This window comes from Cavia porcellus, unplaced genomic scaffold (assembly GCF_034190915.1).
Source record: "Cavia porcellus strain 051 isolate PalLab524CR breed Dunkin Hartley unplaced genomic scaffold, mCavPor4.1 scaffold_5, whole genome shotgun sequence".
NCBI classification, from domain to species: domain Eukaryota; kingdom Metazoa; phylum Chordata; class Mammalia; order Rodentia; family Caviidae; genus Cavia; species Cavia porcellus.
Window position 1 is genome coordinate 47,818,474 of NW_026947488.1, and position 142,999 is coordinate 47,961,472.

The window sequence follows — 142,999 nt, forward strand, 5'->3', positions numbered from 1 at the left end:
ACTTTGTGCTCTGCAGCTCAGGAACTCTGAACACTGGCATCCATTTGGGCACCATGTTTCCATGAAGGATGCTGATAAACTGGTACCAGAAGCGGCTTCCCAGGATGGTAAAATAACTGAAAATCATGCTCTAGGAAGAAGGAGCAAAGTAGCAAAGCACTTCAGTGAAGGGGAGCCAAGGGAGGCGTGAAAACTGCGGCTGCCCTCAGTCGTAAGTGGTAGGGCACGGTCTACATGGGACTAGGAGCAGGCACAGAAGGTGCACTGAATACAGATTTGAGCTACATGTATTAAATCACTTCCTAATACCCAGAATCCTCCAGTTATTTGCACGGTCTGCCAGGGAATCTGTGAAGCAAGATCTGGTTGACCATCTGCCGGGGATTGGCACGGAGAGTTTCTCTACTGCAATAACCCTCAAGCGCAATTTGCAGAACAGGTTAAACTACAGGCAGCCAGGCCCCCAGACCTGAAAGACCTCTGTGGGGGTCTCTGGGAGACTCCCCGAGACACGGTCCCCACCACATCTCTCCTCTCTGCCATGCTGTGCCCTCAGGCCAGGTGCCCCTCGCTCTCTTCCTCCAAGGAAGCTTTGTGTGGGCTCCCACGTCAGGTGGACAAGTCCCACCACAGGCTAACAGGGCATGCTTGCCCACTCACCTCCCAGAACGCCCTCTCCACTGCCGGACTACTGGCCCTTAAGATCTCACTTCCAGCACGTTCTTCTTAACATGCTCCCCCAGGGCTGGGTAAGATGATCCTCTTTTGGCAGCAATGCAGAGAAATCTGCTTGAGTTTGATGCTAAGTAACGCTAAGTAATATTGTGTAGTGTGAATCAACCGTGATGTATTTCATTGGTCTCATTTTAGCCCACACGCCTTTTAGATACTTACTGAGGACTGAGTGCTGGGGACATAAAATTTAATAAACACAGTATCTACAAACAATGGTCTCATTGTGATGGGGAAGACAATTGTCAGACAAAATGTAATCACACACACACAGAGAGAGAGAGAGAGAGAGAGAGAGAGAGAGAGAGAGAGAGAGAGAGAACTGCCAATAAGGAAGTTTTGATGGGTTGAATCCCCTTGTCAGGAGGTCCTCAAGAAAAACACCATCCTAGAAGCCTCCTGTAAATGACTCGAGTCTAAAACTCTTGCTTCTCGGAGCGCAGCCTGCTTGGGACTCGGCTGTTCCGCACAGACCTGCAGGGTGGAATCTTTATTTTCACAAGCTCCCCCTTGGTTCCTGTGAGCCCTGCACTACGAGCAGATCAAAAAGTTTCAGACCAAAACCTGGATCCATCCTAAACCCCTTTTCTTGTTATGATGACCTAAATAACACCAAAAAATGACTGTTTACATCTCCTTCATGTTGTGTTAGGTGTTACAAGTCATTTGAAGACAGATTCGAACATCTGAGGGGATCTCATAGGACCCCTGTGCCCACCAGGCCATTCCACAGAAGGGACTGGAGTGTGGGCTATGCTTGGTATCTATGTTGGTCCTGGAATCGACCCCCACATACCACTGAACAATGACTACACCCACAGATGGGCATGTACATAGGGACACACAGGGCTCCTTGCCAATAACTTTAAAAAGCAGGACCATGATATATCCACTTCTCTATTTTTTACTTCTGGCTTTTCTCTATAATAGTCTGGAGAAATATCTCCAAGTCATTCACATTACTCTGATTTTTTATGGCCACGCAATATTCCATGGTGTGGTTAAAGCACATACAAGCATCCCTCCACTGTCTTTATTCCCAGCTTTTCTGAGTGCAATAACCAGCACTGGAGTAAACACCTCTGCATCCGTGTCCACATTGGTTTAGTTCATGGGGCAGGTGCCTGAAAGGTACTCCTAGGCAAGGGTAGCTGTACTTCTAAATGTTTGCTTACTTTGACTCAGTAATTTACAAAGAGTGAAGTGACAATTCCTATGTGCATAGCTCAGTGAATTTTTTAAAGGTATATTCTTGAGACTGGAGATAGAGCTAGGTGGCATAGCGCCTGCTTGGCAAGCATGAGGTGCTGAGATCAAGTCCCGGTACCAAAAGTGTGATATAGTCTTATTTATAATACCAGCCTTGACTACATAGTGAAACCATGTAAAAAATAATAAATAAGTAAACATGTTGTCATGGTTTATGTCTGTGGCCCCCAGGTCTCATGCATTTGCATTGTGCATTTGTGATTGGCTTATTGTCTAGAGCTTAGATTGATGGTGTCAGTGTTATACCCACCTAGGGTTGGAGCCAGCATATAATATAATGGCAAGAAAAAGGCGTGTCTTGCTCTCTCTTCCAGTATCTGCTTGTAATTTGCAGCTGCCATAAGCTGTGGCTCCGCCATGCCACCCTGCCTTGGAGCCAACTAAGTATAAACTAAAACCTCCAAAAACTATAAAAAATAAACCTTTCCTTTCCCAACTTTGGGCATCAGGTATTTTGTCTCAGCGACAAATAAAAAGTAACCAAGACACATGTCTTCTGTGACTCCATTGCTTCCAATCCCCCCCACACACACACTTTTCTGTTGAGTGGTTAGTTGGTCTTTTTCTCCTAAATTTGCAAGATCTTTTGGTATACTAGAGATTTTAACTGTCATCTGCATTACCGATGTTTGTTTTCAAATCTATCTTTGATCTGTCTGCTGTCTGTCTGTCACTTATTTTTGCCACAGAAGGCTGTTAACATTCCTTAAGGGTGGGAGTGTATGGATAAACACGCAAACAGGAGAGACAAGTCGAACAGAGAGAAAAGACCATGTTTGTAATAAGCAGATCAAAGTAGATCTGCACTTTTATGTAAAATTATGTAAAAGTTTTAAAGAAATCGAACACAACGATAAAAGAACTTTAAAACAGATAATGGAGCGTGACCAGTTGTATATTTAAAGTGTGACAATAGTTTTTTTTAAAAAACAGATGACTTTTCTTTTTACGTTAATTTTTTATATTGAGATCAATGTAGATTCCCACACAACTGAAAGAGCTACAAATTGTGCAGTGGAGCTACAAAAAGCTTGTGTCCCTTTAAAAACTCACACGCTGAAACCCTGCTAACCCCAATGTGGTGGTGACAGGAGAGGGGACCTCTGGGTGATGACTAGGTCATGCAGCTGGAGCTGTCCTGGGAACATGCCCTTACAAAGAGACCCCCACAGAACTCTCTGCCTTGTTTCCAGTCTGATGGGGAACCATTCAGCTCTAGGGAGACGCATCCATTCTGATGCTTTTCCTGAAGCTCAGGAATTCTCTCTACCTCTCTCTAGACAGAGTCTCACTATGTGGAACAGGCTGGCCTTGAACTTACTGTGCAGTCCTAGCCGCCATCGAATTTAAGGTGATCCTCCTGTTCAACCTCCCAGTGCTGGGATTACAGGCATGGGACCAAACTGGACGTTGTTCTTTATTCTCTTTATTTTCCTGAGTTTCTTATCGTAAATGTTTTGAATTTCATCAAATATTTCTGCATTAATTGATAAGATCTTGTGATTCTTTTCCTTTAACTTAATTGATTTAATGGTACCTCGTGATTTAGACTATATTCCCAGAATAAACGGTAGTCTATAATTCATTTGATATATTGCTGGATTCTACTTATAAATCTTTTTAAAGGATTTTTCCATTTATGTGTATCAGTCAACTGTTAGCTTATTTCCTTCTCTCTGTTTGCTTTGGGTTTAGTTTGCTCTTTTTAGGTTCTTGAGGTGAAATCTTAGGTTATAAGATTTTGGGGAGATGGGTACTGGGGATCGAACCCAAGGCCCTTATATACCAGGCAAGAGCTCCACTACTCAGCTACCTCAGCAGCCATCTCTGTGTTTTCTAGGGTAAGGATTTAGCACTACAGATTTCCTTCCAGCACTGCTATGGATCCGCTCCGTATATTTGGGTATATTATGCTTTCATTTTTGTTCAGTGCAACATATCCTTTAACTCTCCTTGAGACTTCTCTTTGACCCCTAAATTATTTAGAAATGTGTTTTTGTCAAATGTTTGAATGTTACCTTTGCTACTCATTTTATAATTTGATTTCATTGTGCTAGGGGAACATAGTATGAAGTAAGTTCTTTTAAATTTGCTGATGTTTATTCTACAGTGCTATATTGTCCTGTATCCTGGATTTCTGTCCAGATCTTATCAATTGGGAGAGAAGTAGGAGGAAGGAAAGGAGAGAGATGGACAGACAGGAAGGGAGGAAGAGACACAGAGTGAGGGAGGCAGAGACAGATTGAAGTCCACACATGGAACTTTATGGGTTTGTCTATTTATCCTTTAACTTTAACATCTATCAGTTCTTGGTTTACATATTTGTGTCTCTGTTGTTTACTGCATACCTGTTAAGAATTACTATGTCTTCTAAGCGAGATTCATCTTTTTAACATTATTTATATAACGTTATATATGTCCTCTGTGTCTCTAGCATTTTTTTGTTCTGTAATATCTCTTTTCTTTTGATTAATGTTTGCACAGTATGTCTTTTTCTATCCTTTTACTTTGTCTGTGTCACTTTATTCAGAATTTTTGTAGGTTGTGTATAGATATGTCATGCTTCTGACTTAAATCCATTCTGACAATTTGTCTTTTAGTTGGTATATTTAGAGGATATGTATTTAATGTAACTATGATGTAGCAGATCTTAAATCTCTCATGTTTTGTCTTTTAAGACAGGGTTTCTATGTCATTCAGATTGGCCTTGAACTCAAAGTGATTCTCCTGCCTCACCTTCTTAAGCTCTGGCATTGGAGGTGTGCACCACCATGCCCTGAATTATATTTCATTTGTTTTTGTTATCTTTGTTCTCTCTGTTTTGATTTCTCTGTCTTCTCTTTCCTGCTTCCCTGTGGAATACTTGAACATATTTTAGGATTATATTTGATTTGTCTACAGTGGTTTGCTTTAGGACAGTGCGTCAATTTTATCATGGTTCTGAGTGTCCTTTTAACTAGATTCATCAGTATCCTTTAGGTATTATATTATACTCACATAGTTTCTTAGAGCACAGTGATCCCCTCATTTTACAGTTTCAGTGAAGTATAGCAAACATATCTCCATGACTGTGCTGCCTCTCCCACTAATGTGATTGTCTTCAGGATTTAAGTCACATGTGTTTAGAACCACATCAAATAATTTTATAATTTTTACTTCATTTTGATCAAATGTGTTTTCTTATATAGCATATTGTTGGTTCTTGCTTCTTGATCCATTTTGTCAGGCTGTTTCCTTTGATTGGTGAATTGAGACCATTAACATTGATGCTGATAACTGATATGTATTGACTTGTCCTTGTTATGTTATCTTCCTTTGTTGCTCCCCCTGACCCCGCCCTTTAATTGCTTGCCTTGCCTGGTGGATTCCTTCTATTGGGCTTCATGGAGTTTTAGTCCTTGTTATTTCTTTCTAGAATATCCTTAGAATATTTTGGAGTGCTGGTTTGTTGTTCATGAATGTCCTCAGGTGTTCTTCGTCATGAAAGTATTTTATTTCTCCATCAATTTGAAAGATAGTTTTGTACATCCATTTGAGTTGGAAGTTGTTTTGTTACAGTGCTTGAAATACAGCCTCTCCTAGACTTGAGGGTGTGTGGTGAGAAGTCTGCTGTGATTCTGACAGCTCTGCCTTCATAGATGATTTTTTTCTTTGGTCTAACAGCCTTCACTATTCTGTTGTTGTATTGAATTTCTGGAATCTTGACCATTATATGCCTTGATGTAGTTCTTTGATTCTTTTATCGCTCTTTTTTTTTAAATCATGGTTAACTGGAGTTCAAAATTTTAAAAGGGTTGGGGAGAAAATAGAGAAATAGAAGAAGAGAAAGAGATCAGAAGCAAGACTGGAGGACAACAGAGAATCACCCAAACTTTGGGAAACTGGTGCAGAGACAGGAGGGAAAGACAGAAGGAAGACATAAAGACAAGAACAGAACAGAACAACAACAGCAAAACTAGAAACCATGTTCATGCTCATATAAAACAACAACAAACAATAAAGAGAAAATGAGGCCAAAAAACAAGAAAAAAGTCCACTTCAAGGTGTGTTTCTACTGTCATTTGTAGACCACCTGGGCAAACAGAGTCCAGATCTGTGGTGACTGATCCCTGCAAGCCAGCAGTAGCTCTACAGTGGAGTAGAGGGTAATCTTGGAGAACCTGCACCTCTATCACCAGAAGCTCAGGCTGGCTTCTGGCCATGAGGCTGCAGCCAGACCCACTCAGCCTGCGGCAGTCCACATGCCTCCTGCTGGCTTGAACTTGGCTGGGAGCCACTAGATGGAGCCAGCAGTTGCTCCGAGCTTGCTGAGCTTAACTGGTTCCTCTCCAAGATGGGTCCCTGCCAATCACCCTCTCCTGCAGAATGTCTAAAACCAAATAACACACCCACCACTGCAGTTCGCTGATGCACTGCACCATTCCAGGGGTGCGTCCCTCCACGGAGGCCTCTAGAGTTGCCAGTAGTCACCATGAACCTGCAGATTTGAGCGACCCTTGCCCTGCAGCAAGTCAGAGCTCAGGGAGAAAGCACTGCCTGCCGCCTCCTTCTTCACTGAAGTTTCTCTCTTCACTCTCCCTGTGGGCTTCAATTCCCACTTCACATCCTTCCTGGGTCCCGGGGATCCACTTTCCTCCTTCTCTTCCTCATTTTGGAGCATTCCAGTGTGTGGACACCAAAGCTCAGAAAGGCTCTTTCTCTGCTGCTCACCACTCTGCCATCTTCTGGACTTTTTGCTTCAAAAGTCAAACATAGTTTAGAACACTGCAGAAGAGAATGAAAGTCTATCAAGTTTGTTCATATTTTTGCTCATCTTGCTCCTTTCTCCCTTGTTATTCCAGAGTTCCTTCTTTTAATTATTATTTTGTTACTTATGCCCTTTTACTTTATTCTTTTATTTCTGCTGAGAGAACCTCCATTAGCCATTCTTTTAGGATAGGTCTGCTAATGACACATTTCCTTAGTTTTTCATTACCTGAGAAGCCTTGATATCTCCTTAATTTTCACTGTTGTTCTGGGTAGGCAGCTTTCTTTCAATACAGAAAAGGCTGTAGATTTTGATTTTCTAATGCAAAGCCAGCTCTACCATGAAGCATTTTCCCAGGGGTAAAGTGTCATTTCTCTCTTTCTGCCTTCAATACTTTGTCTCGTGTTTAGTTTTCAGAAGTTTGACTGTGATGTGCCTTAATGTGAATCCCTTGAGTCTGTCCCACGTGGGTCCCTCTAAGCTGCTTGGAGCAGTAGGTCTGTATATTTTGCCCACCGTGGGAAGCTTCTAATCATTATTTCTCCATGTACTTTTTCAGCCCCACTCTCTTCTTTCTCTATCCTTCAGACTAACAATATGTCAGAAATTTTATTATAATCGCACCAGCCCATGAGATTTTATTCATTTTTTAAAGTACATTTTTTCTTTTGTTATTCAGATTGGGTAATATCTATTATGCTATTTTTCCAGCTCACTGCTGGTTTTTTCCTCTCCTCCCCTTTCTGATATTGAATCTGTCCAGTGAGTTTTTCATTTTGGTTATTGTGAGTTTTTTCTTTCAATTAAAAAATCTCCTTTTGGTTTTTATATCTTTTTTTGCTGAAACTCTGCTTTTTATTTGATTCAAGTATAACAGCCACTTTAAAATATTTGTCATATAATTCTAACATCTCATCTCAGTGTTGGCATCAGCTGATCATCACTTTAAATTCAGTTCAGGTCTTCCTGCTTTTTGATATGATGAGAGATTTTCCTTTTGAAATATGGGTGGTTCAGCTGTTATGCATTGAGACTCGGGGTCTTATTTAAATACCCGGCTTGTGCCGACTTCCTCCGACACCACACTGGCAGGCAGGTTAGCCGGAAGCTCCTTTTCTCCTGCGGTATTTGGCTAGAATAGAGCAACTGTTACCTAAGTGGTTTCTATCTCTAAGCTTCCACCTACTTTGCTGGTGTTTTGGTGGGAGAGACCAGGCTCTCCCTGCTCCTGTTTTGTTGCAGTTGTTTCATTTTATTGTTTCGGGGAGGCTTGGGTTTTTGTCTGTTTGATTGGTTGGTTGGTTGTAACTATCCTGGTTATCACGTTTCTTTAGCTTCAAAAAATCTGGGATACCTGAAGCAAAAGCAGTAATAATAATAGTAGTAACAATAATAATCCAGGGAACTTACCCTGACCACAGAAATCTACTTTTCTTTTTAACTACAACTAAATGCTGTACCAAAAATAGAGTCTCAAAAAACAACTCTAGAGAAGTAAGGTGTGGGGGCCAATACACCCAAGGGGCGAAACCCCCAGGAAAGCACAGCCTGAGTCACACCAAACTAGCTCAATGTTGGCTGATCATTACAGAGATCCCCAGCTCCTGGGCGACGTTCCTGATTTAGGCATACTGTCATCTGGAAACGGAATCCCAAGGTTCATCAGGCTCACACAGCCTTCTCAAGCCTTCTTGCCCTGCCCAGCACTCATGTAGCACCCAGTCCTGCAAAGGAAGCACTCTGTCTCAGCACCGTGCCAGGAATAGCATGGGCCTTGCTCTTCCCTCGGAGCCTGGGGGTCTGTGCAGCTTGGGCTGGGTGGGAAGCGCTCTCCTTCTTAACCCTTGTCTCTCCTGCATACTTGGAAGTGAGGCTGAACACGTTTGTTTCAATGCCAGTGAACCGGAGCTCCTTCAAGATTAAATGAAAATCTCAGCCTCTTGTTGTTCCCTGTTCTTCCCTTCTCAACACTTTACTGAACATCCAGGATCATCCCTGTGCTCATCCACGCCATGAACGCTTGTTGTGTCTTTTACATAAAATGAAGGCTTTAGTGTGGTGCACAGTAAAATGTAATGGCTAAGATGATGGAGGCCAGGTTGCTTAAGTTTAAAAACTGAATTTTGGGGAAGTGGCTCAGCTGTAGAGCAGTCACCTAGCATACAAGAGGCCTGGGTTCAATCTCAGGCACTACAGATAAATAAAATCTCAATAAATCTCATAAATAAAATCTCAGATAAGAGCCAGGGATTTAGCTTACACCTGCCTGGCAAGCATGAGGTCATGAATTCGACCCCTGGTACCCACAAAAAAAAAACCCTTAAATAAATAAATTTTCAATTTCTATCTTATAGCCTACAGCATGGACAAAGAACCTAACCCTTTACTCCTCAGTCCCCTGTCCCTTGTGGATTTGCTGCAAGAATTAAACTGAGATGATTCACATACACGCTTAGTGCAATGCCTGGCACAAACTATTATGATGACCCTTGCGGGTACTTACTCTACAAAAAGTATGGCTCTGGCAGATTTATTTCAATTACCCCTTGCCATACTCACAATGACCCCATAAAAGATTTTTCAAGACAGAAGTGAATTCTGAGAAGGCGCTGTGCTGTGTTGAATCTGTGTAAAGTATGGCAAACGAGACAAACTGCAGAGGACCAGCTTGGTGCAGTGCAGAGCAGGCAGTGATTAGCACTAATAAATCGGCACAAAAGTAAATCCAGGGTCTGTCCTAGGCCTGGTGGCTTCTGGTGGGACCCAAGGCTGGTTTAAGCCGACGGCCAGAACTAAGACTAGGAAATGGAATGTGAAGTTCGGGCGCCTAAAGCAAGCTAGTGCGGCAGCTGAGGACTTTGATTCCCAACTTCCTCCTAGCTCAGTCGTCGCAGTTATCGGGGACATCAGGTGTCCGGTTAACGTCACCTGCTCCTGTGTGCATTTCCAAAGACACATTGTTCCTCAGTGCGTGAATCTTGACTGCATCAGTAGTTCACCCCCACCACTGCCTGCAGCCCACCCCCAGTCAAGCTATAAAGGCCAAGACACTGTGCCTAGTGGTCTTATTCCTTCCTGGGCTGTGACTATCCCGGTGCCCCTTAAAACTAAAATATATAAACTCATCTATGTTTTATTCTGTCGTCCCACACCTGAGCAAGAGACCGGTGGTTCTAGGCTAGGGCCCCAATACCAAACAAGATATTGTCACTGCTGACATATTTTAGGGAAAAAACAGAGAGAGAACTGAGCCATAATCACTGAGAATGATGGGTGGGTGGGTGTGAAAACAGGAACCTGAGATCTGTTTGGGCTTGGAGCTCTTTATTGGGCAATCATTCTCTTCCTCCAGACTCCATGGGCCCCTTCAGTGATAGTGTTAAGTTTCTGGGATCTGTGTTATGCTCCACGAGCCTCATCGTCTGCCCACATGGTAGCACCCCACTGCCCTGTTGAGTCCAGCCTTCTGGACCTTGGTGTCCAGTAGAGCAGAGCCTCAGTGTCACTGTCCTACCAAAGGTGCCTTGCAATCCTTGGTGCTTTATTCTTCCGCATGGATTTTCCAATTTGCCTGTCAGGCTCTGGGATGACTTGACTGGAATATTCCCTGGATCGGCACTGAGCTTACAGTTTATGTTGGGAAATGAACACCTTATCATATTTCACCTTTATGACACTGCAGGGTGCTCCAGGGCTTGTGAGAAGAAACTCGGAAACTCCATAGTAATAACCCCAACCTCGTTGTGCTGTCTACCCCATCAGAAAAAAAAGAAACTGAAGTCATAATCGAATGAGTACTTTGCCGTGTGAATTACCCTGGAAATAAACACTCAATAGAGATTTTTATAAATTTTTTATATTCAACAGTTTATGATGATGCTTAGTAAGGTAGAATTAAATTGTGTTTATCAATAATGTTTTTTAATGAAATCTCTGGGTAGAGCTATCAATAATGTTTTAACTCAGTAATTCAATTACTTTTTTTTCTTTTGTGGTACTGTGTGTGGGGCCAAAGGTTGCTCCACCAGTGAGCTATATCCCTAGCCTTTTCTGTTTTTTATTTTGAGAGGAGTCCTGCTAAGCTGTCTGGCAGGACTTGAACTTGTGATCCCTCTGCCTCAGCTTCCCTAAGTGGTAGGGTTATAGGTGTGTAATTTAAAAACACTGACTTACATCTGGTAATAAAGTGATGTGAAGGTGTGTTCTTTCAATATTTGCTTTTTTATTTCTGTGAGAGCTGCATAAGTCACAAAGACATCACAGACTGTGCTCCTCTAAATCATGACACCATTTTCTCATCTCTCCCACTGCCAATTATGCAAAGTCTCTTGTTGATAGTTGGTAACTGAATCACCATGTTCCCTATGTTCTTCCAGACTAATCAGAGGGTGCAGTGTCTGTATATACTCAGTAAGATTCCTCAGTGCAAAACTGCTGAAAAACTTCATTTGGAAGCTTTTAAAACAACTCAACAATTTCTCTGCTAAGTTTATATCCCCTCATTTTTTTATTGTGATAGAAACACATGACATAAAATTAACAGCCTTAGCCCTTGAAAGTGTGGTCAAAAAAAAAAAAAAAAAGGGCTGGGGATTTAGCTCAGTGGCATAAGCACCTGCCTTGCAAGCAGGCGGTCGTGAGTTCAGGTCAGTAGTGCTAAGTATATTCACACTGTGAGACAGATCTCCAGACTCTGTTACACGGACCTGACACCCCACACCTACTAACAGCAAGTCCCCCTTTCCCTCCTCCCCGCAGCCTCTGGTACCCAGCATCCTCCTTTCTTTTGTTGTGAATGTGACGGTTCTACATACCAGCTATAACAGAATACCACAGTGTTTGTCTTTCTGTAACTGGTTTATGTCACATATCATAAGGTCCTTAAGGTTGTTACATGTTGTTACATGTGACATGATTCCTTCACTTTATAGAATGCGTGCTTTGCTATACAGAAGTTTTAAGATTGTGATAGTCTCATTTACCTATTTTTTTAAATAGGGTCTTGCTATGTTCAGGTTGGTCTTGAACTCATGACAGTCCTCCAGCCTCGGCCTCCTGAGTGCTGGAATTACAGCCTGCACCACCATGCCCAGCTTTTTTGCTTTCATTATCACTTCTTTTCATGTCCCGTCCAGAAAATGATTGGTATGTCTAATGTCATGAAGGTCTTGCTCTATGTCTTCTACTAGGAGTTATATAGTTTTAGGTTTTATGTTTAGATCTTTAATCCATTTGAGTTAGTTTTTGTACATGTTAGAAAATATTAATCTCAGTGATCAGGTTTCTATACAGGAATTTGAAAGCAAGGCACAAACATTCAGATCATAGCAACAAACACAACATTATATACAACGAAATGAACAAATCATTCTTTTACAACAATCCATGTTTAAATTTCCCCAGATATCACCAAAGTGTTTCTTCTTTTTTTAAATAAAAATTGTTCTGTTAAGAAAACTGCGGCTTCAGTATACAAATTTACCCAAAGTCACAATGCTTTTCTTCGTTTTCAGACTTCTTATATATAAATGCCTAAAAGTCTTAAAAGTAACAGTAAGTCTGTAAATTAGAGTCATGCTTTTTTTCAGTATGAATTCACAGATCTCCTGAGGCTTCCAACTGCAAGGTGACAGTGCTATTAATCAGCCTGACACTGAGCTTCTGACATACAAACAACCAAGACATTTTTTGTGCCCTTCTTTGGCAAGACCCACAGAAGAGCTACACACCACATCTCGCTAAGTCTCCCAGGGCCCTTTTAATCAAATACAGCAGGGACACTGGGCTGGCGAGCACTGGGGAACAAGTGTTCACACAGGGCTGTCACCTGTGGAGGCGGGGGGCCCACCGAAGGCTGTACTCAGCCTAAGGACACTGCCGATCACCAATGCTGAGGTTGGGGCTCCTAACCCTAGTGCAAAGGTCTGAAGCCAGAGTTAAACGTCCAGAATGCCTGACCGAGTCCATATGGATGCCATGTTCTCATCTGGCACTGTTGCTCCGGAGGATTTGGTGACAGCTTTGAACCCGTGTGGTCTGTTTAATATTCCTGAGCTCTTTGCAGTGAATTCTGGCTGTGCCAACTTCCTTTCCCATCCTAATAAAAGTGAACCTTGCTGATGTTCCCCTCAGCTTTTGTTTCTGGAGTTTCCACCATTTTGAGCCTTTACTGTCATTTGTCAGTACTATTGACAACCTTAGAATTTGTCTTCTAGGGCTGGCTCCCAAATTTGCAGCATTTGTTTTGTAATAAATAAATAAATAAGCTGTGTATACTCCTTTTAAGTTAGAAACTCTCTTATGAAACTGGCCACATGCTTGGAAGGCTGAGGAAGGACGATCAGGACCATCTTGGGCAACATAGTAAGACTGTGTCTCAAAAAAATAAAGGTTATATTTTAATGTATAATACTCCAAATGCTTCCTGCACATATACTGCCACGATGTGTAATAAACTTATGTATCTCTTAAAATAAAAATATGAGCCAGGAGGGAAGAAAAAAATTTACCATAAAATGATTCACAAACTATACAAAGGATTTTCAGGTGGTTCTTAATCAAATGCTCTTTCAAAGAAAGCTCCGTTCATGAAGCATTTCGGGATGGCTCTTCCCTGCTCTAGCACCTGGCCTGTGAAACAATTGTGAGTGTACCCCAAAACCCCTTCCCTACCCCTTTTCATATCAAAGCACGGACTCTTCATAGCCACAGGCTTTTTGCTTCTTATTATTCAGCAAAGACTTTTTGGAGCCAAAAAATATTCCTGTTGAGACTACATCTTCTCTACACCACCTTCACCTTCATGGCTCATTAGAAAATAGCTCCTTCATTTTAGTAGCGACAGAGTCGAACACTAACCAGGGCGTGTTAGGAACTCCTTTTACCAAGCCGCCTATATAACTTAATAGTTTCTAAATCTCTAGCAGTATTTTCTACATGCCTTCCCCATATTTTCCCACCAAGGGCTGCATTCTAATTGTGATGCTTTATTCTTCTTCCATGTTCTTTCAACTGTTCTTACTCCAGCAGCACAAAACCTTTTGCTCAAGTGCAGAACTTGCCGCTGTTTACTCTTGAACAACAAATCTCAAGTACTTATTTATGAAGTTCTGTGAAAGTCTGAAAAAGTCTAAATCATATAACTTCATTTGATTCCACCTATTACTATTATTACTTGATTTTTCAAGATATTCGCCTATGGTAAGGTTCCAAGCCAGCAAGAATGAATCTGTAATTCAGAAATATTTCTTAATAATCGAATTTTTTAAAGTTAATTTCTGGTCAGATTGTCAGTCTTGTAGCCATTTTCTTTCAGTCTGCTTGACTTACCTCATCAGAATTCTTAGTAGGTGACTGACTTATAGCAATCCATTTAAGCTACTTGGTTTCAGAAAGTACAACCCACAAATCCACTTAGCAGCTACACCAAAACCAGGGAGAGTGTGAGAGATGCCCCAGGGACCCCCCCAACTAGGGGAGCACCCTTTTCCCTTTAGGATACATCTCCCCCTCATGGGTCCCTCAGGGGCCCAGAGGACCCAACAAGAATGTCAGTTGTCTATTGAGCCAACGAATATTAACCAAATTTTAAGCGCAAATTAAGTAACACTGGGCATTCTACCCAATTCTTGCCACTTAGGGTCACATCCAGCATGGACACCTTCCTTAGGAGACTGCAGTTCTGGCAGGTTATGAGCCCAGGCCCATGCTTTTCAACAGGTTCCCCACCAGCAACCGGTCCAACCCCTCTTGTGCTGAGGGCCCAGCCTCCCCGGCCAGAGCCACACTGGTAAGAAGCCACACTCTCTGTCTGCTCCTCTGTCCCCAGTCCACATCCCGTAATCTTTTTTTTTTTTTTTTTTTTTTGGTCTTTTTCTTTTTTATCGGTACCGGGGATCGAACTCACGACTGCCTGCTTGCAAGGCAGGCATTTATGCCGCTGAGCTAAATCCCCAGCCCCCTCTTTTTTTATTATTATTATTATTTTTTTTTACGGGTACCAGGGATCGAACTCATGACCACGCACTTGCAAGGCAGGCGCTTATACCACTGAGCTAAATCCCCAGCCCCTGCATCCCATAATCTTTTTTTTTTAATTTTTTATTTAAGGAGAAAAGAGGAAAAAAAACAGTGAAAGGGTACAAGTTATACAGATTTACAGAAGAAAAAAATGAACAGTAGGAAATCATTAGTTAATGGATTACATATTGCCATCTTAGAAATAATTGTTCAAGTCACAAAATTAAAGCTTGTAGAGTGGACATTCCAACAATGATACTGCAAACAGTTCTGTTCAATGATCCAATAAAACTCTGTGATATCATTTTCTATCTTATACACTTAAATATACATGCAGCTATATAGTTTAGAGCACTTTCTTTTCCTCTCCCTTGTACAATGACTATTACACGTTTTGGGTTTCATTGCTCCCACGGTTCTTATTGCTTTTTTGGAAGAGAGTAAAACCAAATGAGATATAACAGAACAGAATCGGTCAAGTCAAAAGGGTGGACATAATAGATAATATAAAAACATAATACAAGGTGATCAACAATGGTTACCATAATGCCTACCGCCATCTCCAATAGAATTGCCCATATAATCAGTCATAATACAATTGAACAAAACAGCAAAGAACAAAACCGACAAAACCAAAACATTGGAGACATTGTAGGTCCTCAAAAGTAGATAAAAGTCAATGAGAATGGGTGTTATAATGAATCTTATTATCTTTACAGCTGATGCCTAAACTTTCGAACCTGATACTATCCAGAAAAACAGAATAGGGGAACATCAGTCAAAAACAAGATGGTGAGAGTAATACAGGGCTTCAAATCGAGATAATAGAAAGTCAAAGTGGGTTACTATATTATATCCTGCTATTTTTTCCCTTTAATTAAACGGATAAAAATAAAAAAGTAAATAATGGAGTGGAGATTGAGAAAAAAGAGGGCATAACAGCGAAACAGGGCAGATCAAAACATAACCATTTAAGCAGAATAGTGTTTCACCACCAGATAATTCCGACCCAAAAGTACTTACCATATTGACTCTTTCCTTGAAGTCCTTGAGTACAACTTCGTATACTGTAGCATTAAGTATATCAAAACAATGTAAAACCATTTAAGAGAATGACAGCATTACAGAGTATTTAGAATCGACTAACAGAAAATGAACAATGGTTTTTGTATAATCTCCTTGTCTTTAAAAGGTTTTTGCTTATACTATCGTACATAATAAAATCCAATAAGATACAACCTGTTTAGACCATTGGAGACAGAAGAACAAAAGCTAGATGAGACTTCAAAACAAGATGATACTAAATCAGTATTACCTTTTAAGATGTCATTTTCTCCAAAATAGCTGTTCCTATCATCCAATCTTCTCTGTCTCATTTCTGTTGAGCTCTTTTTCTGTCAGTAGCTGTCAGTTTGTCTTCTTCATTTTGTTCTCTGATCCATTCGTTGTGGCCTCCCCGCCACTATTTCTGGGTTTTTTGTATTTTTCTTTTTTTAGAATATCCTGCAATACTTTCTGTAGGGTTGAATTGGTGGTTGCAAATTCCCCCAGTTCCTCTTTATCCTGGAAGCACCTTGTTTTTCCATCAATTTCCAGGGACAGTTGTGCAGGATATCTCAATCTTGGCTGGAGATTATTGTCTTTCAAAGCTTGAATTGTTTCCCCCCATGCTCTTCATGATTTGATGGTTTGTGCAGAGAAATCTGCTGTAATTCTGATGGGTGTTCCCTTGTAAGTGGTCTGTTTCTTGTCTCTTACAGCTTTTAATATTCTGTTCTTGTATTGAATTTCTGGAATTTTTATTATTATATGCCTGGGTGTTTCTCTGTTAGGGTTATAGGTAGCTGGGGTCCTGTATGCCTCATACATCTGAGTATCTTTACTTTTTGCTAAATTAGGAAAATTCTCCTGGATTATTTCTGTGAGTAGCTTTTGTAGTTCACTTGTTTGTGTCCCTACTTCTTCTTTTATGTTCTTAATCCTTAAGTTATGGCTCCTCTTATCATCTTCTTGTCTTTGTATTATTGCTGTTTGTTTCTTTGTTATTTTTAAGAAGTTTTTCATTTCATTCTCCCATATTACAAGTCTGCCCTCCAGTTCAGATAGTCTGTCCTTAGTTTCTTTCAAGCTGTTATGCCAGTCTTGGATAGACTTCTTAATTTCTTGATAGTCCCTTTGAACCTGCTTCATGTACTCTATGCTTTCTCTGTTTTCTCCATCAAACAATTCTCCCCTCTTTTTCTGTTCTTCCATTTCACCATCTGTTTTTTCCTGGATGGTGCTTAGCATTTCTCTAACTATTCTGCATACTTCTAGCTTCAGGTCGTTGATAACTTCATTCCTGAATTGGTCTATGAGGCTCACTATATGGCGCTTAATGTCTATTGGTGCGGTGTCCACTATTGCCTGTTTCTCAGAGTTGGGGGCCGAGGAGCCTTTCTTGTTGCTTCCCTTCCCCATATTCTCTGTTCCTTATATATATATGCAAGCTTACATAGGAGGCCCAGCTTCCCTGCCTGTCAGCCACAACCTGATCAAATTGCGCTGGCTAGGTGTTCCCGCCCACCACTGCGCACCAGGGAGTTATGGACTAGGCAGCCTACGCGGGAGTCAGTTGTCCCTCCGGGCCACCGTCAGGCTCTGGGATCTGGGTTAGGCCAGCCTACCCAGTCCGCCTGCAGCATCTCGCAGGCCAGGCACTTTTCACCAATCCCATCCGAGAGGGGAATGTGTGGCTGGAGTCGCCACCGCGCCCTGCTCTTACAGGACTGCCCGAGCCCAGAAAGTCCTCCGCTGGAGTCAGACTGTGGTAGAGTGTCAGTTTCTCTCACTCACCTTGCCACCAGTCAGTGTACGCCTCCTTGTCCGTCCTGTTTTCGACTCCGTTTGCAGATTCCCGTTCCCAGAGTTTCTGCGCGTCTCTCCTTGCCGAGCTGCTGTGGAGGCAGCCAGCCGCCGAGCGGCGGGAAACCCAAATCGCGGTTTCCAATGGTGCGGGGTCCAGCCTCCACACCGAATCTTTTCTGTTCCTATTTTAGCACCAGGACTGCATTCCAAGTTGGTTTCTCTCAGCCCAGTTCGTGCCTGAGTCAGCAGAGCATATCCCTACCGGCTCATGTCTCCTTAGTCCGCATCATTCCTGACTTCTGAGCCGAGCCTTTCAGAGAGCCTCCGGTAGTTGCTGTTATCTCTCCGCCATGTTCTCCCGGAAGTCCATCCCATAATCTTAACCCTGCCTGCTCACTGGGAGTTGCAAATGCAACAATTAGATATTGCATTAGGAAAACTTGGCCTTGGATCTGGCACTGGATGAAACTGGTTTAGAAACTGGAAGACACCACAAAGACATGGGAGCAGTGCTATCCTCCAGGCGCAGCCCAGGGCCGAGAGATCCAGCTATCTGGGGTGGGCCTGGAAATACCTATTTTCCGTAGTTTCCCATTTGCTACACACATTTATATGCCTTTAAATTTCAGAATTTAAGTATTAGACATTATATTACTAACCTACTCATGTGTTAGGAAATTTCTGACATCAGTGTAGGATAAAAGAGACTACCTTCTTCACTAAGAGCAGACTCAGAGCCATGTGATTGCCACTGCAATTACTGAATGAATAATTCCTCTGGGTTTCTGGGAGGAAAATAACTCTTCATGATAAATCTTCACAAGTCTCTCCCTGAGGACGAGGTGATGAAAATTAATAATTAAATGTTGGAGTTGGGAGAACAGAGGGACAAGGATGTAAAGTCAGGGAAGATTTATGATTTGTTCTTGTTCTCAAAGAGCTGGAAGGAGTCTATAAAAACATCAGAATTATTAAGAAATCTTTCTGAACTATGGATTTATTACATCTATTTTCACTGGGTTCATACTTTGCCTGAGGTGAAGACATTTTGGGAAATGAAGGAATGATTGCATTGGACTGAATCCTACAAATCCACAGGGTGAGGCCCTTGCAGAGTGAGCCTCTGTCTCTGGAAACTGAGCCAGACATCTGTATGGTGGCTGAACCAGAAGGATGAATGGATAGGCTGTGTGGAGCTGGAATGGGGTGGGGCTGCTGGTGCAGGTGCAGGTGCAGGTGCAGAGAGCTAGAGCCATGGTGAGGGCAGAACTGGGTCTGCAACCTCTCTCCAGATCAGTTACTCCAAAGATATTGGATGTCTTAGTTATTTTTCTAACTGCTGAAATAAAATACCTGACACCCAAAGTTAAAGGAAGAAAGGTGAAAAAAAAAAAAAGAAGGAAAGGTGTATTTGGTTCACCGTTTGTAGAGGTTTCAGTCCATAGTCAACTGGCTCCAAGGCACGATAGTATAGCAGAGGGACACCACAGAGAAGAAACAGTCCATGGCAAGCAGGCAAGTGAGAGCTCATTAGCCCTTCTTCTGTTCCTTATAGTTTATGCAGGCTACCTGCCCTAGGAAGGGTTAGCATTCACCCTTAATCTTAGCCAGAACCATGTTAACTCAATCAGTGGGTGATTTAGTCATCACATACTCTTCATCCCAGCACCACACACTGTAGATCCAGCCACCTCTGAAAAGTACTATGCCTCCATGACGCTTTGAGGGACACCTAGACACGAACCATAATATTCTTCATGTGACCCCAGAAAGAGTCATGAACATCATTTTATATAAACAGCAGTTAGCTCCTCTCTCAGAGTTGTCAAAGTCCTAACAGTTTCAGCATTTCTGAAAAGTCCAAATCCCAAATCTCCTCTGAGATTTAAGGCAAACTCTTAGTTGCAAGCTCCCATACAAGTAAAAATAAAGTTAAACACTTCCAACATTTAATGGCATAAGATAGACATTTCCACTCCAAAAGGTGCAAATAGAAGGATAAATAGGAATGGGACCAAAGTAAGTCCAAAATCCAGCAATGAAACCATAAAGTCTTACAGTTCTATGTCTAGCATCTGAGGCAATCTGTGGCAAGAGCTGAACTCCAAAGGGCTTGATGGCTCTGCCAAATGGTTGTAGCTCCCAGGACTTCTGTCTTGGATCTGTTCTGCTCCCTCTTTGTAGTTTCCCTCAGACAATCCACATTCTTGGTCTCTCCTAATTTCTAGATCTCCACTGTACCTTCAACTTCACACTTACCGCTTTATACACTGCCCTCTCAGGGGCACATGGCCTGACATCCCAGGCCTTCTTCTGAAATCTGGGAAGAAGTCTTCTTGACCCCACAACTCTTCCATTCTGCATGCACCTAAAACCAGCACCACATGGATGATGCCAGGGTCTGTCACCCACTGGAACAAGACCCAGGCTTCCCTCTATTTGTTGTAGGGGTAGGGTGCCTAGATCACTGAGCTCTCTGAACCCAATCTTGAAGAACAAATTCTCTATGCAACTGCCATTGTGAAACATGGTGCTCTGAAACTTTCTCCACAAAGCAAGATCTTTCATCTTTGTAACTCTGAGGCTACAAAGGCTGGAGTCCTGCTGGTTATGTTGTCCTCAGGCTATATTCTCTGTTTCCATCTTCTAAAATATTTGGTTTTTTCTTGCTAGTCTGTCTGTCTGTCTTTCTCTATCTCTTTCTCTCTCTTTTTCTCTCTTTCTCTCTCTTCTTGGCTAATCTTTTCAATGATGATTTTCCCCTCTGCTCTTTGTATGAGCAACCCTACTGGGTCTTCCCTTCCAGACAAATTCACAATGTTTTGAATCATTGTTCTGGGCTCTTTACTCTTGATTCTCAATATAAATCTAGCTAAAAGCCCCCCATCATAGCCATGCCACTGCCCCATCATTAAACTGCCTTGATATTTCTTCTGTAAGATTAATTAGCCCACCACATTTAATCCCAATTTCAGAAAAGTCTCTGGACATGAGTGAAATGCACACAAACTTCCTGCCAAGTCAATAATATATATTATCTAGAGTCCAACAGCCAGTAAAGTCCTTCTTTCCATGAGAAACCTCATGAGCATGGATTTACCAGCAGCATTTCTATCAGCCTTCTGGTCTTCTAAGCTCTGGCCAGAATCTCCCATCAAGTACAGCCAAGGTGTTCAAGGGGTTTTTTCATCCAAACTCTCAGAACTATGCCATGATTTTCCTATAAGCCAGTCCCAAGTCTCCTGAACCACATAGTCAGGAACAGTCACAGCAACGACCTCATTTCTCTGGTACCAAATTCAGTCTTACTTACTTTCCTCTCCTTGGTAAGATAAAATACTCAACACTAATAAAATAGGGTAGGATAGGTTTATTTAGCTTAATTTAGCTTACAGTTTATAGAAATTTCAGTCCATACTCAGCTGGCTCCATGGCAGGGCAGTATAGCAGAGGGGGCATCAAAGAGAAACTGTCCATGGCAAACCAGGCCAGTAGTGAAGGAGCAGCCAGTCAGAGGCAATAAGCTTCTTTCTGGCTCTCATATCTTATCCAGGCTACCTACTCCTAGGGCAGGTAGCACTCCTACCCTTATTCCTAGTGCCATTAATCCTAGCATTGCACCATGAATCAATCCTAGTGCCACACGCTCTAGGTCCAGCCAGCTCCAAAAAGCCCCATCAATTACCACAAGAGGCTTTGGGGGGACATCTAGATACAAGCCATAACATTAGAAGAATGCAGCAATAAAAATAATTAGTGTGCAGAACTTTAACAACATACAGGAACTCTCCCTGGGTAGGAGCAGCTGCAGACAACAGAAACAGGATTGAATGATCTGTTACACAGCAAGCAATGATAGGTTGAGATTCTTCCAAGAGCCCTGATTTCCCCTTGACATTTATGAACTGGATTACACTTGAAGAGGGATCAACCACTGCCTGTTTTTTATCAGTGGTGCTGGATGGTTTGAAGTCCTCTCCTGGTAGTCCTTCTGAGTTGAGTGTGTGACACAGAAGCCCAGATGGTTATGATATAGGAGATAGAGTGTGACAAAGCTGGCTGGGAAAATAAGCAGGACCTGCCACTTGCAAGGTCCCAGGACAGCGCCAAATAATTCTCTCAGGACCCTGTACTTGGAACTTCTCATGGGCTTGCATAAGATGTGGACAGCTGAAAAGAGACGAGATGCCACATTGCTGTCATGACTCCTCACAGTACCCAGCCTTTTGTCTCCTAGGCTCAGGGTGCACTTTTATTTTGGCTTTTATCCTTTCCTCTCTTCATTCAGCCCAAGTTCACTCTGCAGAGCTAGTTCTCATATCCCTTCACCCCTCACTTTTCAGACAAGACAGGACATGTTTGGAATGGTAGGACCATAGGGCACCCCTCACTTTTCAAGTAAACTTTTGGCATCATTTTTGACTTGTCTCGTCCAATTCTTTGTTTGAGGCAAGACGGGCCTGGAATATTTTTGACTGGCAAGCCGTTTCTAAAGGAACGAATGACCTGGTAACAGACGGATATGTTGCACATGGAATTCAAGCCAAGCTGTGAGCGCCCTCCTCTGGATCAAAGTGGATAAGAATCAAGGCATGTTTTTGCCTGAAGGTTAGACTAGATAATCCACAAAGATGGGTGTGCAGTAAGGGCTCATATTGGTTTTCTAGGATTGCCATGACCAACTACCACAAACTGGGTGGTTATAACAACAGAAATTTACTCACAGCACTGGAGACCAGAAGTCTGAAATCAAGGCACTCCTAAGGTTTGCTATTCTGGAGGCTGCAGGGGAGAGGTCTTCCTTACCTCTCCAGCTTCCTGTGCTTGCATCCTTGGCATTCCAAGGTTTGCTGATAGGTGCTCTGTTTCCGCCTCTTCTTTCTGCACCTCTCCTCTTCTTAAAAAAAGACTCATCACACTGGATTGAAGTCCTCCCTACTCTAGCACGGCTACATCCTCATTACATCTGCAATGACCTTACTTTCAAATAAAGTCACATTTTGGAGGACCAGCACCACCTCCTGGAGGGGGCGCTCTATGGGCTCCCAAAGTCCCACAGGGGAGTAAGCCCCAGTTGCCACCCACCCGCAACCTGCTCATAACCCGCTTCTCTGTCTCCTCGATTCACTCCACTGTAGGTTTTCACCACTTGCACTCAAATCCTTGTCCTGAGGTCTGAAGCCCAACTCAAAACAGCTGCTCACTTGATTAGGTTCCTGGATTTCACCTCCAGGTCTTCAGTCTAATTCTTCAGACTCCAGCCAAACAGGAAGTCCTTTTCACAGAGAAATTTAAAATATGCAAATGATGTTCAAATCCCACCTGGTTGGTGGAGTAAGAACTACTGGTATTTCTGACTACCTAACTATGCTCACGCCCACCAAATGTCAGAAAAGACAGGCTGTCATAACAAAAGAAACAGAAATGAACACAGTGAAATGATCAGCCCTGGCCAGCATTGACTTCCAATGAGTAATTCTCAGCTGTGAAGTTCTGATCTCCAGAAGCAAGAGAGCAAAAGGGAGAAGGAGGGGCTGCTCCCCTCTGAAACAGCCTGATAACCTTTTCCCAACCTACCCAGTCTCTCCCAGCCTGCACAGAAGCCTCTGTCCTATGCTAAGTAGAAAGATTCTCAAAGAGGACCGTGGTACCCAGCCCACCTACGCGGCAAATCTAAAACCTAAGAATGGTTCTTAATTCCTCTTTGCCTGACCTTCCCTCATGCAATTCACCAGCAAGCTCCATGAGGTTCACTTCTGAACTACAGTCTATCCCAGCGACTCCATACCTCTCCCTTTCCAGGTGGACCAGCCTGGTCTGGCCACATCCATGCTGGGTAGCTGCAATAGCCTGGTGCCTGACTGGTTTTCTGCACTGGTGGTGGCTGAGGCCTCAGTGGTGAGCCCTAATTCTAGAGGAACAAAGGGCAGGGCAAGGCTGCAAATTGGCTGCATTGTGGCAGCAGCTGCCTGGTGTTCCTAGCAGAGAAGCTTGAAAGGTTCTTGTCCTAGTAAAAATTAGTGTACAGTTATCGTGGTAGTCTGTGGTGGAAGACCAAAGCGGGAACACCTACCAGTTCCTGCTTCCTCCTCAGCCTTAATTGCAATTCCCCTTCCTGTTTGCACTCAAAGAAAACTCCAATCAGCTCCTTGAGCATCATTAGTGCCCACCCTAAGCACCACCCCCACTCAAAGGTGACAAATGGCCCACACCCCCCATATTCCAGTGGAAGGAGACAGTATAGCCAGGATGGGTTATGTGTTCCTTCCCACGTCCTCATCTCAATAAACCTGTTCTTTTTGTACTTTTGCTTCTCTATCGCACCAGACACTCTAACAAAGCTAAGCCACATTCTGGAGCAAACGGCAGCATCTTGGTGGCCAGTTCTGCAGTGTCCCTCTGTAAATATCTCTAGGCTCACCTGAAGAGTTTGCTGTTCTAGTCCACCAGTGGTTTTGCAAGCACCTAATTCCCTATGTGAGTCTTTTCCTGCTGGCCCTAGCTAGAGGAGTTTGTGAACTACAACTGACTTCAGACTGGAATATCTGAAATGGATTTATAAAGGTTACTTGGTATATGTCTGAGAACATGTTTGATAAGCCCTGCAAGAGAAAGGATTAAAGTGCTGTGCTCTTTCCCCACAACCACTGGAAAAACATACCCAAGAACCTAATGTTCCTCTGGGGGTCTTCTCATGTGTTCCTGGTTTTAACTTGCTTTCCATCCTGTCTGTGGGAGAGTGGTCTCCAGCACCTAAACTCTGCAGGTGAATTTCCATCCAGTGATGGGAACCCTGACCATGCCCCAAGGGTATGGTCTCACTGGTAACCTGCCCCAGGGCCCCCACAGGGGATTACAGGAAGCCTGTGTCACCTTTGACAACTAAGTCCCAGGGAGAAGTCCAGTGTGGATGTGGCCAGCGCCTCCTGAGGTCTGCACACCAGGACTTGCACAGGTGCCTTCTCATTTTTAACCTTTCAGTCAGCTTACACATCTCCCATGCTCAACGTTAGCACTTTTCTTCTATTTCTGTACAAAATGTCACTGAGATCTTGTTTGGGAGGGCACTGAAAACGTGGACTGCTTTGGGTGGCATGGACACGTGAACAGCACTGTCCTCCAATCTGTGAATGCCGACTGTGTTTACACTTTCTGTACTGTTTCATGGGTGTCTCATAGTCTCTAGTATGCTATTCTTCCACCTTTTTGGATACGTTTTTTCCTGATTTCTGTTATGGATATTTTTTGTGCAATAATGGGAATAAAACCCAGAGTTTCACATATACTGAATAAGCACTCCCTCTCCCTAGCCCATTTTATTTTCTGTTTTGTAACAAGGGCTCATTGAGGCCTAGGTTGAACTCAAACTTTTGAATCTTCCTGCTTCTGCCTCCTGAATAGCTGGGATCATGGGTATGCACTACATCTGGACTAAGTTTTATTGGTGTTTTTAAAAATGTGTTGCAAGAGACATTGTTCCCTTAATTTCCAGAGAGTTCCTTGCTGGTGCACAAAAATACAGCTGGTTTTGTTTGTTTTCATTTTTTTAGTCCTAGAAATTGAACCAGGGCCTCATACGTGCTAAGTAAGCAATTTGTGTATGTTCTTCTGTCTTGAGACCTTGCTAAATTTATTAGTTGTGTTATTTTTTTTAAAGTGAATTATTTAGATCCCTCTAGTGCAGGTTCACGTAATCTGCAAAAAAGAGAGTTTTGATTTTTTTGTTTTATTTTGTTTTGTCTTTTTCTTTAGAGACAGGGTCTCACTACATAGCCCAGGCTGGGCTGAGCTAACTATGCAGCCCAGGTTGGCCTCACGCTCACACCAATCCTCCTGCCTCAGTCTCCCAAGCACTGAGATTACAAGCTGCACCATCACATCCAGAAGTTTTTCTTTTTTTTTTTCAGTTTTGCCTTTTAAGAGGGGAAACTTCTATTCTTTTTCCCCATGAAGAACTTCTAGTATGTACAATGCTGAAAGGAAATGGCGTGAGTAAATGTTATCTTGATCCTAATCTCAGAGGAAAAGCAGTAAATCACCATTAGCTATGACATAAATGTGGTGGCTTTGTCAAGTTGAGGAAGTTTTCCCTTTTTTACTAATTGGTTGTTTTTATCATGAAAGAGTATTTCACTAATATAGTGAAAATAGCCATACATCCAAAACTGTTATACAGATTCAATGCCATCTCAATCAAAATTCCAATAGCCTATGTCACAGAATTAGAGAAAACAACCCTAATATTCATCTGGAACCAGAAGGGACCTAGAATAGCAAAGACAACACTGGGCCACAAAGACAAGAGACGGGGCATTATAATTCCTGACTTGAAATTATATTATAAAGCTACTGTGACAAAAACAGGATGGTACTGGGGAAAAAAACAGACCCAAAGATCAGTGGAACAGATTAGAAGACAAAGAAACAACTCCAGATACACTCAGCCACCTTATCTTTGACAAAGTTGTCAAACACATTCACTGGAAAAAAGACAGCCTCTTTAATAAATGATGCTGGAAAAACTGGCTCTGCACATGCTGAAGATTAAAGTTGGACACACATGTATCACCATGTACTAAACTAAATTCAGAATGGATCAAAGATCTAAACATTAAAATGGTAACATTGAATCTGATGGAAGAGAGTAGGTAAAACTCCTGAAGACATTGATGTAAGCAAAGATTTTATGAACAAAACCCCAATTGCACCAGAATTATCACAAAGAATCAACAACTGGGTTCTCACCAACAGAGTGAACAGACAACCCACAATGTAAGAAAAAATGTTTGCCAGCTGTTCCTCAAAGGGTTACTATCAAGATCATATAAAGAACTAAAAAAAAAATCAGTCCTCCAGATTTAAAGACCCAACCCAAAAATGGGCATCTGACATAAAGACACACTTCTCAGATGAAGACATACAAACAGCAAATAAATATGTGAAAAAATGTTCAACATCACTGGTTATTCATGAGACACAAACAAAAACAACACTGAGATTCCATCTCAACATGGAAAGAATGGCTATTATCAAGAAATCACCCAACAACAAATGCTGGAGCAGCTATAGGGGAAAAAGAACTCTTCCCCCTGAATCAAGGCCAGCAGCTTCCTAACTCTTTTGGTTTCAAGCAGAAGCCTAAAGAGATATCTTTCTATGGTCTGTTGGCCATTTCAGAACTTGGGCAGTGAAATGGTCAATTCATTAGAAAGAAACAGCTTGAAGCACTCCCCCGCCCCACCTGGTGAGCAGCTCTGAGCGTGGCAGGCTCCAGTGGCCCAGAATGGAAGCCACCAGTGTTTACTGGGACCCGCGCCAAGCTGGGACCTGGAGCACAGGGAAATCAAGCAACCCCACCCCCCTGCTTGTATGTTTTGTTGAACTTCAATATACATGAAAGTATGGACAGCTGCTTTGAAGAGAATGAGAGACTCTATGACAGCCACTAGTGACTTCCTTATTGTCTGGTTTTGAAGATCTAAATCGCCCTCCTCATTCTGTTCAGGTCATACTATGTTTATACTATGTTGTTTGGTATGAATTCTCTGTATGTGAAGACATGGACAACTATTTGGAAAAAAACAAGAGGCAATATGATAGTGAAGATCTCAGGTCGTCTAGCTTTGAAATTTATATCTATTACATTGCTTTCTTATGTCCCATTTTGTTCTGTCTTGTTGTATTTAATTTTACCCCCTTTGTAGATATACTTTGCCAACCCAGGAACGAACTAAACTAAGAGAAACCAACTGGAAACGCAATCCCGGTGATATAACAGGAACATTTAAGGTCTCGGTGTGGAAGCTGGACCCCGGGCCACTGGAAGCTGCAATTTGAATTTCCTGAAGCCACTGCTGCATCCCAATCGGAGCAGCAAAGAGAGAGGCACGAAAGCTCTGAGAGTGGGAAGTGGTGAATGGAGTTGAGAGCGGGACTGGCCAGGAGCCCTGCATGGACCTGTGGTGAGTGAGTGGATTGGGGACACTTCCATAGAGTAGGAGGCTTCAGCAAAGGACATACTGGGACCGAGCAGACTAGCCAGAACAGATTGTTGCAGTGACTTCAGTCACATATCCCCCTCTCAAGCAGGATTGGTGGGGAGTGCCTGGCCTGCATGATGCCACTGGCTGAGACCCAGTAGGCTAGCCCAAACCAGGTCCCAGCGCCTGGAGGTGCACCCTAGCAGTGAAGCCTTCAGTAGGTTGACCTGGAGGGGTGGGCCAAGCACAGGCTGCCCAGGTCTGTGTCTCCCTAGTACACTGCAGTGGGCAGGAACACCTAGCTGGCAAATTCAAACAAACTGTAACTGACAAAGAAAGCAACTGGGCCTCTTATATTTGCCTGTATAAAAAGAACAAAAAATATGGGAAGAGGGAGCAACGAGAAAGGGTCCTTGACCCCCAATCATGAGAAACATGCAATATCAGACATGGCACCAATAGACATAACACACTATCTCCAGAGCCTCATAGACGAGTTCAGGAATGAAGTTATTAACGACCTGAAGCAAGATATAAGTAGAATACTTAAAGAAATGCTAAATACCGCCCAAGAAAAAACAGATGGTGGAATGGAAGAACAGAAAAAAAGGGGAGAATTGTTTGATGGAGAAAATAGAGAAAACATAGAATACGTGAAACAGGTTCAAAGAGATTACCAGGAAACTAAAAACTCTATGAAAACTGGCATAACAGCTTGAAAGAAACTAAGGATAGATTATCTGAACTGGAGGGCAGATTTGTAAATGGGAGCATGAAATGAAAAACTTCTTAAAAATAACAAAAAAACAAACAGCAACAATACAAAGGCTAGAAGATGACAAGAAGATCTATAACTTAAGAATTAACAACGTAAAAGAAGTAGGGACACAAACAAATGGACTAAAAAAGCTATTCACAGAAACAATCCAAGAGAGTTTCCTTAATTTAGCAAATAGTAAAGATACTCAGATGTATGAGGCATACAGGACCCCAGCCACCTACAACCCAAACAGAGCTACACCCAGGCATATAATAATCAAAATTCCAGAAATCCAATATAAGAACAGAATATTAAAAGCCATCAGAGACAAGAAACAGATCACTTACAAGGGAACACCCATCAGAATTAAAGCAGACTTCTTGGCACAAACCATCAAATCACAAAGAGCATGGGGGGAAATAATTCAAGCTTTGAAAGACAATAACCTCCAGCCAAGATTGATATATCCTGCACAACTGTCCCTAGAAGTTGATGGAAAAACAAGGTGCTTCCAGGATAAAGAGGAACTAGGGGAATTTGCAACCACCAATTCAACTCTACAGAGAATACTGCAGGATATTCTAACAAAGGAAAATACCAAGATTCCAGAAATAGTGGCAGAGAGGCCACAATGAATGGAGCAGAAAGCAAAATAAAGAAGACAAACTGACAACAAATGACAGAAAAAGAGCTCAACAGAAATGAGGCAGAGAAGATCGGATGGTATGAACAGCTATCTTGGAGAAAACAAGACATCATAATACCTAGTGCTGATTTAGTATCATCTTGTTTTGAAGTCCCATCAAACTTGTATGCTTCTGTCTCCATCAGTCTTAAAAGGTTGTATCTTATTAGATTTTATTATATAAGTAAAACTTTTATAGACAAGGAGATTATACAGAAACCATTGTTTATTTTCTGTTAATTGGTTCTAAATACCCTGTAATAATGTCATTCTCTTGAATGGTTTTATAGTGTCTTGATATGTTTGGTGCTACAGTATATGAAGTTATACTCAAAGATTTCAAGGAAAGAGACACTATGGTAACTATTTTTATGTCAGGATACCTTGTGGTGAAACACTATTTTGCTTAAATGGTTATGCTTTGACCTGTGCTGTTCTGTTGTTATGCCCTCTTTTATCTCAATCCCCCCTTTTTAAAAATTATTTACTTTTTTCTTTTTATCTTTTTAATTAAGGGAAAAATAAATAAAAAATAGCAGGATACATTATAGTAACCTACTTTGATTTCCTATTAACTTGATTTGAAATTCTGTGTTGCCCTCACCATCTTGTTTTGACTGATTTTCCCCTATTCTGCTTAGCTTGATAGTACCAAGTTAGAAAGTATAGGCAAAACTGTAAAGACAATAAGAATCATTATGACGCCCATTCCGGTTGACTATTACTTCTTTTGAAGTCCTGTAATGTCTCCAATGCTTTGGTTTTATTCTTTTCTGTTTTGTTCAATTTTATTATAACTGCCAATTCTTCTTAAAATAGCAAGAGGCAGTATGGTAACCATTGTTGATCAACTTGTATTTTGTTTTTACGTTATCTATTATGTCCATCCTTTTGATTTCACTGACTCTGTTCTGATATGTCGCATTGGGTTTTACTCTCTTCAAAAAAAGTAAAAAGAACTGCGGGAGTAATAAAACCCAAAATGTATAATTGTCATTGTACAAAAGAAAAGAAAAGAAAGTGCTCTAAAGGTTATAACTGCATATATGTTTAAGTGTATAAGATAGATAACCATATTACTGAATTTTTTTGGATCATTGAACAAAACTGTTTGCACTCTACTGTTTGAAAGTCCACTTTATATGCTTCAATTTTGTAACTTGAACAACTATTTCTAAGATGAGAATATGTAATCTATTAACTAGTGATTTCTTACTGTTTATTTTTTAAATTTTGTATTACTTGTACCCTTTTTCTGTTTTTTTTTCTTTTTCTTCTTAAATAAAAGAGAAAAAAATTTTACCCCCTTTAAAAAAAATTTTTTTAAAAAACAACAAAAAAGAACTTCCCCATTTTTGGTGGGAGGGTAGACTGGTGCAACCATTGTGGGAATCAGTGTGGAGATTCTTCAAAAAAAAGTAGGAGTAGAGGTCCTATTAAATCTAGATATTTCCCTTCTGAATATCTTCCCAAAAGAATTAAAAACGTCCTACCACAGGGATATATGTGCACCCATGTTCATAGTAGCACAATTTGTAATAGCTAGATCTTGGAAATGACCTAAATGTCCACCCATTGAGGAATGGATTAAAAGATGTAGTATTTTTATATGATGGAGTACTACTTGGCCATAAAGAAGGATAGACTGGAGATATATATAAAAATAGTTAAGATAGGGGCTGCGGATTTAGCTCAGTAGCATAAGCACCTGCCTTGCAAGCATGCAGTTGCGAGTTCGATCCCTGGTACCAATAAAAAAAATTTTTAAAAAGTTAAAGATAGTTGTACTACTGATTTCTCTGAGTTCACTGAAGAGAAGGATGTGTGCTACATTCTGCTGAATGCAGATGTCTTGTGCTCTGGGTGAATGATTTGGGGATGACAATATACAATGTATGTAGCATTGTTGCCCCAGTTGACATGTTTTTAAATTTTGCTGTTTTTTTCTCTTTGAAATAAAATGGATTTGAAAAAATAAGAATATTGGCTTCTGTCAATGTTTTTCCATATTCGTTGAGACCATCATGTAGTTTATTGCATGTGTTGATTTTTAGTTGTTAACCCATCTTATGTTCTTAGCTGGTTCCTCTTGGGCTACGATACACCATCACCCAACTCCTAAAAACATTTTTGGCCAGCAATGGCCTGCAAATATGACAATGGTCCTGAGAGATCATATTTCCCAGTGATGTTGTGTCCTATTAGGTTGTTTAAGAATGCTCTGAGATGTTCACATTACTAGAGGCAGCTAAATTAGATTAAAAATTAATACATATCCAGAAGGGGACTGGGGTCTCAAGGAAGTCAGTGAAAGGTGGAGACATCAGAACTATGGCTAGAGGGACACTGAAGGAGAAAGGTCCTAAGATCTTTAACTTCTTCTGTCCTTCAGATTTCATTATTTGATTTCAGTGACATAATTCTGCACCTCCAATATCTATCAGATTGGGAGCTACACTCCTCCTCTATCGACACAACGACACAGTCATCTAACAATGCACTTCTCAGAACTTACTCCTACACGTTAAGCACTGCCTGACTGTGCAATCATTTTATATGTTGTTGAATTTACTTTGCCAATATTTAGTTAGGGGTTTTTGTGTCTACATTCATAAGACTTATGAATTTGCAGTTATGGTCTCTAGTTTTCTTATGATGTATTTGTCCAATTTTAGCATCAATGTAATAGTGACCTCATTGAATGAGTTGCAAAATGTTTCCTTCTCTTATTTTTTGAAAGTGTATGAAGAATAGTTAAAAATTCTTTTTTAAAGGGTTAGCAGATTGCCAGGAAATTTACCCAGGACTGGGCCTTTTTAAGGGAGAGATTACTAAATCAATATCTTTATTTGTTATAGGTCTATTCAGATTTTCTATTTGTTCTTGAGTAAGTTTCAATAGTGTGCATCTCTCTGGGAATTTGTTTATAGTACGCCATTATATGCCTTGTTGTCACAGCAAAGGCCGCAGTGATGCTCTGCTCTTTCATTCCTGACTTCAGTAATTTAATTTAAATCTTCCTTCCTTTTTCTTGGCCTAGGTAAAAGTTTACAGATTTAGTTGATCTTTTTACAGCACCGAATTTTCTACTTGGTTAATTTTCTCTGTTATTCTACCCACTCACTAATGTACTCATTAATCTGGATATTTCCTTCCTACCGCTAATCTCAGGTTTAGTTTGCTCTTCTGTGGTGTCTTACTGTGGAACTTACTTGTAACACAGTCACTGCCAGCCACCAGCTTTCCTCTATGCGCTGCTGTGTGTGGCTGCATTCTGTATACTGGGGTCGTCATGCTGGCATCTGCATTCACTTCAAAGTATTTTATACTTTCCCTGTAACTTCCTGTTTGACCCACTGCTTCTGCTTTGTTTGTTGGTTGCAGTACCACGGATTGAATCCAGAGCCTTCCCACAGAGCTCCGTCCACAGCCTTTTCTTCTTTTTGACACAGGTCTCTCTAAATTGTGCAGCTGCCCACGCTGTGTTTGAACCTGCAGTTCTTCGTGAGGGCAGCATTCTGTGTCTTCTCTGACAACGTTGCTGTTTTATCTTTCATCTGTAGACCACATCCACCTGGAGCTCACTGTGGGGCGGGGGGTGCTATGAGGTAATCTTTTCCACATGGATACCCTGTTAATCCAGCACACTGGTCAGAAAGACTGCCTCTGCCCAGACTACCCTGCCTCCACCAAGTGCCAGCCCGCGCGACGGTCTAGTTCCCTGCTCTTCATTCCGCTGCTTCACTTAACAGTTTTTAAATTCCTACCGAGACGGCTGGCTGATGATCTTTATGAATAGTTATTTAGTACCCAGGGCACAGTTTATTTAGAGAAAGCAGGTGAGTGCTTGGCTTTTACCTTTTGTTTGCTTTGTTTAAAAATTAGATTCAGTGGTGGGGATGTAGCTCAGCAGCACAGCGCCTGCCTGGCGGGCGCAAGGCCCGAGTTCAATTCCCAGGACAAAAAAAAAAAAAAAAGATTCGGCTTAGCAGCATCCTCCAGAGACGGTCACCGGCACTTTAGTGTCATTATAAATTCCTGTGTTAACACAACTGCTATGTTTCAATCAAGTGCCCTTACTATTTATTCACATTCGGACCGTCCCAGCCTTGGGAGCCTCTTTGGGTTGACTGGGAGTCATCCTGACCTATAATCTCCCCTGCACCCCCTTGTGTCTGCAGCAGTAGACAGTAGACAAATGGGAACTCTCTTCTCAGATAAAAATAACCCCACCGGGCTGCGGCAGTCTCAGAGGGACAGCCACGTTCAGGGGCAGGAGGTCCTAAACCCACCCATCGCGGGACCATCTTGAGGGTTACACTAAGAAACCAACACAGGGGTCGGGAAGGAAAGGGACAGCAGAAGGAGGACACTAGAGTGGTCCGAGTGACTATGCGTGGAAACTTGCTCCGTGCCAGAAGCTAGTGCGGCTCACTAAGGCGTCTGCCTACTCAGTCCGCGCAGTGATCACGCCGCCTGGGAGCAACTTTTGACCCCTCTGTAGACGGGGATGAGGGTCTTCGCAGACGTCTTAGGGTCTCCTGCACCGGCACCGGCACCGGCGGGGAGATGCACGCTGCTGTGGCTCCGGCCGGCCGGCCTGGGGCGCCCCCGAGGGCGCGGTCCCCCGGGCCCCACCCACATCCCTTCACCCTGCCGCCGCCTCCCTACAGCGGGAGCTCCCACTGAGAGACCACCTAACAGGAGCTGGACAGGTGCCTCGCTATTCTCTCAGTCACCCCTGCCTCACCAACGAGGAGCAAGAGGAGGAGGCTGTTTTGCAGGGGTCACAAGGCCAGGCAGGGAGGGCGAGGCTGGACAACCTCACTCCTGACCCTCTACCGCCCTCTGCAGGGCCCAGGCCCGCATTGCCGCGCTCAGCTGGGCCCAAGGTTCACCAGGCTTGGCCAACTTCGGATGTGGAGGGGGCGGGGCCTGCACAGGAGGATGGGGTGGGCGCGGGGGTCCTTGATCTCACGCCGAAGGCCGGCGTGGTGACACGCCTGTAATTACAGCGCCCTGGGAGGCTGAAACCGGAGCATCACAAGCTTGAGCCAGGCCTGGGCAACTTAGTGAGATCCTGTGTAAAAAAAATTTTAAAGGGCAGATGTAGCTCAGTGGGAAAGCCCTGAGTTCAGTCTCCAGTAACACACATGCACATGCACATGCACACACACACAAACACACGCACACGCACATACCAGAGAGCCCCTTAAAATCGCAGCAGTCAAAATACACGTTACTTTTGCTTTGGAGGTCGCTTTGGGGAAAACTGGTGTTTACTTTAGTAGCATTGCAAAACAACAAAGTAGCATCCTGTTTACAACTTTTGGATAACCCAGAAAAAGTGTGTGGAGAGAGGACACGCAAGAGAGCACACACGTTTAAAATTATAGTAAACGTTTAACAGTTGAAATTTGAGACAGATAGGTGGAAACTTCTTTATACTATTCTTACAATTTTTCTCTAAGTCTGAAACTTCAAAATAATTGCACCTCTGTGGTGAAGAGGGAAAACATGAGAAATGGGGTGTGAGAAGGGTGGGGGGCACAGGAGGGCCATCACAGACATCTGCCACACAAAGACGAATCAGATCCAGTCTGTGGGGTGCAAGGAAAGAGGCTTGGAACTGGGCAGAGGTACCGAGAGGCACAGATCACTCTGCATCAGCCGTCACCAAGCACCCATCCTAGGCACCAGGGCCGAAGAACCGGGCCACACAGCCGCAGATGAGCAGTGGCCAGAGTGAGACTTCACCTGCAGCCACTTCCTGTCACTCACGTTCCCAGCAGTGCTTTAGGGTCTCCTGCCAGCGTGAAGCCACTAGGAAGCTCACGTGCTAGGCTTGCAGGTCACTGGCTCATTTATGAGAACCTAACCCGAACCAAAGCCATCCCACAGCTCATGGCAAAACTATCCTCTGCAAAACCACCCCTGGTGCCAAAAAAGTTTGGGGATCACTGCTCTAAAGCCTGGCACCAGAAGTGTCATCTCAAGGGCTGCTCCAGCAGTGTGTGAACCAGCTGAAAGGGAAGAGGACTGCCAGGCACTGGACTCACGGAGGGAGTTTTAACCACTGTTTCTCAGCCACTGCCACATAACCCTGGAGGCTGGCTGCCTGTCTGCCTAGAACACCCTTGTGTGGGTAACTGTGGGCTCCCTCTGCAGCCCAGAGGTGTGTGCATCTGCCCACAGCTACCCTGGCAGTGACCCTTCTCACCCTGTATAGAATGACAGCCTGAGCCAGGCGTGGTAGCACACACCTGTATTGCCAGCACTCTGGGAGGCTGAGGCAGGAAGATCACACATTCAAGCCCAACCTGGGCAACTGTGACTTAGTGACACACTGTCTCAAAATAAAAAGTAAAAAGGAAAGGGGGTCTAGAATGTAGCTCAATGTGAAGACCTGGGTTCCATCCCCAGTGCCAGAAAAAAACGAAGGGAGGAAGTCAGGAAGAAGGGAGAGCCTCACCCCATCAGCCCTCCCTGTTCGCCTCTCCTGGTCACATTTTTCTCCATCCCACACTACCTTTTTAACACGTTTGTGGTCCCCTCCTAAAATGAGCTCCATGAGGACAGGGACTCGACATGTAACAGCATCTATCAAGCCAAGGCTTTGTTGAATGTGTGGGATCCTAAGGCTGTGTTCAGAATCCCTGAGGTGGAAGGGTCGCCACTGCCATGGGTGGCCTCACAGTGATCACATAGCTATCCCAAGCCTGGACCAAAGAATCAACCTTCAGCAGGACTGCAGACTTCAGGACCCCCACTTCTCTAGCACCCCCATGAACCCGGTACAAAATCAAGTGACAGACCAGAAAAATGACTACTGTCCTGTTTCTCTTCAACCCTGGAAACTGGTGGCTTGAAGTCTGGTTTTGTTGGGTTTAGGAAAGTAAGCACAGTCTTGAGTGTGGACACGGAATTCGTTCCAGAAGACACCACACTGGGTCCTTCTATAGAGCCCCCTGCCCAAGGAGGCCTAAGACATTAGCCCTGGCCTGGCTGGCCACTTACCCCAGGAGTTCAGACTTGGGCACACTGTCCCCCAACCTATCGAGGCAGGAAGCATATCACCAGAGGCACCATGGGGCTCCTTGAGGAGGGGCTGGTGATGATGAGAACTGTCAGGTTAGCACGAGTTAGGTGGGCTTCGGGAGAAGGAGAACACCAAACAAAATGACACACACGAAGGCCAGGAGGCAGTTCACCTGAATAAGGCAGGACAAGCACAAGGCCAGGATGCACCAGGTGCTGACCAGCTTATGGGAACTCCCAAAAACCGCATGGACTTTGAGTGTATGTGCTGCGAAGCCTAAAGTAACTCAAGGCACCGAAGGGTCCTGAGCAGGAATGGACTGGCAGAGGCAGCCTCGCTGCAGGGAGACTGCCGGGGGCTACCACTGATTCTGCTAAGAGGAAAGCACCCAGCCTCCGTGGCCAGCAGTCAGGACCAATGCGAAGGCTGCTCAACAAGCAGAGTGGGCAGGCTGTGGGGCTGGTGAGCCTACTCCCAGCCAGCGCTTGTGCGGCAGAACAGACATGGGACAGGTGCAGAAAAAGCCTCTGATTTAGTTTTGCAAAGTGATCGGGAAGGGGTGTCATCATGGCCCGGGGCGGGGCAGAGGCAGCATAGGGTGGAAGGGGTGTGGCAATCGGGTCCTTGGAGCACACAAGAAGACCTGGGAGCCACTGCAGCCGGGACAGGGGCCGGGCTGAACGCTGCCATCTAGAGGATGGGCAGAGGAGCCAGACCCAAGCCAGGCACGAAACCAGGCAGCTGCGGGGCAGAGTGCCTAAGTGTCTCAGGAGGTACCGAGCAGTCATGGACTCCACAGTAGTGACCCACAGGTCAGCACTGCCTTCAAAATGCAGTCTCCCAACCATAAACCACACACGATCTAGAATTCAATATATGTTTATTTGTGTAGTAGGAACATTCGGATATATAAATAGGTAAATACTTTCCAATGTACAGTATATCATGTTCTTACAATGCATTGAAAAAGAGGCTATGTGTACTGTTCCACACGGATCAGAGGTGCACAGGAAAGGTCAGCTGTGGCAAAAACATGGATTTAAAAACACCAAGCTGGGTAAACAGCACAGCAGAGCACCCCAGCACACACCTATCTGGGGAAGCCCAGAGGACCCACAGGTCTGAGGACGAGAAAACCGTGTATCGGCACATAGACAATCCATGTGAGAAAGGGAACTCCACCTCTCCCTGCAAACAAGGGGGTGTGCTCCATCCCATCTCCCCAGCTCAGACTTTCCCTCCTGATTCGGAAGGTATTAAACATAAATAAAAATTAAATTTGGCATCAGCATCGACTCCAGAAGGTAATCCATGAGCTCCCAATCTCCTCTGATGCATTTCCTGAGCCATTTCCCCATGCCCACAAAAGACTTGGCTGGTCTCAGGTGGTCTGAACTCAGTGAGGGGCTCCTGGACCGTCCCCTGACCCGGCCCTCCAGCCAGTGCCCCCATGGCTTCTCAGAATCCCTCAGCAGACCACAGATCTCTGCCTCTCATCCCCTCACTGTTCTTACCTCCAAGTCCCTCGGTCTTCCTGGCCGTGGTGTCTGCTCAGCTCCTTCCCTATGTAACCAGCACCACACCCCCAGCCCTTGTGACAAGTCATAAACAGCTCACTGAAGATCAGTGCCACCTAGAGGACACTTCCAGAACCACGCGCACCTTCAGCCAGCTCAAAACACGAGGAACCCCTTTCTATCCTGATGTTCCTTTGAGAAGAGCCAGTAAAGCAGGACACAGACCAGGAGGCAGCTTCACTGGAGCAGGTGGCAGGTGCCAGCCCCTTTGTGTACCCTAGGCAAGGGAGATCCCAACACCAGGGGGAACACTGTCCCTGCAGAGCTTCCTAGAAACCTCTGCAGCCCTTCTCTGACTCCTGCCATTACTCAGTGATGACCTCTAGGTGAAAGGATATGACTTGGGTGCCTGAGGTGGGCCTCTGGGTTCCATGAACACCCAGGAAACAACAGGCAAGTCAGTCATTCTTTTACTGTCTCTCTGCACCTTAATCCTGTGGATCCTGTTGGCCAAAGCCATTCCTCTAACAGAGTCCTCACACACCCTTCCCAGTCAGAAAACTCAGAAAAACATTTGTCACTCTGGCTACAACCTGTCCTTTCCTCACTCACAAATCACTTTGACTCTTTGCTCTCCTAGCACCCAACAGAAACTCCCTATCTCACCTGTCCTCAAATCTTGTGCCTACTTTTAAGAAAGAGAAAAAGAAAGAACAGAAGACCCCAGGGAAGGTCAAAGGAAGAGGCAGAGACTCCAGGCTCCTGGTGAGTGATCTGCTTCAGAGCAGGTCCCATTCCCCCCTCTTCTGCAGAAGGCCCCTGAAATTGTCCACCTGCACAGCGCACTGCAGGCTTCTGAGCTGCGTGCACACAGCATGGCCCTTGGTCAGCGTGGGAGGAGCCCAGAGCAAGTCACAGGCCCTCGCTGTCCACAAAGTATAGTCGCCCCAGGAAGCAGAAACAGTGCGGGGGAGTCAGACCAGGCACACAGGAAGTGAGCACCTCGCTGGGGCAGGCCGCACTCTCAAAGTACAGACTCTGCACCCTCCCGTCCTTTTCCCCTACACTGTGTGAGGCACCAACGTGCCACACTGCTACAACTGCGCTGCTTCTTTTAAACACGATGATGTGGCTCGTGAACACCAGGCTGTACACAAGGTGTAGCACTATGGTGGCTGAGAACCCATCCTCTAACAGTATTCTAGTGTGAGTCAATGACCTGGAGAGCTTAATAAGAATGACAATCATGTGTTGTACGCTTACTATGTGCCAGGCACCGTGCTAGATGTTTTCATGCATTATCTCATTAAAGTCTTACTGCTATCCTTGGACTCGGGTAGGCAGGAGCAGGAGGCCAGGAGCCCAGGCCTGGGGCAGTGTGAGCCTGAAGTCCATCCGTGTTTTGCCACTGCTCTCAGCCTCCGGGGCAGGGCCTGTTTGCTCATCTGTAAAGTGAGCACAGTGCCATCTCATCAAAGGGTTTCTGGGTTGGAGGGAAAAATGGATGCAAACTCCTAGCGCTGCGGCTGGCACATATTAAGCACTGTATCACTGCAACCATTGATAGATTCACTCCTGGTGTTTCACTGGCTTGAGAATAAAGAGAAGGAGCCTGCAAATTGGCATCTGGTGAACAAGGACAGGACGGGACAGGGGCCAATGGATTTGAGCTGCTTGTCTTTGCGCATTCGGCCCCTCCATTCTCATAAACCACCCACACAGCCTAACCCAACACTGCACCCAAGTTACCTCGCAAACCGCCCTCAAAGCAGGAGGTCCTGGCCTTGGGAAGCATGGTCCCCGGGCAAACAGGTACAAGTCCAACCAGCTGAGAATAGCAGCACAGGTAAAGTCAACCAGAAAGGAGAGGCCTGAGGGACAGAAAGGTGGGCCACATTCAAGTGAAAACAGCAGCCAGGATGCCGCTGAGGGGCATGGGTAAGGGCAGGTGGGCCTAGCGGAGCCCCTAAGTAAGGGGCCTTCATCACCACTTGATCCAAACCCAGCACTGTAAGTGGCGAGGCCCTATGGAGGGAAACCGAGTCAGGAAGTGGGGGCTATCAACCTGCAAGCTGGGAATAGTGACAAGGGGAAAAGGAAGTTTGTTTGGAGTAAGATAAGGGAGAATGAGACTGTGCCCAAGGATCAGGCTTTTCCTCAGGAGTTGTGTCCCAATCACAGAGGCCCCAGCTCGCTGTATGAAGGTGCAGGTGCAACAGTCACCCATACACCCTCCCTCGGCCTTTCCTCTCCACCCTGACCTGATTCTAAGTGACTCACTCCACAGGTGTCCACACGAGTACGCATTCCTCTTTCTACTGCACAGAAGCAGTGTAAGAGAATGGTGGCCCGATGCCCACTACAACAGTGCCCAGGACAGTACTAAAGAGGGGTTTCAGCCACGGTCAGCCCTGAAGATCCACCCTGGGCTGGCTTCCTAAGGTGCATGGCTGCTGCCAGCCAGTCCCTGTGCGAGCCCCTAGCCAGGATATATGAAAGAACAGAAAAACAGGCAAGAAGTGATATACATGCAGAGTGCCAGCTGCCTTCCAGGGCTTCACCCTCAGGAGTAAAACACAAATTGCACTTGTTCAGTGATACCCGCCGTGAAGGGGGCAGCTCACACACAGAGATGGCTCTTCCCCATGAGCAGTCCCGAGCAGAACTCGCTGGGATACCAGGCTCGAGTTCCCACAATCAGCCCTGGTTCGTGGGGCTTCCCAGCTCAGCAGCTCCTTATTTGGCCAATTATGAGCTAACAGTTACTTAAGCTCCAGCCTGGCTCGGCCCGGCCTCCTGGGGCTCCTGAGCCTCCTGAGCGTAGGGAAAGAAACACTGCAGCATTTCGGGTACAAGTGGGGCTGGGGTCTCGCAGGTCCTTGTCCTTTGGGGGCAGTGCCAGACGGGGTGAGTCTGGCTCCCCTCACTGCCCCATGGAAGCCCTCCCCTGAGGTTATCTCAGAGGCTGATGTGAATGCATGGGATACAAACCAGAAAACAAAACAGAAATCTCTACATCAGGACTACACCACACTTATGAACACATCGCCAAGTGGAACACATCATGCCAGGCACAGAAGTGACAAATAATGCATGACAAGGGCAGACATGATTTTGGTCACATTTTATTTCTGACAAAAAATAAAAACCAACGGGTCTACAGCAAGTTATGCACGTCATTAAGATCTGCCCAGGTGCTTTAAGTAGTCTCTGGAACCTGCTCTGTGAGACACAAGGTGGCACTGCTACCCCGGCTACCCGACTGGGAAATTCTGCACTCCAGGAAATCAAGAAAACAGACAGACAGACAGAAACGGCCCACACTGCCTCTCAGGTCTCTTGCTGGCAGCTCCCAGGAGTGCCGAGATTCAGTTTCTCAGGCACCCGGCAGTGACCGTATCCACAAGGGATCAGTGAAGGTGGCCTTGTCGCAGAGTGGGTTTGATGCTGGGCCTCCCCAAGCCCCATTTCTCAAGAACTGCACAACAGGTCGATGGGAGACAAATGAGGTGCTTCTGGGTCCAAGTTCATTCCAGACAGAAAACAGCCTCACTGCTAATCACTGCTCAGGATGTGAGACATGAGTCATCTTGGACAAGGCCTAAAAGTGCTTCCTTCTGAGTGCCTGGGACATGGTTTAGTATCCACAGGAGACTGGTGGAATCACAGAGCCACACAGCTCAAAGACAACCCAGAGTGCAAGGGCCCTGAGAGGGAGGTTTCCTGCCCAGGGCCACAAAGCAGAAAGTGACACTCCCAGCACAACACTTATGAGGCCTTGCGTCTGAGAACGAAAAGCCCGGAGGTTGGAATGGAAGTAGCAGTGTAGAGAGAAGCTGCTCCAGGCCCATACCCATGGGGCAGCCTGCACAGTGACAGGGGCTCTGTCCCCTGTGGACCCTGCAGCCGTCCTGGATGCCAGGTTTCAGGAGGCAGTGTGACCAATTTAAAAACAAACACCACAAAAGTGTGCCTGATGAGGGCTGGCGGAGTTAGCTCTCACTGGCAATGAACACAAGCAGGACATGGAATGATCCGGCACTCTGAGTCCTCCCCGCTGTGCTGGGCTGACCTGACCAAGACCTAATCTGTCTTCCCAAAGCCAGTCTCACCCCTATAACCAGCAGGGGAAAAGTAAATCACAGTTTACACAAACAACCATCAAACAAGGTCCCCCAGTAAAACACACATTAAGTTTAAACTGGTCACATGATATAAAAAGTATGCATTTAATCTTCAGAATAATCAAGCTCTACAGGTTAGGTTTGCCATAGGTTTAAGCAAAACTTTGTGGCAAACAAGTCATAGTATAGTGAAATCCTTGTAAGAAGGAAGTGACTTTTAGAACACACATACACACGCACACACACCTCAAGAATAATGGATATACAACACAGCAGCTACGTGGGCATTTAGCGAAGGCCACGAGAACCAAAAGCCCCCTGCTCCCTGCATGTGGGGTCCTCTGTCCACCTCACCCTGCTCAGCAGCAGCAAGTCTTCAGCACAGACGCCCATGACCTCATCCCTGAAAAGACGTATTTCGCCGGACTGCCCACTAGGAGAAACTGGGAGAGGGCTTGGTTACAGTGCACTCTACTGCATACACTTGAAATATTACAGTGTGACTTTTTTCTCCAGATTATTATAAACAATTTTTCGTGCTTTCTGAAAAAATAAAACCTGAAATCTTGCCATCTGTAATAATGTAAGGTGAGCCCATACTACGCAGCACAGCTCACATACCCCCTGCAGGATTCTAGTACGGACACAGTGCTCTTCTGAACAGAGCTTCCATCCCTCCCTCCCACCCCACCAGCCTACAGAAAGTCGCCCTCTGCAGGTCCCAGCAAGGGATGACTAAGAAGCCCCCAAGGAGCTGTCAGCACCTTGGCCCATGTGGGAGAGGCCCCTGCATAGGTCAGGTACAGATCAGTGTCCACCACCTGGGCCCAGAAACAGTCCATAGACAGGGATGGAACCCCAAGCAGACATCATGAGCTGGGCAACACTGTCCTCCAGGCTGCTCAACCCTTCAGCTGTTTAAAAACTTCAAATGTAAACCCCTGTGACTTCTTTCCAACTCAGCTAGAGATTACTCACAACTCAAACCATAAACAGACTGTATATACAAATTGTTTTCAAAACCCACAAATAAAAAACACTACCTCCCCCCCCCCCAAAAAAAAAAAGAAGAAGAAAAGAAAAGCCAGGGAGTTGAAGCTTTTCACTAAGTCACAGCAGCTGGGCTTGCCTTGGAGACCTGCCCCATCCTCAGTCCTGCCCCTGGGCTCCGCCCCAGGCGGCCCCTACTCATTCTCTGCAGTGGCTGTCAGGATCCCCTTGTCCATCAGGTGAGACCTGAGTGTGTTGAAGATGTGGAGCTGCTGATCTGGCCGCAAGGTCAGGAACTGCTGAATCAGTTTGCTCGGGTTAGGGCCCCTGCAACACAATTGAAGATGTGGCTAGGAGCAGCCCCGGCTGCCCCCAGAGCTGGATTCCCCAAATGGTGGCTCTGACCTCTGGATTCTCTGCTAATGTAGTGGGGTCGGGGGTCTCAGAGAACCCATGGCCTCTAACAACTGAGAACTGTGTTCACGTCGGAGATGTTTTCATTGAAACTTGTATGGAGTCAAAATTCCAGGGATGCACTGTATATTAAAAACCCACTAACCTGGTTGAGGCAGAAAGGCATCATACCTGATAAAACTGGCGATGTACACATTGACGAAGGTGGCCATCAAATACTGGCAGTCAAAGCGATCCATGATGCCTCCATGGCCAGGAATGGTATTGGCAAAGTCCTGTTAGGGGCCAAGGAAGGATGGGTGAGCCCTGGCTCAGCCACAACCACATCCCAGCCTAGAGGTCCCAGCCCACAGCCATCTCCTGTGCTGGATATCGAAGGGCAGCAGGAAGAAGGGCTGAATCACAGACTATAATGTGACACACCCTCTTTCTTTTTCTTCTTTGTTTGTGTCTCACAGTGTAGTTCAGAGTAGCCTTACTCTTACTATGTAGACCAGGCTGGCCTCCAACAGACAGTGATTTCTGTCTCAGCCTCCTGAGTGCCAGGATTACAGACATGCACCACTGTGCCCAGCTCAGGACACATTTTTAATAAATTACAAAATGTTCTTTTGAAGAAATGCATATTTATAAAGTGAACCCCAACTACCGAATTTTTGTGGAAACGACATCTAGATCCAGCACACAGGTCAAGAAAAGTTCACTAAAATGAACAGTCAGGGAGCACAGCCTGGGAAAGTGAGGGCAGAGGCCAATGGGGTGTGGGTGGGGACATAAGACGAGCAGAAGGGAGCAAGACTGGGGAGCAGAGAAGGCTCCCCTACCTTGATTTTAAAGGCTCGCTTAAAGCCACTGGCGAAGAAGCCTCCAAAGGGGCCGATGAGCGAGGCGAAGGTGGAGAGGGCGATGCTGTGAATCTGGAAGGGATACATCCGGATAGTTTTCTGGAAGAGCAAGTGAAAGTCAGGTCAAGGTGCGCACGAGTCCAGTGTATTCCATGTTCACAGAAATAACTCTAGATCAAACCAATTATATGCGTGTTTTCAATCAGTGAGATGAGTATATTTCTTCCCCAGTCTTTTAAATCTAACACCTGACCTAATGGAAAACGTGAAGATACTGTGCTTTTGTGAAGATAGCTTGCTTTGGTAGAAGCATATAAAGAAACTCCAACCTTATACAGAAATGTAGCATTAAAAGGAAGAGTACTTTCTCCCTAGTGTAAGAAACAGTAAGAGTACATAAGAGTTTATGTTAATCATGATTCCCCATTACATGGCTTTGAAGCCTTATAATGATTACATTCATTAGTTGGAATGGGATTATCCTGGTTTGTTTGGTTTTATTATCTGTGATGATATGAACAGCTATTTTGAAGAAAACAAGTCATTATAATAGCCAGTGCTGATTTAACATCGTCTTACCCTGAAGTCCTACCTTGCTTTTGCTCTTCTGTTTCCATTGGTTCTATCATGTTGTATCTTATTGGATTGTATTATGTGTGATAGTATAAACACATTTTCTATGGAAAATGGGATAATATCGTAGCCATTGTTTGTTTTCTGTTATTTGGTTCTGAATGCCCTGTAATGCTTTCATTCTCTTGAATGGTTTTATACTATTTTGTTATGTTTGGTACTATTGTATGTGAAGTTATGCTCAACTATTTTAAAGAAAGAGACATTATGGTAGTTACTGTTAATTACAGGTTGTCTTATGGTGAAATACTGTGTTGCTTACATTGTTCTGTTCTGATCCGCTTTGTTATGTCCTGTTTTGTATTAATCCCTTTAAAATAAAAAAAATTTAAAAAAGAAAAAAAAGGAAGAGTACTTTAATAATCTCAAAAATCATACATATTGTTTCACACTGGCCTTTTTTTTTTCGTACCAGGAATCAAACTCAGGACCTCGTGCCTGCCTAGCAGGTGCTGTGCCACCGAACTGTAGCCCCAGCCCAATCACAGGTGTTCTTATTTGACACTATACCAGCGACAGACAAGTAGTTACTTATTAAGAGTGGCAAGCCAGTAGAAACTGAAATCCTACCAATAGGCTTTCTGTGCTCTCCTACATTAAAATCCATTGCTTTATCTTGCATTCTGAATAGATCTTTTACGCATGCATGACTATAGAACACTATGCACTTGTATTTTTTAAAATGCCTATTCACCAGATTATACAAATCTCCCTAATACAAATATAGTTCATGATACAATATTACCTGCTCCCATCACCACAGATCTCATCAGCAAAGCCTTTAGGGGTTAGTAAGCTGTCGAGCTCCCAGTGGTACACACTTTGCAAAGTTCTAATTTTCACTTGGAAGCCGTATTACAGGGAATAACTGCTGTCAGTCATTTCCCTTCAAGTGATAGACTCATTTCATTCTTTTCCCAAAAAAAGTGTCTGAAAAATACAAAATTCTAAAAAACTAATCAATTCTTTTCAAATCAAATTCTTTTCAAATAAAACTAATCAAATTCTTTTCAAATAAAAATAAAGTTCTTAGGAATAAAGAAAAACAGCTACTTTAGCTCACGATTCAATTGCACAAACCATGCTTTGGGATGTAGCAGGGATGTTTACTCATGCATTCCATTTCAGCACACAGGGATTAAATGGCATGTAAGTAAGGGTCAGGATTTAATACAATCAGTGCTTTTACTGTTTCAAACACATTGCTAAGAGGGCTGGCACACTTGCACGGGAGGACATGAAACGAAAGTGCGCTGCCGCTGGTCCAGGAGGTGCTGCCGCTGCTTCTGTGCCACCGCAGCAAAGGTCAGCAGGGAAACGGCACATGGGTCACAGGACTGTTAGGAAAACAGCTGGGACTTCACAGACCCGTCTGAAGGGATCTCACGAAATGTATTTTGAGAACCACAGGTCCAGCTGCCGTGAAGTGGGGGCAAAGGTCTCCTCCGGCCTCAACCTGACCTGGCAGGAACCGCTCCCTTCACCCTGGGCTGCCGGAGGATCTCCTCTTTGCTGTCTCCGTCCCCCATGTAAGTGCCACATACCCAGCCAAGAAGCGACTGGATCACCCCAGGAATGTTGTACTCCTGCAGGCGGAACAGGTCTGAAGGCTCACAGTCCACGGTGAAGCTGTTGGTGTCGTTGTTGTACTCCACGGGACAGACAAAGCATCTGTACCCCGACATCACGTAGGACAGCTGAGGGTAAAGAACAGGAAGCGAGGAGAACGCCGTGGCCATGCAGCCTAGACAGCCGGCTTCGAGGTGGCTGGTTCCCCTGGTCCCTCACATGCTGCTGGCTGCGAGCCCCACGCAAAGCCACAAGCTCACATGTATTTTATCTGGGTTTTTTTTTTTTTTGTATTGGAGACTGAACTTATGACCTCACATTGCCAGGCAGGCACTTGGCCTCCTGGACTCTCACACAAAGGTGCCAAATACACAGAACCTGAAAAAGCCCACAGGAGAGCTGAGAGAACGTGCGTAGAGAACTCTGAGGCGCCTCTTCCATTTCAGGGCTCCGGTCCACCCTGCCCAGGCTCTCTGAGCTCGGTATGGGGCATCATGGGGAAGCAGAGGTACAGCGAGAGGCGGCTGGACAGGAGGGAGAAGGTTGCCCAGCAGTTAAGACCAGGGCACAGGAACAGCCAGAGCACACTGGGGAAGGGGGCTGGGCCTGAGATCCAGGAGAGGGAATGGTGTGCTCCGAGGGACTGTAGCCACCCTGCTGGGAAGGAAATCCAGCCCCAGTGGCTCCTCTCACCTTGCCTGAGTTATTCTCAGGCGCCACTCACCCTGCCCGTGAGACACTGCGCGTGTGCTGGGGTGTCCTGTCTACCCCACGAGCATACACCAGCTGTGCACAGCCCCCTCCCCTCAGCGTCCAGACTGCTTGAGAACCAGCAGATGAAGGTCAGTCAGTGCCGCTTGCAACGCTCGTGCCCCTCTCCGGGACAAGGTCACTACTGGGTGGGACAGATTCCCTGCTCTCGGGACACACAGGCCTTTGGTGGTGGTGTGAGCCCTCTGTCCACTCTCCCACCCTCCAGGGGGCCACCACCTACCAGAAGGCCAAACACCACAGTAGCAAAGAAGCCCCCAATGAAGCCTTCCCAGGTCTTCTTTGGAGACAGCTGTGGACAGAGAGCACACACTCAGCCAAGGGTGCCACATCCCTCTGGCTTTGGGGAACGATGCTTACTTGTGAAAGACACCAGTATCATAAAACCCCCATTCTACTGGCCTCATCTTGATATTCCCCAAATGTGGTATGCTTATTCCCTGCTGTAGACCCTTCCGTTTTCTTTCTCTTTCTATTGCTTATTCAAATTATTTTAATTATAAAACTATACACTAATTTAATGACAAATCCCGATCGAAACCCCAAAATGTACATATAGCATATAAACATACTTCCTTCCCCCTTACTGAGGACTGAACCCAGGCACGCTCTCCACTGAGTTACATACCCAGCTTTCTTTATTTTTTGTTCTGAGACAGACACTTAATAAGGTGCCCAGGCTGGTTTTGAACTTGGAATCCTCCTGCCTCAGCCTCACAAAGATCTGGGATTACAGGCCTGTGCCACCATGGCCACTTAGATTTCTTTTCTTTTTTAAGACTACCTGTAGTTGTCAGTGTTTTCCTATGGCTTTTCTCTGTAATTGAGTTACTCCCAATCTGTCTCCAGGATGGCATGAAAACAGCCCAGTGCACACAGCTGGGTGTCTGCTGTCTGTCACACTCAGCTACGTGTGCAGAAAGCACTCCCGCACGGTGACACTTCCCCTCAGGGTAACTTACTCACCTTGATGAGTGGCGTCCTGCCAAAGAAAAAGCCAAACATATAGGCCATGATGTCATTGCAGATCACACAGGAAATGGGGACAATGAACCTAGGAAGTAAATCAAATGGGGTCAGCTTTCCTGGGAGGACAGACAAACAAGGCCTCTCACGGAACACGCCACAGCATACTTGGAACCCACCAAGGAACAAGCTAAAACGAAAACACCCGAAGATGCTGTCCTTAGCCCCGAACACACAGTGGGCATTCAGGTGTCTGTGGAGTGATTACTAAGTACTCAGAGGGAGCTCATGTGTTCTTTTTTCATCATAAAATGTGAACTGATAATACAAGTATAAACTATAAAAGGTAGAAAAAACCTGTTTTCTGTCTTTCCCTACACCTACCACTTCTAATCATTTCTAATTTCCCTTCTACTGGCTACCTACACATTGCTAAATGATATACTTTATATCTACTCCAAAACTAACTTTTTCATTATTTATTACTCTTTTCACTGGTGCACCCTGCCTTTCCACAAGACAGCCCTGGGAGCAACAGCCCGACAAGGATGGCCACCCTGGTGTCCCCACCCCTACTGGCCCTGTCATTTCCACCAGGAAGAGGCGGTCTTCCCACTGTGCCCTCTCTCTCCTCTCCTTGGTCCCTACCCGAGAGCTTTAGAAGTTCCCTTAGTACAGCTCACACAATAACTTCTGACTTCCAGCAACTACAGGCGGCAGCTCCTGACTTCTTGTTTGCGGGAGAGATTTAGATATCAGTACCCTCTGCTCACCCTCTCACCCGCTTATTTCTTGCTTCATCAAGGCTTCTGACGGAGCCTCTGCTCCCTAACTGTGGTAAAGTCTCCCTTAGAGATTTTAATGCCAGTGGCTATAAAACCAAGGCTGTGCTTGGCCCTGCATTTGAGGACTTAGCATGTGGCACTTTTAAGAAATACCCAGCATGGGCTGGGGTGTGGCTCAGTGGTTGAGTGGGAGAGTGAGGAGGAGGAGAAAATCAAATGCCAACCAAAAATCTAAAAAGGAGGGAAGGAATTGGTGTTTTCACAGGCCAATTTAAATGTATAATGCTTAAGGCTAACAGGTATTGGAGCTAATCTGTAGGTCTGCTTACCAGCTGACTCTTTAGGAGGTGGATGTTACTATAACCTGGCTCAGATCTGGAATGTGACTTCGTGCTTCCTCTCATTACCCCAGGAGGGCCTCTATCTTTCCACTGTGGTTATCCAGCTTTTTCACCAGCCTGCTGATGCCTATCAATGCTGACAGCATCCCATGGAAACCACGCATTGCTGAAGTAAACTCTACTCAGTAACAGTGTGGTACTCTCGGCACACTGCCAGCTTCTGTTTGCTGATATTTTATTTAGAACAGTTTATCTGTAACCATGAAGGAAGTCAGGTTCCCTCCTTATCAATTTTGGTCTAAGGTTTAGATAGCACTCAGCTTTTAACCAGCTAGTCCTGTTTCTTTTTCCAGGTGTGAAGTTCACACAATTTTTAAAGCTCTTCTAGGGCTACTGATCTATCCAAGTTCCTTCCTTTTTGACACTTAGTGTTTATCCTCCTAGGAAATCAGGCTCGTGTCCTCGGGGTTTTGCATCTCTTGCCATCAGCTGCACTGTTACTGACTAAGCAGAGATTCTCTGCACACGGGTCCAGGCCAGCAGCATCAGCACCACTGGGAATGTACTACAAAGTCAGGTCCTCAAGCCCCGCCCACCTGGACACACCGAATCAGCCACCTACATGGTACCCAGATTGCAGGCGACACTGTGGGCTCAAAGCAAGAAGCACTGGTTCGGAAGATCAAGTGAGGTTCTCCATCTACCTTGGCACAGAAACACCCACACGGGAAAAGGAAAGTTGTCCCACAGCCGTCACTCACCAGATCATTCCTTCAAACAGGTTGTGGATAACAAGATGTGACTGGGTCACAACGATCAGTAGCGTTACATGGGTCCAGCCAAACTGCAAAGGGAGAAAAATAAACTCTACCTATCAAGTTTACTCCAGTGTTTACTTCAAATAATCAACAACTACAGCAAGGTGCCGAGAAACACTACAGCAAACCAACGTTTGCTGCTGTGCCTCACTTATCAGAAGTGAGCAATTCAGAACATGACTCCGGGAGTAGTGATCTGTGTTTTCCCCAGGAAGAACCCATCAAAAGCAGGGACGCACAGCCCACTCGTGAGCCCCTCTGTGCTCTGAAGCTTGGGCACTCTTCATTCTCTTAGCAGAAAGATGTTCTTTTTTTTTTTCTTTTTCCAGCACCAGGGATCAAACTCACGACTGCCTGCTTGCAAGGCAAGCACTTAGCCGCTGAGCTAAATCCCCAGCCCCAGAAAGATGTTCTTAAGCTGAGGCAGGACAATGGTCAGCACAAGCTGACCAGCCAGACTGTAGTCTGCGGACACTGTCTGAAGCTGGAGGCCCTGGTGGAGACTGCTCAGGGAGACAGAGACAGCAGAGACTGGGGATGCAGGGCTGCATTCTTGCTTCCAGCTCTGAGTTTGAGGTGCACGCAGAACAGGCCACTCCCTGGAGTTCTGCAGGCCTCTGCATCAACCAAAATCCCACACACACAAACACACACTTTCCTTACCATATAGAACTGCAGCCGATAATGCTTCTTGACCAGGCTCAGTACAAACATGCAGAATCCTAGTGTGAGGGAGGAGGGAGGGGAGTGAGTCACACTCTGCATCACATCTCTGTGCTACTCCTTCCCTTCCGCTGAGTTAGGCAGTCCCTTCACTCAGCAGTGACCCAGTGCATAATTTCAAGGCCCAGAGGAGAAAAGCCAGTTACCCAGATAAGCAACCAGAGAGAAAAACCATCACAATAGCCCTGCTGGTTCAGCTCTAGATCACAGAAGAGCTAACTGAGACTCGGAACGATTAAGTTCCTCTTCCCCTGAGATCACAGAGTCCTTTCAAGTCAAATCCAGTAAAAGGTCCACCCCTCTGCAGTGTCTCCCAAGGCTGCCTCCTAAAATGACCCCATCAGGATTATTTTTCTCTGGTCACACTGTAGTCTTTGCCAATAAAACAGTCAGGACAGGATCATGCTCCACTGTCCTCCTGGGCTATCGGGAACTCAAGGACAGGTAGACAGATGGCTAGTCTCCACACCTGTACCCCCACCGTCTCCAATTCTCTTAGTAAAAATTACTACAGAGCCAGGTATGGAGGTACAACCTGTAATCCCAGCACTCTAGAAGGCTGAGGCGGGAGGATCACAAATTCAGGTCCAGCTGAGGCAATTTAGCAATTTAGTGAGGCCCTATCTCAAAATAAAAAATAAAACAGGGCTAGGGATGTAGCTCAGCATTATTGACCCCGGTACTCTATCCCCAATACTGCAAAAAAAAAAAAAAAAAAAAAAAAAGCAAGGGGCAAACAGCTGCCACAGCTCAACATAAAACAAAGCTTCCAACTTCACTGCATGGTCAGAATTAACATCACAAAGCTTTAATCAAGAAATTCCCCAACTCTCCCTGGTGGGAGGCTGGGGCAGGAGGATTACTGTGAGGTGGCGACCAGCCTAGGGTACACAGTGAGTTTAAGGCCAGCCTGAACTATGCCTGTTCTCAAGAAACAAACAAACAAAATTCCCCAATTCCTGTTCAACAAACACAAGCAATCAAGACATGAGAAATGGAGAGGCGTTCGATGCACACCTGTGAGGTAGAGGGTGAAGGAAATGAACCGGTGGTATTTACTGAGAATCCGCAAAGGCTCCTCTCTCTGGACCAGGGTGAAGAAGTAATCCGTCACCGTCTCACCATAGAAGAAATAGTTTACACACAGCAGAAAGTACCTGGAGGTGGAGACAAAAGAGCTAGGGAAGCACGCAGGCATTCCTCTAAGCGAGGCCACTACACAGCCCGGAGGACAGGACAGAGAGCAGGGGCCATTTCGCCTCCAGAGTCCAGGGCAATGTGCAAGGGACCTTGGCTCCTGCTCTGGGCCAACCCAGTGCGTAGAAGCCAATCCAGAAACCTGTGCCCTTTCTTTCACGCCTCCTGTCACACACTTGGGACTCAGTTTTCACCTTTTTAGTGGTGTCCCACATCTAACCAGAGGACCCTCCCAAACACACCCCTCGTGCCTTCATCCTCAGGCCCTGCAGGACTCTGTTCTCCCACCCCAGGTCCACTCCACTCTGCCTCCCGTCCTCTGACTCCTGCCTCTGGCTGGTCTGGAACACCCTCTCTGCTCAGACTTTTTCCTCCTACTCATCACTCAGACACTATTTCTCCATAGAACTTTCTAGGACCTAACACACTCGCTACCACCCTACATTTCCTTCTACAGCAGGATGTCACCCTTTTGGAAGCATGGCTCGCCAGGAGCCTTTCACCACATTACTCTGCACCTGTTCCCATCCTCCCCACTGGAGTCTTACATGGGGAGAAGCCTCCACGATGCTTCAGAGTACAGGGCCATGCAAACCCCAGACCCTCAGCATAAATCCCAAGGCAGGGAAGAAAATGGAAAACTTCTCATTCCCATTTTTATAAATTACGAAGTTTAAAAATTCCCTTATTAGGCTTATTTTGTCATATGGGAGAAAAGCTGCTTTGGAAAGTGACCACAGCCAGGATTTATAACAAAATTTATAACATAGCTGTCCAGCTACAAAGTAGCCATAAGAGAGACCTGCTCCACCTGGAGCCGGGAGGCACCCTGCGTGGTTGGGTGATGGGGAGCATTGTAAAAGGTACCTGGCCAAGTCTGAGCATGTCAGATCCCTGGGGCACAAAACACTGTCCAGCCTGCTAAGTCACGAGTTGTCCCTGAGTCTCTGTGTCAAGCACAGTGCCGCGGGAAGGTCTCTGTTGCCCCAAGTCCCCTCAGCACTGTGCAGTGATCTGTTCAAATGTCGCCACCTGAAAACAGTGTGGCCTAGGAAACAGCTCAGGAAGGAGTCTCAGACCTCATGGAAGTCAGGGCTCTTCACCTGTTTTTGCTTTAAGGCAGCTAAGTCCTTTTTGAGGGAAAGGAGAAAGCAGAGTTTCTCCGGAGGAGCCCACATCTGCGCTTTTAGTCTCATGCTGACCACATGGGCACCCAGGGCGCCTCCAAGCAACTAAGACTCCCACCCTACGGTCTAAAAATGATGGCTGAATTTCAACCAGGTATTTCAGCAATGAGGAAACCACGTTCTAGTGACAGAAACCCCAGCACCAAAACCTGACAACTCCAGACAACTCTAGCGGGATGCCAGGGCAATAGAACGTGCAAAACCTACACATGTATCACAGGCAAAATCAGACACCACCCTTACCCTGCAAGTATACAGATTTCAAAGTACTAAGGCTCACTGCTCACAGATGCATCCCCTCTGGGTTCTTCTGCGCAAGATCCCTGCCTCCTAGTAAGTACTGGAGACCACCCCCGCCCATCAAAGGCAGCCACACAGTCTGGCCTGCTCAGGGCACCGCACAAGTCTGTGCAACCACTACACCTCTGCCTGCCTTCCTGCAAATACCTACCACAGAACACGCACCACGACAGGGAGCAAGGCAGCTTACCAGCTGAGGGTCCTGAACCAGGGCAGGTCATAGGAGTGGTAGACATTGTAGCCGATTGTGATGATCTCGTGGAAACACTTAATCTGAACACACATCACCTGCGAGACACAGAGGAATCAGAGCCACTTTCTCATGATCTTTGGCCATAAGCCTTTCGGAAAAACCATTCCATGTAAGGAAAATTTCAGTCCTACTCTCAAGTTGTACTCTCCTCCACCTTTTTTCTCTTTTGTACCATCCCCATGGCAATGGAGTCTTTTATATCACAGAGACCTGATCAAATCTCTCACAACAAAATACACAGCCCTATATCCCTATTGTTTATCCTAGAACCTCCCAAGACTCAAGCAACACCCCCCCCCTTTTTTACTGGAGACTGAACTCAGGGACTTTGCACTGACCTATATCCCAGCCCTTTCTAAACTTTTTAAAATTTTAGGGGTTCCCCCAAGTTGCCCAAGCTGGGCTTGAACTTGCAGTCCTCTTTGCCTCAGCCTGCCGGAGTGCTGGGATTACAGGCATGCACCACCTTTCCCCCTTGAGACTCTGGATACACATATGTGAAAGGCCAACTACTCTGCTCAGCAGTCACTGAAGTGGCCTGGCCCTGTCCACGACAGTGGGAAGATCCAGGGCAGCTCTGAGGACAGTGACTTCCTAATGAAAGCTCTAAACCCATGAGTGAGACCCCAGAGAACAAGACACAAAACCTGGAGTCAACAAAGACACAGGCAGGGTCACAGCTTAATTAAACATCTGGAATAACAAATTCAATTTTAAAAACAAAGAAACCTCCTTCACCATAAACAACTGGCCTACATTGGTTGGCTACTGCAAGATGAGAAGTCACAGACGGCCTGAGGCCGATATGCCCAGAGGGGACAGGTGCCCTTGGATTCCCACACCTTGGCTCTGAGGACAGCCAGTCCCACGGGAGATACTAAGGCAAAAGAAAACCAGCAGGCAGACAGGCACTTACGATCATCATTAAAACCATTGGTCCCAGGTATATGATGATGAAGAAAAATGTGATCATGGCCAAAGTCAGTATGCCTCTTACCCACCAGTTCTTCCATCTGCAGAGAAAACAGTTAGCAGCCTAAAGAACAGAAGCAGACCCGGAAGCAGCCCTGAGGGACCAGGCTCTTTCTGAGCCTGCAAGTCCCCACTGCAGTCCTTCCCAGAACCCCACCTCCCAGGACAGAGGCACTGAAGCGGACTGAAGGGAGCAGAACCCCAGCACCGAGGCCCCCATCCCGCCAAACTCACAGCTGCTCCCCCGTTCCAGAAATACAGCCCTGGGGAAAACCACAGCCCAGAGAGATGGAGCACCCTCTGCTTCCGCCTACTCAGAGGGTTCCCCTGGCAGTGCAGGTCTGACCAGGAGACCAGGAGCATGGCTCAGGGATTCCACACTGCACTGCCTCATCTGATAATACATGTTAGGCAAAGACAACAACAGCCATCACAGATATGTTTAAACATTTTGCACATATTAACTTATTTGACACGCAACACAACTGGCTTTCAAAATTTGTCTTTTTTTTTTCATAACGGGAATCGAAACCATGATTGCACGCTTGCAAGGCAGGCACTAATGCCGCTGAGCTAAATCCCCAGCCCCGAAAATTTGTCATTTTAAATAGGCTTGTCATTCACATAACATCTGTAAAACCTCACTGAGGACATGGAGGCATAGGTTACACCTCTAGCAAATGGTGAGACTGGGATTTGAATAGGGGTCTGCTCCCCACTCCCTGCCCTTCACTCTACACAACACAGCCTCCCAAAGGGCTGGCTGGCAGGACATTCAAGGTCTCATCACACAGCAGGTGTGCGAAGGGCACCCTGGGTTCACCTAAGCCCAGATGCTGCCCGGTTCTTCCAGGAGAACTGAAGGAACCGTTCCCAGGGTATGTCTGCAGAAGAGTGAGAACCAAACCTTGAACCAGAAATCCTAAGACCCTAAGCCTTCTGTGCACTTGGCCACAGCGCAAGGTCCCACCAGCACTTGCATCATGAAGCCACGTTACCGGGAAGACAAGTTGGAAAGGGCCCTGTTGAGGACCTCCGGGGTGTTGTCCACGGGGGCGGGCGGGGCAGCCAGGTCCGTTCGGCTCTCACTGTCTGACGCAGTCTCGCCATCAGCCTTCGATTCTGACTCCAACTCCTACATGGCAAAACACAGAAGGGGAAAAGGTCAAAAACGCCAGGTAGATTATTAGAAAGCCTATGCCTATCCAGAGAGATCTGTGGGACAAGACTCCAAACAGGGCCGGCACAGTAAGAGGACAGGACAGACACAGAGCTCTGACAGGTGCCAAGGCGGCTGCCTCCACTGAAGGAGAGGTGCGCATGCGCACCACGCTGTTCCATTCTACTGGGCAGGGACGAGGAGGAGAGAGGAACAGCTCATCTGCAGCCACAGAATGCAGAAAGAGGACTGTGCCTGGGCGCCGGCCGTCAACACTCCAGTCACCCTACTGTCTCTCCACCAACTCTGGCACGGCTCAGGGTCGGCCTCCCGCTCTGATGGGACACGCTGTGGAGAGCACTCTCAGAGAGAGTCAGGCCACAGGCTCTGGCCCCATGGCCCCATTAATGCCACCATGCCTTAAAATTCAGATCATGACCCCACAGAGCAGCAAATTAATGTTTTATCACCTCTTAGAAGATTTTGTTAAATATGTATATAAACACAGGAACAGTCACATTATTTTGCTTTGAGGCAGTCTCCCTATGCAGTTCTGGCTGGTCTTGAACTCACTATGTAGCTGAAGCCAGCCTACAACTTTCATGGCAATTCTCCTGCCTCAGCTTCCTGAGTGCTGGGATTACAAGTGCGTGCCACCATGCCAGGTCACAATTTTTAAAAAGAACTAAATCTGAATGTTCCTGATGACTAACACGACACTGAGTACTGCTTCATGTTTGTTAGCCATTTCAGTATCTTCTATCTTAAAGCATCTGTCAAACAACTGGTTGTTTCTCTTTTTACTAATCTGCACACTTCTTAGGTGTTCACTAACACACTTTCCCAGCCTCGTGCCCTCCTAACCTCAGGCTTCCTCCCTCTCTGCACCAGCCATGATGGGGACTTTCTTTTTTGTTTGTTTGTTTGTTTATTTTGTTTTATCAGTACCAGGGATTGAACTCACAACCACACGCTTGCAAGGCAGGTGCTTATGCCGCTAAATCTCCAGCCCCAATGGGGACTCTCTTCCAACTGTGTCCCCGAGGATCACAACTCCCTACAGACAGGACCACAACCTCCTGCTCTCATCATTCCTCCAGCCTGGCTGCAGCACACACTGACTGATGCTGGCTGACAGATGGAAGGAAAGAGGTGAGCAGTGAATCCCAAGGTGTGGTGAGCACAGGCCCAGCCTTGTGACGAGATCCTAACAGAGAGGCGTGAGCCACAGCTGACACTGCTGGCTTCAGGAAAAGGCTGGTACAGATGGTCTCCCAGCAGGGCTGGAAGGCTCTGGACAAGTGACCCGGGTGCCGCATGAAAGGAGCCGAAAGAGAACCCAGCTCTACTAGGAGCTGGATCCTACTCCACCTACCTGGAGACTCTGAAACACAGCCACCCATCCAGAACTGCCCTCTCCATGAGGACAGACAAAGACCAGGCGTACAGAGCAGCTGTCAAGGTGAGACTGTGCAGGAAAAGCTACTCTGCCCTCAAACCTCAAGGTCAAAATGCATGTGTGGGCCCAGCGGGGTTCCCAGGGCTACACCCCAGGCACATCTGGAAGCCACAGGAACTGAGCGGTAGAGAGGCAGAGGGCCCCGACTCCCACGCAGAAGCCGAGCACGGGTTATTTTTAACTTCTCTTTCCTGTTGTCAAGGAGACTCACAAAGGCTGCTGGGTCCTCAGCAGAAAGAGCAGGCAGCCTGGCTGCCTGTATCCAGAGGGAAGAGAGGTACCCTGAGGCACAAAGTACAAGGAGGACACAGAGACCTCTTATGAGGACACTGCTGGCTGCTGCTATTACCAAGACTTTAGGGGGACAGCGATGAACAAGCAGAAAATGCCCAAGAGTCCAAGGGAGCAAACCTGAGAGATGCACCTCCTAGGTTTCCCCTGCCTCTGAGTGAGTGATTTCACACTCCCGGGGCCCACCCAGGCCCTCTGAGTGCGTCTTCAGAGCCAATAAATACCTGGAGGATTCCATCAGGCCTGAGAGACCACCACCTGCCCGTCAGCTTCAACACAGCCAAACAGGAAGAAAGGGTGGGGAAGTGCAGCCAGGGAGGGGGCAAGCCTGCTGGCTCCCCAGTGCTGGCCAGGAGGGGAGACAATGTAAGAGACCCTGGAGGCCCATGAGCAGGGGACTTCCTCCTGAGGAAGCAGCAACTTCTGATGCTTGGGTGAAGGAAGCTGACACTGGGAGCAGCTCCCACAGTGGACCTGTATGGGGCAGGCATCTGGAACTCAGTTTCTGTCCAGAAGAAAAGCAGCACACACTAGACATAAATTGGAAGTACTGAGCATCTATTGATCTCCTCCTCTTTGGGATGAGAAAGCAGGCTGATGTCCAAATAATGTTGCTGGAGGAGGCAGCAGCAGCCACTCACAGAGGCAGGGCCCAGGCCTGGCTCAAAGCTCATCGCCCTCAGTACAGGCCTAGCTCCAGTCTTCCTGATGGGGAAAGGACTGCCTATCTCACGCGTTGCTGAGGAGATGAAAACAGTGTGAAGGAGGAGGTCTATGTCTCCTCCTGCCACAGCACACAGGACAGGAGCCTGATACCCTTTGGCACCTATCCCAGGGACCTGCGCACCTTCCCACGGAGGGTGGGCTGCAGGAAGAACAGGGGTCCTGGCCCAGCTGGCCTCGGGTACTGTCTGAGCTCAGCATTTGCCTGCCAGGCTTCCCAACTCAACAGTGACCCCTCCTCAGGCTGACGTATGAAGTGGCGACTGAGACGTGCAAGGGCCTGCAGAAGCAACAGTGCACTCTCTCCCAGGTGGGGTGAAGCAGCCTAGTGTAGACAGCCAGGAAGAAGTAAGCATTAAAACTTATTTCTACTTGCTCTCATCTTTTTTCCCCAGTCTGCCCTATAAGGGATGCATGAGCACACACACACCTCAGTATCTATGAACTACAGCCTTTGGGAGAAGCATCACACATGTCAGGGCCCCTGGGTGCCTCCCCGCCATCACACTGGGCAGTGCCTGGAACACAGCAGGCACCCAAAGATTTGCTGCGCGAATGCGCTAATTAATTCTACTTGATCTATTGTGGGCCCAATGGTCCAGAATACACTGTGAGGGTAACACACCCACTCCAGCTTCCAGCTCCTGTGCCCAGCACAGGCTTTGTGCACCCTGCTCGGCAGCATCCCTGGCAGCAGGGCCGGGCAGGTGCCCACTGCGCACTCCTCCCCTGATGCACATGGGGTGGAAGGACCCACTTCTGGGATCAGGGAGAGGCTGCCCTGCTTCTGCAGACTGTCTTGGCCTACTCCCAGGCACACCTGCTCCTTCCTTCCTTCGTTTGAATCCCAAGGGCTCAGAACTGAGGCTGAGAGGAGTACTGACTCCATCTCAACCAGCGCCCATCCTGCAGCAGTGGCTCAGCCATTTCCGGGGGTGGTGATGCTGGTGTAAACAGGAAATAAGAGCTTTGCTCTAAAAGGAAGTGTAGGGCTCCTCCTAAGGCACACAGATCCTCTAGGGAAAGGCAGAAGCACTTAGCTATTGGCACACGGACTATCCTGGATACCAGTAAGAGTTAGCAGCACTTTGGGGAAATTTATACCCAGCTTTCCAGGGCCCCTCAGCCACCACCCCATCCAACTGGACCTGGGGCTCAGAACTGCAAGAAAGCCTGCCTTCAAGAGGTGGAGGAGAAAATGAGGGAAGGCCACCTCCAACCCACATGTCCCACAGAAGGGCCAGGGATGACCTCATCACTGACCCCGCTGGGACAAGAAGTCCTCGCCACACTCAGTCTCTGCAGCTTCTGACGATTCCGTCACCAGCCTCCACCTCTGGGCGGCACACCTCCTGCTTTCCTGCCTGCTCTCTGGTCAGGCCACCTGTGACAGCCCTTCCTTCACTGGCCTTCTCTTCCTCAGCTTGCCCTTCGCTTCAGCCTCCCTTGGGCACTGGTTCCTGGCTCTCCTACTCACCACTGCCCACTCTTCCTGAGTAATCTCATTCATGCTCATGCCTCCCCTATCCCTCACCCTCGTGGCGGGATGGGGGTGTTGAGGCTCCAACCTAGAGCTGGGCACGGATCAGGCAAGTGCTCTGTCCTGAGCTACACCCCAGCCTCTGACTGTCTGGCCCTGAGCTGAAGACTCACACACCAGGTGCCTCCTAGATGTCTCCACAGACACCTGAGATGAGATTCTCTGTGTGTTTCTCTCCAAACTTATCATTTCCTCCTCAACTCACCTCTTCCTGCTACGGGTCCTATCTTATCAAATAATCACCTTATCCTTGGAATCTTCAAGTGAAAACTGTGGCATCACCCTCAGTGGCTCCTCCCTCAGCCCCGAGACCTTTCCGTCCTAAACCCGTTAATGCTACCTCCGAAACCTCGTCTGTAGGAGACTGGATAATGAGGATACAGGCTGAATTCACTTTTTCTTTGAGCACAAAGGAGAAAACCAGCAAGCTGTGCCCCTGTGGCAACACACAGGCATGTTGGCTCCTCATGGGTTCCAGGGGAGGCCCCACAGCTGAGATCCAGTGTACCCTGGGCGTATGCCACAGACAACAGGAAGCAGGAACCCTTCTGCTCTCGAACTGCTTGCTCCCCTATCTAAATGAATACAAGCAAGGTGAGCCAAATGCTCAGAGCTTTGTCCACTAAAGGCACGAGTCCCCTGGCCTCTCTTTCAAAATTACCTCTGTGTCCTGTCTTTAATCTCTGTTTGCTCCTCTGGTTAGGCGTTCCTAGCAGGGTGGTTTCCTGCACACGTCCAGCCCACCCACTTCTTCCCATCACCTCTTCACCAACATCCTCTCTCTTCCAAGTGACTGCAACGGCCCTGATGACCACCTGGCCTCAGCCACCCAGTGCCCCAGAACAGGTCTCAGCGTTTCCAAGTCGAGTGCAGGGCCCTTGGCACCAGTCTCACCCACCCTTCCAGCTGTCTCTCACAGCCCTGAACCCTCACACTCGGGAGGCAGAGGCAGAAGGCCAGCACGGGCTACAAAGCAAGACCCTGTCTCAAATAAAAAAGTAAATAACCTACAGCAGAACCTTTGCTAGCACTGCTTGAGGAGCTTTAGGATGGGGCCACCTGTCCCGCCATTCTTCTCCCTTCTTTTCTGTTGTGTTTTGCTTTTTTGAGACAGGGTCTCGCTGTGTAGTTCAAGCTGGCCTTGAACTCATGGCAATCCTCCTCCCTCAGCTTCCCACATACTGGAGTTACAGGTCTGTACCACTATGCCCAGCTCCCTTCTTTCTTAGACATTTGTGGCCAAATGAAGCCTAATGACATTCAAAAAAATCCATGATTTGTGTATCTGAGAAAACGTTCAAAAACAAGGATAAAGCTACCATATGACCCAGCTATTCCACTATTTATCTGAAGCGATACTCACCTGAAGTCCTAGGTGTATAGCAGCACTGTTCACAACAACTGAGAGATGTCCGTAACAGGGACATGGAAAAGGAAAATGTGGCACACACGGAATCAAAGGGCACGACACAAAGTGAAACAAGACAGGCGCAGAAAGACAAATGCTGCATGATCTCATGTCTATGTAGAAGCTAAAAAGCTGGCCACACTGAAGCACAGAGCAGAACGGCAGTCACTGGAGGCCAGAAAGGGTGAGGGCAGAGCGGGATGGAGGAATCCACTGCAGGGATGGGTTCTCGGGTCCTACAGCACAGCAGGGTGGCTGGCCACAGAAGGCAAAAATTATTTTGTATTTTATAAAGAACTAGAAGAGTACAGAGGGTCCCAGAGAAATGACAACTGAGGGTGATTACACACAGCACACATGTATCCAGTGATCACACTCACTCTGTAAATATGCACAACTGCGAAGTCAATTTTAAAAAAAGAAAAAGGAAGGAGGCTGCTGACACTGAGTTTTTAGGAACGTGGACCTTTTTGACTCAAATACTGTACTGGGTCCCAGCCTCAGCACAATTGCCAGATCATCTACTCAAACCAGTGGAGGTGGGGAACCTACGGCACGCGTGCCATCGCAGGCGGTATCTTTGAAAGCGAACTAAAAAGTTCGCCACCCCTGCCTGACAGGGAGGCAACAGGACCCATCTTTGCCCCCACGCTCTCCCGCTCTTCTGCTGGCCCATCAAAGCCTCCTTCAGGAGCAGACACACCTATCTGCTGAAACAACAACGTAAACCATGACCAGAAATGGCTCAGGAAACACCACCACCGTCAGAAGGCATAATTAACCCGTTAATTAATTCATTAACCCTCCGCCCCTCACTCAATTCTAATGACAAGAAGGCTGAAAAGGGGTCTGCTAGGTTCTCTATTAGTTCCTGAGTCAGGCTCCCCACTTAGTACCTAAGAGAAAACGGATCTTTAGATTTGCTGGGAGAGGAAGTTACTCTTTTCACTCAGTTTCCTCTTTATATGCTCTTAGGCTCTTCCAAAAGGAGTATGTCAACTATTACCAAAAGATCTAATGAAGAAGGAAAGAAAATCATATTTGCAATTTCAAAAGTGGGTTCAGGTATACTCCTTAGACTTCCACCAAAAAAGCAAACTGGGTCAGTGTAGTGATGCACACCTATAATCCCAGCACTTGGGAAGCTGAAGCAGGAGGATCTCTGTGAGTTTAAGGCCAGACTGAAGTACACAGTAAGACCCTGTCTCAAAAATAAAAAATAAAATAAAGTGGATGTGAAGGGAGGGTCTGACTTCCTTACATGAAGAGGCCCTAAATCATAAATTTCTCAATAGTGCTTATGTTGTAGTCAGGGTTTGCAAGAATATGACAATACAGGACATACAATTTATACTACTATTTTATAATCGTTACCCAAGGAGTCAAATATGAAAAGCACAGGAAATCCATCCACATACTAAGAACTAAGGAATTCAGCTAAGTGCTGAATCCCACAGCACTGTCCTGCATGAGTGCAGCTGAAGACCTAGAGCCCATTACAGTGCCTCCCATGAATCCAGCTGGAGCCTACAGCCCATGACAGTAAGTCACACAAGTCTGTCTCATGGGTCTGCGCGGGGAAGGGCCCAAGGTCAGCCGTGGAAGCTTAAAAGACTATGCCAGCAGGATGAAGGATCTGTGCTAGCAGGCTGAGGGTTCTGCACTGGAGCCAGGAAGTAATGCTCAAAGTAAGGACCAGAGCTCCCCTAAAAAAGTACTCCAGTCATTCTTAGCAACAGCGAGGTCCTAAGCTCCTCCAACGATGAGAACAGCAGAGTTCGTATCAGGAAGCCAGCATGACAAGCTTCTGGAGATTGGAGGGCACTCATCTTTTCCTCCAGAGCCAGGAAGCGATACTCAAAGTAAGGACAGAGCTCCCCTCAAAGTGAACCGCCCATTCTCAGCAACATTGAGGTCCCAAGCTCCTCTGACTAAGAGAACAGAGTTCACATCAGGAAAGAAGCTCAACAAGCTCCTCCAGGAGAACCCACAGCAACAGGAGAACCAACAGCACCACCAAGAACCAACATTCACTTCTCCAGTTCCCCCAATCAGCACCACGCTGATTCAGTTCAGCTGGTGTTAAGGTGACCACCAGTTTTTTTTTAATTTTTTTTTATTTTTATCGGTACTGGGGATCGAACTCAAGACCGCCTGCTTGCAAGGCAGGTGCTTATGCCGCTGAGCTAAATCCCCAGTCCCGACCACCAGTTTTTAATCCACCACAATTTACTATAAAGATAACTAGGAAGGTGAACATGGTAACTTATGTCCTCAGTGTCTCATGCCCTACCACTTCCCCTATAGAAGGGGACCTCCTCTTCAGCTGTTTCCTGCACTGTAATATTATACTGCCCCTTCTTGGACATTCCTGGCTCCTGACCAATAATCATGGAAACAAGCACTATCGAATGGGAAGGGGGAACAAGAGACAGAGGGAGGGAGCAGGAGAGAAGTGGAAGGGATGTAGAGAGAACTGAGATGTGTCGTGTACGCATACCAACTTCTCCCCAAGGAATGTAAGCATCATGTACTGCAAATATGTGCCAATACAATTAAAATGCTAACAAAGATGGATTTTATGAATTATACCTCAATGAAGTTTTACTAGAGCAAAAAAAGTTTAATTTCTCCCATGAAGAACATCCCATTGACAGTGTTTTCAACCCAAAACTGTCTTACTAACTGTGAAAGAAATGATGTGAGCAGCAATGCAAAACACCTCTTCTTTTTTAGATAATCACTAAGAATGCCTAGGAAATGTGAAAATGAGAAAGTTATCTAAGAAGCAAAGGACTCCTAATGACAAAAGATGGGATGATCCAAACATTAAATAATAAAGAAAAAGTGATTTAAACCCAAGTCTATGAAAATCTGAGTGTGTGAATGCTAACTCTAAGTAACCCCTGGGCCATCGATGATGGCCCATTTTCACGATTGGACTGGACCAGCACTAACCAGGGCCAGACCATACTCATGTTACTACAATGAAAATCTCATCACATGCTTCTGTCATCTGAACCATGGCTCCTTCTTGACAACTAAAGCTTTACATGTGCATGTTACTGTGAAACTACATCCCCCTTAAGTGGGCTCCTGCAGGTAAAACTGAGTGTTAACTGCTAATTTTTTATTTGTATACTTATCCCACCTTTCTAGCATGCCAGTATCTAATGCTTGTTTTCTTTTCTCTGTGCCCCCTGCATGCTTTTTCAGAGTGTCATCAGTAGTTCATCTAAGTCCTTGGAGATGAAGGTGAATAGCAACACAGTCGTACCTGGTGCATGGTTACAACTATGTTATATATGTACAGGTGGATGTGGTGGTGCACACTGGTCTTGCAGCACTTTGAGAGGCTAAAACAAGAGTACCACAAGTTCAAGCCCAGCCCAGCACCTTAGCAAGGCCCTGTCTCAAAAAAAAAAAAAAAAAAAAAAATAGTTCAGTTGGAAGGCCCTAATATCAAAACACAAACAAAAAAAGAGAATTAAATGCACCAGAGTGCTTGTTATTTGAGGTATGGGACTTGTGAGAGGTTTTAAAGATGCATAGCTCATGCTCGGTGTGCTGGCACATGCCTATGATCCCAGCACTTGGTAGGCTGAGCTAAGACGATTACTACGAGTCTTAGCTCAGCCTGGGCTCCAGAGTCAGTTCAAGGCCAGCCTGAACTACACAGTGAGACTCTGTCTCAAAAAACAACAACAACAAAAAAGATGTACAACTCCCCCAGTGACTGTGTATTACTTTAAAAGAAACATTTACCAAAACCAGATGAGGGTGGAGCCCTACTCCCTCCCCTGGGCCTTTGCTCAAAGTTGATAATGATAATAAATCTCAGGTAGTGCAAGTGCTGTCAAGAACAGAAAGCACTCTAAGAGAACTGGCACCAATGGGCCCATGCCATTATTTTAAGTATAGTGGTCAGAAGAACCCGAGGGAAGATCCATGACTGAGGTGGATACTAATAGTTGAACGGTGAGATTCAGTATAGAGCCACAGGTCAGGAGTTTGGGGTCTGAAGGGGTGGAGGAAAGCCACTGTGGCTCAGATCAGCCTCTCGGGGGTTCCCTGCAGATTGGGACAGGGAAGGGCCAGGAGTGAGAGGCTGGGCTCTGGCAAATCACCCTAAGGTGGTGAGAAGTCATGAAAGGGATAGGGGAGCTTTCAAGGAACATTTTAGAAAGATTCCTGGCTGCAGGAGACCATAACAGGCGAGAGACAAATGGGACTGCAATGAGCCTCAAGACGAAGCAGAGAGCATCAAGAAACCGGAGATCTATTTTGACTGCAGAACCAAGAAGGTCGCAACCAATCATGCCGACAGCAGGCATGGATCGCACAATTCACTGCATGGGGCTCTGTGGTCGCCCCACTCTGCCTTCCAGGTATTGCTGTTATCCCAAGGCTCCCCTGGGGAGCAAGCCAATGCCAGAAGCACCCGGGGCTGTGCTGCTCTCCTGACCCTTTTCCATCAGGCTGACAGGGAGAGAAAACACAATGTCCCTGCCTCTGCCATCTAAACAGACTCCAGAGCTCCAGTTTCATAGCAGCCTGAGATCAAACGCCCACCCCCAAACCGCTAAGATGCACACTGGCTTCCGCTGGAGTTCAAAGCCTATTCACAAATCTGTCGCTGTGTAGACAGGATAGCATTAAAAATAACTGGTCTATGTCAGCTGCTACACACCACGAAGGAGCAGGATGGATTTTAGCAGGGAGCCACCTGTAGTGTTTGGAACCAGGGGAAGATGAGAAGTATGACTTGCAAGTTTCTGGCTTATGTGGTATAGAGACTGTGATTCTGCCAACTGGCTGGGCTGGACTGCCCAGACTTCAAGATCAACAGTTTTCTAAGGCGACATAAAATGTTCTATTTAAGCCAGGCCTGGTGGCAGGCCTGCAATCTCAGCATTTGGGAAGCAGAAGCAGGACAATGGCTGCAAGTTCGAGACTAGCCTGAGTTCAAGGCCACAATATAGTGACAGCCTGTCCCAGCCCTCCCCCACAAAAAAAAAAATTCTATTTAGATGCCTGTGAGAAGTCCTTACAGCTCTATTAGTCAGTAGCTGCCATGGGAGGGGGCTGGGTTGGAGAAATCTGTCAGGGCTAATGGCATAGGATTGGTCATTAAAGCCAAGAGGGTGAATAATGCTATTTAGGAAGTACAGTCCCCAGTAGCCAGGAGAACAGCTTTGAGGGGTCAAGAACAGGCTGAGCCCCTAAGCAAGCCCAGGAAACCTCATGGAGCTGCAGGCCTGAGAAAAGCCCTGAGCAAAGCAGAGATTCCAGCTGCAGACCCAGCTGTGGCGGTGGCAACAGTAAAAACAGCTCAGCACCAGTGCTTGCATGCATGCAGAGCAGCGTAGGTATACTTTGCTGCATCCTCAACCCTGCCTTTTCACTGTTTATTTTGAAATAGGGTCTCAAGAGGTCACTAAGCTGTCTAGGTGGGGCTGGAATTGTGACCTTCCTGCCTCAGCCAGGTGCTGAGATTACAGGCCTGAGAGATCAATCCGGCTTGCTCTGCTAAGCTCTTATCATCAGCAGCATCCAGGCAGCTAGGCAAAGAGCACAATGAAGAGAGGCCCACTAACCACTCCAGAAATCTGAGTCTTGCATTCTTTTTGCCTCTTTTTAAAAAAGAAGAGCAATGACAAGGATTCTGAGGCTTCAGTTCATTCTTACTGACATGTCAGGTTTTCACTTTGCTAGATGGACAAACTATTCAGAAGCACAACCTGTGACTTTTAAGTAAAAACAGGGAAAAGGTTTAACAAACTGGTTGTTTTGCCTAAGTCACTGCTTTTTAAAAGAGGTCACACTGTACACAATATATATATAGAAATGACTCAAAAAATACTAGAAACACCCTTCAGAAGAATGCAGAGTTATAGGTTTGTGCTCAGTGTAACCAACAGCCTTTTTGCCCATCTGTTTTGGGGATAAAGGAACAGAGAACAAGGCTGGCTTCCATCTGCACAGGTGTCACTCATCCTTTGACAACTTTGTTAATCACAAATTAAAACACCTGAAATATTCATCCGTCGCTTTACAAAAATCCCTCACATTTGTCTACATGCACATTATTTAAAAAAAATTACAGTTCTACTTTTTAAATTGTTGAACTGTACAAATTTAACAATTTCTTCAAATTCATCAAGAATAAGAACCTTCCATGATTCTTCTCTGTTCTCCCTTATGATATAAAGTTTCTACACTTTCAGAGCAGCCTGCTCAGTGCTCTGACCCACTGCCAAAACACAGTTGTACATGTGGACCACTTATTGCTTGTCTTTTTATTTCACACAACCCAAGTACTTTTTAATGAAGTATTGGGTCTGATATTAAACATATGCCAATGCAGCATTAACACATGCTACCATAGTACTTCAAAACTAAACACTGACATGCTGATATTTCCTTTATGCTGCCCAACACTAGTCCCTGGACATAACAAGTTTCTCCTGAAACCGGAGGCCTGGCTCTCACTGCCCAGGATGCTGCTAATCTTCACACCGACTTAGCACCAACTTCTCCTCCCGACAACTCCATGTGCTAGGATGAGCCCAGCCCAGCTGTGGACAAGGAGCTCATGACCAAGGCAGAAGGAAAGCTGAACGCTTTGCAAGCTGCCCCCGCACTGGAGGAGGGTGCCAAGACCAGGGACCACCTGCCAAGAGACCGCACAAGGCAGGCAGTACCTAATGATGGTATGGATTTGGCCACACAAAGATGGAGCACACACGTGGATCAGTCTTGGGGCTAGAAGAAAATGCCTCAGAGGGAAGAAACAGGCACAAACAGCAGAGCAGCCCTCGACAAAAGACGCATCTCTGACTTACAGAGTCTCATCCCAGAGCCCTGTACAGCCTGCTTCCTACCTCACCAAGTGTTGGTTGCACTCCTTTGACTGTCTACCTTCCCGGTCATGTCACCCTGCCGCCTTGTTTCCTATAACTGCTATGAGCTCCCTGACTCGGTTTTGTGCCTGAACTGCAGTTAAATACGTGGCTTCAAATGCATCTCTGCAGCTTACTCACTGTCTGACTGTGAGCAGGTGACTGAATCTACTTCAAAGTCCTGTTAGCTCCCTGCTCAGAGGTCCCACAGTAAATGGTGCTGCACTGTGCTGGGCCTCAGGAGACAAGGGCTTTGTGTGACAGAGATCTCTCCCAGCTCTAGGATGCCCTGGCTTCCAGCACGCAGGCCACAAGGAACTCAGCGGCCACCTCCTCTCTTCAGACTTAGATACAGAAGGCAAGGGCTGTCCTTGAGAAGCTCACAAGTCCTCCTTTAAAGACTCTTTAGTGAAACAGCAGAAGAAAAATGCTTGGGAAATCAGGAGGCGAAGAAAGCAGAATGCCTAAGGCAAGGAGCAGGGACCAAGGATTCAGGATACCTGAGTTCAAATTTTAACTTGTGGGGCTGGGGATTTAGCTCAGCGGCATAAGTGCCTGCCTTACAAGCAGGCAGTCGTGAGTTCGATCCCCAGTACCGATAAAAAGGAAAAGAGACAGAAAAAAAATTTTTTTTAATTTGTCACGTTACTAAACTTCTGACCTATTTGATCAGCCCTGCAAAATAGGAACCAATACCTCTGACCATCCACAAAGGCCACTTCTAGAAATGGATTCTGGTAGAAAGCTGGTCACTGCATGCTGAGCAGATGGAATAGTATTACAGGCCTGCTGTGCTGCTGGCCAACAAAAGCCTTGAGCTGCCCCAAATCCTGGAAACTGGACGATCATTTCCTAAAATCCTTTAAAAACAGCCCATAGCTCAGATCTCTACTTCACACGATTCACTAAAACATAATCCACATGGATTAATGATTTCGATACCAAAAGCAAACCATAAAACTGCAAAGAAATCCAAGTTTGGTGGAGCACCCATAATCCCAACACGCTGGGAGGCTGAGGCAGGAAGATCTCAAATTTGTGGGCAATTTAGCAAATTAGTGAGACCCTATCTTGAAATTTAAGGGGGGAAAAAAGAAAGAGGCTTACAGGTAATACAAAAGCTCTGGAATCAATCTGGGGGTCGGGTGTCACAGCAGGTTAAGTGCCCACATAAAGGGGGTGAAGGAAGGGGACCTAGACTTTTCTCAGCAACTCATACAGAAAGAAACAAAAGAGGTCTGACACGGAGCAGGGGTGCACATGTGGTAGAGTGCGTGTTTAGCCTGTGTAAGGCCCTACATTCAATGGGGGGAGCTTAAAATTTAGAATACAAAAGCACTAAAATTGATAAATTAAGGGGAAAAAATGCAATATACACCAACAGGTTGGACTTCTTTAAATACATTTTTTTAAAAACTTCTTACAAATCAGGAAAAATATGAGTATGCCAACAGAAAAAGGATGGGCAATTTTCTAAACATAAGTACCATTTCCAAATACAAAAATTTAGCCTCACTAATAATCAACACTAAAAATAAAATGGCATTGAGAAAACGCTTTGCTCATGTCAGCCTGAATGAACAGATGAAAAACAAAACATTCACCGAATCAGAACCAGACAAAAATCAATATACTTACACAGTACTCAATGCAAATGTAAATGAGCACAACTCTTCTGAAAGGTATTTTGAAAGAGGTACTAAAAACGTTTAAGTGGCTCACATCTCTGACCTCGTCATTCCATGTGGAGAAAAACACCCTAAGTGGATATCCAGAGAAACATAATTTATGTACAAATCCATCTCAACTATTTACAGGAAGAAACAACTGATGATCTTGCCAAGATCTATTTAACAAACATAGTGGCAGATATAAACCAGAGGAAAAAGATGAGCCGGACATGCATGGAACCATTAACGGTAGTTATACTGCGGGCAGCAAAATGAAAGGCAATTTTTCCTTTTCCTTTCACACTTTCCACAAAATAAGTACTGTTTTCACACCAGCACCCAAGGCCACCTTCCGCAACCTACATGGGCCTCATGGGGGGGGGGAGGGGCCTCCACCAAGCCACGATGAGAAGCCAGGGCCTGAAAGATGTGCAAACTTTCCTGGCTTCCCGTCCCCTTTAAGCCTGAAGGCGGTACAAAATCTGTTTCTTTAACTCTCAAATGCTGGCTCATTCTAGTGTTTTAGATATTTTGAAACTAATGAAAACTCGAACCATGTGTCAGAACCCCAACCTAACAATGGAGACAGGCTCATCCCAGATTTAGGAAATGAGCTGTCTGAGCTGTTTCCAATTGCTGCTCCCAGGAGTCAAGCAGAGAGGTCTCCAGGCTGATGAGAGGCCCCAAGGACGCTCTGTAGGCTCTCATGGTCCTCGCTCAGAGGCTCTCAAAATCCCACCCCACAGTGGCACATGCAACAGACTGCTAGGTGCAAAGTGAAAATTCTCTGCTCAAAGCACATGGTGGGACAGCAGGGAATAGAGATGGCAGTGGTTGGCAGGAAAGCTGAGGTCTGGCCGACGTCCCTGTGAGCTATCAAAGCTCACGGGGCTCTTGCCCTCCCAATACAACAGACAGACATCCGGAGGGGACAGTCATCAGCCCAAACATAGCCCCGACCGTGCCATAGGGTGTGTCTACTCTAAGGTCAGCAGCAGGGGAGCCCCTGGGCATCCCTGCTCACACTCAAAGCAGAACGGGGTGCTGCGGGCTGCAGTGCAGTGGGGCAGACACGGCCTGGGATCTGTGCCTTCAGAGGGAAGACTTAGGAGGAACTGGCCAGGGCCGATCGGGGCTCCGCGAGCTGGCCAGTCTCCCTGGCCTCAGTTTCTACACGGAACGCAACAAGGCCTGCAAAGGCCTAGTTCCCAACCCTGCCCTCCCAACTCTGAAGCCACCTAATAAACCAATTTATGAATAACCAACTCATTTCCCAGAGAGAATTGCCAGCCAAGTTGTTAGACACAGTATTTTTTTTCCTTACATGAGCAATTAAATATATATATGGCAGAAATGACAGGAAACCTGAAGCAGACTTCCAGAAATGGGGGAATGGTTCTGGGGAAGGAAAAGGAGAGGAACGTAATGGGGATGAAAATAATAAAGATACATTAATGTGCATAGTATCTCCCAAATCTCATTATTTTGTATTATAAACATATACTGATAAAAACTAAAGGATATAAAATAGGTTTCTATTGAGTCTTCTTTGAAATGTTGAACATGGCATATAGGTTGTTAAATAAAATGTATTATTAAAAAATAAAAAAAGAAAACTAACAAGCACGAGCACTGGGCGCTGCAGGCAGGGGGACACAGAGTTCCGGTTCCAGCCCAGCAGCCCACACCTTCACTGGCGCAGGGTCCCCGTCCCGGAAGACCCATCTCTGCCATGGACCATTTGGAAGCAGGGTTATTTCCACACACTTTCCTAAGTGGTCAAGAACGCCAGGTTAGGTAACAGTTACCATACTATGTTTTACAGAGGCCAGAAGTTGCCATCAGTGCAGGACCTGGCACTGAGGCACTGGTTTCCCTTGTACTTTTAGAAAAGTGGGCTGGGTGTATTTGGGATGCTAGGAGTTTTCTGCACATTTATCCCTTTTTTACCAAAGGTTTCTGTACCTCACACCAAAAAGACCCTCAATGTCAGTGCTTTCCTGGCTCAGAGAGGAGCAGATGCTGACAGCACCACGCTGGCCCTTTCCCAGCCCTGGAGCTGCAAGGCGGGGCCTCCCTCCCTTCCAGCCTCACCCGCAGAGAGCCACAGGGACCAGAACTGCTCCCTCTGCTCCGCGCCTGTCTCCTCCCAGCACTCCTTTGCATCTTACACTCCCCTTTCTGTTTTGTTTTGTTTTTTTCATTTTTATCTGTACCGGGGATCAAACTCACAACTACCTGCCTGCAAGGCAGATGCTTATGCCACTGAGCTAAATCCCCCGGCCCTTTCCACTTCTTTAATAGGCATTGTTAGGCCTCTGGAAGTTTCCAAAAGTCTGGCTGTCTCCCAACATTCTCATTCTCATCCATATTCTCTCTTTCTTTCTCTCTTTTGTAATACCACAGGATGAAGCTATGTACTCTGCACTGAGCTAAATCTTCAGCTCCTGTTATTTCTAATTGCTAAGCTGCCCAAGCTAGGCTAGAACTTGCAATCCTCCTGCCTCAGCCTCCCAGAGCGCTGGACTCAGGCATATGCTACTATGTCTGGTTCATTCTTCTATTGTAAGAGAAACCCCAACACTTGACCAAGCTCATGGCCACCTAGAAGAGACATTTCCCTCCCTTGCAGCTAACCAAAGGACATGTGAGTGAGTTCTGGCCAATGGAAATATGAAAAAAAAATGTGTGTGCATTTTTAGGGACGTGTCCTCAATGGAAAAGTGTAAGTCTCTCCTTTCTCCTTCCCTAATTCCTTCTTACAGAAATATGGATGTGATACCCGGCATTCCCACAGCTACTCTCTACCTGAGGTAGAAGCCACACACTGATGAGAAAGCAAAACATGGGAACCTGACTCCTTCATGCTGGGAAGCTGCTAGAATGCTGACCACCAGCTTCTTCCACGCAGACAAAACACTTCCACCTTGTCTGATTTTTAATTTTCAGTCATGTGTAATTAAGCAGAGCACAGATTGTTTTTTGGGATAGAAGTCTAAAATTTTGCTATAATGTTTAAAGAAGCAATAAGTGTAATTTTAAAGTAAACATAGTACTGGTAATTTCATATGGGTCTAGAGCACCCCCCCCCAAAAAAAAAAACAAGAATAAAGAGCTTCGGCCTGGCACTCGTACATGCCTGCAATCCCAGCTACTGCAGAGGCTGAGGCAGAGGGCAAAAATTCAAGACCAGTATGGGCAAGTTAGTGAGACTCTACCTCAAAAAAAAGGTGGGGGACTTGGGATGTAGCTCAGTGGTACAGGGCTTACCTAGCATTGTGAGGCCCAGGGTTCAATCCCTAGTGCCACCAAAAAAAAAGGAACGTTAAGAAGCTTTGCAAGGGGCCGGGGATACAGCTCAGCAACGCAAGCTCGAGGTTGTGAGTTCAAATCCTGGTACCAAAGGAAAAAAAGGCTTCACAAAACCCATAAAACGGCAAACACATATAAAAGGTTTACTACACAGAAAGACTTGGGTTCCATGACCTGAGCAGACAGCCTCCTCCAAAAATGAACACAGGGCCATCCAGCACGGTGGGCGGAAACCATGTCCACTCCTTATCCTACTTGGTGCCTCCCAGCACCTGTCATTCACCTTCTCTTCCTCTAAAGCCTGTTTTGGGCTCTGGCAGCAGCCCTCTTCCTGGCTCCTTCACTAGTCCTCTCTCCAGACTACACTGTCACCCACCTCCAGCCACACAGAGACACCCTCCAGAGCCAGCGGTCAGCACTGGACCAGCTTAGGAATTCACAGAGTCATTGGCCAAGAGGAACCATTTCTCCCCTTCAACACGTACACAAAACCAAACCAAAACATAGAGCAGGGTCATGACGACATGCCTCTGTGTTTTAACACTGGCTCAGCCTCTCACCTCAACACTCCCTAAGAGCAGGTGGGGCCCTTGCCTTTGACCTCGAGATCAAAGATCATCGAGATCTGTCATTCAGATCCTAAAGAGTGAATGACAAGGAGTACAGAAAGGAAAGAAATCATGGCCTTAGAACTAACTGAACAGAAGGGGATCTTCAGGGGATGTGAGAGTTCAACAGGTTTCTGGATAACAAAACAGCCTGAGGAGCTGAGATGGAGGAAATAAAACAGAAAACAGGCACACGTGTGCTTTAGGAAGGCACAAGGGAACAGAAGATAAGCCCGAGGAAGAGGCGGGATCTCAATGGAAATCAAGGTCTGCACACAGGAAACCACCCCGAGAGCTACACCCCCTACCCCCACACTCACCTACAGAGACCCTGGCCACCGCCCCAACACAAAACCTAGGGCAGTGGTGGTGAACCTATGGGACATGGGCTGTTTTTAAGACAGAAGATGTTAATGTATGAGTTGTTTTTCCTAAACTACAAGCTCAGTATTCAGGTTTAATTGCAGCGTTGGCACTTTGTGATAAGTGAGTGAGTTTGGGGTTTCAGTCTGGGCACTCATCTCTAAAAGGTTTGCCATCAACAAACCAAAGGGACCACGTGGGTTAATTTAGGCTCCCAAGGTCCCAGGGTGGATCTAATCATCTGGGACCTGGGGGTCTTGTTTCCCATCCACTCAACATAAAAATGCAGCCTATCAGGCAACACACCGTTTAGCACACAGTTCTCCCCGGGGCCAGCTGAGCCAAGACACCACTGCACGCCTACCATTCTCTCCTTGTTGGAATGGGAAAGCTGCTTGTGGCCTTCCTGCCCCTCTATCCTGCCCTTCTCCTACAGTTTTACTCAGCGGGGAGAGAGATGACAGGTGAGCCTCTAATGCTCCGCCACCAGACTCCAGAAAGAGACCACCAGCCACCACACTGACTGCAGACCAGATGGTCTCGGGCCGCCTCCTGCACAAAGCCTCCCCGCAGGTTTTCCCAGGAGCTGGCTCACTGCACAAACTCCTCACAAGGCTCACAAATGACTTAACATGATGGCTTTAGTCAATGTACACAGGAAAAATGGGTATTTTACCTCAAAAATCCAGTCGATGTTTTAAACAAAACAATGCGTGGGGAAAGCTCATGCTGAATTTCAAAAAACACTGGGAGAAGTCAGAGCATTTCTATTTTGGAAAGTATGTCAAATCCCAAAGGGATGGGAGGTCCCCAAAGCCACCAGCTTTTTGAGAGACACAGGGTGACATACGTTCTGATAATATGAGAAGACTGCTTTTTAAAAACTGCCTAACACTTAATAAAAATGTCTCAGAGCTTCCCGTACAAAGAAACTGTCGGTATAACAAAGCTCCCCTCTGCAGTTTCCTTGTCAACCCGGGTCACTGTGGTCACAGGGGGACAAGAGCTTGCCATCGAGGAAGCTGCAGGACACCAAGCTTCCTTGGCTGAAGAGCAGCCGACATAGACCCTGTCACCAGGAGTACAATATTCCCGAGCCAGGACCCACAGGAGCAAAGTGCCTCCTGACCCCAGTAGTCACCCAGCTGACCCCTGCCCACATCCACTTACAATGACAGCCCTGGCCCCCTGGCCCAGGGTGAGGAGTACAGCTCATTAAAGCAGCCGTTCTTGAGTTACTCAGGACCCCAACTCTGAGTTGCTGTCTAGATTTCACTTTAGAAACTGAAAACTGAGAGATTTCCAAAACACAACACCCAAGTCTGGTGGTTCCCCAAAATACCAAACTCAGAGGCTGGCAGGATACAGCTCAGCAGCACAGCACTTGCCTAGCAGGCCACGGGCCCTGGGCTTGATCCCCAATATCTAAATAAATAAGGGCAGAATTACTATGCAATCCAGAATCCCACTTCAGTCACAAACCTTCGAAAACTGCAGGTCAGAGACAGGACCAGGTGTGTGTATGCTCCTGCCCGCAGCAGCATTAGTCGAAGTGTGGACTGTCTACTCCTCAGGGCTTCTTCAAAACATGGCTTCAAATGTTCTAAGGTCTGTCTTTGAGGGAAAGTAAGTACAGATTCTATGGTAATCACCTAGGAGCACACTGCTTGATCACAACTCTGTGCACGTGTAGCTCCAGTAATATTGTCCAACAGGTTTCCAGAAAGACTGGATCAATTTATAGTCTCATAGATGTACCAAAGACCATTTGTTTCACATTACTTGCCAACCCTTAGCATTTTCATTCTTTTTAATTTTAGCCCCTCTGGTGCATGGGAAGTGACATGGTGGGTTTTAATTTGCAGTTCCCTGATGACTAATGATGTTAGGAATCTTTTTATACTGTTACTGACCATATGAAGGGTAATTTTTTTTTTCTGAGTTGTCTTTGTTATTTTATTGAGAGGGGTAGGAATTCTTTACAGATTCTGGAAGTGAGTACCATATCAGACATACTTTATATTCTCATTGTGATTTTTCTTTGTTCTCCTAATTGCACAATTTTTAGAATTTTTCAACACGTTACAGGCCAATTCATCAATTGCTTCCTTTATAGCTAATATTTTGCAGGCTTTTGTTTTGTTCTGTTTGTTTCTGTTCTTTTTTGCAGTAATGAGGATGGAAGCCAAGGGCTCTCTACCATCGAGCTATATATCCAGAATTATTTTTCTTGAGACAGAGTCTCACTATGTAGTTCAGGCTGGCCTTGAATTCACTATTTCCCCAGACTGGCCTCAAACTCACAGCAATCTTCCTGTCTCAGCCTCCCAAGTGCTGGGATTATAGCCATATGCCACCACATCCAGCTCTTCATTTTCATTTTTTATTTTATTTTCATTTTATTTTTATTTTAAGAGAACTTCACTAAGTTATCCAGGCTGGTCTCAAACTTGTGATCCTCCTACCTCAGCCTCCTGAGTAGCTAAGATTACACGTGTGCCATTGTGACTGGCTCTTGGTAGATACTTTAAAGCAACTATATACCACTATCGTGCCTAAAAACTGACAATCTTTATATAAATGACAAGTAGATAAACTATTCTCAGTCCCACTGTTCAGATGAGAAAAGTGAGGCAGCTTCATCAAGGAAGCAGGCTATAAATCATGCAACTCAATCCCTGGCTCTATACCTGTAATCACAAGGCTGTAACATCTCTCCTAAAACCAAGACTACTCAGTAGTACTCTGCAGAAAGGGGAGATAAAAAAAACACAGAAAGGCTACAAATTTACTGCAGAAGGAGATGCTGTACATTAACTATCAAAAACCTGAACAAGACACTTCCTTTTTTGGAGTGTGCAGTTCTAAACAAAGGAAATTAGCCAAGGATAACATGCATGTACAGAAAAGACTTGTTGTTTTAACAAGGTTTATATCCCTTAGCACTGCTTATCATAGCCCAAACATAAACTGAGGCTTGGCATGTGACTCAATGGCTCACTGCCATTAAAAATGATGCTAAGCTGAGACATCTGTAAACCTAAACAATGCATAGGAGAATCTCAGGGGAAAAGAACATGGAATATAAAGCAGCAGTACACATACAGTGCAGGACATGTGTGACACATCTAAAAAGAAAAGCTATACACTAAAAGAATGATGGCTGAGCCAGGGAGAGGTCATGAGTTTGATCCTGGTACCCAAAACATAAAAATAAATAAATAAAACAGTAACACTGATTATCTCTGAATGGCAGAATTAGGACAATTCTTTCTGGTGTTTCTATAATGACTACCTTTTTGTTTTGTTTCTTTGTGGGGTTTTTTGGTATCATGGATGGAACTCATGACCTCACACCTGCCAGGCAGACACATGTGCCACTGAACCATAGCCCTGGCCTCTCTTCTCTTTTTTGTTTTTGTATTTTGTTTTGTTTTTGCAAGGGGGCAGTGCTGTTGTTGAGACAACATGTCGCTACATAGTCCAGGCTGGCTTTGAACTACCTGTGAAGACCAGGCTGGTCTCTCACTTGTGGTGATCTTCCTGCCTGGTGTCTCCAGTAGTGGTATCACAAGCACGCATCACCATACCCAGCTGACTATCTCTTACTGTCATCTACTTCTTGCATAATCATAAGTATTTCAAACACTGCTTACAAAGATGTGGAAGCTTCATGATGTGGCACAACCCTTCTAATACCGCAAGAAAAGCAAACTATCACATAACACACCATTACACCACACCTAACTCCATGCAAGGGAAGATACTCCTGTTTGTTTGTTTATCTGGTTTTTAGGAGAGGGAAAAGGTTGGCTTGGGTTGGGTTTGTTTGGGTTTTTGTTTTATGTTTGTTTGTTTGCTGGCTTGCTTGTTTTTGACATGGTTTTGCTATGTAGTTCAGGTTGGCTTTAAACTCTTTGTATAACCCAGGCGGATCTCCAACTCATGGCAGTCTCCTGCTTCAGCTTCCTGAGTGCTAGAATTACAGGCATTTAGGAAGCTAGGAAGCTGCTTTGGACGACGATGTTTTCTATGAGTAATAAAACCACAGAAGGGTTTTTTTCTCACATACACATTTCTGTGATTTCTACAACACAGGCTTTGGTCACTTTCAGCAAGAAAATGGAATTCATGTGGAATGAAATGGGAGACAAGGTGACTGAAAGACCACATTTCAGGGGTCAGAAGTAACAAGAACTGAGACTCCTGGCACAGAGACTCGTGGCACAAGCAGTCCAAAGTGTTGGTTAAGAGAAATGAAAAGGATTCTTCCTTCAGTTCCCTAAGTCAAGGGCAGTTTCAGGACTCCTAGAAGACACCAAGGACAGATGGTCTGGAACAGGAGGTGTTGGAGGCAAGTCCTGAAGGGTGGGAAATGCTCACTGAGAAAAGTTTACTGTGGAGCAGGCAGGCAGCAGGCCCTGAGCCATGTGAAACAGGCAGGCACAGGAGATGAGAGCTCCAGCACGCGACTAGAACCTGTGTCCTGGACCGGGCAGGGCACAGATTTCGGGCCCCAGTCCCTGCCGAACCTGTGAGTCTCTCAACAGAGGAGGGGGAGGAGCGGGTTAGGAGGAGAGTCAGACTGGAGATAGGTGAGTCTGCACTGACTGGGACACCTAGGAACACTTGTAGACCACAGAAACCAAAGGACACAGACCGAAAGGCACAGCTGACAGTCACTGCACTATGGGACCCTCAGCATCAGAGACCCATGAAGAGTGTTTCCTGTAAATTCTGGGTTTCCGGGTGCTTTCAGAAACTCAGCACTCCTCACAGAGAAGCCGAAGGCAGGCAATGTGGGGATACTAACACAGAGGAGCTGAAGCCAAAAGAAGCTAATCAGAAGGACACCAAGACATGCTTAGATGCCAGCACTAGAAGGCTGAGGCACGAGGATCTCAGGGAGCTTGAGGTCAGCCTGGCATATGAAGTGACACCTGCGTCCCCCTCCCCTAAGGAAAAGGACACCTGATCATGGCAAGAGGGGTCAGTTCCTTCCACAGGACAGCAGCCCCAGGTCTGCGGCCCGGCAGGGGGCTGCCTCTGTAGGCAGGAAAGAGGCTCAAATTCACCCTTTGCTCCTGCAAATTCTGAACCAGGCCCTGCCTGGTCACAACAACACAGTAAAGTTTAACCTTCCTCACATGTTTACTCCACTTAACAGGCCCGGTGCCATCCCTACTGCCGGGCAAACAACACGAGGACAAAGATCAGAGGCTGGCACAGGGAAGGCTAACGGGCACAGCATGGGCGACTGCCCCAATCCAGCAGCCACTGTGGCATCTGCCGGCAGGAGGAAGTCTGAGCCAGCTGCCAGAACAAATCAGCAGAGTTCATTTATCAAGATCCCAGCCAAACTGACAGTCAAGAGTCAGTGTTGGTCCCCATGTCCCAAACGAGGAGCATGCCCTGTCACAGGCACAGCGGCAGTAGTATCCAAGAAGGCTGGAGGCTCTCACCACACAGGCGCAAACTGGCAGGAGGGCACCACTGCCAAACCCAGGAAGAGCACCACTACCTCTTTCAATCCAAAGGGTGATTCTTTACGGTGCACATCTATAATCTCTGCCCTCAGGCGAGCTACAGGAGGAGGATCTGCGGTCAATTCACCGCCAGCCTGAACTACTTAGAGTTCTTGTCTCAAACAAAAAAAAAGAAAACACAAAAATTTGCACTGTGAAATTAGTTACAAGATTCAGTTTGTTTGTTTGTTCATTTATTGGCCTGTTTTGAGACAGGGTCTCACTATGTGTTCTAGGCTGGCCTCAAATTCATGACAATTCTCCTGCCGCAGCCTCCCCATGTGCTATAATTACAGGTGTGTAACACCATGCCAGGCTCACATGATGCATTTTCAAAGTGTATCTCAGATACATTAGAAAATTATGATTTCTGGCTGAACATGGTGGTGCACACAGTGTGTGTAATTCCAGCACTCAGGAGGCTGAGGCAGGATGATTGTCATGAATTTAAGGCCAGCCTGGCTCCTAGGTGAGCCTCAAGGCCAGCCTGCTCTACACAGTGAGTCCCTGTCTCAAACAATCAAAAATTATATCATTTCCAGGCTGGGAATACACTTCAATGCTACAGCACTTACCTGGCACATACGAGGCCCTGAACTCAAACCTCAAAACCACAAAATAATTAGATGTTTTCTTTAAATCAGCAAAGACAGGAATTTCTAGGGATCAAAATTGGAAGACAACAGTTCCGGCACTAAGCAGCCTCACTGGGAAGAAAAGCACTTCCTCCAAGGAGCTTCACCCGCTGCTGAGTGCAATCGGAGGTCTCCCAGCAGCACCTCAAAAGCCCCTTACCAGCATGTTCCAGCCGCCACTCCTGGGCATAGACTTCAAAGTACATAAATTGTCAGTCTCCAGTAACTGAAAAAAAACCTCAGTAGTCAACTCCCTATGCACACAGGAACTCACACACACACACTCTGCAAAATCACCACACTTGCTAAGACCTCAATTTTTAAGATAGCTGACATTTTATAAAGATTTATTTTGCTATCTTTCCGATTGGTGGCCACATAAGAAAAGGGGATAATATCTGGGTATTTTTTTTAATCAAAATTAATCAACCTAAGGGCGCTCATGCATACATGTATATGCATGCATCTATGTATCTGTGTGCATGTGTGTGTATCTGTGTGTGTGTGTGTGTGTGTGTGTGTGTGTGTGTGCTGGGGATGAAACCCAGGGCCTCCTGTGTGGTCGGCAAGTGCTGTACCACTGACCTACATCCTTAGCCCCAGTGTAGAAGCTTTAAAGTCTGTAGGTGAACTGAGTATCCTCACAGCGGCATTCTGTAACATAATGAGGAAAGAAGCAGGAAGTGAAGCTCTTCACACTCTTAACCTCTGCATCTAACCAGCTACCTGGGCTTTAGACGAGAAAGTTGCTCTCTGGGCTGGGGCGTCTTCTAAAAAGAAACCACCTCTGAGGATCCCATATGGGCTAAGGATCCTAATATCTGATGGGATCAATTTCACATTTTTAAAAAATTAAATTCTTTGGGCTGGGGATTTAGCTCAGCAGCATAAGCACCTGGCTGGCAAGCACAAGGTCATGAGTTCAATCCCTAGTACCACAAAAAAAAAAAAAAAAAAATTAAATTCTTCTAATACAATATATCAATTTTTTCAAAAACACAAAACATTTAAGCAAAACTAACTTTCTGATAAAACTAATTACATAACACCATTCATGGGAAGTGAGATTTTAAGACAAAATTGTACCATTTGAGCAATGAAAGTAAGAACCCTTAAGTGCCAGATTACATGACCAATCAAGCTTTCATCTCCTGTCTCCATTTAAGTCGGGAAACCACTGGGCTGTGGATTCAGCTCAGCAGCATACGCGTCTGCCTGACAAGTGTGAAGTAGTGAGTTCGATCCCCAGTATCAAAAAAAAAAAAAGTCTGGAAACCACAGATAAAAAGGTTTGTTGCGTTTTCAATTCCCAAATCATTGCTTAATATAAAAAAACTTTCAGAAAGAAATAATGTATTTACCCTACATCTAAGTTATAGCTCAAAATAAGATTCTATTTTAGCAGTTCACACTCAAACTCTATCAGAAAACCATTTTAATTACTCACCAGAGTCCTAAAACGTATTCTAATTAGCACTATGAAAGAAGGTAACCGCATATAACAATGCCCATTGTTCCTTCTAGAGTTGCTTGACTGTGACCCAAGTATTGAAAACTTCAGTAAAATGAACTGAAAACCAAATCATAGAAGACCAACACCTTTCTGTAAAACCTTGCTTAAAAAGTGATTAATGGTGGGGGCTGGGGATTTAGCTCAGCGGCATAAGCGATCCCTGGTACCGATAAAAAGGAAAAAGACCAAAAAAAAAAAAAAAGTGATTAATGGGGAGGCTGGGGATTTAGCTTAGCGGCGTAAGTGCCTGCCTTGCAAGCAGGCAGTCGTGAGTTCGATCCCCGGTACCGGTAAAAACGAAAAAGACAAAAAAAAAAAAAAAAAGTGATTAATGAGCAGGCCACTATAAACACTAATAACATCAAGATTTAATCACTTTCCAGGATGTTTTCTGTACAAATCTCATTTAACCAGCAGCAGTAGCTGCTGCCATGCTACTATAATGTGACAAGCTCTGGGTGCATAACATGCACACTCACGGGACCACCCCAATCTAAGAAGCACTCTTGGTTTATAATTGTCATTTCAAGGATGGACAAATGGAAACTTCGATGAATTAAATACTTAATTCGAAGCCATACAGTTGGTAAGCAGCAGAGCCTGAGCTCAGTGTAGACAGATGTAGCTGACAGCTCAGCAACTAGGGTGTGTGTGTGTGTGTGTGTGTGTGTGTGCAGACTCTAAGGCTTCGTGCTTCATGCCTCAGTCTGTGCTAAATCCCCAGGGCTTTTGAGGTTTGGGGTAGGGGCAGGGCAGTCTACCGGTTAACTCAGGGCTTTCACACTGAGCTACATCCCCAGATCATTTTAATTTTTTTTGTTTGGGAGGGGGGGTACCAGGGATTGAACTCACAACTTCACACCTGCCAGGCAAGTGCTTATGCCACTAAGCTGAATTCCCAGCCCTTAGTTTCTTATTTTTGAGATAGGGTCTCTCTAAATTGCCCAAGATGGCCTTAAACTTGAAATCCTGTTGCCTCAGACTTTCACACTGCTGGAATTACAGGTGTGGTGTGCAACACCAGGCCCAACTCTTTTTTAGTACTTTGGCCCAGGGTCTGGCTAAATTACCCAGCTTCCAGTTGTGGGGGCAGGTGGCTTATCAGCTATCATTGTGGGGTGTGGGCTAAACATTCTATCTTTTTGTGTCAGCCTCCCAGATTGTGCTGGGATCACAGGCATAGGCTGCTACAGTGGTTAATGCTCTGCTCTCAAGGGTTGTTTTCAGTTAAAATTTAAATCCCTCTTTCTCTAAGTGATGTTATTTACTTCCTCTCTATGTTAGTTTCATTGATGGAAAAAGGAAGCCTCAAGATAATAAACCTCTCATTCTAAAAGCACTTCAGTATATAAGCAAAGCAGAAAGCTCCAGAACCTTCACTTTAACTTCCAAAACAAAGTTTGAACAGCCAATCCAATCATAATGGGGGGTGGGGATTTGAGATAGGTCTCATCTCTATGTAGTTCAGGTTGGCCTATCACTACTGTGTAGCCCAGGCTGGCCTCAAATGTATGTCAAGCCTCCTGCCTCAGCCTCCCAAGTGTTGATATTACAAGCATGAACTACCACGCCTGGCAACCATAAATTCCAAGATGCCAATCTTTTGGCCCACAATTTGTCCTTCTATTTCCGAAGTCCATTGGAAAAACATAGTTGGTCCAGAAAAAGGATTGTTTGCAAAGCTTAAATTCCAGGTTTCTTAGTTTGGTAACTGAAGTGTACTTGGTGACTCTAAAATTTTAAGCACAGATCCCAAAGGAGAACAGTTCTTTTATTAGCAATCAGCTCTGAAAAATCCATTATGGGATACTAAATATAACAAAATGCTTTCTGAATTTTATAAACACATTCCCCAGATTATTTTCACACTAGTGGTTGTCTATTTATTTACAAGACAATATTTAAGCAACTGTAACATCTTGAGAGATCTTTCAAATTTGTTCTAGCTCTTTTAAAGTCCCGATCTGAAAATTGTTCTCTGGATTCTTCCACTATGAAATAAGAAAGTTCCCATTTCACAGTTCATTTCCTTAAAAAGACATCTTTGCTTTGTTATTTCTAATGTCCTTGGATTGTAACACAAGGTTATTGGCAGATCCAGAATTATGGAAGTAGGCTTTTCTTCAAACCATGCAATAGAATAGAACAGGGTTTTTTAAATTTTTTACTATATACATTCATCGAAATCAAGTAATATATTTCACAGTTTTTTAAATGTGCCCTTATTTTAAAAACCTCATAATGGCAATTCAGAAATAATGGGAGGGAGACGCTAATTACCATGTCAGGCTAACAGACTGCATCAGGCTCTGGACAGAATGAATGCACAGCTGCTGTATTCTGGGGAACCGGCACCTAGCAGACCTCACAACCCAGGCATCCTTTCACCGAGTCCTCAAAACCCACGTGCAGGGGAAACCACTGTAGAGGTGTGGCTGTCATTCCCAAGCCCTTTCGCTGGACAGCTCCTCCCTACCTACCACAGAGATGTAACATAAGTAACAACCAAGTGCAACTTCATCTCTGGAGAATGAATCCAAGAAAGCTGACACAGAGGCTAAACATTTGATTTCACCACAAACCCCCGTGCTTGTTTCTTTACTATGTCTAATTACTGTAAAGTCAGCTTTTTCTTTCTTTCTTTCTTTTTCTCTCTCTCTCTTTTTTTTTTTTTGCTGTACGGGAGATCAAACTCACAACCCTGTGCTTGCCAGGCAGGCGATTATGCCATTGAGCTAAATCCCCAGCTAAAGTCAGCTTTTTAACAGTATAGCTTGCCAGCTATCACATTTTTTCTTTTCCTTCTTTCTAGACCCACTGAGTCCCATTAACAAGTATGATCTCACCCTCAGACGGGGTCACAGAGCTTCAAGCTTCTGAACAACGTATTCTCAACTAAGTGGTACCCAAGGTGAGTATAGAGCCCTTTGGAGCTGAACCAAGACATGCAACAAAAGATTAGAGACTTCAAAGAATCATTTCTCCACAAGTAACTCCTAAACCTGTACCTCCAACCCTAATGTTTCTCCAACATATGTTCTAAATAGCAATACGGATAGCTCTTACATAATCCACTGTCAACACAGTAACTGTGTTATTTTAAACATTCCATTATCTTTCACTTGAAACATTTCTCCTAGCAAAACTGCTGCTACAACCCGTCAACAAATCACGTGCTTGATACTTCCTGGCATCTCCCTAATGTGCCTTCCCTGGTGAGCAGAGAGTACAGACTGAGTGGGCGCCACAGGCCTAGTATTAAAGCAACAGAGACTGATTGAAACCAGTGATTCTCAGCTCCAGTTGGCCACTAACCAGGTGAGAATCTGATGGTAGATCCCCCAATTATCTAGGACAGACAAGAAATTCAGATTCTCAGGAGGAGCTGTCTGACGTTTAAAGCAACATGTGGGCCTAAGAAAACATCTACAGGTCCCTCACTGGCAACACCTGAGCTAACTAACCAGGTTATTCAGGTTTAGGCTCCCTCTGTCTATTCTACCCATATCTGCGTGATCAGTTACCCAAACACACTGCTCCTGATCACAAAAATCGCAAACCTGCGGGGCACTGTGGAGCATGCCTGTAATCCCAACTCTCAGGAGGCTGAGGCAGGAGGACTGCAGCAAGTTCAGGGCCACCCTGGTCTTATGTTGTCATTCAACCTCCAAGGTAACGCAACTGCTCTCCCCCTTCCTCAGCTGCCTTTACACAAACCATGCACATCAACCAGGAATCCACTCCTCTTACCCCTCACTCCCAGTCAGCTGTGTCCCCAAGATGGCCTCCTTCTACCTTCCTTCTTTACCCCACCAATGCCCACTCCGAGCACAGGGAGAGAGCCCACCCGTTGGGAAGGGACGCCCCCCCCACCCCCACTAACGGGCTGGTCATTACGTGCAATCAACACGCTTCTGCTCAAAGCCAATGGTTCTAACTTTTAAGAAGGGGTTAAATCTCCCTGGAGACAAACCCTATAGCCTTGTCTTGACCATCCCTTCCCCCCAAAAAATAATTAACACTTTCAGAGGCAGCGCTGAGCTGGCCTTCCTCCCGGGGAGGCTGCGCGGGCCCCGTGACTGCACACGGGAGGTCTCGGGAGGCGGCCGTGCGCGACCTCCGCGGCTCCTTCCGGACCGCAGGACACCAACCCCCGCCACCCAGCCGGGTCCCGAGCCTTGGCCCGCGGCCCCAAGGACCCTCTGCGCTCCCGAGCCGGTCGGCGAAGGACGAGACAGTCCCGCTGCCGGCCGCGCCCACCCGCCGCGCTACCTTGTCCTCGGGCGGCGCGTCCGGCTCGCGGGCCGTCCTCTGCCTCAGCTCCGTCATGCTGGACACTGGCGCGTGAGGTCGCCGCGGGCCAGCAGCGCAGTCGCCGCAGCGGAGGGGTGCTCAGCAAGGGCGGCCGGGCCCGGGAGGCAACCCGCAACCCGGCTGCTAGCTTTGGCTCGGCCCCGCCCAGCGCCTCAGCCCTTTACACGGGAGCCGAGCGCAGTCAGCCTTCCCCAGCTCGCCTGTCCGCTAGCTCCCCCTCCGCAGCAGATGCTTGGAACGAGCGCGCACGCGCACTGTCGCCATCTTGGCCCGGGAGATCCGCCAATGGCACGACTACACCAGGGAGGCGTGGCGAAAGGGGCGGGACGAAGCAGAGTGGAGAGGAATGCACTGGACAGCAGCCTGAGGGGGCGGGAAGGGAGCGCGGCTCTGACCTAGATTAGCCAATGGGAGCATTTGACAGAAGGTGGGCGGTGCAAATGCCCCAGGTTTTGGAAGTAAAAGGTTACTGGAGGCAAGAGAAGATCCCTCCAGGGCTCAATCTCTGCCTGTACTTGCTACCTTCGCTTTCTAGGCGTCCACAGGTAGGGCTTTTCCCTCGCATACTTCAGAAAGGTAGGATTCGGGCATGGTGGTACAAATTTATAATCCTAGCACTCGAGAGGCTGAGGCAGGATTGCCATAAATTCGAGGTCAGTCCTGGCTACACTGTGAATTTAAAGCTAGCCTGAAGCTCATAGCAAGACACTGTCTCAAAAAACAAGTAAAGGGATCCCCGGTACAAAAAAAAAAACAAAAACAAAACACAAGTAAAAACAAAAAGGAACGTTTGTCAGATTCTCACTGAAGAGGCCAACTGTGCCAATCTGATTAAGAAGAGAGTATCATATACTAAAGTAAAACCCAAACTTCAGTCCACATTGCTTTGCCAAGGGGTCTCTAGTAATTATTGAGCACTTACTGTGTGCTAGGCACAGAGCTGAGTAATCGTTTATTGGTTTACCTCATTTATTCCACATATTACTTGGATCTGATTTTCATTTTACAAGTAAGAGCACCTGCAGTCTTTTGAATGTTTTGTCTTCTAGGGGTTTTATTTTGTTTTGTTGCTGGGGATTTAACTCAGAGACTAATGCATGCTAAGTTCAGATTTACCACTGAGCTGCAGCCCCAGCTCTGGGATTGTTGAAGGACCTTTTTGGAGACAAAAATGCAGCTTGCTTCGTTTACTGTAGATTCCCTGTATGCCAGACACATCCTAAGTACTATTTATTGGATGGACTTTTAAGAAACGGCTTAGCCAAGATCAGTGGTTAGGCCTGGTGTGGGGGCACATGCCTGTGATCCCAGCACTTGGGCTGGGCAGGCAGACTATTAGGCTCAAGGCCAGCCAGGGCTGCATAGTACATTCAAAGACAGCCTGAACATAACAAGACCCTGTCTCAAACAAACAAACAAAAAAAAACCCAGCTGTTAAAAATGTCTATAAGGGGGCCAGGGATATAGCTCAGCAGCACAAGCACCTGCCCAGCAAGTGCAAGGTCCTGAGTGTGGTACCAAAAAAAAAAGAAAAGTCTGGTAAGCATTAGACTGTAGAGCCAGGCATGCAGCTGTAATCCCAGCACTGTGAGAGGTTAAAGCAGAAGGATCACAAATTCAAGGCCACTCTGAGTAACTTAAGGAGAACTTGTGTTATGGTTTGTATCTAGATGTCTCCCCAAAGCCTCATGTACTCATAGGTGGGACTTTTCCAATGTGGCAATGTAGAGTGTGTGAATGTGGATTAAAGGTGTGTAATCACTAAATTAGTTCACTGACTGGTTAAGCATAATTCCAGTGTGAATAATGGAAAGGCCCACCCTGTGGCACCACCTAATAGGCCATAGTCTGGATGGAATAAAAAGGGAGAGAAGACAGGAGGAGCACTTTTTTCTGCCTGCCTTGCCATGAACTGTTTCTCTTCTGCCAAGCCCTTGTGCCATGCTGCCCTGCTTTGGAGCCAGCCAGTGGTTTGAAACTTCTATAAACTGTGAACTAAACTTCTTCAATTTGTGGGCATCAGATATTTTGTCCCAGCAACAAAAGTAACTAAGACATCCTGTCTCAAATTTGTAAAAGAGAAAGACTGACGATGTAGCTCAGTGGTAGAATGCCATCAAGTTTGATCCCCAGTGCCAAAATAAAATAGAACATACTTCTCATAAGATCACACTCTAACCACCGCCCTATACTGCCCTAAAACAGATTTTTTTTTTTTGGTCTTTTTCCTTTTTATCGGTACTGGGGATCGAACTCACGACTGCCTGCTTGCAAGGCAGGTGCTTATGCCTCTGAGCTAAATCCCCAGCCCCCCTAAACAGATTTTTGAGATAGTGTCTCACTATATATTCCAGGCTGTCCTTGAATTCATCATCCTCCTGCCTCAGCCGCCTCAGTGCTGGGATTACAGGCTTGGATAACCACACTCAGCCTTTGAACAAACCTCTCTCTCATCTGTCACTATCAGCTCTTCTGGGTTAACTGAGCTTGGACTAAATATATTCCTGAAGTCAGGACTGTGAAGACCAAGATGTGTCAAGCTACCTAGGCACCTCAAGAAGTCATGTTGAGGCCTGGGGATTTAGCTCAGCAGCATAAGTGCCTGCCTGGCAAGTACGAGGTTGTTAGTTCGATCCCCAGTACCAAAAAATAAAAAAAGAAGTCATGCTGATAACCCTTTAGGTCAGCTTTCTGGCCTTTCTCAACAACTGCAGAAAGAAGTTAAAAATCTCCAACCCAAAGAATTTTGTTCCTTTATGTCACCCTATATCTCCCCTCTATTCTTTATTTTCTTTTGTGTTCCTTATATTAACTCTTAGGTGGATGTGGTATCCCATGCCTATAATACCAGCATTCTGGAGGCTGCAGGCAAGAGGTAAAAACCCTAAATTTGAGGCCAACCTGGATTACACAGTGAGCCTCTGTCTCAAAACAAAACAACCATTTTCTTTCAGAGTCACTTCCTCCAGGCTTGGGGGCATATCTGTACACAGAGATTTCATTGCACTCCTTGGTTAGTTCCATTCTTTTTAAGCATTATGTTGAGTAATGGAAATAACCAGCATAGGATTCTTAGGCCCGCAGAATGCATAAGCTGACTGCAACCCCAGGACAAGAGGTCAGTGAGTGCTGCAATCACCATTCTATAATAAGAGCACCTGCCTTCATCCTGACACTGGAAAACTGCAGGGGCACAGGGAGCACAAAGATCCTCCAGTCCCCTGAACAATGATTTTCCTCTCTGAGTGAATTACCTCAACTGAATCCTTCCTAATGTCAGGGAGGTGATTAGACATTATAGGACTAGAGGGATAAACAGGAGGTCCAAAATAACATGCTTTGCCAGGTATAGTTAAATAAATTAAAATTAAAAAATGGATTTGGTTATACTCATGTGACTGCATGGCACCCAATGGCAAGCTAGCTTTCTGTGTTCCTGTTACAGCTTGCTGTGCACAATGCATTTGCTCCCCAGACCAAGCACCTGCAGCCCAAAAGACACACCTGGTCCTTGATGGGGCCAGTGCATCTCTTCAGACTCTCTGGCAAGTACTTCAACCTGGTGGAGTCCACTTATAGGTATGAATTCTGCCTGTTCCACAGTGACCTGGCATTAGCAGCCCTTTGGCTGAGACATCTATATTGGGGTCCTTGGCATCGGCATGAGTGGAAGATCACCAACAACACCTTCAGGGTCATGCAGATGAGGGCTGGTGACTCCTGCCATGCCTGAAGCCAGCAGTGCAAGGTGGAGCTTACCTGTAGGAGGAGCAATAGAGTGGCCCATGTGTCTGAGCCAATCACGTGTGTCTATGTGCTGATGTTGCTAACACCCCTTGCCTGCCACCCCACTCTCTATTACCCAGCCCTGCTGGGAGCTCTGCAGCACAGGGGCAGGCAGGTGAAGCAGGACCTGTATGGTGAGCTCATCACCACCCAGGGCCATGAAAAGCTGCAGAGGGAGCTTTTTGAGGACACTGGCTATGTAAAGGCCCCAAGAGAAAAGAAACCCACACTGCAGGAAGGAGCACCTAGGAGTCTAGGGACTGGGACTCTGTAGAACTACAATCAGGCATGTTCAGAGCTGTGAGGGGAAACACAGAGTCTCAGCAGTCTTCAAGCCTGTGTGGCAGCCCCACGGGAGGCCCACAGAAACCTCCCACACTGAGCACTCAGCCCAACAGTCCCCACAGACATGACTTCAGAGCAACTGTGAGGATCTGGGCTTCTATGGGGACAACTGATGGTGGAGTAGACACAAGGGGTCAATGAAGAACATCTGTCCAGACTTGGGCTGAGACACTTCTCTTGCCAAACCTGCTGAGCCAGGTAGGGATATGGAAGGACTCTCTGGCCTGACTTCGTTGTACTCAAGAGACACAAATACAAATTCAAAGTTTTAATTAATTCCCATACTGATAAATGCAATAGTGTAAAAAAGTTTATTTATTTATTTATTTGGTCTTTTTGAGACAGGGTCTCCCTATGCAGTTCGGGCTGGCTTTGAGCTCACTTCGAGCCAGGCTGATCTCGAACTTGCAAGAATCCTCCTGCATCAGCCTCCCAAGTGCTTGGATTTCAGGTGTGCACCACCACGTCCAGCTAAAAAGGGTTTAAACAAGTGTCAACATTTTTTTTTTGAAACAGGGTCTCACTTTGTAGTTTAGGCTGCCCTTGAACTCACTTATGTAATCCAGGCTGGTCTCAAACCCACAACGATCCTCTGACCTCAGCCTCCAGAATCTTGCCACACTAAGGCCTTGCACACCCATCCTGATCCCAGGAGTGGGTGCTCAGGGCTGAGCACCCACTGTGGGATGCAGTTGCCAGCTCCCAGCCATTGCTGCGACCCTAAAACATTAGCTGTGGCGAGGCGCTCTAGAGCATCAGCTATATCCCACAGGAAGAATGAGCAGAGTAGCTTACAGACAGATCTGAAGCTTGATGGTTCTTATTCACTTGAAAATGTCTAGGCTCTCCAGCATAGTGAAAAGAAAACCCACAAACTGGGAAAAGATTTTAATGAACTCTCTCTCAGACAAGGGACTCTTATCTAAAACATACAAAGAATTAAAAAAAAAACTCAGACCCCCAAAATTCAAAGATCCAATCCAAAAATGGGCAGCTGAGATGAATACACAATTCTCAGATGAAGAAATATAAATGGCAAATAAATACATGAAAAAATGTTCATCATCATTGGTCATTAGAGAAATGCAAATTAAAACCACACTGAGATTCCATCTCACTCCTGAAAGAATGGCCAGGATCAAGAAAACCAACAACAATAAATGCTGGAGAGGCTGTGGGGAAAAAGGAACTCTTCTACACTGTTGGTGGGAATGTAGACTGGTAAAGCCTTTGTGGAGGTCAGTCTGGAGATTTCTCAAAAAGCTGGGATTGGAAGTCCCATTTATTCCTGCTATTCCACTTCTAGGCATATTCCCAGAAGAACTGAAAGCATCATACCACAGTGATATATGTGCACCTATGTTTATAGCAGCACAATTTGTAATCGCCAGATCTTGGAAACAACCCAAGTGTCCATCAACTGAGGAATGGATAAAAAAGTTGTGGTATTTCTATACAATGGAGTATTACTCAGTTATAAAGAAGGATCACATTGAGATATTTATCAATAAATGGGCGCAGCTTGAGACCATACTCATAAGTGAAATAAATCAATCTCACATGTGTGAATACCAAATAGTTTCCCTAATGTAAATAATGATTCAAATATATAAAAATGTGTGGTAATCATGATTCCCCATTATGTGGCCTTGAAGCCTTATAAAGTTTTCACTTATTAATTGGAAAGGCTTTATTCTGGGCTTCTTGATATGGAAATATTTGAAGCTATAGTATATGAAGTTTTATTCAAATATTTCAAGGAAAAAGACAGACACTATGGTAACTACTATTAAGTTGGGTTATTTGGTAGTGAAGCACTAGGTTGCTGAAACAGTCATGCTTTGACCTGTATTGTTATATTGTTATGTCCTCTTTTATCTCAATCTCTCCCTTATTCATTAAAAAAATTATTTAGTTATTTTTATGGTTTTTTTTAATTAAGGGGAAAAATTAAAATATATAATAGTAACTTAGGATATATAATAGTAACTTTTTTTGATTTCCTATTAACTTGTTTTGAAGTCCTGTAATATTCCCACGATCTTGTTTTGACTGATTAGACTCTGTTCCATTCTGTATGATAGTATCAAGTTTGAGGGTATAGGCAACTACTTTGAAGGCAATAAGATTCACTAAGATGCCCATTCTGGTTTGACTATTGTCTCCTTTGGAAGTCCTGTAATGTTTACAATGCTTAAGTTTTATTGGTCTTGTTCTCTACTGTTTTGTTCAACTTTATAATACCTAATGAGATAGAAAATTCTTTTTAAGGAAACAAGAGACACTATGGTAACCATTGTTGATAACCTTGTACTCTGTTTTTACATCATGTGCTATGTGTATCCTTGGTTTTTTTTTTTTTGTTTGTTTTGTTTTTGTGTTTTTTTGCTTTTACACTTTTTTTTTCTTTTTTATTGGTACCAGGGATCGAACTCACGACCGCCTGCTTGCAAGGCAGGTGCTTATGCCGCTGAGCTAAATCCCCAGCCCGTATCCTTGGTTTTGACTGACAGCTTTGTTTTGCCATATTTGACTTTATTCTCTCCCAAAAAAAAGGTAATAAGAACTAATGAGTAATAAAACCCAAAATGTGTAAATTTTGTTGTAAAAAAGAGAAGGAAAAAAAGTGCTCTAAAGGATACAACAGCAAGTGTGTTTAGGGGTGTTAAATAGCTGACCATATTAATGTTTTTGGTTGGATCATTGAACACAACTGTTTGCAGTCTCACTGTTTGAATGTCCACTTTGTATGCTTTGATACTGTGACTTGAGCAACTATCTCTAAGATGATAATATGTAATCTATTAACTGGTGATTTCTTACTGCTTTTTTTTTTTTTTTTTTTTTGTAGTTCTGTATTACTTGTACCCTTACACCGCTTTGTTTTGACAGTAAAAAAAAAAAAAAAAAAAAAAAGAAAATGTCTAGGCTATATACCACCAATTTCTAGATACTGAGCTAATAAATCACTATAATCAAAGACAAGAGATTCACTGAACCCAAGTTAACAGCTTACTGTTAGTAGCATCATAGCTGTGGAAAGTCAGGGATTCACTCCCTTTAATATGATAGAACTTTTCCATCAATTTTTCTTATATTTATGCTTTTTAAATCTCCTATATTAGGGGGCTGGGGATTTAGCTCAGCGGCATAAGCGCCTGCCTTACAAGCAGGCAGTCGTGAGTTTGATCCCCGGTACCGATAAAAAAGGAAAAAAGACAAACAAAACAAAACAAATCTCCTATATTAAATATGTTCTAATTTGGTCACTGAAAAAAAAAAAAGACCCTAATGTATAATATATTTATAATGATGCTAGGTTAGAGACCCAAAGACAGAAAGAACAAGGCACACAGCATTCCTGGCTGCCACAGCCTGCAGGCGGGTGATAACCAGGAAAGGAAGTGTAAAAACCCTTCCCACCACAGGCTAAGAACTTGTCTTTTGGGGCTGGGGATTTAGCTCAGCGACATAAGCACCTGCCTTGCGAGCAGGCAGTTGTGAGTTCGATCCCCGGTACCGATAAAAAGGAAAAAGACCAAAAAAAAAAAAAAAAAAAAAAGAACTTGTCTTTCACAGATGTCCTACATGTTACGACTCCTGAGGGAACACTGATCATCTGAAAAGGACAAGAAGACATATGACAATTCCAAAGAGACTTCTGGGAAAAACTGTCAGTCACTAAGCGCTGCAATCATCCTAGTTCCCTGAACCCCAGGAGTAAGCAGCTGTGTGTTCAGGAACAGGGAGCCAGACTCCTTTGGGAGGCAGAGGTCAGTGCTCAGCCGCCTGCTCCCAGGCAGTGCAGCTTTCTCTAGAGCTGCTTTACAGTGAATTCTACCTGCACCCCGCCCTGTGTGTCTGGATTGAATTCCCGCTAAAGGTACCAAAGCACCAAGGAGGTCCTTGAGGGCTGCTAGCCCCTTGAAGCATCAAGACCCAGCTTCCTGGCAATGCTTACACTGGCTGTCAGTGTGATTTTTCATCATTTAGGAGGCTAAAAATGCATCTCCAGTGAATTTGTGTTTCTTTGCTTATTGATGTAGTTATCAGCTTTATCTTCTTTACTAAGAATGGGCCTGTACACTGGAAGTCCAAATCTTCTATTTAGATAAATAAATCTCTTTTCTCTTGTTAAAAAGAAATGTCTGGGCTGAGAAAGGAGCTTTCCAGTGGTAGAACTTGTGTTTTGCTTGCCCTAAGACTCAGTAGCAGAAAACAAAAAGAAAAAATTCGTCAGGCCAGGTTAGTTTAGTAGGGTTTATTCAAGCAAATAAGAACAAAACACAAGCCATATCTGGTGACATGTACCTGTAATCCCAGTACTTGGGAGGCTAAGTGAGGAGAATCACTGCAAGTTTGAGACCAGCCTGGGCTATATAGTGAAACCCAGTCACAAACAAACAAACAACCATTCAACAATTGGGTAGCAGTTTCTGAGAACTCTAGCCAATAATCTGATCAGACCACATCTATAGAAAAACATAGGAGTGAAATAGAAAACAACTTCACTGGCTATATGGCCTACTAGTTGATTGGCTACAGCTTAACTAGTTACCCATAATTGTTTACACCCTAATTAGTTCATTGACTGCAGGACTTTCTGCAACCAATCATGGAGCTCAGTTACTATGTTTAAATTCTGTATTGGTTTGGTCTGGTCAGTTTGCATTATATTTTCTGTCACTGACACCTTTTTTGACCATTTGTTTGAGACAAGGTCTTGTTATGTAGTTAAGGCTTATTTTGAATTCACTGTGTAGCACATGCTGGCCTCAAGCTTATAGCAATCCTCCAGCCTCAACCTCCAGAGTACCAGGACTACAGGTGTGTGCTACCACGCCCAGCTGTCTCCTTCATTTCATGGTATCCAGGAAGCAGAGAGAGAAGGAAGAAACTAAAGACAAGAAGACACAGACTGATGAGCAGTTTTCCGCCATTCTCTGTACCTTTTCTGTCTTATACCTAGCCACTGAACATGGACTAAAATTGTGAACCAAAATAAACCTCTCCCCTCTTTTTAAATTGTGGGTCCCAGCAATGGGACATTATGGTTCAATGCCAAATCAGTGTGATTAGTTAAAGATTTGTTTATTTATTTATTGGTGCTGGGAATTGATCCTAGGGCCTCACATCTCTTAATAATTGCACAATAGAACTTTTAAGTAATAAAGAATTGTGTAGGGGCTGGGGATTTAGCTCAGCAGCATAAGCGCCTGCCTTACAAGCAGGCAGTTGTGAGTTCGATCCCTGGTACTGATAAAAAGGAAAAAAAGACAAAAAATAAAAATAAATAAAGAATTGTGTAATAGTGTATTTTATTTCTTGTACTACATATAAAATAATCGTGCATCTGGGACTGGGGGTTTAGCTCAGTGCTGTAAGTGTCTGCATGGCAAACATGAGGTTGTGAGTTCAATCCCCGGCACAAATTCAATGAAATATGTATGTCTACTAGAAGTGCTAGAGGGAAAGAAGGGTAGAGTCATCACTTGAAATCATAAGGATTGATCATTTTTTAGAATTCTGTTTTGTTAGTACATGTTTGCATTACGTGGTTTACATTCATCTTAAGGAGTAAGCACATGTACATAACTTGTCTTGTACAAGACAGGTCTTGATTCTTTATTTCCTTTCCCCAATAGAAAACATTTTAGACTTGATGAAGTAAGTGTATCTTTAGTTCCATAAACAGGATAAATAAAAGTAAGTCCAAAACTAGATATATAATAGAAAAGCTGAAGAATTCTATATATGAAGATAAAATGTTAAAGACAACTGAAGAGAAATGCTCTAAACAGGGGGCTGGGGATTTAGCTCAGCGGCATAAGCACCTGCCTTGCAAGCAGGCAGTCCTGAGTTCAATCCCTGGTACCAATAAAAATAAAACAAACAAACAACAAAAAAAGAAATGCTCTAAACAAAACAAAAAAGAAACAAGTGAAGGGAGATATAGATATGTATGTATAGGCAAATCAACATTGTAATATACAAATGATTTTAATCAGGCTAAAGATTAAAGAATGCAAAAGCTAAAAAATGTGAAAGATGCTGTTTGTAACAGCTGCAATTTTCACACAAACGATCAGAGGTTTAGAAGTGAGATTAGTGAGGTCAGGAATGTAGCTCAGTGGTACAGTACTTGCCTAGACAGAGGAAAATAAAGGGAAATGGCCTTACCCATGCGTTCTTGGCTGGAAACTAAATTTCAGTCTTTTAGAGACCAACTCAATAACGTTTACCAAAAATTTGTTTCACCTGTAATGCTACTTAAAGGAGCTGGTCTCACAAAAATCACCTAAGTTCTCAAAGGTGTTTGTAATAACAACAGGAAATCATAAGTTAGGTGACTTATATGGGATAGGGGAGTGCTTTTGGGCGGTCTTGAGGATTGAACTCATGGAGCACTGAACTTTTAAAAACAGGATCTCTCTAAATTGCCCAGGTAGTAGTAATGTAGAAAAGACGTATGAGGGCCCAACTAGTTGAGTGCCTCCAGCTTTGCTCTCCAATAATGCAAAAAATAAAAAGCACCTGGCATAAAATAAATTGTATGTACTTATATTAGTTTTCAGAAGTGTGCACAATACAAACATATTTTTAAAATCTGTATTTATATAACTTTTGTATACAGCAAGTTTTTACTTGCAGTAAAGGAATGTCATTGATCACATGGGGGGGGCTGTTAAATATGATGGCCAGGAGCCCACATAGTGGTAAGCTTACATCCTTACTGCCTGGCATCTGAGACATTATCTCTGCTGTAGCAACAGAAACAAATGCACATTTACAGCATTATAGTCTTCAAGATACAGATGGCTTTTTCTCCTGGTAGGTTTGATTTGCACTTCACTTTCACAGTTGACAACTCTGTACTTCCAAAATGGGGGTCAGGGGAGGCACCTCCAAGTAGGTAGTTAACAACCCTGGTCCTGCACCTGGCATTACAGACGACCTGTATGTAAGGTCTTGTGCCCAGGTCCAAAAGAAAAAGGCGGGAGACCCAAGGGACGCCACCCCGCCCACCTCTGAAGGCCCGCAGTACGCTTGCCGCGCCCCTGCACTCGTGTGCGCCAATGGAGTTCAAGAAGGGCGGGATTTGCACGAATGAGAGATACGATTGGTCCTTGGGTCTAAGCGGTAGGCGGAGCAACGTGATGACGTCAAACACTGGGTAAAGGGGGCTGAAAGCGCGCTGGCGGAAGTGGCGGTATTCAACGGCTGTAGCCGAAGCAGTCTGCTTCTCTTCCTCTCGGTCTAAGGCTCTCGCTGCAACTTCGCCTGCTCGCTCTTATCCTCAGGAAGCCTAAACCGGCTGGGCTTTACTTTCCTCCTCGTGTGCAGCTGTGTCGTCGCGACTTCGCCACCATGTTCGAGGCGCGCCTGGTCCAAGGCTCCATCCTGAAGAAGGTGCTGGAGGCTCTCAAGGACCTCATCAACGAGGCCTGCTGGGATATCAGCTCGGGCGGCGTGAACCTACAGAGCATGGACTCGTCCCACGTCTCCCTGGTGCAGCTCACGCTGCGCTCTGAGGGCTTCGACACGTACCGCTGTGACCGCAACTTGGCCATGGGTGTGAATCTCACCAGGTGAGCGGGGCCTAGGGACTAGGCCCTGAGGCAGCCCCAGCCCCCTCTCTTGGCGGGAGCGCGCCGGGAGCTGTGCCCGGGTTAGCTGCCAAGGCCAGCTGCGCCTTCCCATTGGCTGTGACGCCGGGGGCGGGCCCAGTGGAACGCGCGGTTCCGAAAAGCCCGCGCTGGCAGCAGCGCGAACCGGCTCTTTCCGCGCCAAAGTCACCAAGCCGGCCGTGGCGGGAAAATGACCGGCTTCTCTGCGGTGTCCCCAAAAATCTCTTTCCGAGCTCTTTGCTCATTAAACTCCAGCAGGCCTGGGGGGAAAACCTTAGTTTTGGTTGACTTGAACCACCTTATAATATGTAGTAGTGACAATTTGTCACTGTCGTCTTATATAAAAACATGTGTCTGGGGTTTCTTACTCTATTTTTACATATCCTAAAGTTGCAGGAAAATTTACCCAGGGCAGGAGTTTTTAACTTTCTGATCATTGTCGATCTAGTACACGTGTATACATTTTTTTAAAGCTTAACGGAAAACATTAGTTAACCAGTGTACATGTATTTTAATAGGTTTACTAGATCATCTTGAAATATTTTTGTGGCGTGATTTACTTCACCCACGGAAGGACTTTGGAATTCAGAAAATACTGTTTTATTTCTCCAAAGAGATGAAATGCTTTTTATTCGTTCAGATGGTGGTAGGTGCCAGGTTGCATCCCAAATGGCTGGACCCATACTCACCTCTTCCAACGGTGTTTAGCCTGTCTCCCCTAACCAGTTCCTCCCAAATGCTAACTGCTTATTGCTTTGTAAGTCTAGATGTTAGGTAGAATAATGTTGATTTAAACCCCGTGTCTTCTGTGTTTTAGCATGTCCAAAATATTGAAATGCGCTGGCAATGAAGACATCATTACCCTAAGAGCTGAAGATAATGCAGACACTCTGGCACTAGTATTCGAAGCACCAAGTAAGTTGCACCCTATTACTGAGTTAGTGTGAGGCTGAACCAGGAGGATTTTAAGTTCAAGTTCAGGCTGTGCAATGTAGTGATATAATGAGACTGCCACAAATTTTTCTCCCTGCTCCCATTTGTTTGGAGGCAAGATCTCCCACTATATATTGAGCCTGGCTTTGAAGTCATTGTGTAGGTCAAGTTGGTGATCCAACAGCCTCAGCCTCTCAAGTGTTGGTTTTACAGGTTATGGTTGCTTGTGATGGTTGTAAAATTTACATTGTTATGAATACATGCCTTTCTTTAATATCATTTGCTTTCATTTGGTAGATCAGGAGAAAGTATCCGATTATGAAATGAAGTTAATGGATTTGGATGTTGAACAACTTGGAATTCCAGTGAGTATATTTCTGATTATAGAGGATACCATACAGTGTCATGGTTTAATTCTGAAACAGAGCTCAAACTACCAACGCATAGGAATTTTGAGAGTATTTCATCACATCTACTTTATATTAACATTTTCCAAAAAAATTAGATACTTTGCTATTGGTTGATCACACACTTGCAGTTGTAGTTGAAAAAAAGTTTTGTTAGGAAATAGGCTTTAAGTCATGTTACCATATCTTACGTGGTGCATGTTCCAAAATCACCCAAGTTACCTAGACTGAGATGATGGATTTGTCACTTTTCTGAAGCACAGTAGTCTAAAATTTAAAATTCATCATTTGTTGAATTCATTGTGTTGCCACATACTTAAATTACTTACGGATTTGTTTTTTTCCTAGAGTGCTTGGTTTCTGTTAGATATTAAGCATATCTTAGAAATGTGTTAAGGACCTGGAGTTAGTCAGCAACGGTAGGAGGCTGGCTGTTTTTTTGCTCCTGGGTGGTGGAATGTGTAAACCAACGAATTTTGTTTTTAGGAGCAAGAATACAGTTGTGTGGTAAAGATGCCTTCTGGTGAGTTTGCACGTATATGCCGAGACCTCAGTCACATCGGAGATGCTGTGGTGATATCATGTGCAAAAGATGGAGTGAAATTTTCTGCAAGTGGAGAACTTGGAAATGGAAACATTAAGTTGTCACAAACCAGCAACGTTGACAAAGAGGAAGAAGCTGTAAGCAGTAAAATCAAATTTTAAATTTGTGTTTAAATAGAAACTACCTTGAAAACAAATACTATCTAGTACTAGGATATTTGGTTAAAGAAAACCAGATAAAATAGTGAAATTTGAAAAACATTGTTAATCTGTGAGCAATTTATAGTTGCCTTCCAATTTAGTACTATGTCAGAAAAGAATCCAAACTCAGCACTTATTTTACAAACCTCAGCACCATGAATTTGTGGATTAAATCCATACATGCTCTGAGGGTAGGATTGCCTGATTTTTAGCTTTATGGAAATAACTTCTGCTTTTGCCAAATAAGTGAGAGCAGGATAGCAGCTTGGAAGGGATAAGGGTAAAATTCTAACTTACAAATTTTCATGTACATTCTTTTAATTGAAGTAAAAGAGTCACTGAAATTCTCCAGTCTGAATTTTGCTATTATATAGGTATGTGTTAATTGGCATCTTCTGCCTTACATGTTCTGTAAACTGGCAGTCACAACTCGATAGGTTTGATGATGTTTGAGGTGTGGGAGAGCAAGAGTACTAGATGGGTGGTGGTATGTACCTCTGTTAGATACAAGGTGTGTGGATGTTTTTACGTTAGTAGTCATAATAGTTTCCTAGATCCAGAGCTTTCCCAGGTTGCATAATTTCATTGTCTGTTGATACAGGAAGACAGGTCAAGTAGTACTTGGGCATTATCAGTCTTCAAAAATTAATTTCATTACCCCCTCAAGTTTTAGGTAATGTATATTAACTAATGGATTGGAACTTTGTTTTTCAAATGCAATTAATCTTTTTTCTCTAATAGGTTACCATAGAGATGAATGAGCCTGTTCAGCTAACTTTTGCACTGAGGTACCTAAACTTCTTTACAAAAGCAACTCCACTCTCTCCTACAGTAACACTCAGCATGTCTGCAGATGTACCCCTTGGTAAGATAATACATTGGAACCTTGTTTTGTTGGCCATGTATGTAATGCTCTTCAGTAACTGACTTCCTGTTTTTCAGTTGTAGAGTATAAAATTTCTGATATGGGACATTTGAAGTACTATTTGGCTCCCAAGATTGAGGATGAAGAAGGATCTTAGGCATTCTTAAAATTCAAGAAAGAAAAACTCAGCTATTCAAGAACTGCTTCTGAGATGCCAACGTGTACTGAAGTCTTTTCTATTACCAAATTTGTACCTGAGTACATATGTAGATAATTGTTTTCTGTAAATAACCTTTTTTCCCCCTCTATTCTCTATACTTGTTTAAAAAGGTCCAGAGTTAAATCTGTTGTTAACCTAGAAATTACTGCCTTACTTAAATACTCCTAGTGATCTTTATAATAAAAGGGCTTGACTATTTTTCAATTTAAATAAAGTTATTTGAACTTAAAATGTCACAGGACAATGCCTTCATTTGGACTTCGGCAAAATGCCTTACTAAATTCTTGGTAAAACCTACACGTTCATGTAAAAGCAATTATTTTTTCAGTTTAGCATAAATCCATTTATGGAGATAGGTATTTTAAGTACAAGTGACCAGAATTTATTTAACCTGAACTCAAACAAATGATAGAGTAGAATAAATCCTGTTATTTTCATCATTTTTGTCAGTTTAGCAAAAATTCACTTTCTAGAAGCTTGACATCTCAAGGCTTATATTGTTACAGGGCACTGCTTTTTTTTATGTATAAGAGAGGCTTGGAAGCTTTAGTGTATCTGCCCTGGGCCTGAGGAAGTTTCTAACTGTAAAAATCCCCTCAGTGTCTTTGATTAAAGTTTCACTCCCTTAAAGATGTATATAAATCCTGTGGATGTTGGATCCAACCTAGAAAGTGAAAAGCCTCTGCAGTTTTGAAGAAACTGCTTTAAAACATTCAGGGACTGCTGCAAGGTTACTGGGGTGCCACATGTTGTCACTATCGTTTTTTCCAGCATATTTTGCTTTGTGTATTAAGTGACTAGTGCCTTTGTTACAATAGTGCTTAGGACTGACTTCCTTGTACCCAGTAGTCACTGTTCATTACTGTGCCATTGATTTGGGGAGTGGTGGACTGCAAGGATGCCTAAATGGGTTTGTCACAGCTGCAGGACTGCATTTGTCAGTATTCAAGTATTTTTATGGTATACAAACTACCTTAATAAATGACCTTTTCAACAAGCTTCGTGTGCTGAAAAATGTCCCTTGCGGGCATGTAAATCTGGACGAAGCCTCTAAAGAGTGTTGTATCCACTGCACAGCCAGCGGTGTGTCTCCGTGTAACGCTAGGTAGTCTGAGCTGTAGAATGCATGACTTGGCAGCTCTGGCGCCCAACTTCACCATTGGGCATCTGCCTCGCTCTATGTTGCCCGGAGGGCATCGTGTAGGAACCACGCAATAGATTTGCCCGGGGTCCGATTATGACCCAGATGGGCGGAGATGTTGGCATGCTTGCTGCAGTGTAGGCCAGTGCCAGGCTCCGACTGCAGGGTCCCTCAAGTCACGGGGCGGGGTAGGGGAGATGCCGGGACAAACGCTAACTCAAAGGAGTTTGCAACCCTTCAGAAGGCTAGCCCAGAACATGCCCCGCAGCGCCGCGCGGACGTCGCTCCCTGTGACGCCACTTCCGGCGCTTCCTCAGTCCGCCACTTCCGGCGCGCGCTTCAGCTTCCTAGAGGGCCTGGTGGCAGTTAGACTGACGGTGCCATGCGGCATTCGTCCGCTCTACAGTTCCCCGCGGCTGAGGTCCCTGCGCGTGGGCGGCGCGGTGCGGTCCTCCGGTGAGGCGTGCAGGCAGCGGACGGGGCCGGCGCGCCCTCCTCGAGCCTGTGCTCTGCCGACGGCGACCTCACGGCCTGCGGCTGCAGCCTGTACGCTCTTGGCCTCTCTCCAGAATCAGTTTTGTTTGTTTTACGCCTGAATTCCCGTCGGCTCTTGTTTCTCTCTGTTGCAACGTCTGCAGGCTGTCAGGAAAGTAGCGTATGTAGAAGGGCGAGGCGCAGTGCCAGGCACCTTACTGAGCTTTTATAATTCTTCTAACACTCGGATGCGGAAAGATTTTGGGATTGTATGGGGGCTGTTGAAAAGCCGGTTGGAATCTTGAACTGATTCTTTAAAAATACTATTGCATGACTTTCGTTTTCCGTTTTAGAATTCTTTCTCTCTGCCAAGTGTAAGCGTACAACTTCCCATTCCCTTGTGTCCTACATTTTTTTGTTTTGGTGTGAGTGTATGAACTAATGGCAAAGTATGTACATAATCTTTCTAGATTGCACGCTAATGCAAATCAAGTGTGATTAAATACCCTGAAAATTCCCATGCATTGGTAGTTTGAATTTTGTTACCAGAACTGAGCTTAATTGTGTGGTTGCGTCACTTCTAAAAACCGAGTACTTACACGATTTAACTAACCTTTTTAGAAAAGTGTATGGGTGAGCATTATTTTTATTTTTTCAAAGTAATCGATAAAAAGGGAGAGAAACATTTAACGCTACTTCATTCGTGATGCTAATTGAGATCATCTGTACAGTTGTTAATTTTTGTTAAGTATAAAGCACTTAGAACAGCGCCTGGCACTTAACCAACACTTTCCTTTGTTCACGTAAGTTTGTAATTATGAAAGAAACGAATACAAATTTCATATTTTTGAAATTGAAGTCCCATGGTTTTAACATCCTGCATACTGTCAAACAGGATAAAATAGCCATGGTTTCATTGCTGCTACTTTGTGTATTCTGAACAATGAGCCAGATTTTTTTTCTTTTGGCAACATGGGGCTGTGATCCATTACCTTGAGTTTAATGATGAGCAAGCACTGTACCACCAAACTGCATCTGTGGTGAAAAATGTCAGATTCCCATCAGATTTTTATTCAACTTTTTTAGGTAGCTATGTGATGATCTGGAAAAGAGCACTCACTATTTTCTTGACGTGGGGTGAGCCAGAGAGGTATCTGAAGGCGCTGGTATGTGCTGATAGCCAGTAGGTGATTTTTTGTGTGTGTGCCAGGAATCAAACTCATGACCTCAAACTTACCAGGCAGGCGCTTAAGCCACTGAGCTAAATCCCCAGCCCCTAGTAGGTGATCTTAATTTAGAAGCTTTATGCTAAAAAAAAAAAAAAGGCAATATGCTGGTGTGAATGTAATCTCTTCTCTGTCCTCTAGTCCCTCTCTGGCAAATCAGAGAATCACTTGAACATTGGACATGTGTTTCTCAATGTGGAGGGGGGACAGGCCATGAGGTAACTAAAAAATGTGGACTTCCATGTCAGGTGCACCTGGGTTTAAGTCCCCACTCTCCCACCTACTCTATGTATGACTTCGGAAAAATTAGCAAGCAGGGAATGGCAGTGGCAGAGGACACTGTAGTCTGGTTCTTAGTGAATGTCCTGGCTGTCACCGTAAGTGGACAGACTAGGGTAGGCCCATAGTAAGGATGCTTTCACTGTCAGAAATACCAGGTTTTAAGAGCATTGAGGTCTAAATTGCAAGTTCTAGTCTAGCATGTTGGTTCAGAACTCCAGTGCATGATATCTGAAGTCACTGGCAATAATGTATTACTGTCACCTCTAGACAATTAACAACTTTTTGTTTTAGACTGTAGCTGTGTCAGCGTGTTATGATGCCATCCCGTACCAACCTGGCTACTGGAATCCCCAGTAGTAAAGTAAAATACTCAAGGCTCTCCAGCACAGACGATGGCTACATTGACCTGCAGGTAAATGCGGAAGGGAGGGGACAGGCTGACTGGCTGTGTTTCTGTTGAGCTAGAGAAGAGCTAAGTGGAGGTTTTACTGGCCTGGGATTAGAGGGAGCTGCAGGAAGTAAGCTCATCTCTGAGAAAGGGACAGCAGTACCTCAGTTTCAGTTTGTAAACATTTTTAATGCCCTGTAGTTTCAAGTTTTAAGTCTATCCATAAAATAAATACTTTTTTTTATTGGTACCAGGAATCGAACTCATGACCTTGTCTTGCCAGGCAGGTACTTATGCCACTGAGCTATATCCCCAACCCACTTTGTTTTAGGTGAAATTATTATTTTTTTTTTTGTCTTTTTCCTTTTTATCGGTACCAGGGATCGAACTCACGACTGCCTGCTTATAAGGCAGGCGCTTATGCCACTGAGCTAAATCCCCAGCCCCATAGGTGAAATTATTTTAAGGACTGTGTTTATTTGTACTTTAGTCAAAGCCAGTTCATCTTTTAAGGGAGAAACTAACAGCTAAAGTCAGCAGACTGTGGGAATCTTCTTTGCTGATGTCACGAGATCTAATTTATTAAAGATATTTTTGTGACAAACAATAAATAAATAATAAAGAATATTAAGTTTGTACCCTATCTTGGCCATTATAAAGTACTGTAGTACCATAGCATTTCCTTTTACTTGTTCGCCTTAGCAAAGAATATTCTAGCTAAGACGAGCTAGGGATAAAATCATAGAAACCCATAATTTTAAATGTAAATAAATCGATTCTCTCTACTCTTTGGATGTGTACTTAAAGCAAAGATAAAAATAGATCTGGTAAGTTTCCAGCCAGTTAGGTCAGAGTCAACCATGAACCTTAACCATAGCAAATTTGTGCTCGGCATGGTAGCTAGTGACTATAATCCCAGGAAGCTGAGGCAGAAGAATTGCCTGAGTTTGAGGCCAGCCTGGGCTGCTTGATGAGTTCAAAGGCCAGGCTGGAATATATAGCAAGACCCTTTCAATAAAAAGTGTCTCAGGTGGGAATTTAGCTCAGCAGCATAAGCACCTGCTTGGCAAGCATGAGGTAATGAGTTTGGACCCCAGTACCAAAAAAAAAGTGTCTCTTATCCTTGAATCGAACTTGTTCATAAGACAGTGCTTTAGAAAACAAAAAACGAAATTGTGGTTTTTAAAAGCTTTGACAGTGTGCTAAGTCCGAATCCCAGAAATCGCTTCACTTCTTTACTTCTTTGTGGGATGGTGTTTACTCTGAAATCCCCATAGGTCTGTAAATACATATAGTGACCAAGTGACCAAAAAAGTGCCTTGAAGTACAGGGTGTGGCTTGTAGAATGTTAGACCTGGGAAGAAAAGCACCCCATGAGGACTCCCTGGAGTGCCTGCTAGCATGTAGCGAGAGCTTCATCTACTGACTGGCCCCTGCCTTTCTCTCCTGGAGCTATGCTTGAAGCATCCAGGTTGGTTTTTAATTATCCTTCCTATCCAGGTCTTCACCCTATCATCATCATAATGTTCTTTGTCTTTCTTTTTTGTTTTTGTTTCTCTTACAGTTTAAGAAGAGCCCTCCAAAGATCCCTTACAAGGCCATTGCACTTGCTACTGTGCTGTTTTTGATTGGTGCCTTTCTTATTATTATAGGCTCCCTCCTGCTGTCGGGCTACATCAGCAAAGGGGTAAGATGGTGGCAATGTCTCATGAGAAATGGGAGCTAGAGTACTGTCATTTTTATATTCCATATAGTACACCAGATTGCAGCAGAGAGAAGAAAAAAGTATTTCTTGTATAGTTTATTCTTCGATAAAACATGTTTTGTTAGCTGGGCGTGGTAGCCCACACCTATCATCCAAGCAGACTGGGAGGCTGAGACAGGAAGCTCACAAACTCAAGTGCAGCCTAAGCAACTTAGCAAGACCCTATCTCAAAACAAAAAGAGCCAGGGGTAGTGGCGCACGACTGTAATCGCAGTAGTCAGAGGAGGCTGAGGCAGGAGGATCACCAGGAATTCAGACCAGCCTGAGTTATACAATAGTTCAAGGCCAGGTGGGACTACATAGCAAAAACCTGCCTCAAAAAACAAATAAACAAAACTTAAAAAAAAAAAGGTCTGTGTATGTGAGTCAGTTGGAAGACCCTGAGTTCAATCCCCAGTCCTACAAAAACGGACTTCAGAGGTGGGTGTCATCAGGTAGGCAGGCTTGGCCTTGAGCTACTGGGTGGTTTGTCTGCAGCCACAGTGTGGACTAGCAGAGTTGGCCCTGGACTCAGCACTTCCGTGTGGTCACAAAAAGAGAAAAGGAGCCAGTGTCAGACAGCTGTAGGCACTGGGTAGATTGTGGTGCGTGCATCTCATGGAATGTTGCCCTGCAGTTCAGACATATGGAGCATTTCTAGTCCTGGCAAGTGCTTGTTGTGAAGACTTTTTTTTTTCTTTTTTCTTCTTATCGGTACCGGGGATCGAACTTATGACCGCCTGCTTGCAAGGCAGGTGCTTATGCCGCTGAGCTAAATCCCCAGCCCCTTGTTGTGAAGACTTATAGGACACGGTGTGGCATCTTCACAACGGTGGACTTTGGAGAGGAAGCAGAAGGAAATAAGCCATTCTCAAAGAATGGATAATTTTCTCTTCAGTTTTTAGTATTTTAAAGTTTTCTGTCAGTCTGTAACCAGGAAGAAAATAGATGTAAACATTACCTTGGTACTGCACAACGCAAGAAAGATATTCAGGAAACTGTAAAATAGTGATCCATAGATTGGGCCTGTGGCTTTATTTTAAAATGTGTGAATTGCCCAGTTCTACTGTAACATTTTCCTTCTTTTGCCACCAGGGGGCAGACCGGGCCGTTCCAGTCCTGATCATTGGCATTCTAGTGTTCCTGCCAGGATTTTACCACCTGCGCATTGCCTACTACGCATCCAAAGGCTACCGCGGTTACTCCTACGATGACATTCCTGACTTCGATGACTAGCGCCTCAGCACTAAGAAGAGTCACGGTGGAGCTGCACCCAGCTTTTACAATACTGAGTGGAAACCATGGCTAAGGGCTGAGAAATTTTGTAGATGTTTGACAACTCAGTGGCCAGATTTTATGAGCCCATCCTGAAAATGTTCACTGAGCTTACAATTAGCTAATTAGGACATGCTCTCGTTGTCATCTCCTGGCCCTGGCAAAAGCTCAAGTTTTTCCATATGAATTGGTAGCAGGAAAGAATAGCATTGTTAATTATCTTGAAAAGCAGGAGGTGAATCTGTGGGGAAAGTGGTAGTGGTGCCACTACTATCCTCTTTAGAGCTGAGGATTTCTTTTAAACGGTCTTTATTGTCAGTTTGTCTTACAGCAAATGGAAATATGCAATATGTCTAATTTCCTTTACTAAGTCAATTTTAAAATGTTTCAGTACCTTCCCCCTGTGTATATCTCTGCACCTTTGTGTTTTATGGGAGATTGGGGTAAAATCAAGCATCAGTGTGGGACCTCCTGTAATATTTTTTACTTGCTTTGTTATTGACAGCAACCAGGATTTTTTTTTACACATAGAGTGAGTTTTCAAAATACAGACATTGTCTCTGACAACCAGTCTTTGGCCAGCTCTGATCTAGTTTACCCATAGGATTGCCAGCAGATTATTTGGGTCATTTTGTCCTTTGTAAGTCAAGATGTTCTATATGTCACTCCTTGAAGGACTGGACTGTGGGTAAGTTGTGCAGGATTTATAACTCAATTCCAGTATCCTGATAAAGGCTGCAAGACTAGATTGCTCTCTGGAAGCCTAGATTGCCTTAGGTTGATTCTGTTTCCTTACTCAAAAAAAGGGATGCATATTCAAAAGAAATTAAAAGGTCAAAACCCAAATCCAAGACTTAAACTCAGTTTACTTTAAGCAGAGTTCAGAAAGCATTGTATGATTATAGGTGTCTGACCCAGGACGACCCATGTGTTTAGGGAACTGCCATCATTAAGTCACATCCTACTTTCCGAACCTTTTCTGTTTTTTGAGACTGTCTCTCTGTATAGTTCAGGTGAGGCTCAATCCTCCTGCCTCAGCCTTTGGAGAAGTCCAGAGTCAGGTTGATTCTCGGTAGTGGGTAGGATAACGTGAGGTTTGGTTTTGCAGGGCCTGGATCAATGCCTTTAGGGTCTGGGTCGGGTGGTAAGAAGTAGGGACCACAGTCCATTGGGAAGTGGATATTTTACCTAGAAGCAGCCTCCTCCCTTTTAAAACACTAGTTCTGGCAGTACCCTCACTGCTTGTAACCGTAGTTACGCTTCTTAGTCGCTCTGAACACTGAAAGGCCCCCTGACTGCTGCAGCGGTGCACCATGGGGACTCCAGATCTATTGCTGCAGCAGAGAGCTGTGCGCCAGTGCTGGGACCCAGACGCCAGCTGCTAGGAGCAGGAGCCAAGGCTGTCAGCCCATTGCCCCCTGTTGGCCTGTGGTTCAGAGATGAGAGTCCCGTGATCTTGGCTTCTGAATTCTCTTGAAAACCACATGGTTGTTCATTACTGAGAGACCCTGGTGGCTGAAGGAACGTGACAAGATCCACTTCAGCAGGGTAGGACGCCTTGGTTCCCACAGCCCAGCACTCCTTCATTACTTTATACCCAATCTGCAAGCATTGCCAGAGGCAAAACCAGCTTCCTGCCTCCCCGAAAGTGCAGCCCTGCTTGAAGGCCAGACCCGTGAGGACATGGTGTCCCTTTCCAGTACAGGCAGGCAGGCAGGCCAGTTCTGTTGAATTCTGACTCCTAAAGTGGCCCTGTGCCAGCTGGCCTATGTGCTTGAAGTAGCATGACCTGTGGGGGTGGGCCCTGCTGGCATGTTCCTCACAGTCTACACAGGAGCCGGTATAGGTAGCCTCCCGCCAGGGGGGACCCAGGAGAGAGAACAGCCACGATGACTTTCTGCTGACCTTTGAAGGTGTGAGTCCAGGTCAGCGGACTTTGGGTGCCTTGTCTATCAAGCGATTTCTTTCGACTGGGTCCTGCAGGCTTGTGACTTAGTCACAGTTCAGGTTGTGGTCAGAGGGCACAACCTGACCTCAGTAACCCGAGGGTTGACATGTTATCTCAGGAGCTTCCGTTCCAGCCTTGGGGTAACGCTGTGGCCCAGTGAGGACGGCACCGAGTGCACCCTCAGTAAAAGTGGCTGCTTGGGGGTTGGGGACGCCTTTGGTTTCAAGGCGCAGAGCCCTTGTGCTGCCCCTGGGGATGCATCCTCAAAGGACCAGGCAGGCAGTGCTTCCTCGTCTGCCACCAGGAGGTGTGGGGAAGCTGAGGGGCTGGACCTCAGTCGCTGTGCTCCTGTCCTTGGGGAAGCATAGGACACTGGCAGACCACTCTTGCTGTGGCACTGCCATGGGGGCATCAGACCTCCTCTCCTGGAGTTCTCACCTTTCTTCCTCTCCTTTTCACCTCCTCTCCCTCTGCATCCAACTCTGCCTTGCCCCTTACCGTTCAGAGGCTGTGGTCTAGATGGGCCGCATGGGTAACACCAAGGCACTTGGAAACGCAGTGTCCTGCGCCTGCCCCCTAAGTTAGCTTGTGTTGTGATGAGACCCCTGGGCTCTTTCTCTGGGTCAGATGAGCTGGCCGGGATGCCTTAGACCTCAGGTTCCTCACCTAGCACTGGGTCTCCTCAGACAGTGCCAGCGATGAGCAAGGAGGCACCAGGAGGCAATGGCTCCTTCTCAGTCTGTCAGTATTCTCTAGCAAAAGTGTAGCTCTGGGAGCCTAACAAATAGGATGGGCACAGGATATCGCAGAAAGGCTTCTGAAAGATCTTTTCACAAGTAGCGAGAAACCGAAACGGGCAGATCTTGGCAGGGTAGAGTGTACTTCAGTCCCCTGAGTCTGGGGGCTGCGTGGTGCAGCTTATGAGCCCGTGAAAAGCAAGACAGTTTTTCCTTAGGCTTCTCTGGACGGCAGGCCTGGTGGCTTACAGTCCACCCTCATTGCTGGGGGTGGGGGCTTCCCTTTCCCACCCTGATGTTTCCATGCTCTTATTCCTCACAGTAACATAAGACAAGCCAACCTGAAAACGCACGGTGTGAGGGGTGAGCTTTCTGGGCCAGGAGACTGATCCTTTGAGAGTGCTTTTCTCTATGATTTAGGGTCTGCAGGGCAGCCTGAGACTTCCACCCCCACACCCAGCAGAGCTGAGAAGAGCAGCTCCCTGGGCGGTGGTAGGCATCAGGAGAGGGGTGATCAGGAGGAGCCTCAGGCAAATCAGGCCACCAGCTCTTGGATCTGTTATCAGTGGTGCTAGATGAGGGAGGGACCCACAGCTTCAAGTGAGCTAGAATATTGCTGTGCCACCAAGCTATGTCTTCAGCCCCTGTAAGACTCCAGGCTTAGCTACAAAGGACTTGCTGAGAGCTCGGAAAGTCTCCCATTCTTGGGAATGTCAGGTTAATATTTCTGTTTTTGTTTGTAGCTATTTTAAATGGGATTTTGGCATAGTTTATTGTTAACACACAGAGGCACTACTGATTGTATATATTTTTTATATTTTTATTTCATTTGTTTTTTGGTCTTTTTGAGATAGGGTCTTGCTATACAGTTCAGGCTGGCCTTGAGCTCACTTTGTAACACAGGCTGGTCTCAAACTTGTAACAGTCCTCCTGCCTCAGCCTCTTGAGGGCTGGGATTACAGGTGTGCACCACCACACCCAAATAATGTATCCTACAAATGTATGGAAAGTATCTAGTTCTAATGTTGATGTGTGCGCATGTGTGTGCAGTCTTTCAGGTTTCCTAAGTATTGACAATTTTACTTCCTTTCCAAGTTGGATGCTTCTTATTTCTTTTCCTTATTTAATTGCTCTTAAGGCTAACTGGCAGCACTATGCTGAATAGGAGTGGAGAGAGGGGGAACGCTTGTCTTGCTCTGGGTCTTAGAAGAAAGCCTTTAACTTCCCATTGCATATGATGTTGGCTCCGGCTTGGCACATGTGCCCTGTATTGTGCTCAAGTACATTCCTTCTGTATCCAACTTGTTGAGTTTTGTTTGTTTTGTTTTTGTTGTTTGGCTTGCTGTTTTGTTTTCATTTCCTTTGTTTTTTGATACAAGATCCAACTATGTAATATAGTACAGGCTGGCCTCAAACTCACAGTGATCCTCTTGCCTCACCTTTCCAAATGCTGCAATTATAGGCATGTGCCACCTTGCCGGGCTCCCAGCTGAGAGTTTTTACCATGAAAAAATGTTGAGCTGTATCCAGTTCTTTTTTTTGCATCTATTGAGCTGCTCATACGGTTTTTGTCTTTTGCTCTGTCAATGTGGTGTATTAGTTTGTTGATTTCTTGTGTTGATCTGGCTGTTAGGAGATGCCAAAGGTTTGGGAAGTGAAGCCGCCAGGAGTCCAGAAGAGCATTGCGAGACTCCTGTCCCCTGTGAATGTTCCTCATGAGGATCTGATGAATCGCTATCCCAGAGTTTTGTATCTCCCCACCTCCAGCAAAGGGCAAGAAAGTCATCTCTCCAACAGTCTTATCTCATCAGACTGCCAATAAAAGAACTAATATTCAGTGTGCAGAGATTAGGGCTTTCCAATCTCATACCACAAAGGAGGCAAGCACTGTCTGAGTCACATTGGCTGTGGTCAGATTGGCCCTATACCTACAAAGCCCTGGATCACTGGGACTTGGAACTGGAGAGTACTTTGGGAACAAAATATATCTTTATTAAAACAACTTAAACATTAACCAAAGAAAGACCACAGAACTTTAAAGCAGCGCTGTCTTAATACAATTAAGATATGTATCTAATCGGTCATAACTTTAGCTTTGGTTTTATCTCCAGACTTGGATTTAAAAGTGCATATTCACCTTGAATCCTACCTTTAAACTTTCCTTGAAATATTTTCCGAGCACCCATTACAGACACAGCCATTTGTGAGTTGTCAAAAATAAATCGTCTCTGGGCTGGGGATATAGCTCAGCAGTGCAGCACCTGCCTAGCAATTGTGACATCCCAAATTTAATTCTCAGTACCAAATCATCATCATCACCATCCTCTTTGTCCATCCACAGACATTTCTAGCTTGCTTAAGTAGAACACGTGATCCATACTTGAACTGGCCTGACAATACAATCAGCAATACAGTAAATAAGTAGTTTAAAAGGTGTTACTGCAGTAAGTGAATTTGAGAGAAAATAAGGAGCAGCAGGGTTTGAACTGACCTCACGGCGCTGGATGGTGACAGGTGGGACAGGAGATGTGACAGGTCCCACTGATAAGTGGGTGCTGTGGTTCCGCATGGGCAGAGTTGGAAGCTGAGGTGGATAAGGAACACAGGACCAAGTCACGAGCTGTAAGAAATAAGAGACGATAGTGGTTTTCTAAATTTTTTTTTTTTTTTGTCTTGAGACAGGGTCTCCCTATGCAGTTTAGGCTGGCCTGGGGCTCACTGTGTAGCCCAGGCTGATCTCAAACTCAGCAATCCTCCTGCCTCAGCCTCCTAGGATTATAAGGCACCATGCCCAGCTTTCTTTCTAAATTTTGTTTAATTCTCTGAGAGTATTAGCGGTGCGTGTATTTTTGTTTCTTAAACCCTATATCCGGGGAATTAGTTGTCTGTCACAGAGACACCGAGTCTTCCTGATGTAACTTGGGTCTCCGCAGGACAGACATACTAACCGCTTCAGGTTTTCAGTGTTGGCCTTTCAGTTGACTTATTTATTTAGCTCTGCTCCTTGACTGTCCTCCATCAGGGACGCGTATCCTTCGCCCTCTGGTCCACGCAGCTGCGGTGTTTCAGTTGGTTGTTGGGGCGGCATCAGCGCCTCCGTGGCTGAGGGTGTACATCCTGTTCACAGCGAGGCCGGGAGGGAGGTTAGGACTGACTTTTCTCACCCGGCTTTTAATTTCCCCAGACTTCACAGTCTTGGTTTGTTTGCATCATTTGCTCCGCATTGATCCCTAGTTAAACTCGAGCTGACCCCCACCCCACCCCCCACCCCTTGAAACCCTCCACTTGCTCGCTCGCCGGGCTCATCCTGAAGACCTGCTCAGGGCGCCTCCCGGGCTGCCTGCGGGAGGACATGGTTGTGATGCCCCTGGGTGTCCTGTGCGACATCTGTTGGGGACGTCGCTGTCACTGGGATCTTGGTCTTGCTTTGTTGCAGTTTCTCTCTGTCCTTGTACAACTGTCTGCAGTGTTCTACAATTTCTCAGTCACAGGTGTTGGTCTATTTTTATCCAGCTTCCTCTCTCTTGCTCAGGCCCCCTTTCAGTCTGGAGCTCAAGCCCTTTGTTATTAGAGAGTATTCTACAATAGACTTATTTGATCACTTTTTTCTTTTTTTAAAATTTATGAATGTACCTGTAATCTCCTTAATAAATGGCCTTTTTTTGTTGTTTTGAGACAGGATTCTGCTATATAGTTCAGGCTGTCTTTGCACTCACTATGTAGTCCAGGCTGCCCTTGAACTTGTGGGCAGTCCTCCTGACCTGCCTCAGCCTCCCCAGTGCTGGATTTGCAGGTGTGTGCCACCATGTCCAGCATGATCACTTCCTATTTCTGGATTTGCCTTAATTGTAGACCCTTTTCTCTTTTTTTCCCAGTATTGCTCGTTATGGAAGCCTTTTTTGTTGTTCTTTTTCCTTCAACTCGTGTTGTACTTCATTCTTTTCTAATTTTCAAGGACTGTCTTTGTATCTCATAGCACTGGTTTTATTTTGTGGCCATAACATCTTGTATTATCTCACTGCACTCTCTTATCAGCGTACGGCCTTCACCTAGCACAGCAGGCTGGGGATCCCTAGAGACAGGTCAGGTCCTACTTGGGTCCCAAGGTGGCCGCACTCCAGCCTGGGTGCTAAAGCCTTCTCCATCCTCCCCTCTCCGGAGTCTTTTGCTGTGCTGCCTCCCGTACACACTCCCCCCGCCACACCAGCCTCCTCCTGGTCCCTGCCCTCCTAGCAGAGGTCCCAAACGGCCCCAGGCCTTCCTGATTTTGTTCAAGTCCCGTCTTCTTGGGAAGGCCTGCCCTGCCCTCTGCTGCAGGGTTACTGGCCCGCATATGTCCTGCCCCCTATGCTGACTCTTCTAGACCGGCTGGCACCTGGGATCACACTGCTTGGCTTCCTGGCCCCCATAGCCATAGCCACCTCCCGCTCCAGTTAGAATGCAAGCTCGCAAGGGTATGCATCTGCCTGCCTCACCCCCTCCTGCCTGCCTCCTGCTCTTCCTTCTGCCTATACTGGCATCTAATTGATAAGTGGAAGTCATGTATGTTTACTTTTTCCTTTTAAAATGTTTTTTGTATTTTTAACTTTTTGTTGTATAAATTTTACAACTTTTTAAATGATTTCTTATTTGGATTTTCATTTAAATCACTGATATCCCAACCAGCTTAACCATGCTTGGCATGTAGGGCATGTGATATTAAGCTTTGAGAAAGGATGGATGAATGATCTTTTCTGGAAATATTCAGGATGTGTATGGAGGGTACTGGTAATGGAGGCTGGAATCTTGCACTTGTTAGGCAAGCGTGCCACCACTGAGCTGTGCTGCCAGCCCCTAATTGTTAATATTCCTGTCTTCCTTCATGTCTTTTCTCTGTTGCATTTTCTTTTTCCTCTACTTTGCTTCAGTCTCTTTTAGGTGATCCTTGGCTGTGAGATCCTAGTAAACAGTGAAAATAGCCAGGTGTGGGGGCACATATCTGTAATCTTGGTAGGCCGAGGCAGGAGGATGGTTGCCAGTTCAAGGACAGCCTGGGCTATATAGCAAGACCTGTCTCAAAACAAAATAGGATATCAAACTGAGTAGCGTGGGGTGGGGTGTAGCTCAGTGGTAAAGTGCTTGATGATGGTACACAAGGCTTGAGCTCCATCCCCAGCATGGGCTTGAGAGCTTTGTGGGGTGTTGGTTGTAGGGAGAGCTGTGCCTCTGACCATGAGACCACCTGCATTCACTGGGGAGCCCACAGCCAATGACTCCAGATCAGTGATGGCCAGACTTTTAGCGATGAGCCCCCAACTGCAACTCCAAACCCACGCTTTTCTTTTTTGGACTGGGTCTCACTATGTAACCCTGCCTGGCCTCAAGCTCATAGCAGTCCTCCTGCCTCAGCCTCCCAAGTGCCAAGATTATAGTGACCCCACACCCAGCCAGTTTTTTTAAAAATAAGAAAACATAAATTACACTGAATCATAAAGAAACGGAAAATTTGAATAAAGCAACTATTCGGGTATATCCAATCACGTGGATAGGAAACAGCCATCAAAAGTCTTACTTCCTCAAAATTTCAGCACTAGTTGAGTAATATTGTGAAGAATTTCCAGTAAACCTTCAAGACAGATAGTAGGTAGTTTTATTACAGAGTATGAGAAAAGCTCAGAAATGTTTGTTTTATAAAAGTCTGGTATAACGTCCATCAGAGCTTGTCCAAATGTGTTTTTAAAATGTACATACCAAACTCACGTATATTGATTTTAAGATTGCAAATCAATTCTAAGCAGATAAACCTGTCTATGAGTTAGAGGCAAAGTCAAAGGTATAAGAAAATCTGTTATGTAGTGTATTACCCTAATAGGTAGGTAATGGAGGAAAAAATCACATGACTGTCTTGATAGAGATCAAGAGAGCATTAGAGGAAATCCAACATCTCTTTCTGATTTAACATTTGAAAAACATAGCTGGATGCAGTAGTGCACTCCTGTAATCCCAGCACTTGGGCACTTGGGAGACTGAGGCAAGAGGATCATTGCAAGTTTGAGACCGGCCCGGGGTATGAAATGAGCCCAAGGGCCAGGAATATAGCTCAGTGGTATAAGCGCCTGCCTGGCAAGTGCAAGGTCCTGAGTTTGATTCCTCTATCCCAAAAAAAAAAAAAAAAACCAAAAGTGAGCCCAAAGCCAGCCTGAACTGCCTAGCGAGACCGGGTCTCAAAAAGACTAAATAAATAAAAATTTGAAAAACTAAAAGCCTAGGTGACTTCAGATAGAGGCATGTTGACACCATTGATGATAGAAGAATGATAGCAAATACACCTTTTAAAAATACCAGGTACAGCCCCATTAAAATCAGAAGCAAAAGAAGTGTCCACTGACATCTATCACTGGTTGAAACCAAATCAGGCACGAATCTTAGTGCACAGATTCCAATTAGAAATAAGGTTTTCCTTTTTTTTTTTTTTTTCTGCTTTAAAAAACAATTCCATTGAATCACCCTTCCGCCCGATAATGGAAAGTTATTCTTGGTCCTGAGGGCTCTGAGGCAGGGTGTCCTCACACAGTCATGGCCTCCCGAGAGTTCAAGCATCTGACCTTTGGGTGTCCCGGGTGGCTAAGATGTGGCTCATCCCAACCTGGCTCTGACCTTGGGAGCTGCCTTGTGGTCCCTGGTTGTCAGCCCTTCTCCGACTCTGGAGACGCGTGGTCTAAAGCAGCTCACAGGCTAGAGAGGCCAAGGGGGCCAGGTCACCAGCTCTCAGCGGTTAGGGTCTGTCGGTCTCCACTGCTCAGTAAGCGGGTTTGCCAGTCACGGCACTGAGTACTACAGCCACCTCCATAGAGGCTTCTCAGGGTGACAAGCAGCTCAGGCACCTGCAGGGGTCCAGAGGCCTCCAGGGAAAGCTGCTCAATTCACCTGCCCTTCTAAGTCTGACTGGACTAAGTCTAAACTGGACTCCCTTTCCCTGCATTCCACTTCATCCCCTGTTCAGGCATTGGCCGCAGATGCCCTGCACAAAGGCCATCACGAGGGCACAGGAAATCATGGCAATGGGCATTTTATCCGCTAACACAGCAAGTTTCCTTCTTGCTACAGAAACGAGAAGTATAAAATTGACTTTTAAACATGCAAGATCATTGTGAATCATTTGATTACAACCTACAGAAACAAAATTTGTTTTAAAAAACAGCACTGGAAAATTTTGTGGAATTGATGGTTACAGAGAACATCAAATTTAAGCATTTTTAAATTCGTAGACTGATATTTAAATAACAAAATGTGTAAGCGTACTGCAAACATGTATTAATAAAATTTAAACCAGGCATAGTGGTACACATCTGTAATCCTAGCACTCAGGAGGCTGAGGCGGGAGGATTGCTGTGCATTCAAAGCCAGCCTGACCTACATATAGCAAGACCCCTGTCTCAAAAAACAAGATGTTTATGTTTAGAAAAAGGAAATTAAAGTCTCATTCACAAAAACTATAAAACAAGCCATTGTGGTGCATACCCACAATCCCTGTACTCTGAGCACCTGAAGCCCCATCTTTGAGCCCCATCTGGGCTACTTACTGACTTAGCAAGACTCTGTCTCAAAAAATAAAGGGCAGAAACTGTAGCTCAGGGCAAAGGTGCTGGATTCCCTGGTATTGAAGAAAAAGAAAAAATATAAAACTAAATATTTGGGGATCAAATTGATTGGAAGTACTGAATATATTTGAAGAAAATCATAAAACCTTGCTGAGATACCAAAAAGGTGTATTTTATTTCATCTATTTATCTATCTTTGAGACAGGGCCTCTTTAATGTAGTCCAGGCTGACCCTGTAACCCAGGCCAGCCTTGAATTCATAGTGATCCACCTGCATCAGCCTCCCGAGTGCCGGGATCACAGGTGTGTGCTACCATGCTCGGTTTAAACTTTATTTTATTAGTACATGTTTGCAGTACATGATGTTTACACTCACCTTAGGTACTGGGTACATGTACTTAACATATCTTGATTCTTTTATGGCCCTTCCCCTCCTCCCGCCCTACCTCTATCTCTACATTCCCTTTCCCCATTGTCATTATTTTTTTTGTTCATGTTTGCAACATATCATTATGTGAATATCATTTATTGCAGATAGTTGGTACATGTACATGACATCTTTTTTTTTTTTTTTTTGTAGGAGAAATAGAACTCATGACCTCGCCTTGCCAGGCAGGCACTGTGCCACTGAGCTATATCTGGGTCCTCATATCACATCTTAAATCTTTTTACTTTCTTCCCTCAGTTTTTGCAAAAAGTTGACCTCCCTATTTCTTTTTCTTTTCTTTCTTTCTTTCTTTTTTTTTTTTTTTTTTGTCTTTTTCTCCTTTTTTTGGTCTTTTTTTCCTTTTTATCAGTACGGGGGATCGAACTCATGACTGCCTGCTTGCAAGGTAGGCGCTTATGCCGCTGAGCTAAATCCCCAGCCCCGACCTCCCTATTTCTGTTCATCTGTCTTTTATTTTGCTCTGATTTGTACTTTGGATTACTCAAATGAGAGAAACTACACAGTATGTGAGCTTGTGTGTCTGATTTAAGATGATGTTTTCAAAATATATCCATTTTCCTACAAATGTCTCAAAATGATCCTTTTTCTAGCTAAGTAGTATTGCATTACATTTGGATACCATATTTCCTTATGCATTCCTCTGTTGATGGACACAGCCCGCTTCTGAGGTTTAGCTTTTACAAACTGTGCTGCCATAAACCCTGATATGCATATATCACTGTAATACAACACAGATTACTTTATTGAACTGAGAAGGCTCATAGACTGCAAACAGATTAAGTTATAATTTCACTTCCGTCAGAATGACGTGTGAGGAGTGGGGGACCTGACAGTGTTCTGTGGTGGCTCTGCGTGGAGCAGAGGACAGCACTCACCGTCCTTGCTAATGCAGGGCATCGGCATCGAAAAGCTCCAGAAGGGGAACTCATGTGAGTCTGCATAGGCCCTGACAGGAAAATCAAGGCCTCTGGAGAGCAGCGGCAAGGTCAGGCAGCCCGAAAGAGTCACACCGGAGCGGGAGGCTGTTCGGTAGACAACATGGCAGTGACCGATTATCCAATGGGCTGGTTCTCCCTGTCTTCCACTGAGTGACCTGTCCTGGCTGACGAGCCGGGCTCAGTGACAGGCGTCCCTTTCCATCTCCTGGGACTGAGCATCCCCTCTGTGAGCACCAACTGCAAGACAGAAGTGGCCCCAAGCTGTCCCAGGCCACTGGCTGGGGCTATGCCAGCCTCTGCCCACTTTCCACAGCTCTGTCTGTGGGGCACTCGCAATGCCACTGTCACCTGTCATCTCCTGTGCTCTGCCACCTGCTCCCCGCTCCCACCCTCTGGGTGTCATCTGCCTCCAGGTGCTGCCCATCTGGCCAGGGAAGGTGTAGGCACGTGGCCACGCTTGAAGTCTCAAGGGCAGTTCGGAAACACAGTCTCCTGGGATGGCGTGAAGTCAGGCCCTTTTAGGAAGTGGTTTTTTCTTTTCTCTATGGTGCTTGGGATCTAAGCCGGGGCCTTGCACACACTCAGAAAGTGCTGTGCCGGGCTGGGGATTTAGCTCAGCGGCATAAGCGCCTGCCTTGCAAGCAGGCAGTCGTGAGTTCGATCCCTGGTACCGATAAAAAGGAAAAAGACAAAAAAAAATTAAAAAAAAAAAAGAAAGTGCTGTGCCGCTCAGCACATCCTCTGCCCTCTTAATTTCCTAGGTCAACTCTGCTGAAATAGAATTTATATCCTAGGGTCTGGGGGTTTAGCTCAGCGGCATAAGTGCCTGCCTTGCAAGCAGGCAGTCATGAGTTCAATCCCTGGTACCGATAAAAATGAAAAAGACAAAAAAAAAAGGATTAAAAAAATAATAACAATAAAAAAGAATTTATATCCTAACAGGCACCCACTTTAACTGCACAGTTCGGTTGCTCAGATAAACATGCACGCTGTGCTTGATGGTGAATGGAGGGCCTGGGACCAGGCTCTTCTCACAGCCATAGGAAGGCAAAGGTCAGGACTGGTGGGCAGTGACCCAGTGACCCAGGCAGGTTGGGCAGTGACCAAGTGATCCCCAGAAGCAGTGACACCACAGGCGTTGGGGGGGTGGGGACAGCCAGGCAGCCTCCTCGGGGCAGAAGGCCCTGAGCTTACACTGTCTGAACAGCTGGAGTTGTAAACAGCTGGGGCCCGTCTGGGGATCAGTTAGGTGGCCTTTGTTTCCAGGATGAAGACTCACTGCCAGGACCCTCTGTGGACCAACCAGCCAACCACCTCCCTGGCTGGGAAGAGAGGAAGCAGGGAGGTGGTTTGTCACATGAGTTTGACCAGTACCCAAGGGACAATGGAGACTCACCCGAGTCATGGATGGTGACAGCAAATGCTCCTGGCCAAAGCAGGTATTAGACAACCAGGACAAGGTTAGAGAACTGGATCCCAGGATGCCTGGGCTCACTGTGATGAGCTGTCACCGCCGGCTGCAAGACATGACATGTGGGAGGGGAAGAGCCCAGAAGGAAAGGAAGAGGCCTCTTTCCAGGAGATGGCCTCAGGCCCTGCAGGAGAGGCACCCTGAGGAGTCTGCCCATCTCCACCAGGAAGTAAGGCTTTCTGCAACGGTCTAAACCTGCTGCTCAGCTTAAACCCTTGTAGCCCACAGCCTGGAGTCACTCAGGCCCAGTGGAGCTGCCAAACCAGGGACCCTCAGCCACCCTCTGCCCGGCATGTGCAAGTGTCAGAGTGAAGAGAAGACAAGAGGGGCATAAGGACAGGCCCCATGCGGGCCTCCGGCGACCCCAGGGGCGAAAGCACTTAGCCAGAGCAGAACAGGTGCAGAAGGAGGTTTACTGAAGCCCACACAGTGGTCAGAAGTGTAGGATCAAGAATGGGGACCTTGCTAGAGCCTGGGGGCCTGTTCAGGGCGGTGGGGTCTGGCCTTGGCATTGACAGCTGCATGCTTGCTTCTTTTTTTTGTTTGTCTTGTTTCTTGAGACAGTTTCCCTGTGTAGCTCAGGCTGGCCTTGAACTTGCAAGAACTTGAGTGATCCTCTTGCCTCAGTCTCCCAAGTGCTGGGATTAGGCTTTATCTTTTTCGCTTTCTTTCATTCTGTGTGTGTGTGTGTGTGTGTGTGTGTGTGTGTGTGTGTGGCTGAGGATCAAGCCCAGGGCACCTCATACATACTAAGAAGGTGACCATATTTCTAGCCTCAGGATTTTTTTTTTTTCAGTACTAGGGATTAAACCCTGAAAGTGCTAAACTGAGCTACATTCCTAGCCCCTTTTTTCAAGTTATGTTTTGAGACAGGAGGCTTGCTAAATTGATTAGCCTACAATCCTCCTGCCCTCTCTTCCCTCACAGCTGGGATAGCAAGGTGCTCTACCATAGCCCCAACTACCTTAACCTTTTTTAAATGCACAAATCAGCAGTGCGGGGTAGATTAATGTTGTGTAATACAGCTCTAGAACTTTTTCATCTTGCAAAACAAGCTCTGTATTCACTAAAGACTAATTGTCCCTTCTCCCTTCCTAAAGGGGAAAAGATTTAAGATCCACCCTTACAAATGGTGCATTCAGAATATTTAAAGAGCTCTTTAAATGATCTCAAAATAGGGCCACTTCTAAAAAGAGCCAATAAATCTTTCAAGATTTTGAGAGTTATAAGAAGGAGGAAGAGAAAGAGGAGGAAAGGAGAAGAAAGACAAGGGAAAGAATAGAGGGGGTGTGGTGGCACGTACCTGTAATCCCAGCACTTGAGAAGCTGAGGCAGGAGAACTGCCATGAGTTCAAGGCCAGTCTAAACTACATAATGAGACCCTGTCTCAAGAAGGAGAAAGAGGAGGGAGAGAGGGAAGAGGAAGATGAATCTGGGCCTGGTAGCACATGCCTATAATTCTGGGAAGCTGAGGCAGGTTTTGAGCCCATCCTAGGCAATTTACCAACTTAAAATTGTCTGAAAAAGGGTAGGACCATGAAGCTCAGTGCTTCCTGGCTTCTTTCTGTTCTCAGTATATCAGCCGGCTCAAGTTGCCTGTAGCATACCAGGAAACCTGGGAACTCCTGTTCCTGAAAGTTCCTCTAACCAGGGTGTGGATGACCCGACAAGTTTGTACTTCTCCTTTTGGTCACCTCATATCTGACCTCTCCTCCCTCCCAGACAGGATGGGGGCAGCACCAGATATTGTACCATGACTGTGGAACCCAAGGAGACCCTGCCTGGGATCTCTGCTGGGTCGGTTTAAGCTTCCGGTAGTGATGGCCAGAGAAATGAGCCTGTCTCTGCGGAGGTCCACGAGCCAGTCTCTATCACATCAGACTCCACCAGGAGGCTGGGCCAGGCCCTCAGGTCTGGTGGCCAAGGACGAAGGCTCCCCCTTCCAGCTCCAGGTAGGAGGCCCCGGGAGTGTTCTGCCTGGCTGGGAGGACTGCCTCCAGCCAGGGACACAGGGACAGTCCTGCGGGCTCCCCTGTATTGCACAATAGGCAGTGGATGCCTGTCCAGACCACAGGGTGGCTTCTCTGTTCAGACAAAACAGTGTGGTGACCAGACTGGAGAGAGGGTGGAGTCAGATGGGGGTGACAGAGGCCCAGGATAATATTGCCTTGAGGCAGATTTTTTTTTTTTTTTCAGTCCCGGGGATTTAACCCAGGACCTTTGCACTGAACCGTATCCCAGGCTTTTTAAAATTTTCTATTTTGAGACAGGATCTTGCTAAATTGCTAATTTGTCCAAACTGGGTGGAACATTTGATCTTTCTGCCTCAGCCTCCCAGAGAGCTTGGCTCATACATGTGTGACACTGTGGCCTGAAGTACAGACTTTGTGATTTCAGAACACCAGTTGGAAAATACTATTTCAGCCTCACTTCCTGCCCCCTGCTTTACTTCTGTGGATGCCTCCGGATTACAGAATCTTTTGCTCTGATTCCTGGCCCCTGGGAAGTGCTGAGCTGTCCTTGAGTGTGTCTCGGGGGCGTGCTCCCAATTATGACCACGAGGGGGCGCCGTTCTGGGCTTTGTGCAGCTCACACGTGGGACTGTCCAGCTTCCTTGAGTGATGCAAGAGCATGAAAGAGTCGTTTGTATGACTGTTCCCGGCCCAATTTTCTGTAAGGACTCGGAAAACCTCCGTGTCAGCATCTGCCCATCGCAACGCTGCAGACTGCTGGAGTCACGCGGAGGCCGAACCCAGTGTTGCCCGGGTCCCCGGACAATGACAGCAGCATCAAGCCCAACCACTTGCCCCTGTTGCATGACTCAGATTCAGAGTTTGAGTGCTTAATTTCCTCGTTCTTTGCTGCCCAACTTTTACCTTTTTCTTTTCTTTTTAAGAGATGAGATTTTTCTATGGTGCCAGCATAACTGGACTCAAGTGATCCTCCTGCCTCAGCCTCCTCGGGAGGTGGGTTGAGAGGGATGTGCTGATGCACGAAACTGGTCAACTTTTTAATTGTTTTTATTGGAAAGTGCTGAAAAAATGTAAATAAAAGTAATCACTACAAATCATGCTTCTAACATACTCTTTGCATAGTTGCTTTACATATTTCGTTCCAGTTTTTTTGGCATTTGAACATTTTTTCAACATAATCAGTCTCATGTATGCCATTCTGCATCCAGTTTCTGAAATTAAGTTTATTGGTGTATTTTTTGGCTTAAAACAACAAAATAATGAGTTGTTGTTTTTTATTGTCGTTGTTGTTGAATTAGTGCATTTTAGGATACATAATGCCCACACTCTCAGAGGGAGTTTAGACCTGTACACAATGTATCTTGATTCTCCTTTTTTCCTGTTTTCCTCCCCTGGTCAGCCCCTCGCCCCCTCCTTATTTACAAAGTCTTGTTTACACTTTTATGTTTTCATTTCCCTTCCTTCCTTTTCCCCTGCTCCTTCCCTAGTTCCTTTCACACTTTTCTTCCTAGTTCACAGTATCTATGATGTATTTTGATCCTTGGTTACACTGTAAATTTCTCACACCAGAGAAACAATGTGGTATTTACATGTGTGTCTGATGCTTTTCACTTAGAGTATGGTCTCAAGGTGCATCTGTTCTTCTAGAGATGTCCCAAGTTTATGCTTATTTATGGAAGAGTAGACTCCATTGTACAAGAGATAGACCCCACGTCTTCTTTATCCGTACATCTGTTGATGGGCATCTGGGCTGTTTCTGAGTTTGGCTATTACAAACTGTGCTGCTATAAACATGGGTGTGTATGTGTCATTGTGGTATGATGTTTTTAATTCTTTTGGGAAGAGATCAAGAAGGGGAACAGCTGGGTCAAATGGAACCTCTAGTCCTAGCTGTGAGGAATCTCCATGCTGATTTCCACAGCGGTTGTACCAATCTACACTCTTGCCAACAGCGAAGAGTTCTTTTTTTTCCATTGCCCCACCAGCATTTATTGTTTGATTTCTTGACAATAGATTTTCTTTCTGGGGTAAGAATCTCAGTGTTAGCTTTAATTTGCATCTCTCAAATGATATTGAATGTTATTTTATATATTTATTTGTTGTTTCTACTTCCTCATCTGAGAAGTGTCTACTTATTTCAGATGCCCTTTTTTTTAATTTGGGAGGGTTTTGATTTTTTTCTTATACTGTAGATATTAGTTCCTTGTCTAAGGAAGAGTTGAAAAATTTTTTCCCACTCTGTAGGTTGTCTCTTCATTTTGTTGGGTGATTTCTCTTGCTGTGCAAAACTTGGTTTTTTGGTGTATTTTTTTAAACTTTTTTGTATCAGGAATTGAACTCAGGACCCCAAGCTTCCCAGAGAGGGGCTGCACCACTGAGCTCATCCCTGGCCCACAAAAGTTTTTATTTTAAATAAGATGAAATCCCCATTGATGATTCTTTGTAATGTCTCCTGTGCGATCAAGGTTTTGAGTATAAAGTCTTTGCCTACACCAATGTCTTCAAGAGTTCTACCTATCTAATTTCCAGCAGGTTTAGTGTTTCTGTTTTAATATTTATTTCTTTGACCCATTTTGATTTTAGTTTAGTGCATGGTGAAAGATACAGATGTAGCTTTAATCGTTGGCATGTGAAAAGCCAGTTTTTTCAGCAGCATTTATTTAGGAGGTTACCTTTTTTTTCCAGTGAACATATTTGGCTCCTTTGTCAAAGATAAAGTGGTTGAATGTGCCTGAAGTTGTTTCTGCATCTTCTAATCTGTTCCTCTGATCCTCAGATCTGTTTTATTTTTTTGCCAGTACCATGCTGTTTTTATCACAATAGCTTTGTAGTATAATTTCAAGTCAGGGACTGTGAGGTTCCCGCCTTGCCTTTGTGGCCCAGAATTGCTTTTGGTCTTTGTTGCTTCTAGGTATTTTTTGGTTCCAAATAAATTTTTAAGATTGTTTTTTCTAATGATATGACATATGCTGTTGGAATTTTTTTTTATCAGGATTACATTAAATCTATGTGAAAATTTTAGAATTATGGTCACTTTCACTATTGATTCTTCCTACCCAAGAACAAGGACTATCCTTCCATTTTCATACTTCATTTTCTTTTTTCAGAGTACTGTAGTTTTCAGTTGTGTAGCAATTTTTAAACTGGATGTTCAGGCTATCTCCAGGTTATGTTTCAGTTTCTAGAACAATAAGTTTTTATAACAGTAGTAAAGTAAGTTTTAGAAATATCTTAAAAATTACTGGCCCCCTTGGCTAAAACAACCTCGGGCACATGCAGCTATCTGGTCTTTGACAAAGGGGTGCAAAGCTTACACTGAAGGGAAGACAGGCTCCTGGATAAACAGTGCTGGGGAATCCGGCCATCCACGTGCGGGGTTCACGTCCTCACCATGTGCTAAGCTAAAATCAAAATGGGTCAAAGATCTGAATGCTAAAGGAAACGCACTGAGTGCTGAAAGATAAAATAGGTAAAACTCTTGAAGACGTCGGCATAGACAAGAACTTTCTCACCCGAACTCAAACTATACGGGAAATAACACCAAGAATCAACAAACGGGGCGACATCAAATTAAAACAGTTCTGTGCCAAAGAAACCACCAGCAGAATGAAGAGACAAGCTACAGGGTGGGAGAAGCGGCCAAGATTTTGCCAGCTAATCCCTGGACAAAGGACTAACCTCTAGAATATACAAAGAACGAAACAAATAGACCCCCTCAAAATAAATGACCCAACTTTAAAAATGGACAACAGAAATGAATAGACACTTCTCAGAAGTACAAGTGAGCAGTAAGTACATGAAAAAATGTCCAACAGTGCTGGCCGCTGGTCAATAGAAAAATGCAAAATAGTTCAAGGCCAGCCTGAACTACATAGTAACCATCTCAGGAAAAAAAAGAATCACTTAGCAAGTAGCAACTGATAAAATGATTTCTAGTTTAATTTTAAAAAATTATCAGCTGGGTATGGTAGAGGATGCCTGTAATCCCAGCACTCAGGAGGCTGAGGCAGGAGGATTGCCACAGGTTCAAGGCCAGCCTGGGCTACATAGTGGATTCAAAGATGGCCTGAACTACATGGTGAGATCCTGTCTCAAGAAAAAACAAAAACAAAAATAGTCTCAAAAAAAAAAAAAAAAGACCAGAGATTTAGCTCAATGGCACAGCATCTGACTGACAAGCGCAAGATTGTGAATTTTATTCCTGGTACCACAAAAAGAAAAAAGAAATTAGTGCTTTCAACTGTGTGTTCCAGCCTTTTCTCCCCTGGGAATGTATCACATGTAGGCAAACAACCTCTCTACAGTCTCTGACCATCTCTAAGTGCACAGTCCACTCTGTACTCACCTCCACCTGTCTCTACACTCTGTTCATGACTCTGGTCTGATTTCCTGATGCCCAAGTCCACGTCTCAGTTTTCCCTGGCTCCACTCCACACACCTGCGTGCTTTGTGCTCCTGACCTGGGTGAGGCCATCTGTATCCCCACAATGCACACTCCTGGGCTGAGCCCACTTTTATAGGTAGATGGATGTATCCTGAAGACACACTCATTAGTAAACCTGGTACTGTTTCATTAGTGTGACAGGCTGAAAGAAGAAACATTTTATGTATATGTGTATGCATACATATATAAAAATAGTTAACATAGTTATACTGCTGATTTCTCTGAGTTCACTGAAGAGAAAGATTTATGCTGGTTGAGGCCTAGGATTTAGCTCAGTGGCATAAGTGCCTGTCTGTCAAGTGCAAGTCATGAGTTTGACCCCTGGTACCAAAAAAAAAAAAAAGAAAATTATGCTAGTATTGTTTGGACAGTTGAATGCAGATGTCTTATGTTCTCCGTGAATGATTTGGGGATGAAAATGTGCAACGTGTGTACCATTGTTACCCCTAATTGATGTGTTCTGGAATTTTGTTGTACTTTCTTTCTCCTCCTCTTCCTCTTCTTTTGATTCTTTCTTTCTATCTGTCCTTGAATAAAATGGATTTAAAAAAAAAAAAAAGGACTGGAGCCCAGCCAGGCATGATGGCACACACCTGTAATCCCAGCTCTGGCGAAGCTGAGGCAGGAGGATCACTGCAGGTTTGAGGCCAGCCTGGCTACACAGTGAGTTCACGGGCGGCCATAGTGAAAGCCTGTCTCAAAAAAAAAAAAAAAAAAAAAAAGACCGGAGCCAGCTCAGCCCCACTCAAGACACCCTGCCACTTCTGGGGCCCTGGGGCTGTGGTCACCTGACCTTGGCGGACCCCTGATGACCCTCGCATCACCTCTGTCCTGTCAGTCAGCTCCTGAAGGTAAGGAAAACAAACAGCAAATCCTGGAGGTCTTCTGAGGGACAGCTGCTGCTTTTCTTCTTCTGCCACGTGCACTCCGGGAGGAGAGACAGGGGAAGAGAAAGGAACCGCCCGCAGCCCCTGCAGAAGCCCTTGCGTGCAAACACCTGCCCACGTCTGGCTGTCACAGCTGCCCCTCGCTCGGCTCCCTCAGCAGCACCGCCAGGAGGCCTCTCCCGGACGACCGCTGGGCTGTCCCGTGCCACTCAGGGCCGCGTGGACTCGATCGGCCCAGGCCAGGCGGCGGCCCTTCACACCGGTGCCCGGCGCTGACCGCCCGCAGAGCGTAAAGGCGTCCAGTGGGCTCCGGCAGCGGGGAGCTCGGGAGCCCCACAGCACCCCTGCCATGCAGGGCACCCACACAGCCCACTGATCACAAGGAGGGACCGGCCCCGTGGAGGCCAGTCGCGACCCCCCGGGCCGGGAAGGGCCCCCAAAGGAGGCCCCCCTCCAGGCTTCCAAGGAGGAGCAGCGGAGGCGTCCTGCGGGAGGGGCGCCCTGGGCTGGGTCAAGTGTGTGCGAAGCCTGCTCCTGTCCTGAGCTCGTGCCTGGGAAGCAGGACACCGTGACCCCACGGACGCCTGGGAGACCAGGAACGGGGTCCGGCTGCCCCACCCCACTCCTGTCCGCCTGTGGGGAGCGAGCCTTCTCAGGGCGCCTGGCTCCCAGGGGGGTGGGTCCCTTCTCCTTCCTACCCTCCTTGGTGTTGAAGGTTGCTGAGGACAGTGCTGCCCATGGCAAGAGGCCCTGAACCTCCTCCCTGCGCCCCCCTTAGTAACAGACCCGGGTGATCTGTGCAGGATTAGCCGTGCAACCATGGGGTCGTCTGAGCTGAAGGTAGCCACGAAGACACAGCTATGTTCCCCAGCATCCTGTGTGGCTAAGTTAGCTATGGAACTAATCCCTGTCAGCGGAATGTAGGAAGTTGTTGGGGAAAGTTCTTTAATGAGCAAAGTATCCATGCAAGGATTGATTGATTGATTGATGGCTTTTAACTGCTTGGAATGCAGATGTGATCAATGGTGCTGCAGTGTGGACTTTGCAACCTTAAAGACCTCCTGTTGATGGACGTTTGAACAAGAAAGATCAGAGCCCGAATACAGCCGATAGATACTGTGGTACGTTCACCCGGGACTGGAGGACGTAAGTTCCTGCTTCAGAAACCTCCGGGTTCTCTCTATCACCAGGGAATCTGGACAACCTAGGGCTTCAGTACCCCAATGGAAATCCTCAACCAAGTCCAAGAATCAGATGGAACCTGCCTCAGTTTCCCCACTTCTCAGCAGACCATGGTGAAGCATCTTCTAGCAGACCCTTCGGAAGGTCCCCAGGAGGACTGAGCCCCACCCCCCTTCACACGCCTTCCTTCCCTGTCTCACCTCCCTGCTTCCTCTTGGAATTTCATCCACGCAAGCCTGCAGAAGCCTAGGCTGAGACAAGGAGCTGTGTTAGCTTTGTTTAGCAGTCAGCGGAGCCACCCAGATCTCTAAGTAAGGGCGCTTAAGGAAAAGGGTCTGAGAGGCAGAGAGGGGGTCAGGAGCAAAGAGGTTGGAGGGGAGAGGAGGACACTTGTGTCCTTGAGGGATTGATGACAGTGGACCTAGGCCAGTGACCTGTCTGATCTCAGTACTGGTCCAGGGGTCACTGTGTGAATCACAGGCTTGAGTAACATCAGGAGGACTTCTTTTAGGTGTTTGGGATTTTGACATTTTTGTGTTGTTTTGTTTTTTGAGATAAGGTCTGGCTATGTAGCTCAGGCTGCCCTTGAACTTACTATATAACCCAGGCTGGCATCAAACTCATGGCAGTCTTCATGCCTCAGCCTCCTGAGTGCTGGGAGTATAGCCATGCACTCCACACCTAGCTAACTTTTGTTTTTAAAGAAATAATCCTTACTGCTCCCCAGTTCTCTCTTCTGAGGATGCCCTGGGGGAGGCAGAGGTCTCTAAGAATGATTCACCCTGTGCAACTGGTGGGGTGGCCCAGGGCCAGCACAGCACATCCCTGGAGGAGGCAACCGTGTGTCCCCTACTCGGTGTCCTGGCCTTGGCTGGCCTGACCATGACAGAGCAAGCCCCTGGTCTCCAGGTCTGAGCCACAGTGCCGCGCAGGCAGGAGGGGTGGGGTGGGGTACAGCCGGGTGGGGAGGCAGGGCTGCTTGGCCCCGTTCAGTTCAGCTCTTCTGCACTCCTCCTCCTGGGGACAGTGGCCCACCCTCGCCACCCGGGTCCTGGACATCTCCAGCACGGCTGGCATCCGACCTGCAGTTGTGGTCTCAGCATGGCAGGGTGTGGTCCAACCCTACACCAGTGAGTCAGAGCCCCTGGGTGGGCAGTCGTTTCCTGCTCTGCCTGGAGCCCCATCATTAGACGGCCCTGGCTATTTCCTGTTTGTCTGGGGCTTTTTGCTTCTCAAGACAGGATCTCACTGTGTAGTTCAGGCTGGCCTGGAATACACAGTGGTCCTCCTGCCTCAGCCTTGTAAGCAGGACCTGGCTCTAGGCAGATTGTTCTAGAAGCATCTCTGTATGTATGAGGGGCCGAGGAAGTGTGAAAGAGGCCCAAGCCCTGCCTCACCACTTTCTCCCAGCCCAGGAAATTAGGCTGAATTGTCCGCTGCTTCTCCCTTTGCCAGGCTGGAGAGCTGGTTAGAGTGACACCCTGCCCCAAGCAAGGGCTCCAGGGACACAGCCACACATCGCTGAGGGAGTTGGATCTGAGGCTCTGTTGGGGCGCCAGCCCTGCTTCTGACACCTGCCCAACCATCAGCCAGCACAGGGCCCTGTGATGGCCCATTCTAGTGACACAGCTCAGGCCATCCAACACATTAAGAAATGACTCCTCGCCATGAGGCAAGGTCTCACTGTGTTGCCCAGGGTGGCCTTCAATTTGTGATTGTCCTGTCTCAGCCTCCAAATGCTGGGGTTACAGCCATGCACCATCATGCCCAACAATCAAATTTATTGTGGGGTTTTCTCTTACTGATTTCTGCTTTTATCCTTAGTAATGTCTGGTTATATTTCTTTTTTTCTTTTTCTTTCTTTTTTTTTTTTTTGTCTTTTTCCTTTTTATCGGTACTGGTAATTGAACTCACGACTGCCTGCTTGCAAGGCAGGCGCTTATGCCGCTGAGCTAAATCCCCAGCCCCTAGTTATATTTCTTTTCGGTTTGTCTTGCTATTCATGTTCTAGCTCTTGGGTTGTTGCCATATACCGTGGGTGTGAGTTTTCCTGAGTTCAGTGTTCATCACCCTACCCGGGATTTTTTTTTTAATTTTAAAGAGAAAAGACAGGAAAATGATTATATAAATTTTTAAAACAGATAATGGGAGAGTAACAATACATTTGTATCGTTATCTTTAAAGTAGTTACTCAGATTACAGCTATAGGCATGAAAAATGGATTAAACAATGTAAGTACAAACTGTTCCTTTCAATGAACTAGTAGAAATTAATAGTGTAACTATCTTCACTGTCTTGTGTATTTATATATTTTTCCTTCCTTTCTCCTTTCCCCATCCCAGTTTCTTTTTCCTTTTGAACAGTTTTGTCCCATTTCACAATATCTATTGTACGTTTTGAATAGTATTTACTCTTTCAGTTTCTAATAGTAGGAAGACAATGTGATGTTTACACATGGAAGCCTGATTTATTTCACTTATGAGTATGTTTTCAAGTTGCATCCGTTTACCTATAAAAGTCTTTATCCTTCTTTATGGCTGAGTAGTACTCCACTATATAAAGATACCACATCTTTTGTACCCCTGCCTGGATTTTGACATGTAGCTGTCTAATTATAGTTCATATCTGAGTAGTTTGTAATTTCTGGTGACCAACTTTGATCTAGGAAACTTTCATAAAAACTTCCAAGCTCACAAATTTGAGGCTTCAACTTTTGTGAACTGTTAGTCCTGTTGCACTGCATCAAAGGGTATGACCTGGTGCATACTGGGCAATCACTCTCACCTGGGCTCCGCCTCAGCCCTTCCCAGTCACCTGCCTGCATCAGGTCTGTTCTGTGGTCCCCTCTGAGAAACGGAAACGTCAGGTGCTGTCTCCAAGACAGCCCATGAACTGTTTCGTAGCCGTTCCCTCTGGCCACTGTGTGAGGAAAGGGGTGTGCTGTCCTCTCCTGCGACTCCTTGCCCTCTGGGGGCCTCTGCTGTGCTCCGATGCCCAGCCTTGCCCTCTTCCTGGCCCTGCCACCTCCAAGTTTAACCTTTGAGCAGGAGGCCTAGGCCTCACTCTACCCTGGAACCCTGTCCCTGGGGCATCTTTGAAGTCACTGCCACCCTACAACCTCTGAATTCACCATGGTCCATTGCAGTGCAGGGAAGCTGTACCTCCCACTTTGCCCTGGACACGCTTACTGGACTTTGAAGCGTATTTATTTATTGTCTTTTTGAGACAGGGTCTCGCTATGCAGTTCAGGCTGGCCTTGGGCTCACTTTGTAGCCCAGGTCTGGTCTTGCATGTGCAACGGTCCTCCTGCCTCAGCCTCTCAAGTGCTGGGATTACAAGATGGCACCAACCAGGCCTGGCAAGTTAATTTTTTAAATTCAACACGCAAATATGTTCTGCATTTCTCTATACGCCACATCCAACATATGCTATATCCAACACAAGATGCACATATACATTTGTGTGGTACAGAATTCTGGGGGTAGAAACATAACTTGGTAATCATGAAAACTGGAAGTCAGGATATCTAGATGTGAGACATTTTAATTATTTTTTCATCAAAAATATGTGTCTTTGTTACTTTTCTTGTTGCTGGGACCAAATACCCTGGCACTCAAAGTTAAGGAGGAAGGTGTATTTTAGCTCACTGTTTGTGAGGTTTCGGTCCACAGTTGGCTGGCTCCAAGGCCGGGTGACAGGGCACAGGGGCATTGCAGAGGAGAGACAGTCCATGGCAGGGCAGGCGGAAGGCTGCAGGCTGTGAACCCGCATTCCCTCCTAAGCCATCTGAGCCGCAAGCCTGTTGTTTAATGCCACTCACACCTGGGGGGGGGGCTTCCTGTTATCCATATCTAGAACCATGCTACACCCATCAGTGAACGAATTACCACACACATCCTTAATCCATATTCACATACCCTAGATCCAGCCACCTCTGAAAACCCCCAGCTATGAGCCCATGAGTCTTTGGAAGACATCTAGATGCAAGCCATAACAATATGCATAGGGATGGCCTCCCCACTTTTCTTGACTCAGGGTGCAATTTTTAAATTTTTTAATTTTTTGAGACAGTCTCGCTATGTAGTTCAAGCTGGCTTCAAACTCAAGGCAACCCCTGCTCCAGCCTCCCAAGTGCTGGGATGACGGGCATGCGTCGCTGCGCCTGGCTTCAAAGCACACTTTTTAAATCGCATTTTAAATTTTGAGCCAGAGTTGACTGTGTTCCCCAGGCCGGCCTGAGACTCCTGATCCTCCTGCCTCAGCACCTGGCAGCTACAGTTACGGGTGTCACCGCCACACGGGGCTCAGGGGGCCCTAAGCACTGCTTCTGTGTGACGGAGCATCCTTCGGAGGCCTTTGTTTTCCTTCTGAATGCTGGCAGTGGGCACAAAACAGCAGCTCTGTGACTGAGGCGACCATACAGCACTGTCACAGGAAGCCACGTAGTAAGCAGCTGCATTCACCGAAGATCACAGGACGGCAGCAGGAACGAGAAGAGCAAAGGGACAAGGGACTCGAATGCACAGGGGAAACAAGGAACCTCAACTCTGGGCCCTCACAGGGTCCCACACTGTGGATCCCAGGCGCCTCCCGCTGGCCCCTCTCCGGTGTCACTAACCCGCGTGACCTCCTAAGCTCAGGCCTGGACAGCCATGAGGTGGCATTTGGTTTAGGGCTGAATGGAGGGAAGGGAAGTGACTTGGGAAGGGAAGCTCGGGTGATCATTGGCACGGCGTGGCATTTACAGTCCAGCAAAGGAGGGACACACGGGCACCTTTATTGCTGATGGCTTAACAGGGGTCAGAGGTCTGCCAGGAGCAGCTCTCCTGTCTCCTCTCCGTCTCCCAGGGCGATGAAGGAGCTGCTTGTCAGAGGTGTGCTCTTGGGAAATTCATCACCACTGGGAAGGAAAAGCTTTACTTTTCAACTTCTCCTTTAGTTCTGTTTGCACTCTGTGTGCACACGTGTGTTCACACTGCACACTGAGCCTGAGGCGTCACACATGCCAAGCATGCACCCTCCCCTTGAGCTCAATTCCAGTCCCCTGGTTTGAATATTTTTAAAACAGCCGTTTCTATTAAAAAGCGGTTATAAGTGCTGGGGATTTAGCTCAATGGCCTAAGCGCCTGCTTGGCAAGCATGAGGTCTTGAGTTCGATCCCCGGTACCAAAAATAAAGTAAAATAAATATAGTGTTCATAGTCATAGCTAGAACTGGTGCGCACCTGTAATCTCAGCACTGAGGAGGCTGAGGCAGGAGGATTGCCGAGAGTTTGAAGCCAGCCTGGGCTACAAGGTCATCCTGAACTACAGTGAGGTACTGTCTCATAAAACAAAACCAGAAAGAGAAAAGTCAAATAATAACACTACTGATTAAGCTACATCCTTGCTGTTTCTAGGTCTGAAATGCTGTCTGTCCCTTTAGGTCTCAGTTACATTTTCCCACTATGCCTGGTTTTAGGCATTGCACAAGGTCTACTCACCTTTGGTTAAACTGTCTTGGTTCATCTTCTGTGGCTCTAACACAATACCTGGCACGAGGTGACTTAGAAAGAGAGGATTTGGATATGCATTTCTGGAGGCTGCAAAGCCGCAGGTAGGATCCCCATTTGCTTGGCTTCTAGTGAGGCCTCGTGGAAGGAAGGGGGCAGTGCAGAGAGAAAATGGGGCTCTTGCGCTTTCTTTCTTTCTTTCTTTCTTTCTTTCTTTCTTTCTTTCTGTCTTTCTGTCTTTCTGTCTGTCTGTCTGTCTGTCTTTCTTCCTTCCTTTCCTTTCTTTCTTTCCAATACTGGATACTGAATCCTCAGCCTTAGCACTGAGCCACACCCCCAGTCTTTTTTATTTTAAGACAGTCTCATTAAATCACTACATTGCCCATGCTGGACTCAAACTTGCAAGCCTCCTGCTGCAGTTTCCCAAAGAGCTGGGATTAGAGACATGCTCAGCACAGCCAGCTGACCTCTCTTCTTTATGATGTATTTTGTTATAGCAGTACACAACAAACTAAGAGAGCATTAAGCAGTTGTTATGGTTAATATCTAAATGTCCCCACAAAGCCTTGTATACTCACAGGTGGGGCTTCGGGAGTGACTGGGTCATCAGTGTGGATGCTACAGGATCACTCCACTGATGGGTTTATAGCTGGGTGCATGTTGAGAGGTGGAGCCTGGTGGGGAGAAGCGGGGCACTGTGGGTGTGGCCTGGAGGGTCCATCTATGTATCAGTATATCCACCCTCCTCCTTCTCCCCTGGTCCCTCTCTGCTTCCTGTGTTCTGCCATCGACTGTTTCTGCTCTGTGATGCCACCAGCCTTGGAGCCAGCTGCAGATGGACTGAAACCTCCACAGACTGCGAGACAGATAAACCTCGCCTCCTTTAACTTGTGGTTATCGGGCAATGAGAAAATAACTTAAGTCAGATTTTATCAGTACATTTTAAGTATACATAACGATCACATTCATCACAGAGGATTTCCACCTGCACATGATGTAACCTGTTTCCCCCGTTCCCCACCCACCCTTCTTCCCTCTCCATTACATAAGAAGCTTTGTTTCCATGTTTCCTTTCCTCTCTCATTTTTTTATTATTCCTTCTTTCTCTTCCCCCTTTCCTCTCTCTTGTTCCCATCCACACTTGAACATTTTCTTCCTATGTCACAATACCTATTATACCTATTGGTCCTTATTTATACTTTCAGTTTCTCTCACCAGGGAAACAATGCGGTATTTATTTTATTTTTTGACATAAAACAAATTATATTAACTAAGTTGCACTTTTAGATACTTGGTTGTGCTACGTTATGGTAACTTTTTCCCTATTATAATGTGTATTTATACATGTGTGTCTGATGTAGTTCATGTAAGAGTATAGACTTAAGGTGCATTCCTTTTCCTAGAAATGTCTCAAGCACATTCTCCTTTATGGCAAAGGAGTGCTCCATTGTATAAACCCCACATCTTCCTTATTCATTCATCTGTTGATGGGCATTTAGGTTGTTTCTATAATTTGGCTATTATAAACTGTGCCAGTATAAACACAAGTATTCATGTATCACTGTGGTATGATGCTTATAATTCTTTCAGAAAAGTACTCAGGTGGGGAATGACTAGGTCAAATGGAACTCCTAGTCCTAGTATTTTGAGGAATCGTCACACCAGTTTCCATAGTGGTTGCACCAGTCTGCATTCCCACCAACAGTGGAGAAGGGTGTATTTTTCTCCCACAGCCCTGCCAGCATTTGTTATTGGTTGATTTTTTCATAATAGCCATTCTTTCTGGGATGAGATGAAATTTCAGTGTTGTTTTAATTTGCATCTCTCAAATGACCAATGGTGTTGAACATTTGCCCACCTATTTATTTGCTGTTTGTACTTCTTCATCTGAGAAGTGTGTGTTCATCTCAGATGCCCATTTTTAGATTGGGTCTTTAAATTTGGAGGGGTCTGATTTTTTCTGAGATCTTTATATGTTCTTGATAGTAATAACTAAGGTAATAGTTTGTTTGTTTGTTTGTTTGTCTTTTTCCTTTTTATCGGTACCGGGGATCAAACTCACAACTGCCTGTTTGCAAGGCAGGCGCTTACGCTGCTGAGCTAAATCCCCAGCCCCTAAGGTAATAGTTGTAAGCCAGTCCAAAATATCCTAAAAATATTACAAAAAGAAAGTGAAAAACTGAGGTAGAAAAAAAAAATGTTGAGAGCTTTTGTCCTGGCAAGAATTCATGATGCATGCCAAGCATGGTGGTGCCCACCTATAATCCCAGCACTAGGGAGGCTGAAGCAGGAGGACTGCTGTGAGTTAGGCTAGCCTGAACTGCATAGTGAAGCCCTGTCTCAAAAAGACAAAAAACTGATGACACTCTGAATTAGAACTATGACAGTACAAAGAGATGGGGAACGGACAGAGTCAAGGACCATTTTAAAAACAGAGGAGATGAGCTATGGTGGCAGTATAATTTTCAGTTTCTATCCCTAGATCCTAGGCTAAAAATGGAATACTACTGAAGGGATCATGAATAAACACTGTCTTAGTCAGATTTTCTAGAAGCAGAGCCTGAGGCAGGAACTCAGGTGCACACCCTCAGAATAAGACAGGAGAGTTAGATGGCACAGAGGAAGGAGCTCAAAAAACATGTTTTTCATCTGAAATCTCAGCTTCTCATGACACCCCTGTGAGCTCAGAACCCTTATTAGTGTCCCAGTGTTGGGCTCACCTTGGGGCAAAAGGACCGGCTTTGATGCAAAGGTGTCAGGCAGCCCCAGCCAGGCTGCTGCAGGGTGGGTGAGGCCATCAAGGCAGCTCCAATGAGTCAAGAGCAACGCTCCTGGGATCCAGAGCTGCTGTGAGTCATTAGCAACCAATGGTTGCAGCTGGGGGAGGGTTTGTGGGGTAAACTGTGACCCTTTAAAACTTATGCATTGAAGTCCTCACCCCCAGCACCTGAGACTGTGAGGCTTTCAGGACACAGGGTCTACAGAGGGAACTAAGTTAAAGGGAGGTCATCAGGGTGACCCCTCCCTCTATCTGACTGGTTTCCCTATGCAAAGGGGAAACAGGAAGCCAGAAAGAAACCAGGGATGACTCCTTGAGACCACAGTGGGAAGGGGCCATCTGCAAGCCAATGCCTCAGAAGAAACCAGTGCCGTCAACGCCTTGATCTCGAACCTCTTCCTTCCAGAATGGCAAGAAGATCTGTCTCTTGCAGAAAGCATCCAGCCTGAGACTTCGCTGTGGCAGCCTAGGTCAGGACAGGCAGCAGGCACCCAGGGTCCTGCAGAGGACACCAGCCTCCAGGGCAGGCACCCTTCACACCCCTGCCAACCCTCTCCCACATACTCACGTCAACCTGCTGACTTCCTGGCTGGAATCTCGGCTCCTCAGCCTGGAAAGAAGCCAAGTGGCTCTCCCAGTCTCCCTGGCAGCGCTGAGGGTTCAGTGGAAACAGCACAATAGCCTGAAATTTATGATCCTGGGAAACCAAAACGAGCCTAGGTGTGGCTCCCACCTGTGGTGCTGGCGCTCAGGGATCGGTGTGGTCTTGCCCGGTCACCACAGCGCTCCCTGCCTGTTTTCATCATCTCCATGGACGGGAAGGAGGCCGACTTGGCCAGACTTTTGGAGATGAGATTTTAATTTATGTGATAATCATTACAGCTAATACTTAGTGATGGCCAATTTCCTTCCAACGCTATTTTCCCCCCCTGGGGCAACAGTTGTTCTGTTGATCCAGTTTCCTCCTCCTAACCCGTGGAGGGGGTGAGCTCCTCAGCTGGGAGGCCTCATCTGGTAATTTTCATTTTTAAGACTCTGCAGGGTTGAGTAAGATCTTTGGCTTCTCCACTGGGTGCTCTCGGGAACCAGGGAGGGCACCACAGTGGGCTCAGGCTGCTGCGAGAAAGCCTGACTGGCCAGAGATGAGGAGCAGAACAATCCTCCCACTGGGCCTGAGGCTGCAGGTCCCTTAGGACGGCGTGGCAATGTCGGGTTCCCTTGCCTCCTCCCTGCCCCATGTCTTCTCTTGCTCTTTACCACCCCATGTCTGTGTCGCTTTCCTGCACGTAAGCATACCAGTGGCATTGGATTTGGCCTCTCCCAAGCGCCCTCAGTGTAGCTCCGTGGCCACGCTGAAGGTCCTGTGCAAACCCAGTCGTGTTTGCACCAAAGTGGAGTCAGAACATTGACATACGCACTTGGAGAGCATAACTCAGCTCCCGACATCTGGCTCTGAACAGAAGAGAGGTTTAAGTCTTAACTGAAGCCAGGTGTGCTGGCGCATGCCTGGGATCCCAGCTGCTTTTGAGGCTGAGGCAGGATAACAAGGTTGACACAAGTCTAGGCAATTTAAAGAGACGCTGTCTCAAAAAGCAAAATCTCCTCTGACATTTTTCTGTTTTTAGTTTTTTTGTTGTTGTTATTGTTGTTTTGAGACAAGATCTCACTGTGTAATCTAGGCTGGCCTTGTACTCACTATGTAGCCCTGGTTGGCCTCAAACTTGATGCAGTTCCTCCTGCTTCAGCCTCCTGAGTGCTGAGATTATAGGCATGTGCCATCACCCCTGATTAGAAGGACGGCAAATCTGAGGCTAGCTCGGCAAGCTAATGAGGCCTTGTCTCAAAATTAAAAATAAAAAGCACTGGGAATGTAGCTCAGTGGTAGAACACCACCAGGTTCAATCCCTAGTCCTCTCCCTCCAAAAAAGAAGCAATAAGCCGAACATAAAGTAGGAGCTAGAGCCAGGCATGGTGGTACATGCCTGTAATTCCAGCACTGGGGAGGCTGAGGCAGGAAAATTGCCATGAATCTGAGGCAAGCCTGGACTACCATAGCAAGACCATCTTAAAAAAACAAAACAATAAAAAAGAGAGTTATTTTATTTTATTTTATTTTTGTGACATGGGGTCTTACATGACTAGGCAAGTACTCTACTATTGAAAGTACTTTCCCAAGTCCCTGCATTTTGATAAAGTCCAATTTTTATTTTCCATCTTGCTGTGAGTGACTTTAATGTCATATCCAATAGTTGCCAACACTAGTGTTGTGAAGCCGTCCTTTCTTTCTAAGAGCTGCATAGCTTTAGTGTTTATATTTAGTGCTTATATTTAGTCTTTAGTGCTTATATTTTAGTGCTTATATTTAGGTCTTTGATCCACTGTGAATTAATTTCTGCATGTGATGTGAGGCACGGATCCAGTGAGGATTTCCAGTTGTCACCACAGAGGTTTGGAAAACACTGTCCTTTCCCTCTGCAATGGTCTTGGCACTTTCATGGAAAATGCTAGGCATACAGGCCGGTTTGTGTCCGGCCCCTCTGTCCTGTTGCACCAGCCGCCTGGGTCTGTGTTCAGGTCACACTCTGCTGTCTTCCAGGGAGTTCTGAGCCCGGGACACGTGGGTCCTTCCACTTCGTGTTCCAGACTGTTTCGGTGATTCCGGTTCCTGGCTGTGCCCTGTGGGCCTGGAATAGTTTCTTACTTCTACAGGGTTGTTCTTGGGATTTTGATCCCTTCAAGGATTACTGACAACAAGTTTTCTTCTTTTTTGACCTTAACAATATTAAGCTTTCTAATCCATGAACATGGGATATCTGTTCATTCATTTATGTCATCTTTAATTACTTTCAGCAATGTTTGTAGTTTTCATTGTATAAGTCTTTCACTTGCTTGGTTAATTTATATGTATTCTTTTTATGTATTGTAAATGGAATTGTTTCTTAATGTCTTTTTCATATTATTGTTTTTTGATGTATAAAAACACAACTAAAGTTTGTTTGTTTGCTTTTTGGTATTGGGGATTGAACTTACAACCTCACACTTGCCAGGCCGATGCATAAGCACCTGCCTTGCAAACAGGTGGTGGTGAGTTTGATCCCTAGTACCGATTAAAAAAAAAAAAAAAGATTAAATCTCCAGTCCTGTTTCTTTGTGTTTGGAGACAGGGTCTTGGTATATAGTTTAGGCTGGCCTTGAGCTTACTGCAATCATCCTGCCTCAGCCTCTTCAGTGCTGGAATTACAGGCATATGCCAGCCTGCTTGGCTTATGCACTGATTTTTTTTAAAGAAAAGGTCTTGCTATATGGTTCAAGCTGCCCTTGAACTTACTATGTAGCCCAAGCTGGCCTCAGACTCATGGTGCTCTTCATGCCTCAGCCTCCCATGAACTGGGATTACAGGGTGTACCACCATGCCCAGCTTGTATATGGATTTTATATCATGCTGCTTTGCTAAATGTATTTTCATTATTCCTAACTTTTTGATGGAATCTTCCTGATTTTCTGCATAGAAGATTGTATCATCTGTGAATATATAATTTTCCTGACTTTTTCCTCCTTCAAATATTTCTCTATCTGGGCTGGGGATTTAACTCAGTGGCATAAGCGCCTGCCTGGCAAGCACTAGGTCATGAGTTCAATTCCAGGTACCACATACACACACACAAAAACCACACTAAAAAAAGAATTTCTCTATCTCTCCATTTATTGGGGGAATCCTTTTTTTGACTAGAAGTACCAGGACCTTGCTGAATAAAAGTGTGAAAGCAAGCACTCTAGTGTGCTTCCTACTCGCAGAGGAAGCACTATCAGCCCCTGGCCCCTGTGATGTCCACTGGGCAGTGTCCGCATGTGGCTCTCGGTTCATTGGCAGCAGCTTCTGCTCAGTCCCAGCTTGCTTGTCGCTCTGTCACCAAGTGCGCTGATTTGTACCAGGTGCTTTCTCTGCACCGAGGCAACCGTGTTGGCTTTGTCCTGTCTCTGGTTACTGAGGTGTTTTATATGATGGACCCCGGGGTTGGCTTTCAGGATTCCCCCCCTCCCCGCACTTGTAGCGTTATCCCCACATGTGTCATGGGAGACACAGTAGGAATAACTTCCCAGTGATCAGAGCTGGTTTCAGGTGAACTGAGTTTTGTTACGGTGCCTTCTTTCAAATAATTTCATATTGTGTACCTTAGCAGGTCCTTACGGTGGATGAGTTCTTTTTGTTGTTGTTTTGGCTGATTTTTTGGGGTTTTTGAGACAGACACCTGGCCCACGGGGTGAATCTCTCCATTGCTGTCCCTTGCCCTGGGGCTGACCTTCCTGAGGACACCAAGGAGACTAAAACACCTGGTGTGTAGCAGCATCTACGTGGTGAACTTTCCCTCCCTTTTCCTTTCCAGAATCCTGCAAGCTGCTTCTCTCTTGTGCCTGGGCGGGATTTGAGGTGGGGCCCAGGAGGAGAGGAACAGCTTTCACACATGCGAGTTAAGAAGACCCCCAGCAGGGGATCCTTTGAAGGACCAAGCCATGTGGGGTGCAGGCCTGTCACCCCAGCACTCTGGGAGCTGGCAGTAGCTGAGAGCTGATGGTGCTGGTCTCATGCTCTACACTCTTCCTCCTTCTCCCCTCTCACTACCCCACAAAACACGCCTGATGACCATCACACAGAGGCTAAAGAGTCAGAAGGACACAGCATATGGGTGAGTCCACACTCCTGCCTCAGTGCTGCTGTCAGGAACCACAAGCCAGTGCCCCCACCAGCTCCCTTGGGGGTAAAGGTGGCCCAGAATTACAAGGGCAAAACCATCTTCAAGCCCCCTAGACAGCCCCGGGCACCAAAGAAGAGTCTGATGTACACACAGGGGTCCAGCTGGCCATGGTGGCGCATGGCTGTAATACCAGCACTTTGGAGACTGAGGCGGGAGGACTGCTGGGAGTTTGAGGCCAGTCTAAGCTACATAACAAGCTTCCAAAGCCAGCCTGGACTACCTACTGAAACCCTGCGTGAAAAAAAAAAAAAAAATGTTTTTTCTCTAAGTGTATAATAAAATACCTTAAAAGGTAACAATTTCAAATTACAATTTCTAGGCTTGTAATCTCAGGAAGATGAGGCAGGAAGATCACAAGTTTGGGCCCTGTCTGGACAACTTAGAAAGAATGAAATACTACAGATCATTCCTGAGCAGGCTGGGCATCTGGCAGTGGGTAGTTGGACCATGCTGCTCTGTCTCTCTGGGGTCCAGCTAAGCTACCAGTGTGGGGCAGGCCTCCAAAGAGTGCTCTCCCTGCTCTGGCACAGGCTGGGGTCCCTAGGACGGGCAGTGTGCTTCTCCGGCCCCAGTGCCACCCACAGAAAGCCCAAAACGATGCAATGCAAGCAGCGGATGCGCCCCTGTCACCTGCACTGCACCACCGGCCACCTCCCTCCTGCAGTGCGAGGTAGGGTGCTACAGGGGCCGCAGGCTCTGTTCCGTGTGGATCCAAACCTGAGCTAGGGGTGTAGGGCCTGTCTGCAGCCAGGCATGGCCCACAGTGGTCACCAGTTTGGGTCGCCCCAGGACCCAGAGACGCATGCACAGTTTCACACAGGAGGAGCCCGAGGCACGGATGGCAGCTAGTGAGGACAGGGGCAGAGCTTGAATTCAGGTGGCCGGCGCCCAATCCTGCTGTCACCGTGAGAAATGTCAGGCCCAGGAGGTGGGGGTCCCCGAGGATTAGAACAGCACGGATCTCAGAGTCAAAAGGAAAGCAGGGCTGGGGCTGGGCTCCATGT

The 142,999-nt window shown here is 45.7% G+C and overlaps 3 protein-coding genes, 1 non-coding gene and 1 pseudogene across 6 annotated transcripts; 4 read left to right on the forward strand and 1 right to left on the reverse strand.

Moving 5' to 3' along the window:
* Positions 1–26,697: 26,697 nt before the first annotated feature.
* On the forward strand, positions 26,698–26,834 carry LOC111753474 (small nucleolar RNA SNORA2/SNORA34 family). The gene has a single exon (XR_002788264.2). It is a non-coding gene; the product is annotated as a small nucleolar RNA SNORA2/SNORA34 family (small nucleolar RNA).
* Positions 26,835–36,941: 10,107 nt separating this feature from the next.
* Cds2 (CDP-diacylglycerol synthase 2) lies at positions 36,942–86,146 on the reverse strand. The gene is made up of 13 exons (XM_003476404.5): positions 85,864–86,146; positions 55,482–55,618; positions 54,428–54,524; positions 53,449–53,546; positions 51,592–51,731; positions 50,515–50,573; positions 49,795–49,877; positions 47,908–47,995; positions 47,165–47,233; positions 46,146–46,298; positions 43,948–44,067; positions 43,295–43,398; positions 36,942–43,036 (listed from the first exon to the last, which is right to left on the reverse strand). Exons 1-13 carry the CDS (start codon positions 85,918–85,920, stop codon positions 42,904–42,906), a joined length of 1,338 nt encoding a protein of 445 aa, XP_003476452.3. The 5' UTR covers positions 85,921–86,146; the 3' UTR covers positions 36,942–42,903.
* A 199-nt stretch (positions 86,147–86,345) lies between these two features.
* Positions 86,346–95,340, forward strand: LOC100734658 (N-acetylglucosamine-1-phosphotransferase subunit gamma-like; annotated as a pseudogene).
* Positions 95,341–97,211: 1,871 nt separating this feature from the next.
* Positions 97,212–101,069, forward strand: Pcna (proliferating cell nuclear antigen). Its single transcript, XM_003476599.5, has 6 exons — positions 97,212–97,625; positions 98,482–98,579; positions 98,895–98,962; positions 99,491–99,685; positions 100,490–100,613; positions 100,691–101,069. Exons 1-6 carry the CDS (start codon positions 97,405–97,407, stop codon positions 100,768–100,770), a joined length of 786 nt encoding a protein of 261 aa, XP_003476647.1. The 5' UTR covers positions 97,212–97,404; the 3' UTR covers positions 100,771–101,069.
* A 1,224-nt stretch (positions 101,070–102,293) lies between these two features.
* Positions 102,294–108,209, forward strand: Tmem230 (transmembrane protein 230). Of its 3 annotated transcripts, XM_013159940.3 has the most exons (5): positions 102,294–102,520; positions 103,535–103,614; positions 104,248–104,368; positions 105,909–106,031; positions 107,184–108,209. In XM_013159940.3, the coding sequence occupies exons 3-5, from the start codon at positions 104,270–104,272 to the stop codon at positions 107,322–107,324; spliced, it is 363 nt and encodes a 120-aa protein (XP_013015394.1). In that variant the 5' UTR covers positions 102,294–102,520; positions 103,535–103,614; positions 104,248–104,269; the 3' UTR covers positions 107,325–108,209. The 3 variants fall into 3 exon arrangements, with proteins under 3 accessions (XP_013015394.1, XP_013015395.1, XP_003476453.2); XM_013159941.3 differs by lacking the exon at positions 103,535–103,614 and having other exon boundaries at positions 102,294–102,629; XM_003476405.5 differs by lacking the exon at positions 103,535–103,614 and having other exon boundaries at positions 102,295–102,520.
* The last annotated feature ends 34,790 nt before the right edge of the window (positions 108,210–142,999 follow it).

Bases quoted from the DNA above. Each gene is read 5' to 3' on its own strand.
- Cds2 (XM_003476404.5), bottom strand. From the start codon at position 85,920: ATGACGGAGCTGAGGCAGAGGACGGCCCGCGAGCCGGACGCGCCGCCC. The intron at 51,732-53,448 runs GTAAGCTGCCTT...CTCCACCTCCAG, and splicing joins TGGTTCAGGACCCTCAGCTG to GTACTTTCTGCTGTGTGTAA. The intron at 49,878-50,514 runs GTAAGGAAAGTG...CTCCCTTTGCAG, and splicing joins ATCGGCTGCAGTTCTATATG to TTTGGCTGGACCCATGTAAC.
- Pcna (XM_003476599.5), top strand. From the start codon at position 97,405: ATGTTCGAGGCGCGCCTGGTCCAAGGCTCCATCCTGAAGAAGGTGCTG. The intron at 97,626-98,481 runs GTGAGCGGGGCC...TCTGTGTTTTAG, and splicing joins ATGGGTGTGAATCTCACCAG to CATGTCCAAAATATTGAAAT. The intron at 98,580-98,894 runs GTAAGTTGCACC...TTCATTTGGTAG, and splicing joins ACTAGTATTCGAAGCACCAA to ATCAGGAGAAAGTATCCGAT.
- Tmem230 (XM_013159941.3), top strand. From the start codon at position 104,270: ATGATGCCATCCCGTACCAACCTGGCTACTGGAATCCCCAGTAGTAAA. The intron at 104,369-105,908 runs GTAAATGCGGAA...TTTCTCTTACAG, and splicing joins ATGGCTACATTGACCTGCAG to TTTAAGAAGAGCCCTCCAAA. The intron at 106,032-107,183 runs GTAAGATGGTGG...TTTTGCCACCAG, and splicing joins CGGGCTACATCAGCAAAGGG to GGGGCAGACCGGGCCGTTCC.